Source organism: Culex quinquefasciatus, chromosome 1 (genome assembly GCF_015732765.1).
Source record: "Culex quinquefasciatus strain JHB chromosome 1, VPISU_Cqui_1.0_pri_paternal, whole genome shotgun sequence".
Lineage (NCBI taxonomy): Eukaryota > Metazoa > Arthropoda > Insecta > Diptera > Culicidae > Culex > Culex quinquefasciatus.
Window position 1 is genome coordinate 22,461,823 of NC_051861.1, and position 115,902 is coordinate 22,577,724.

The 115,902-nt window shown below is 40.6% G+C and overlaps 10 protein-coding genes and 1 long non-coding RNA gene across 16 annotated transcripts; 7 read left to right on the forward strand and 4 right to left on the reverse strand.

The window, feature by feature from the left end:
* Nucleotides 1–3,484: 3,484 nt before the first annotated feature.
* On the reverse strand, nucleotides 3,485–4,304 carry LOC119765070. The gene is made up of 3 exons (XR_005276484.1): nucleotides 3,977–4,304; nucleotides 3,836–3,907; nucleotides 3,485–3,776 (listed from the first exon to the last, which is right to left on the reverse strand). It is a non-coding gene; the product is annotated as an uncharacterized LOC119765070 (long non-coding RNA).
* Nucleotides 4,305–5,432: 1,128 nt separating this feature from the next.
* On the forward strand, nucleotides 5,433–8,384 carry LOC6035550 (WD repeat-containing protein 36). Its single transcript, XM_001845656.2, has 2 exons — nucleotides 5,433–7,089; nucleotides 7,148–8,384. The coding sequence occupies exons 1-2, from the start codon at nucleotides 5,553–5,555 to the stop codon at nucleotides 8,341–8,343; spliced, it is 2,733 nt and encodes a 910-aa protein (XP_001845708.2). The 5' UTR covers nucleotides 5,433–5,552; the 3' UTR covers nucleotides 8,344–8,384.
* Nucleotides 8,385–9,683: 1,299 nt separating this feature from the next.
* On the forward strand, nucleotides 9,684–27,402 carry LOC6035551 (probable elongation factor 1-delta). 3 transcript variants are annotated; one of them, XM_038250234.1, is made up of 5 exons: nucleotides 9,684–9,932; nucleotides 10,309–10,413; nucleotides 25,199–25,732; nucleotides 26,365–26,445; nucleotides 26,545–27,402. In XM_038250234.1, exons 2-5 carry the CDS (start codon nucleotides 10,324–10,326, stop codon nucleotides 27,181–27,183), a joined length of 1,344 nt encoding a protein of 447 aa, XP_038106162.1. In that variant the 5' UTR covers nucleotides 9,684–9,932; nucleotides 10,309–10,323; the 3' UTR covers nucleotides 27,184–27,402. The 3 variants fall into 3 exon arrangements, with proteins under 3 accessions (XP_038106162.1, XP_038106168.1, XP_038106172.1); XM_038250240.1 differs by having other exon boundaries at nucleotides 9,690–9,932; nucleotides 25,199–25,354; XM_038250244.1 differs by lacking the exon at nucleotides 25,199–25,732 and having other exon boundaries at nucleotides 9,694–9,932.
* Nucleotides 27,403–29,282: 1,880 nt separating this feature from the next.
* LOC119766444 (uncharacterized protein K02A2.6-like) lies at nucleotides 29,283–33,540 on the reverse strand. The gene is made up of 4 exons (XM_038250999.1): nucleotides 32,775–33,540; nucleotides 31,216–32,646; nucleotides 29,521–31,157; nucleotides 29,283–29,462 (listed from the first exon to the last, which is right to left on the reverse strand). The coding sequence occupies exons 1-4, from the start codon at nucleotides 33,538–33,540 to the stop codon at nucleotides 29,283–29,285; spliced, it is 4,014 nt and encodes a 1,337-aa protein (XP_038106927.1).
* Nucleotides 33,541–36,232: 2,692 nt separating this feature from the next.
* On the reverse strand, nucleotides 36,233–39,553 carry LOC6035552 (T-complex protein 1 subunit alpha). Its single transcript, XM_001845658.2, has 2 exons — nucleotides 39,351–39,553; nucleotides 36,233–38,113 (listed from the first exon to the last, which is right to left on the reverse strand). Exons 1-2 carry the CDS (start codon nucleotides 39,421–39,423, stop codon nucleotides 36,513–36,515), a joined length of 1,674 nt encoding a protein of 557 aa, XP_001845710.1. The 5' UTR covers nucleotides 39,424–39,553; the 3' UTR covers nucleotides 36,233–36,512.
* Nucleotides 39,554–39,737: 184 nt separating this feature from the next.
* Nucleotides 39,738–41,420, forward strand: LOC6035553 (protein Peter pan). Its single transcript, XM_001845659.2, has one exon. It carries the CDS (start codon nucleotides 39,872–39,874, stop codon nucleotides 41,366–41,368), a length of 1,497 nt encoding a protein of 498 aa, XP_001845711.2. The 5' UTR covers nucleotides 39,738–39,871; the 3' UTR covers nucleotides 41,369–41,420.
* Nucleotides 41,421–52,396: 10,976 nt separating this feature from the next.
* LOC6035554 (ras-related protein Rab-11A) lies at nucleotides 52,397–79,380 on the forward strand. 2 transcript variants are annotated; one of them, XM_038254412.1, is made up of 5 exons: nucleotides 52,397–52,848; nucleotides 60,120–60,220; nucleotides 74,023–74,144; nucleotides 74,207–74,555; nucleotides 78,037–79,380. In XM_038254412.1, exons 2-5 carry the CDS (start codon nucleotides 60,181–60,183, stop codon nucleotides 78,171–78,173), a joined length of 648 nt encoding a protein of 215 aa, XP_038110340.1. In that variant the 5' UTR covers nucleotides 52,397–52,848; nucleotides 60,120–60,180; the 3' UTR covers nucleotides 78,174–79,380. The 2 variants fall into 2 exon arrangements, with proteins under 2 accessions (XP_038110340.1, XP_038110345.1); XM_038254417.1 differs by lacking the exon at nucleotides 52,397–52,848 and adding an exon at nucleotides 60,012–60,030.
* Nucleotides 79,381–86,196: 6,816 nt separating this feature from the next.
* Nucleotides 86,197–87,319, forward strand: LOC119765194. The gene is made up of 2 exons (XM_038248588.1): nucleotides 86,197–86,969; nucleotides 87,052–87,319. Exons 1-2 carry the CDS (start codon nucleotides 86,754–86,756, stop codon nucleotides 87,202–87,204), a joined length of 369 nt encoding a protein of 122 aa, XP_038104516.1. The 5' UTR covers nucleotides 86,197–86,753; the 3' UTR covers nucleotides 87,205–87,319.
* Nucleotides 87,320–87,378: 59 nt separating this feature from the next.
* On the forward strand, nucleotides 87,379–88,674 carry LOC119765556. Of its 2 annotated transcripts, none has more exons than XM_038249667.1 (4): nucleotides 87,379–87,532; nucleotides 87,590–87,984; nucleotides 88,073–88,189; nucleotides 88,250–88,674. In XM_038249667.1, the coding sequence occupies exons 2-4, from the start codon at nucleotides 87,974–87,976 to the stop codon at nucleotides 88,284–88,286; spliced, it is 165 nt and encodes a 54-aa protein (XP_038105595.1). In that variant the 5' UTR covers nucleotides 87,379–87,532; nucleotides 87,590–87,973; the 3' UTR covers nucleotides 88,287–88,674. The 2 variants fall into 2 exon arrangements, with proteins under 2 accessions (XP_038105595.1, XP_038105594.1); XM_038249666.1 differs by having other exon boundaries at nucleotides 87,379–87,528.
* Nucleotides 88,402–89,995, reverse strand: LOC6049896. Its single transcript, XM_038249665.1, has 3 exons — nucleotides 89,285–89,995; nucleotides 88,685–88,745; nucleotides 88,402–88,442 (listed from the first exon to the last, which is right to left on the reverse strand). The coding sequence occupies exons 1-3, from the start codon at nucleotides 89,749–89,751 to the stop codon at nucleotides 88,434–88,436; spliced, it is 537 nt and encodes a 178-aa protein (XP_038105593.1). The 5' UTR covers nucleotides 89,752–89,995; the 3' UTR covers nucleotides 88,402–88,433.
* Nucleotides 89,996–93,224: 3,229 nt separating this feature from the next.
* LOC6035555 (double-strand-break repair protein rad21 homolog) lies at nucleotides 93,225–107,101 on the forward strand. Of its 2 annotated transcripts, XM_001845661.2 has the most exons (7): nucleotides 93,225–93,581; nucleotides 97,085–97,400; nucleotides 97,462–97,749; nucleotides 98,474–98,731; nucleotides 103,982–105,769; nucleotides 105,834–105,998; nucleotides 106,075–107,101. In XM_001845661.2, exons 2-7 carry the CDS (start codon nucleotides 97,143–97,145, stop codon nucleotides 106,198–106,200), a joined length of 2,883 nt encoding a protein of 960 aa, XP_001845713.2. In that variant the 5' UTR covers nucleotides 93,225–93,581; nucleotides 97,085–97,142; the 3' UTR covers nucleotides 106,201–107,101. The 2 variants fall into 2 exon arrangements, with proteins under 2 accessions (XP_001845713.2, XP_038114007.1); XM_038258079.1 differs by lacking the exon at nucleotides 98,474–98,731 and having other exon boundaries at nucleotides 93,226–93,581.
* Nucleotides 107,102–115,902: the final 8,801 nt, after the last annotated feature.

Consider the following 115,902-nt stretch of genomic DNA (forward strand, 5'->3'; position numbering starts at 1 on the left):
CTTATGCGCCACTTTTGCTGTTAACAAGAGACCACCCGTCGTGTTGTGATTTTGCCCGACTTTGCTCTCAGGGTCGATGGTCGGAGTCGAAACTTGGTGCTTAATACAAATGGCTTTAACGTGTCAGAAAGTTGGTTTGGTAAATGTATCTAAATAACTAAACTTTTCGAATAAAGTGGCTTTCGAACAGTTGGCTTTTTTGGAACGGAAATTAACGGAAAAGGTAAATAAGGTAATAAAAAGAGAACTAGGAAAAACGTAAGGAAAAACGGTGATTTATTCAAGGCATTTCAATGGGAAATTTAATTTATCTTTAATACCAAAGAGGAATGGGTGAATTCATTTCACAGTGTATTTACATTATGCTACACGGAAAACCGGCATTAGTCTTTAAAGACTTATTTTTAGCCTTTTTTGAAGTTCGGTCAGTATTGTCAGAAAAAGGCCTAAAAATTAGTCTTTTTTTGGGCCTAAATTTTAGGCTTTTTTTAGAACTTAGTGCAAAACTTAGAAAAAGACTAAATTTAAGGCTTTTCTGTACTATAAACTTTGGTTCACGATTTGACATGTCAAATCAGAAAAAGTTGAAAGTTGCCGGTGGTGGTTGCTGTTCGTCGGTCGGGGAAGGATTTTGGCCAGTTTGCAGGTAAGTTTTTGTGTTTTTCCTGCCGGAAGGTTCGGCGGGAGTGAGTAAGCGGCCGAACGATAATGTCTGCTGTTTACCGGGTTCCCAAATTCCGGTCCTCGGTACGGTGGAGGAGGACGGGAAGGCGTGAATTGAGCCGTGTTATTTGCGGATGGAGGAGGGAAGGAACTTTTTTTTGTGGACGGCGTTGTGTTTCTGAGTGCTGGAGGAAGTTTTGAGTGCGACAACAGAGGACAGAAAATCTCGGAATCAATCCGCCGGGGATTGAATTCCAAAGTGGAAGCGAAAAAGGACAACGAGGCGGGAGTGGACAACTGATGGTGGTGATGGTGGTGGTGGTGGTGGTTGTGTTTGTGAATGAGTGTGTGTGTGTGTGTGTGTGTGTGTGTGTGTGTGTGTGTGTGTGTGTGTGTGTGTGTGTGTGTGTGTTCAAAAATGTAATAATTTAAAAAATCAATCAAAAATATTAAATTTCAAAAATATTAAAATTCTAAAATTCTAAAATTCTTAAATTCTAAAATTCTAAAATTCTAAAATTCTAAAATTTTTAAATTCTAAAATTCTAAAATTCTAAAATTCTAAAATTATAAAATTATAAAATTATAAAATTAGAAAATTCTAAAATTCTAAAATTCTAAAATTCTAAAATTCAAAAAATTCAAAAATACAAAAATACAAAAAAAAACACAAAAATACAAAAATACAAAATAAAATACAAAAAACAAAAATACAAAAATACAAAAATACAAAAATACAAAAATACAAAAATACAAAAATACAAAAATACAAAAATACAAAAATACAAAAATACAACAATACAAAAATACAAAAATACAAAAATACAAAAATACAAAAATACAAAAATACAAAAATACAAAAATACAAAAATACAAAAATACAAAAATACAAAAATACAAAAATACAAAAATACAAAAATACAAAAATACAAAAATACAAAAATACAAAAATACAAAAATACAAAAATACAAAAATACAAAAATACAAAAATACAAAAAAACAAAAATGCAAACATACAAAAATACAAAAATACAAAAATGCAAAAATGCAAAAAATACATAAATACAAAAAGCTTAAAAAATCTTAAATTCTTAAATTCTTAAATTCTTAAATTTTTAAATTCTTAAATTCTTAAATTCTTAAATTCTTAAATTCTTAAATACTTAAATTCTTAAATTCTTAAATTCTTAAATTCTTAAATTCTTAAATTCTTAAATTCTTAAATTCTTAAATTCTTAAATTATCAAATTCTTAAATCCTTAAATTCTTAAATTCTTAAATTCTTAAATTCTTAAATTCTTAAATTCTTAAATTCTTAAATTACTAAATTCTTAAATTCTTAAATTCTTAAATTACTAAATTCTTAAATTCTTAAATTCTTAAATTCTTAAGTTCTTAAATTCTTAAATTCTTGAATTCTTAAATCCTTGAATTCTTAAATTCTTAAAGTCAGATTTTCGAAAAATTGAACTTGTCAAACTACGCCAATCCAGTTGTGAGCTAAACTTTTAAATGAAAAAACACAATTAAAAAAAATAAACTATCAAACTCTCACAACTCATCTTCAAAATATTATTTTTTTATTTTTAGGTTAAAGCTGTACTCATCCGTGAATAGGTCGTATTCCGAAATTACCAAATCTCCGAATAAATTTTTTTTTATAAAAATTTAGATAATATGTAACAATATTTTATTTTCTACCGTTTATTCCCGCCATTTTCATCCCCGAGGCTTTTCAGGCATAAAATAAGTCTTAATCAATTTCCGCCATCTTGGATTTTGTCTGCTTTGACCGCTCCCATGTCCTGCAAAGGCCTAAAAATTAGTCTTTTAAACCTATAAATAAGTCTTTTTAAGCCTAAAAATAAGTCTTAATCAAGTTCCGCCATCTTGGATTATGTCCGCTCTGATCCCCTCGCATTCTCGAAAAAGACTAAAATTTAGGCTTTTTGACGATAACATAAAGCCTAAAATTTAGGCTTTTTCGTACTAAAACGAAACTAGTCTTTTAAAGACTAACCCATCATTAGGCTTAAAAAGACTTAACACGGTTAGGTTCGATAAAGCCTAATTTTAAGTCTTAAAAGACTAATGTCGGCTTTGCGTGTAAAGAAAAGTCTCGTTCGGTTAAGCGGGGTGGCATAGAGTTATCTACGTGCGCATGTATTGCGTGTACGTACACGAAAAAAAGTGAGGTTAAATTTTGTACCAGCCAGCAAAACAAATGGTGTGCTAGTGTGCGTGAGATCGGGCTTAGATAGCTCTATAGGGGGAAAACTCGTATTGTACATGGCCATGACTAATACTAGCATACCTGCGCAGGGTTTATGATGCGTTGCGTACGTTGGTGGTGGTGACCGCGGCAACCACAGCAGCGATGACGGCGGCGGCGATGGCTGCGTCCTGGTAATGCTGGCAGCTTCGGCGAGGGGTTCTTCGATTCGCCGCGATGTTTATCCTCGGCGCGATGAGTTTGTTAAGGTGGAGCGGGACTCCAGGGCTGAACTTGGGCGACAGCCGGTGTGCTCGTGCGCGTATGGCCGTACTTAAAGTTGCGGAGGGAGGCTCGGCTGGACGGAAGACTTCCGATTTCTTCGGGTTGTTACTCGAGAGCTTTACACGAGCTAAGCTCGGCGCGTTCGGCACGGAGTGCCGCGCGGCGCGTTCGACACGAGGTCGGCGCAGGTCCGGACAGTGTCGTCGTCAAGTAAGAGCAAACGAACACCCCACCATTGGAGGCTTTAAGTTAAAACTCAAACGAATCCAGACACTTTATTGTACGCATTTGTCGGCGTACGCTCTCGGCGGATCCACGGGGGATTGTAGCGGGTTGGGATCCTAACTTCCAATCGGCAATTGGCGACCGATGGGTATCTCGCAAACGATAACTTTAGCGAATTACCTCGACCTCCGTTTGACTGCCTCGAAAGGCGGGCCTTAGCAGCACGCACGAGCGGAGCAGGGGACACGAGGGGTGCCCGGTTGCAGGATCGGTTCCGAATTGGAGGTTAGGTTTCGCAAAACCACGTGGAGAGTTCCACCGTCGGGATCGTTTCCGCAGAAACGGGTATGAGAAAAAACCAGCCTATACCAAGCGCCCGTTGAACGAGCGCTGCCCAACGCGAACGTAAATTAGTTTCACTATAGTTAATTAATTCAAAAAAACCTTACCTTCTTGGTATGTAAAGAAAGGTCACGCAGAAAGGTGACTCGATGAAAAAGAACGGTTCGCAAACCGTAGAGCTATACACAAAAAATGCCAAAAGGGTTAATAAATTCACTACGTTTCGTTCTCTTTATATATCTTTTTACCTTAAATAGGTTTGAAGGAAAAAGTTAAATGAAAAGGAACTTGTCCAAAGAACTAAAGGAAAAAAGTTCACACGCGAGCCACTACACTTCTGGATACCAGCCGAATCGTTTGCGAAATGGCCGAGTCGACGGAATTTCGTCACCTCGAAACCTCAAAAGCTCCAAATTTACCTTATCATCATATCTGACATTTTACCATACCAACTTAAAGACCTTAAAGTTTATAAATCATTACCGCCATCTTTTATCCAATCCTAAAATGATTTCCTACAGATATTAATAACTGGCAACCCGGCATCTACGTATCTCAAGCGCGACAAATTATAGCTAAGTACACTCAAACCCCGATGGTTTGACACCAACTGTTGTCAAACGAACGGGGTCACTTTTTAGTTTGACACCCCTTTTACACGGAGTTCACACACACTACCAAACGTTTGTTTTGATAGTGTGCGTGAGCGCCGTGTAAAAAGTGACAGTTCGTCACTTTTTAGTTTGACTTTGACCAACCAACGGGGTACAAACTAAAAAAGTGTCAAACGAAAAAGTGACCAACCACCGGGGGTTGAGTGTATATTATAGTAAACTAAATATGTAGGGTTGAATCTTTAAATACAAAATTTGAATTGGAAACGAACCTGGTCTTTCGAGATTGTTGTATGTGTATGACGAACACATTCGAAGGGGATAAGTAATAGGGTTTTGTCCTGAAGATTCTTTTCCATTTTTATTTACAACAAAATTAAAATTACCGAACAACGTTACACAGCACGGGTCGTACATTTATCCAACGAGGTTCACCGAGTTGGATAAATACGAAGAGTGCTGAAAAAATCAAGTTTTGCAACGAGTTCCATACAACATTTTTTGCAATTCCAAAAAACACACACTGAGTGAAGTTTTATGTCAAATTTTCATGTATTTTGTCAATAAATCGTTTAAATAAAAAAATGTTGAAAAGTGTTACTTTTCAAAACAAGTGCTGAAAAGTTCAACTTTTCAGCACCCGTTTGAGTGCTGAAAAGTAGAACTTTTCAGCATTTATTTTGAACAGTGTTGCTATTCGATTCTGTTATTTTTGGTACAGAAAAGTAGGCTATTTCGTCGTTCAAGAATGACAGGAAAAGTAAGTAGTTTTACGACGGAATTGCAAAAAGGATACTTTAAATCCGCCCTTTAACCCACCGTCACCTGTTCAAAAGGGTATGTCAAAATCAGTACAATTTCGTTACCCTTTTAAAGGGTGGCGACGGGTAAACTTGAAAAAACGATACTTTTTACTTTGACGAAAACACCTATATGAGAAAAAAAAAACTCAATTTTTGTTCGACCACTGTTTACCCAAATCTGGGTAAAAGAAATCAACGTGCGATAACTGTTGTTCAGCCGAGGTTACACGAATACTTTTTTTTGACAACTGCTGCAATCCGGGCGCACGTGTGTTTGTTTTCTGTTGTGGTGCTTTCAAAATAATTTCAAATCCGCACACGGTACCGTCGTCGTCGTTTCCACGGCATGACATTCTGAAAAATAAAAAAAAAACAGTGAATAACCGGCTACAAATTCATCGAATACCATGCGCGGCAGTGTAATCTTTCAGCAGAACCGTGCCCTCGGCTACGTGAGCAACCACGTCCCGGCTACGGTGCGGTTCATCGAAAAGCGCAACGAAAACGTCGTGACGACCTGCGTGGGGAAGTCTTTCCATGTTTACGGCGCCAACAGCTTCCGGTTGATCCGGGTCGGTGGGTTGCACCCGGAGGAGATTTCGTGTGTGGCGGCGGATGGCTTCTTGACTTATGTTGGGTGTGGGAGTGTGATTTACGGGTGGCGTTCGAGTACGCAGTTGCGGAAGACGTACCGGGGACATGGGGCGCGGGTGCACCTGCTGTTGCCCTTTGGGAAGCATCTGCTGTCGGTGGACGAGGCTAGTTTGGTGAAGGTTTGGAATGTAAGCTTGGAGGAGGTTTATTTGGAGGTTCCTTTTTGCAATGACCAGTTTGAGATTTCTGCGTTGATGCATCCGGCTTCTTATAAGAACAAGATATTGTTTGGAAGTGCCCAGGGAGGTCTGCAGCTGTGGAATGTCAAGAACGGGAAGCTGGTGCACAGCTTTAAGGATTACGACAGTAAGATTGTTGTGTTGGAGCAGGCTCCGGCGCTGGATGTGGCCGCAATTGGGCTGCAGAATGGAAGAATTATTTTGCTGAATTTGAAATTTGAGGAATCCGTTATGGAGTTGACTCAGGATTGGGGCCCGGTAACGGGTATTACCTTCCGAACGGATGGTCATCCCATAATGGCAAGCGGGAGTACCAACGGACAGGTCACGTTCTGGAATTTGGAGGAACAGGTCATCGTCTCGACGTTGGCAGCCCACGACGAATCGGTAACAAGTTTGAAGTGCTTCGCGAATGAACCGCTTCTGTTGACCACCTCGCCGGACAATTCGATGAAGCTGTGGATATTTGACCTTCCAGATGGGGGTGCCCGTTTGCTTCGGATCCGAGAAGGTCACGGAGCGCCTCCAAAGTGCATCCGCTATCACGGATCTTCAGGACGGAACATTCTGTCCGCTGGAGAGGACGCATCGCTGCGCATCTTCAGCACTATTTCGGAAACGCTGAACAAGAGCCTTGGCAAAGCAAGTTACAACCGGAAGGCGTCGAAGAAGCATCGCAAGGGAGAAGATCCCTTCCGGATGCCTCCGATTGAGCTGTTCACGTCGGAGGTCACGCGCGATAAGGAGTGGGACAGTATTGCGGCCACCCACGAGGGACTGGTTCAGGTGACAACGTGGTCGTTCGACAAGTGTCGCATGGGAGAGCTGAAGCTGGTGCCGGAAGTGTTTCAGAACAAGAACCGGTCCGATTTTGGCGTGAGTGCCACTGCGCTTTGCTTGAGCCATTGCGGAAACTTTGTCACCATCGGGTACAGCAGTGGCCACCTGGAGCGGTTCAACATCCAGAGTGGAATTCATCGGGCGAGCTACGGGAAACCTCCGGCCCATGACGGAATGGCCGTTCGGGGTATTTCGATTGACAATCTGAACCAGTTTGTGGTGTCGGGAGGTGCAGACGGAATCATGAAGTGGTGGCACTTTAAGCAAAATGGTAAGAGCGTCTCCAGCTTGTATTGATGTTCTGCATATTGAACCACTTTTCTTTCCAGTCAACAAGCCCGTCTTCACTCTGAAACTTGACGATCCCATCGCCCAGTTTGGAACGCATCGCGAAAGTGCCATGATTGCCGTTGCGCTGGAGGACTTTGCCGTTTTGATCGTGGACTCGGACAGCCGTGCCATCGTGCGTCGCTTTACCGGCCATCGCGGTCCAATTACGGATCTTTGCTTCTCGCCCGACAGTCGCTGGCTGCTGACGGCCAGTCAGGACTGCACGGTCAAGGTGTGGGACATACCGTCCGCCTATCTCGTGGACCACTTCCGGATGCCGCAGGTTTGCACCTCGCTTTCGATGTCTCCGACCGGCGATTTTCTGGCCACGTCGTACGTCGACAACCGGGGCATCTATCTGTGGGCCAACAAGACACTGTTCTCGCACATTTCACTGCGCGTCATCAACCCGGAGGCCGAAGCACCTCTCATGGACCTGCCGGCGACCATTTGTGACGAGAACACGAACGTCCTGCTAAACGAAACCACCAACGTCGAGCTCGATGATCTGGAAGAAGCCTTCGAGGAAATCAACCTCAACTACGAAAGTCCCCCTCAGCTGTCCCAAGACCTGGTGACAATGTCCAACGCAGCCGCCTCCCGATGGCAAAATCTGCTCAATCTGGACATTATCAAGAAGCGCAACCGACCGCGCCAGGCCCCGCAAAAGCCCAAATCAGCCCCCTTCTTCCTACCAACGGTCTCCGGGCTGGACTTCCAGTTTGACCTGAGCGAAGGCCAAAACGGAGTAACCGAAGACGGTTCAAAAATCCTTCAACCAACCCAAGTCGAACAACTGACGAGCTTCGGAAAACTCCTAAAAGAGGCCGTTTCCACCGGGGACGCCGAGTTCCAGAAACCAATCGAATTCCTCTCCAACCTCGGCCCCTCAATGGTCGATTACGAGATTAGGAACCTAAGTCCGTTGGACGGTAACAGCGGAAGCATTTCCGTGATGGCGGCCTTCATGCGCATGATTGCGGCGCTGCTGGAAGGGAATCGGGCCTTCGAGCTGGGTCAGAGCTGGCTGGGGGTGTTTTTGAAGAATCACGGCCGCGTCGTCGTGGACCACCAAGAGCTGAGCGCGCTGCTCGAGCAGGTTGAGCTGGCGCAATCGAAGGGATGGGCGCTGCTGGAGGAACGGCTGCTGTACGGGATGGGGGTGGTGAGCAGTTTGAGGAACTTTAGCGCGTAGGAGTGTTGGAAAAATAAAAAGTTTACGGTGAACGCTTGTAATTGTAAAAGTTTTGTTTTTTGAAAAAGAAAACATCAAGGGAAACGCGATCCCCTTTCTGCCAAGAGCAAAACTAAGGATTTCAATGGTTTTTCTTTCTTCCTTTTCCAAGTACCGTCATCAGGGGTGACATTGGATCTGGGGGGTGAGATTGGGTCATAAAAAAATGCTGAAATTACCCAATTTCACACTCAGACCAACTGTCACCCTTGATGCCGGTAATAAAGTTAGGAGTCAAAAACGAGTTAATCGCCCGAACGATATGCAGCAGGTGAATTCACATGCATTTAGCATAGACAGACACCCACCTACAGCCAAAAAGCTTTGAGTTTTGGCAGGTCTTGCCCGTCTTGCCGCCATAAGGGAGCGTTCTTTTATTACGTAACGCAGTAGGGGGGGAGGGGGGTCGGAGGCCGTGTTACGCTCCATACAAAATTTTTAAAATTTGTATGGAAATGTTGTTAGGAGGAACGCTCCCTAAACAATTCTGCGAGCTTTTAAGTACTAAACTTGCAGTGCTAGCCACCAGAGGTAAACGGAGGTCTGCTTCTTTAGATATATCTGTGTATCCAGGTTTTTACGTGAAGATGGCGTTCTAATGGTGAACATCCGAAATGTCAAAATCACGCAGTAGCACCAACATAAGAAAACAAATGTGGCTGTCATGCCATGGCACACTTCTTTTGTAATATTGGTACCACTGCGTGATTTTGACATTTCGGACGTTCACCATTAAAACGCCATCTTCGCTTAAAAACCTGGATACACAACAAATTATTAATATTGAGGTTTTGCAGCGCGACTGTGGTTCAAATGTAGGTGGCGCCAAAATGAGGTTACTTGCCGAAAATCGTCAGTCAATCCAAGCACGGAATGTTTTTAGCAAAAATACGTCGGTGCGTGTTCTCAATTTAACCCTACAATATGGTAGCAACTACCATGGTTGGGTTTTCAGTGTATGGTCCTCTTGGAACGAGCTGTCAAGTAGGACCTTTTCTGTCAAGAAGGACCGCGAGGTTAATTTTTCAAAATTGATTTAAAAATCATTTTAAACTCTTTGTGGTCGTACAAAGAGTCATTGTACTCAGAAAAATAAGCTTTATCGCTGTAAACAATAATATCAGCAATCTAAGCTTCATTTTAGGACCCAATTTGCTTGTGCCAAATTTGGGCTTTTGAAACTTATAGACAAGGGAGACAAGCTCAAAATTGAATAAAATATACTCATTACCCCTCGATCCACTCTACGTTGTTTAGCCGCAGCGTGCATCAGCCGTCAACTGACATTCAAGTGACAGTTGCCCCTTCGCCCCCATCGACTCCACCCCGTCCTGTGTGTCCTGCTGCCATCTCGTCACCACTGCGCGGCGCCAGATCTTTCTCTCTGTTCCAACACGGCACGCGCGACCTCGTGTATTTTCTGCCAGCTCTCCTCCAGCCTGGGCCACCGCTAGCGGAAAAATCAGTGATTTTTTATTGATTTTTTACGTTCCGTGGACAATCCGTCTCTCTGTCGCCATACTACCTGTTTGTTGCAGCTAAAAGCAAAGGTATGTGTCCTCGGCGGGGGGGCGAGGGAATCTTCCTTTACCAACGTGGGACAATGACCCGAGCTGGGCCGCATCGCGATAAAAATGTCGGAAGAAAGTTTGTGCAATTTTTGCGAGTCGAGTGAGCCAGAGTCAGCCAAGGGGAACCAAGTCGCGGAAGAGTGATATCGATTTGCTGCCCGGTGCAAGTTTGGATTTTTCCTTTAACGCAATTTCGTTTTCGCTCTTCGAGGCCAGGAAAATTGCGTTTTCCTGCTCGGTTCAAGGTCGTCAAGACGTCCAAAAATATCCGCTTCCTCCCTTTCCTTTGTGAATAAATAGAAGAAAAAAAAAGTGCTCACAAAAGTTTGTGTCCTCTTTCCCTTTTCCCAAACAGATCAATACAGAGAAAATGGCTTCCCCGCTGGCGTGCGAGAAATACTGGGCGGACAAGGCCAACATCGACGGGGCCGAGAAGAAATACTACGAGTGCCTGGCCCAGGTGAGTTTTGGGGGCTTTGAACGCCGTTTTACTCTGAATTATCATGTCCACACTGCCCATTCAATCACTAATCCATAACATTTTGATACCTAAGCCGAAAACTTGTCCGGGAAAGTCCATGCGCGATTGCCATCACAATAGTTCGCCATTTGTTACCGTGATCGGTTTTACGTAGTTGCCCAGAAATCTGCTCTCTAGAACGATGTGCTCATTTTCCCTAATTCCTCCCTGGCATTTTTAAAACGTCCAGAGAGAAATCCTTTTTTTTCTACTGACTGATCCTGATCAAAATTGATAACTAACAAGTTATCGTACCCAATAAATCAACAAATTACGGACTTGCATTATTATAATTGCCGAATTAACATGGTTGTTTGTTCTGATTTAAAAAAAATCGTAAAATTTTGTTTTTGATTTGAATTTTGATCGTATTAATCATTCGTGCTTGCCATTTCATTAGAGCATCTCCACCACAGAGATCTAATTGCGTGGAAAACCTATCGGTTGGATCCCCAGTTTTAGCTTTGCTCCGTAGCTAAGGGTATCTCCACCGCAGGGACCTAATTGCGTTGCAAAGCTAATTTGGCACCCGCGTCAAGCCCACCGCGGTACTTGTGCGAGAGCTAATTTAGGTTCGAGTTCATTCGTGTTCATCCGAATCTAAACAAAACTCAGGTTAGCTCCGGGATCTACCGGGAACAAATCGTCTAACGGATGGTTTTTTCAAGCAAAACAATTACTTTTAACAATCTGGGTTGATGCAGTTTAGTTTTTAAGGTCAGATTGGGGCTGTGATTGATAAATTTTGGTCAACGCATTGTCGATCAACTGCCGGACATGCAAGAGACAAGTCATGTGTATTGAGCAAAAAGCAAAATTCAAGCAAAACATTTTAAATAAGCCAACGCGGTTTTGAAAACATGCAATCCTGATCTTAAATTCCTAAATTCTTGAATTCTTGAATTCTTAAATTCTTAAATTCCTTAATTCTTAAATTCCTGATTTTGAATTCAAAATTTTAAAAATATTAAGCTTTTGGAATTTCGACTTATAATTTCTGTTTTTTTTTAATTGTTGAGCTCTTTAATTTATAAATACTTTAATATTAAAATTTTTATTCAATTCTGCATATTTTTTATTTTCAATTTCCAAATTTAAGAATATTTATTATTGAGTTTTTCAGTCAGAAAATAGATATTTGTATGATAATTCCCTGGAGATGGAACCACACGTTGCCGTCGTTTCAGGGCTATTTGCCAAGATGGTTTCCGATGTTGATATATATCACACATTTATTTTATATTTATATACTTGTGTTGATAGAAATCACAGCTTTTATAATATGTAAAATTACAAGATATTGAAATTTATTATTCGAGTCTCAATATTCTTGTTCGTACCATCTGTTAGAAACAGGTTTAAAACTGTTTGATAATGGGGAGGAATAGTTAGTTTTTTTGTAACTTTTTCTAGGTTGTTTAATAATTCCAGACTTCAGTTATGTGTAATCCAGTTTAGTAATGCTATCAGAATTTCTGATTTCAATTGAAGTGGTATACTAACCATTCTGAATTGTCAAAAAATCCATAGAGTCTCGATCAATCAATAATGAAATGATATCGGACAAAATTCGTTAATCTGTTGAACAAACGGTTTTCGGATTATGGTTGTATCGATCATTGTAGCGAATCGAGGATCTACTGGAGTTTTGACGATCAAATAGAGCCTAACATTTCAAAAGGACACACAGGTGTGAATAGGATTGTGTCTCTTTCACTCAAATTACATAAGATATATGATAGGGATACACTCTTGTTTGCAGAGCTTGTGTGCCCTAATGAAATGGAAGGCACGAAATATTCGTCTTAACAACGAGTGTTCAACTTGTAAATATGAACGTTTCATTAATGTTTATTGTTTTTGGAAGCAGCAAGACAGGTTTTAAAAATAGGCAAAGAAATGTTTGGCTTTGTAATTAAAATTTCGGGGATTTGAGATTCAAGTTACTTTCAGACAGTTTAGTTGAGGTTGTTGTTTCAAGTTAGTTAGTTTTTCTGAAATGAATAATTGGACATAAATGATTAGTTAAATTAAAGTTAGTTGCAGTGTACGACAAGACTACTGACGGACGCGACAGGACGGGGTCGAGAAAAAATGCCCCTGACAAGTTAGTTTTCATCTTTCATTTTCCAGTTAATTTATTTGATTACCTTTAGATTTGAAATACATCATAGGTTCCCTTTGTATAAATCTCAATTGAGTTTTTGATTGAATCATAATTTCAGATTTCCTATATTCAGTTTTAAAGTTAGATTAACGTAACTGCTTAAGTCATCCAAATTCTTACTACTCACACCTACACTAATTTTCTTTCACCTTCCCCCTCCCGATCCCCTATATCTTCCGGTGGTGTTCATTTGGTATGCAATACTAGTTCGGCCACTACCCTTTTTTCCACAAGAAACCGGACTTGGACTGACTTGAGGCCGCGCCCCCCACCTTGCTCCGTAAAACGAAAACGAAAACGAAAATAGATATTTGTATGATAATTGTCAAGTTTTTTTCACTCTTACTTCATTTCGATCCCGTCCGTGTGGATCAATTGGACAGTGCACTGGATTCCCAATCCAGAGGTTACTGGTTGGTGGCCGACATGTGGGCCGACAGCTATAAAGGCAACTTTTTTTTTTACTCCATTTCGACCAAAAAACTATATCTGTCCTTTTAATTTCAAAATTCTGCATTTTGAGATTCGGTGGGGATTTTCAATATATTTATATCGAATACAAGATTATTAAAACGTTTGTGATTTTTAGTCGCATTCAAAAAGGAAAATTCAAATTCTTCGATTTTTTCATCAAAACATATTGCAAACAAGCGCCGCGAGAAGAAACGTCAAACGCCACTTTTCGTTTTTGTTACTTTTTAGTTGCGTACCGCTTAAGAAAAATCTTTTCGTGGCCCTGACCGTTTCTTGGTTGTTTTTTTTTTTATATGGGGTTGTTATTTTTAAATGAAATGAAAAAAATAAATAATAAAAAAAAACGCATTCGTAATTTTATCTTACTCCCCACTGACGTAAGCAAGATACACCCTTTGTTTACAAACTCAAATTGGCCCAATTACATATATATTTAAATTTTAATAACAAATTTAAAAATGTTCAAATCGGTTAAGTTACTTTTAAATTTTGAACATTCATGTTTAAATTTTCTGTGATGGTGTGCTTATATTAAACATAGGTGGCTGATTTTTTTCATTTAAAAATACAAAAAATGATAAACTCCACAATTTTTCAATTTAATAAAATCGTTTTGAACCAAATTACTCATTTCTTAAATATTCATGAAAATTTGATAATCAAAATAAATGCATCTTCAACCAAAACAAATACAAATAATTCTAAAAATCGCTGAAAAAAATAGCCACCAGCAGCTCGGGGACTTCTCGAGCACCTATCTTGGCTACTCGACGGATCCCCGATGAACTTTTTCTTCGCTGAATGAACTCGAAGGCTAATTAAGCTTTAGCTTTGCTACCCGCGGTGCGAAAGTTGGGGTGCAAACATGTCGGGAGCAAATCGGATGAACTCTTTTAAAAATTTGAAAATGATATTTTATTGATGTAAGCAAACAATTAGGACATATAATGCAATTGGAAGCATGTTCTATCATACTAGAACATAGTTTCATTGATTTTGATCAACAAAACGGCTAAAATTGGAAAATGAATAAATTAGATCCCCGCGGTGGGCTTGATTCAGTAGCCAAATTAGCTCCCAGCGGTGCGGAAACGTGTATTAGCTACGGAGCAAAGCTAAAACTGGGGATCCAACCGATAGGTTTGCCACGCAATTAGATCTCTGCGGTGGAGATGCCCTAATACATGCTAATTTGGCTACCGAATCAAGCCCACCGCTGGGATCTAATTTATTTATTTTCAAATTCTAGCCGTTTTGTTGATCGAAACTACATTCTAGCATGATGCAGGCCAAGGATTGATACCTAAGAGCATGCAATGGCACTGACCTTGTTGCGTGCTCTTCGGTTGACGCCCACGTAAGGAACATCCTGTAAGGAGCGTAACTAACTACATCCGTAGTTCTGTTAGATCATCCGAATTATCTTGATCAGAACAGTATAGCTCTGGTTCCTTGCGAGTGTCCTATTTTCTTACCTCCACGTTGGCTTGGTTTTCATGATGACCTAGCTGGTGGCCTGTGGAAACGGATCGTAAACCTTTGACCACCGCGGGTCAGAGTCGAGACGGCTAAAAGAAAGGGGCGCAACAATGTGGGAAAGGGAAGTAATTTGTGATTGTAGAAGGTATTGTTTTGATTCGCAGTATGTTGAGTCAACTGCTGTGGATGTACCTGAAACATCGCACAACGGGGTTTCTCTTTTCTTCATTCTCAGCTACCACCTATCTCCTATTTTTTATTTTGCTCTTCTGATTCCCAATTCTTCACTGATTCTTCTATTTAATATCCAACATTTGATTTTAATTTTACTTACTTTTGATTCTCTTATCTCTCAAAGCTTTTCCACTCTTTTCTATCAATTGATACTGCTGTAACAAACTTTGTTTTGTTTTTTTTTTTCCTTAAAAATCTACTTTTCCTTAATGTACTAGTAATATCAAGTCTATTTATCATTCGCCTAATCTTTTTTGATTTTATTGCGAATTTATTTATTCGAATAATTCTTTATCTGTCCTATAAATTATCATTACTATAATCTAAGCTTGTTTTGTATCTCTATTTATTAACTATTGTCTAATTTCACATCTAATACATCTAGCTTCTCATTTTTATTCTTCAAAATACGCTCATCATTCTCTTACTATTGATACTTGATTTTAATAAAATAAATTCTCTTTTACTGTCAATTGTTTTCAATTTTCACCCTTTTTTTCAAACAAGTGAGGTTTGAGCCCTTACTCAATTTATGGAATGGTTAAAGGATTAACACAAATATTACTATTGTATTTTTGGTAAACTTTTATAACATGCTTAGGACCAAAAATTGTAACAAAACACCGCGACAAAAGAAATAGCAACAGATAAACAGACTCAACAATAGGGAAGATTTCAGGAGAAAACAATACACAGTAAATAACAATAAGTTTTTGAATTCAAACTAAAAATAAAACAGTTTTTGCATTAATGAAAGTTGATAGGCACACTATAAATGGTTAGGCGCTTATACTTACATCAAACCCTACTTAATGTACCACCCCCGGCCGAGTTAAAATGCGTAACCGGAAAAGAAGGTGTGCATGCCTGACACGAACACTCAAAGCGTGTTCTAGCGTGCTGCTCGTACTGACTCAGAGCTGTGGTATTCTCCTATTTAATAATATTAAGCTACACACTCTTGTCGCTACAAGGGAGCCGAGCTCCATCTTTATTATTCGGCTTCATCTTCCAGACTGACTACCCATCCACGCTCGCTTTACACTCACACATACACAGCTCTACACGCTTATCTCTGACTAGCTAACTTTGGTTAATGTTCAGGATGCCACATCCTCCCCTTGATAATCGAATGTTATAATAAGTACACTAACAAAACTTTAAAGTTAATATAAAACTAAAATCCTTTCTGCCGCTTCTCATCTCATGTTTTGCAACGCCTGGTGAAGTGTCCGTCCCGTAGGGCTATCGGCTGCCGATATCAACGATGCCAATGATGCGGGTCCATTTCCCTTCTTTGCGTAATCATTGATCGTCCATCTATCCTGGTTTCCTCCGAGTCAACTAAAGTAGCGAAAAAAATGAAGAAAAGAGAAGAAAAAAAAAAAAACTAAAATCAGCAGTACAAGAAAAAAATACCATCCACTTTGACGACCCTCAGGATTTCTGTGGTCTATATTGCAAGTTTCAGCTCGAACCTAAGAGTCCAAAAGCACCCAAACCTCTTTCTACTCCAAGGAACCTAAAAACCCCTGGGTTTGAATTGCAAACCTTTGGATTGCGAGTCAAACCGCCACCAGCGATTCCACCGGATCAGGCTTAGTTTGGTGTGTTGTTTGTTTTTATAGCAGGGGGATGACTCCCATATCAGGAATGACTTAACGGCCTAACAACACCGGGACCGACGTTTTAGGTTGGAGCAGATGAAACCCATGATCATCTGCTTACAAAGCAGATAGCGTAACCATTCCACCACGCCTGCCCATATACCAAGCTCTAATACGTAGCTAAAATGTATGTTTAATTGGTTTAGAACTCGGTCCTATTTCCATCCACTAATTTAACAAATTATATTACACCTTGATTGTTCTTCGCCTATTGAGCTTTCTATCACTTTGTTTAGATGGAACCATTATTATTTTGATTTTAAAACTAAAACCACTGGAATCTTCCTATTGGGTTATAAATTTATGGAATTGATTAAGGAGCATTGTGTGATGAGAACGCTTTTTCTAAAAGAGTGATTCAAGGCTTTACCTTATACAACAATGTGTTTCACAAAGATCCGCATTCAACTTTGTAGTGGTAGTTACACTAGATTTATGATTTAACAATTTGGCTTTTTGTAATTGTTTCCGTAAACAGATTCCTCGATTCAGAGATAAACATATTTGGCCATGTTGACTGACGTACGTATGTAATGTTATTTATTTACAATTTGATTGATACGAATTTTACATTCGTGGATCGCTATTTCGAATTTCGTGCCTTATACTATATATATTTTTTAGCATGTTTAAATGTAGTAATAGATTATATTTGTTCTTTCTTTATTTAGTCATTAAACATACATTGACTACATAGATCCCTGCTTTACCTCTATATACAATGGAACATTGTTTGTATAATATCTTTGATGATTTTCCAGTTTTTTTATAGTGGATCTGTTCATTGAGAAATTTATAGTGTCGCTAAATTTTTATAAGGTTCCATCATTCTTTTCGTTGCGTTCTTTGCAGGCAATGGTGCCCTATCCTTCCTTCCCTGTGGAAAATTTTTGCGATACATTTTCGCGTTTTTTTTTTATTATTATTAACTCATTATACTGAAGCGTGATCCTCAAAACTTTTCAGCTTTCTTTGAACCGGCTGCGTATGTGAATTGATCAAAGATTATGATTCTTCTGTTGTAATTTTTTTTTTGATTATTTTTAATCATGTTATTATCTATTCTTTTGCATAATTTTGTACTCTACTGTGAAAACCTCCTCATTAAAATAACTCAACCTGACTCTTTCGGTAGCTGCAGCTAGTCTCGGGCAAACCCGACTCAATCTTCAGGAACTGTTTTGCTGCAGTTGGCCTTGGGCTAAACCCGACTCAACTTTTTAGGACGATTGGCCTTGGGCTAAACCCGACTCAATCTCTAGCAGCAGTTGGCCTTGGGCTAAACCCGACTCAACTCTTCAGGAACTCTTTTGCTGCAGTTGGCCTTGGGCTAAACCCGACTCAACTCTTCAGGAACTCTTTTGCTGCAGTTGGCCTTGGGCTAAACCCGACTCAACTTTTTAGGACGATTGGCCTTGGGCTAAACCCGACTCAATCTCTAGCAGCAGTTGGCCTTGGGCTAAACCCGACTCAACTTTTCAGGAACTCTTTTGTTGCAGTTGGCCTTGGGCTAAACCCGACTCAACTCTTCAGGAACTCTTTTGCTGCAGTTGGCCTTGGGCTAAACCCGACTCAACTCTTCAGGAACTCTTTTGCTGCAGTTGGCCTTGGGCTAAACCCGACTCAACTTTTTAGGACGATTGGCCTTGGGCTAAACCCGACTCAATCTCTAGCAGCAGTTGGCCTTGGGCTAAACCCGACTCAACTTTTCAGGAACTCTTTTGTTGCAGTTGGCCTTGGGCTAAACCCGACTCAACTCTTCAGGAACTCTTTTGCTGCAGTTGGCCTTGGGCTAAACCCGACTCAACTTTTTAGGACGATTGGCCTTGGGCTAAACCCGACTCAATCTCTAGCAGTAGTTGGCCTTGGGCTAAACCCGACTCAACTTTTCAGGAACTCTTTTGTTGCAGTTGGCCTTGGGCTAAACCCGACTCAACTCTTCAGGAACTCTTTTGCTGCAGTTGGCCTTGGGCTAAACCCGACTCAACTCTTCAGGAACTCTTTTATATGCTCTAAAATCATAAATTCAACATTCTATCCACTTTCTCTTACAAAAAATGTTTTTTTTCTTTTTCCAGTAACAACGGTATTACTGTAGGATCGTTATAATTCCTTAAATTATTGTTTAATAGATGGCTTCATTATTATAATTCTTAAGAATTCTCCCACTACGCAATTGCATTCAGTGAAGGTACAAACAGTTTAATACGAAAAAGCAAATGCGCATTGACTGGGAATATGAAAGTCCTGAAATGCAATAAAATAATCTTTGTAGAAGCCAAAGTTAAGCTAGTTGCAATTGACTGGCAAAATTTATTTAATAATGAAGGAAATGTCAACGAATTAGTACGAATATTCTATACAAAAATTAACACTATAACATCAGAAACCGTACTTCTAGAAAAAAAAGACGTAATAACACAGGCAATAAATACCCAGTGTGGTTCACTCCACAACTAAGAAATTAAAAAAAATAGAAAACAAAAAGCCTACAATACAAAAGCAATACAAATGACACAAATCTTCTGAATAATTATCTGAACATATCCTTTTTATTCTAATTCCTGTTGAAATCTCGGCATCGTGTATATAGTAATCACCACCCTTCCGCTCACCCAATTTTGGGTAATGTTATAATTGACTACTTCAATTAGAACCCCTTAATCGTGCATCATATAAACAAAACTATTTGAGTGCGCCGCTCGCGCTGGTGCAGCACACATTCACTCCGCGGAAGAAACAAAAAACTGACATTTCAAAACTAAACAACAAACACACATATTAAGCCCTGCTCCCCTTACTCTCGCCTCCTCCTCCTCGCGCAATTTTTTTTTTTAATCTGAGTGATGGCAGCGCAACGTTTAGGATTGCTGCGATCTTTGCATGCCGTGACGGATGCAAGAGATAAATTTAGTTTGGTCGAAAGACGCAATGCGGGGGAGATGAAAAAGGGAGAAACTTCGGCACAGCGTTCGTGTGCTTCGTTTAGACATGTTAAGGGAAGAACACACACCAACCCGTCGTCGACTTCTTGCCAAAACCAAATCGAGCCACACATAGTCAAACCTCTTGAACATCCCAACCCAGCTATCAGGCCGTGCACGCGATCATCACGCATAACACTCTCACACACTTATACTTTCACACATACACACATCTTTCTGCTCCGCTCGCTTCACACAAACAAAATAACCGGAACATGCTCACCAAAACTCCAGAATCTTAGCTGCCTTCTGCCATCGTCGCCACGATGCCGTCCTGCCTTCCCAATCCGATGGAAAGCCGTCCTGCTGCGCAAAATTTCGGATCACGCACTTTATTTTATTTATTTTATTTTTTTTCACTAAAGGAAATTGACTTTTCCATTTTTTTTGTCAGACTTTATTCACAAAATCACTATTAATCAACATGGCAGGATCGCCAATGTGGTATTCTCCTATTTAATAATATTAAGCTACACACTCTTGTCGCTACAAGGGAGCCGAGCTCCATCTTTATTATTCGGCTTCATCTTCCAGACTGACTACCCATCCACGCTCGCTTTACACTCACACATACACAGCTCTACACGCTTATCTCTGACTAGCTAACTTTGGTTAATGTTCAGGATGCCACAAGAGCAAGGGTGAGATGTAGGTGTAAGGGCAGTGCGTGTTCGTCGGGAACCTAGTGCATAAGATCGGTCAAGGCCCGTTCTTACACTGAAAATTGCGAATTGCGAATTGCGAAACTACATTCTAGCATGATAGAAAATGCTTCCAATTGCATTATATCTGGAGTTTTTTTTAAAAAGGTCCAATAAACCAAATTTTCAGTTTTTGCTTTTTTGGTGTTTTTTAATACCCCTGACTCAAGGCGGTTTCAAAAACACCCAAAAAGCAAAAAACTGAAAATTTGGTTTATTGGACCTTTTCAAAAAAAAACTCCAGATATGTCCTAATTGTTTACTTACATCAATAAAATATCATTTTAAAATTTTTAAAAGAGTTCATCCTATTTGCTCCCGACATGTTTGCACCCCAACTTTCGCACCGCGGGTAGCAAAGCTAAAGCTAAATTAGCCTTCAAGTTCATTCAGCGAAGAAAAAGTTCATCGGGGATCCGTCGAGTAGCCAAGATAGGTGCTCGAGAAGTCCCCGAGCTGCCGGTGGCTAATTTTTTTCAGCAATTTTTAGAATTATTTGTCTTTGTTTGGTTGAAGTTGCATTTATTTTGATTATCAAATTTGAATAAATATTGAAGAAATCAGTAATTAGGCTCAAAACGACTTTATTAAATTGAAAAATTGTGTTATTTATCATTATTTAGTATTTTTTTTTTTTAAATAAAATCATCCACCTATATTTGATATAAGCAAAACATCACAGAAAATTTACACATTTTTGAATTATATATTAAAATTCAAATATATATCATGAAATTTCCTTTTTATATGCGACTGAAACTAACAAACGTTTTAATAATATTGTATTTGATATAATAATATTGAAAATCCCCGCCGAATCTCATGCAGAATTTTGAAATTAAATGGACAGATATACTGCCCACCATTGAAAAAACGGCTAATATCCACTTTTGGCAAAAACGAGATATTAGCACCAGGTGGTAGAGGACGTTCCAACGCATCTTCTGGAACTTGAATTTTACTGAAATAGTGCCTAGACTTGGCTGCCGATGCGAAAAACCAAACGGCTAAAATGCCACTCTTATGGGAAATTACCTTGACGGAGATTTTGTGTCAAACACTAAAACGCGTTTTTCTCGGAATACTTGATTTGGCATAATAGCCGAATTTTCAATTATGGGCAGTATAGTTTTTTGGTCGAAATGAGTAAAAACAGACGCCCACTATTTCTAGTACCAACTAGCAACCTCTGGATTGTGAGTCCAGTGCGCTGTCCAATTGATCCACACGAATTGAAATGAAGTAAACCAGAGTGAAAATAAACTTGACAGTTATCATACAAATATCTGTTATCTGACTGAAAAACTCAATATAAAAAAATCCTAAATTTGGAAATTCTAAATAAAAAGTATGCTGAATTGAATAATAATTTTAATATTAAGGTATTTATTTTATTCAGAAATTACAAGTCGAAATTACAAAAGCTTAAAAATCTGAAATTTAGAAATTCGAAAATATAAATTTACGAAAAACCCGAAATTCTAACATTCAAAAACAATATTTTTATCAAAAATTAAAATTCAAAATCAGTAATTTGAAAATTTAAGAATTTGTGAATTTAAGAATCTGTGAATTTAAGAATCTGTGAATTTAAGAATTTAAAAATTTAAGATCAGGATTGCTTTGATTGCTTGTTTTCAAATCCGTATTGGCTTATTTAAAATGTTATGCTTGAATTTTGCTTTTTACTCAATACAAATGACTTGTCTCTTGCATTTCCGGCAGTAGATCGACAATGCGTTGACCAAAATTAAACAAACACTGCCTTAATCTGACCTAAAAAACTAAACTGCATCACCCCAGATTACCAAAAGTAATTTTTCATGCGTAACATGCGTAATATCTCCAAACTCGAATAATTGAAATCGAAAAATCAATCATCACTCCTAATGTAAACATTTACTGACGTGAGCAGGATAAACTCTTTGCTTACAAACTCACATTGGCCCAATTACATTGTTTTGCTTGAAAAACCATCCGTCAAACGATTTGCTCCCGGTAGATCCCGGAGCTAACCTGAGTTTTGTTTAGATTCGGATGAACACGGATGAACTCGTACCTAAATTAGCTCTAGCACAAGTACCGCGGTGGGCTTGACGCGGGTGCCAAATTAGCTTTAGGTCCCTGCGGTGGAGATGCCTTTAGGGCACATAACTTTTTTAACCAAGAGTGTGTCCCTTTCACACCTTTTGTAAACTGTCATTTGAGTGAAAGGGATACACTATTGTTTACAAAAGTTATGTGCCCTTTTGAAATGTTAGGCTCCAATTGTTCAGTTCAGCAGGGTGGCCACCCAAAAAGGAATAGCCGGGAACTGGACAATCCGTCCGCAAACAATCGTAAACAATCTGGTCATTTGTGATTTTCTGTCAAAAAGTCGCGAGTTTCGAGCATGCTTGATTGAAACATATTTTCTAATTCTTGAATAATTTTGTAATATTCTTATGTGCAACTCAATTTTCAAACTACATGCTTTTTCAGTCATTCTCGAATGACTAAACGGCCTACTTTTCTTCACCAAATGTAACGGAACCGAAAAGTTATACTTTTCGATACAAGTACTGAAAAGTTCTACTTTTCACCACTCAAATGATTGCTCTAAAATTGATTGGACCGCCTAAGAAAAATGCACCAAAAACCATAGAAAAACATACAAATTTATGAATTCAGTTTAGTAGGCTTATGCTGTTATGATGTTCCCTTCAATGTTGTATACTTGGTTGATGAACATTTTTAGCCTAAAACTATTTTTGATGCGAATTTTTTCGACTGCTTTTCCAGAGTGCGGGGTAGAATGGACCACCTTAGAAAACAAGCCATTTCGTCTAATAAAACGCTGAAGCGGGATAACAAGTGACCTAAAGGACCTTTCTAACATAGTTTCCATGAAGTTAGATCACTTTTATAAAAATAGTCACTTAACAAAACAATCATTTTGAAAAACCCGATTTAATCCCACCAGGGGTGAGATAGAGCCTTTCTTACTTAAGAATATAACTTCTTTCAATTCACAACATCGACTTGATACAAAAAATCTTATGATGAAAGCAAGGTATTATTAATGGTATGTTTTCTAAAAGAAATTTAAAACGCAATTTTCACCAATATAGCTTCGAATGCGCAAGAGACGACACACACCGCGGTTTTGGTGTTCTAGTTTTGGTACAAGCCCAAAAACCGAACAAAGCAGGCGCAAAGCAAAACCGAGTTAATCGCACAGTGGGAAGCTTGCCATTCAGCATCTACAAAAGTGAGAAAGTCAGAGATAGATATTTTTACAACCGCACCACTATACACTCAATCGCAATACCTTAGGTAGATAGCCATTGGCGTCGCGAGCATTGAAAACTTTGAAAACGATATAAAGCTTAGAAGCTTCGAAAGCTCCTATTGGAATCCAATGAACTCTGTTAAATAAACTTACGAAATCACGACAAAATGAAGCCTACTTAAAGGCGATTTTAGAAGCACACGGGAAACAAATTGTTTGTAGCGGGATAAGTGTCCTAAGTCACAAAAGTTTTTGCATAAACATTGGACAGTTATGCAAAAAACGGACAGAGCAAAAGAAACCGAAAAGCTACGATATCTTACATGTTGAAGGAAACATCGGTAGACAAGCTACTACAAACAAGAATAAGTCGAACCAAAACATATGTGCGCCAGCATTCTAGCGCCAGTATTCGAAGCTCAACTTGACAAATTGTCGACATGGCGACGAAGCGTCGAAAATCAATGCAGTGTAATTTTTTGAAGATTTTTCCGATTAATATTCATGCTGCATCGTCTTATTTACGAAGATGAAAATGACGTCGAGCCATACCTTTCTTTAGTAAGAAAGGCAAAAAGTAAATCGTTCTAAAAGTTGTTCGGAATTGCCGATCGATGTCAAATTTGTTTCAGATGCTCACTCATGGTCTGTACTATGAATGTAGGAAGAAATTTCAGATAATATTAGAAACGAAAAATGTTGGCGAAGGTCACCATGCGGGCTTTTACCTTTTTTAGGGATTTTTTTTCTTATGGTAGGTTAATCAAACGGCTCTAACTCCAGAACCATATTATGAATCTGGATGAAAATTTGGGAGGTTGTAGAGCTCAAAAATGCAGTTTTTGAGATAAATAAAAGATATGATATTGAAAAATTTTGACCATATTTTCATTTGAAAACTGTGTATTTTGTGGAAAAGTCTGTCCACATCCGAAAACAGATGGATATTTCAAAATTTGAGCGGCAACTCGCCCAGGTTCAGCACACTAACTTTCATCTGCATTCAGAAGAATCAAAATCGGATTCAGGGGAGCTGAGAACGGCGCGACACAAAATTTGGCAAAATTTTACCACATACGAACATCACTCGATCTCCACGGAATTTATTTTCTCAAAATTCGAGGGTTGGAGATAGACGAGTTCTGTCAAGATGAATCGATAGAGCGTCGAAAATCAATGCAGTGTGATTTTTTGGCGATTTTTCCGATTAATATTCATGTTGTATCGTCTTATTTACGAAGATGAAAATGACGTCCAGCCATAGAGTAAAACCTATACCTTTCTTTAGTAAGAAAGGCAAAAAGTGTAAATATGTTGTAATAAGACACTATTTTCACAAATAAGCATAAAAACAACTCTAAAATCAACTAATGTTGCATTAAACGTGATTTGTGAAGCTACCAAAAGTGAAATAATCCATTTAATCCAAATTTCGTAACTCTTGTTTTTTTATAAGGCAGGAAAAGCGTGGTCCATTTTTCCCCCAAGTGGATTTTAATTTAACACTACCACCACCAAGCCCCCAAATGATTTGAAGGTTCTGTTGTTGTTTGTTTACCTTGGTAGTAACATCTAGTAATGTTATAAGCATTGAACAAACTTATAAATATTGCCCTAGGGAACACTTTTCCAGCGAGCAGACATCTGGGTAACTTCCGGGTACAGAAATCCGTCACTCCCGCCACACACACATCCCTGTTAAACGTGTCCGTCTCTATTGTCCCCTTGTGTTCTAACGCCGCAAGCAGCTTTCACTCAACGGGAACTCCAAACCCGTCGCCGCGGTCTGTCCGAAGGCTGCAACGCCGCAAAAGGCGCCCACTCAGGCCAAGCAGGAAAAGTCCCCTCCGGTTGCAGTCGCTCCCCAGCCGGAACCTGCCGCTGCCACCGCTGACCAAGCCAAGGTAAAGAAGGACAAAAAGCGAAACAAGAAAAACAAAAAGGACGCTTCCCATTCGCCTGACTCGAGCGTTGCCGCTGCTGCTGCTGCTACCCCGGTGGCGACACCTCCGGAGGAACCGGCCCCCGCCACCGCAATCACCACTGCGGCCGGGGAACAAAACAAGAAGAAGGCCAAAAAGAACAAGAAAAACAACGCGAAGGCTGGCTCGCCGGAAGTGGTGGCCGCCGCCGCCGCCTGTTCCATCCCATCCCAAGCGACTAACACCAAGCAGTTACTAACCGACAGCAACAAGGTCCAGCAGGAGAATGCCAAGAACCTGAAGGAGAAGGAAAATCTGGCGCACAAGATGTGCGACAACATTACCGAGGAGTTGAGCAAGGTTAATGCCGTTGGCCCGAGTGTCCGCGCTGTTCGAAATTCTTCCGTTTTGTTGTAAATTTTTCTTTTATTTGTTGTAGGTGTGAACACTTCCGACGTTGCCGGAAAGACTCGAAAAAAAAAAATGTCCGGAAGTGTCCACACTTGGATTGGATTTTAAATTGCTCTTCTTCTGTTGTTGGCTATCGCTCCTCGCGTAGGTTCCGGCTCCGGCGGAGTCGGTTGCCTGGCAAATTGTTGATACTTTTTGTTGCAGAACACTCTTTCTTTTGTTTTCGTGTGCGTGTGTGCAGAGTGTGGTTGCTTTGATGATTTTTTTTTTTTTTTTTTGGTAAAAGTAGATAAAATTGGTTATTGTTGTTTTTGTTTCTATGCCCATGTTGTACAGACACATTCCCTCTCAAGCTGGTCCGGATCTGGCCGAAAACTGACGGCGCGTTCAGATCCTCGCGAAACAGATCGTAGCTTATTACTCGTTTCTTTAGTTTACCCTGTCACATATCACGTGTTCCTTTTGTACTAGACTTTTTTGGCACCCCGTATGTTTTCTAGCAAACATAAGCAAAATTTAACGCCACCCACCACTAAATTAGCTTTCCTTTCGTGTCTTTTTGTTTTCTTCAACCAATCTAGATGGGTTCATTCCCGGCACAGTGCACCCTAGCGTCGGAGATCTCAAAGGCCAGACAGCACATTAAGAATTCCCTTGAGCGAGTATGTGTCGTGAAGCCGCGCTTCCCCCAGTTCTGTTCCGTGTGGACCCTTTCCCAACTCAAATCTCTCTTAACTCGACCTTGCTGCCCCTTCTTCCAGATGGACGGAATTGCTGCCCTGGCCGCGAGTCCCGGTGCCGAGCTGTTGGACCGCCTGTCCACGATCGAGAAGGAGAACGAAAAGATGCGCACCGTCATCGATGGGCTGAACAACCTGGTGATTGACCTGCACGCCCGCATCAAGACCCTGGAAGCGGGTGGCGCCAAACCAGCCCCAGCTGCCGCCGCCGCCAAGTCTGCCCCTGCCCCAGCCAAGAAGGCCGCCGCACCTGCCCCTGCCGCTGATGATGACGATGACGACGTGGATCTGTTCGGCTCGGAGGACGAGGACGAGGACAAGGCCGCTGCCGAGTTGCGCGAGAAGCGTCTGGCCGAGTACGCCGCCAAAAAGTCCAAGAAACCTGCCCTGATTGCCAAGTCGAACGTCATCCTGGACATTAAGCCGTGGGACGACGAAACCGACATGAAGCAGATGGAGCTGGAGGTGCGAAAGATTACCATGGACGGTCTGCTGCTGGGCGCGTCTAAGCTGGTCCCGCTCGCGTACGGTATCCACAAACTGCAGATGTCCTGCGTCATCGAGGACGACAAGGTCTCCGTTGACGAGCTGCAGGAAAAGATCGAACTGATCGAGGACTACGTCCAGAGCGTGGACATTGCCGCGTTCAACAAGATCTAAGTCAGCCAGCGCGAAAGCAAACACAAAACAACAAAATGCTCGTATCAACAGTTTCCTTTCAAATTGAAAGTTTTTTAATAACCTAACACTACAACATCCACACAAAACAAACTTAACAAACAACTACAACATTGTAATCTTGAAAGACTAAGCAAAAACAAAAATCGTACATGTTCAAAATGAGACAAACAAAAAATATGGAATTTATGAACTCAGCCATCCGACGCTTTTCAATGTGAGAAAAAACCCTTTGCTTCTTTGTCATTTTGTCAAAAATCAAATTATTCGCTCTACAGCATTGCCTTGGCGTTCTCGATTACGAGATTCCTACTCGAAACTAGGTATCTGAAGGAGTGATTGTTGAGGCAATTGCAAACCTCTTTTTGCACCTAAGTTTCCATCCACCCCGGGATTCGAACTGACGACCTTTGGATTGTGAGTCCAACTGCCTACCAGCGACTCCACCGAGGCAGGACCCAGGGAGACGACTCCTACACCTGGATTGAGCTAACGACCGAACCCTTTAGGTTAGACCGGGGCCAACATTTGCTTCCCCATCCGACGGAAGGCGTGGTCAGACAAATCTCGTCTCGAAAAATGCCACCGGGACCGTCTGGCCGTCATTTTGTGTACCTCTTTCAATTACCCCTCCGCACGGACACGGATAGGGGTTCTCAATCCCTATAGAAATTACATAGAAAAAAAGTTGCTTAATCCACCCTTAGATGGTTGGTGCCTTCCTCACATTTAGAGGGTTATATTATCCAAAATAGATACAAAAGGGCGGACCTTTCAGTGTTCTATCAGCTTGATTTATTATGCATACCATCAGATTGGGTAGTCAGATCTTTATAATTGAGGGCATTTATGTGCTTATAACTGATAAATTGGTAGATAACTCTATTATGTAATAAGACGTTACTCTTGTTTTAGTATAATTTGCTTGCATAATAACTGCAATAATGAAACCTATTGTATTTCCGGTAGATAGTGTATATAAAGCGGCGTAACCATTGTAAAACCCTCTTTCCCTGCTGACTGCTGAATAAAGAAGATCTCCTATAAAAAGTATATATTTATTAATAACTTTTGATTGGGTTGTCAGATCTGCAATCTATTGAACTCGTTGGAAAAGTCTTTTGATTACCTATCTAACGACAAGTCACATGATAGATCCGGACAACGTTTTCATCGAAATATATGAGATCCGGCCCAGAAAAGTTCATAAATAACACTTAGGTGCTTATAACTTTTGATAGGGTCGTCACATCTTCAATCTTTTGAACTCGTTGGAAAGGTCTTTCGAATACCTTTTTAAAAATGTATAACATGATGGGGGTTTTTTTTACAAAAACCACCCTTTTTTCAATCTTCCGGACTTTTGTTAAAATCGTTTTTTTAGCATAACTTTTGAAGTACTTTAATAAACTTTATATTTTTCAATAGCGGCTTATGGGACACCAAGACGGATCGAATGAGACCAAAACGGTCTAAATCGGTTCAGCCAGTGCCGAGATAATCCAGTGCAAATTTTGTTGATCAACATCCCACCACACACACAGACATTTACCCAGAATTTGATTCTGAGTCGATATGTATACGTGAAGGTGGGTCTAGGTGGTCAAATTAATTTTTTTTTTCGAGTGATTTTATAGCCCTTCCTCAGCATTGCCTTGGCGATCTCGATTGCAAGATTCCTATTCGAAACTAAGTGTCCGAAGGCTTGATTGTTGAGGTAATTCTACCTTAGCTTCCATCCACCCCGGGATTAAGTGCTAATAACTTTTGATAAGGTTGTCAGATCTTTAATGTTTTGGGCTTTCTTTCTGTTGTGATATAAACGAGGTGAATTAATCACAACAAAACTATTAAAACTTTATTAAAACTGCTTCCAAAAAAATGTTAAGAAAAACGTGGCCTGTTCGGGCAGTGGCCTCAAAGGAAGTGATCGACGATGACTTGCTCCTCTCTCTCGATCCACGTCAGCATCGACGAGCATGACAGCTGTCACGCAGTGAGCCATCGCAGACGATTCGTGGCATCGTCAGGGTGGTCCTCCAACACCTCCCCCTTTTAATAGCAATGGTACGGATCGTACCTCACAGGCGGTCTTCGTATACGAGAAGACGTGCGAGATGGTCCTTGGTGTTGCTGAGGAGTAGCTCTTCGTTGAGGGCGAGGGCGACGTGGAACCACCCCTGGTTCCTGATCCGGGAGAAGCTCGTTCCCCGAACTCGATGGTTGTGGCTCTGGATCCGGTTGTTGAACTGCTGGCTCAGCTGGCGCCGATTGAAGAAGTCCCCAGGAATCCAGAAGAATGTTGAGTGGGATTTGTGCTGGCTGCTGCTCTTCAGTTGACTCGACCGCTTCGGACTCGTGGCGCTTCCGCAGTTGGTTGCAGTGAGACCGGATCAGATCTTGTTTGCTCGGCAGCCACACGTTGTAAACAACAGCGCCGACCCGTTCCAGCACCTGGCCAGGCTCCCAAGTCCAAGTGTTGTTGCGATGAACTTTGGCCCAAACCAGATCTTTGACGTTGTAGTTCCGAGCCTTAGCGCCGTGCTTGCGGTTGAACTGCTTCTCCTGCTCGGAATCTGCGGGTTTGTTGAACGGCGTCGGTGGCTTCAGTAGGTCCAGCGATGTGCGAAGCCGTCTTCCCAGCAGAAGTTCTGCTGGCGTTTTGCTCTGCGGCGCGCTTCGACACGGAGTGGATCGGTAGCACAACAGAAAAGTGTCGATGGCTTGACGGAGGGCCTCTCCCCCCGCGGTTATTTTCTTCAGTGTGCGCTTGAACGTGTCCACGAAGCGCTCGGCGAGCCCGTTGGACTGCGGGTGGTACGGCGGTGTCTTCAGGTGGAGAATGCCATTGCTGTTGCAGTAGCCTTCGAAGTCCTCGCTGGTAAACTGCGTGCCGTTGTCGGTTACCAGCGTCTCCGGCATGCCGTGCCGCGAGAAAATTTCCCTGAAGATGGCGATCGTGGCTGTGGTGGTAATCCGCTTGGTAGGCACCACCTCCGGCCATCTGCTGAACGCGTCGACCACGACCAGAAAGTAGAGTCCGTCCACAGGGCCAGCGAAATCAGCATGCACCCGCTGCCACGGTTGCGTTGGTATCGGCCAGCTCTCCAGGCTGGTCTTGGGGTTGGTTTTTGCTGCCTTGGCGCACTCGTTGCACGAACGAACAAGCTGGGTGATGTGTTCGTCGATACCAGGCCAGTAGACGTAGTTACGTGCCACCGACCGCATTCGTTCCACTCCTGGATGCCCCTTGTGCAGCTGATGGAGGACACGGTCCCGGAACTTGGCTGGAATGACCGTTCGCTCTCCGTACATGAGACAGTTGGAAACCAACGATAGACTGTCTCTGCGCTGGTGGAACTGCTGCACGTGTTGATCGGTGAGGTCGGTCCTGTTTGTTGGCCAACCCGTCTGCACGAACTGGATCACCTGCTTGAGCACCGGATCTGCTTTCGTTCCGCCTTGGACCATCTTGAACGTGATCGGCAGATGCGCCAGGGACTGCTTCACGATGTCCTGCATGCAGTCTTCGAGTTCGACCGCGGCGATGACATACTCTTCGTTCGGCCGAATGTGTGTGTTTATCAGCCGCGAAAGCACATCTGCGTATCCGAAGCTCTCCGTCCGGATGTACTGGATCGCAAAGTCGTAGAGCAACAGAGTTAGTGCCCAACGCTGCAACCTGTTCGCCGTGTACACCGGGATGCCCTTCTTGCTTCCGAAGATCGCCAACAACGGTTTGTGGTCCGTCTCCAGCGTGAAACTCCGGCCAAAAATCATCCGGTGGAACCGGGTGACAGCGAAGATGAGTCCGAGTCCCTCTTTCTCAATCTGACTGTAGTTTGCTTCAGCGGGAGTGAGACTGCGCGACGCGTACGAGATCGCCTTGACGGTGCCGTCCGGCAGCTTGTGGGCGATGCGCGCGCCCATTCCGTGTTGTGAGGCGTCCGCCGAGACTACAATGTCCAGTTTTGGGTTGTAGTGTGAGCGCTAGCGGGGACTGCAGAATATCACGAAACCGGTTGAACGCGTGCTGGCACGCCTCGGACCACTCCCACTTGACGCCCGCCTTGAGCAGCTGGTCCATCGGATACCGGAGTTTGCGCATTTCCGGAATGTACTTGCCATAATAGTTTACGGCGCCGAGGTACGAGCGCAACGATGAGACGTCGTGAGGCGGCGGCATGGTTGCGACGGCCGAAGTCTTGTCCGGGTCCGGCCTGATACCATCGCCATCGAGGATCTGTCCCAGGTACTTGACCTGAGGCATCCGGAAACTGCACTTTTCGATCCGGACGGTGAGGCCGTACTCTTCGAGACGGCGGAGGACCTGCTGAAGGTTGCGATCGTGCTCTTCCGGTGTGTGGCCACCGACAAGGATGTCGTCCAAGTACCCACAGGTTCCGTTGAGATCGCCAACCATTGTGTCCATCAACTGTTGGTAGGACCCCGGTGCAGAGGTGATGCCCGGAGTGAGGCGGGTGTAGCGGTACAACCCTTTGTGCGTGTTGATGGTCAGCAGGTGTTGGTCCTTCGGATCGACTTCAACCTGCAGATAGGCATCCGACAGGTCGATGTGGCTGTACAGTTTGCAACCCGCCATCTTCGCAAAGATGTCCTCCGGCAGAGGGAGCGGGTACTGGTTTGGTTCCAAGCAGCTGTTCAGCCCGGTGGAAAAGTCAGCACAGATCCGCACGGACCCGTTCGGCTTCCGTACGACGACGATCGGAGCCGCCCAGTTGGAGTGATCCACCGGCACGAGAACTCCGAGATCCTGCAGTCGTTGAAGTTCGGTCTCCACGGCGCTCTGCATCGCATACGCCACGGGACGCTTGGGACAGAACACAGGCTTCGAGTTCTCCTTGAGTGCGAGCTGAACTTTCGTCTTGGTGCACAGTCCCATCTCGCTGGTGAAGACTTTGGGGAACTGTGCTTGCAGTGCTTGAACGGCATCGGGGGCTGACTCGGCGATTTTGCGGCAAAATGAACTGAATGGAACGTCCCACAGCCCAAATGCACTAATCCAGTCAGCGCCAAGAATGTTCAAGTCGATTTTGGGAGACACGACGCGGCACAGGCTGCGCTTCGTGATGCCGCTGATCTCCACGTCGCACCAGAATTCCAGTGCGAGGTCAAGGGGTGCCCCAGAGGCCGTTTTTGCGCTGCACGATGGTTTGACACCGGAAGGACTCCCAATCTGCTTCCAGCACCGGTCGGAAATGACGGTTATATCCGACGCTGAGTCGATCTGCAGCTGCACCGGGACCTGGTTGATCTCGATCTCGGCAAACTTCCTCCTCTGGCTGACGTTCTTGACTGATACCACCTTCACGCCCTTGGACGGGGGTTTCTTCTTCCCCTTCCTCGCAAAACAGGCGCAATACCCTTCTTTGTGCCCCTTCTTCTTGCAGTCGCGGCAAACGTGGTCCCGGAACTTGCAGTCAGCTGAATAATGCATGCCCCCGCACGACCATCACGGAGCACTGGGTTGGCCACTGCTGGGGCCAGCTTCGGATGAATGCTGCTGCTTCTGCTTGTCCGGCTTATCCTGCTTCGCCTTGAATCTGCTTTGCCGCACCTCCTGGACGAGCGCAGGTGCTCCTGCTTCTCCACGAGGCTGGTGTCCTTCTTGAGGTTGACCAGGTTCTTGCAGTCCTCGACCACCTGCTCCAGCGTGACCTCCGCTCGCTCGTTCAGTTTGGTGATCAGTCGCATGCGGATGTCGGATTCACGGGGAGACTTCAGTCCGCACACGAAGATTAGCGTTTTGAACTGTTCTTCGGAGAGTTCGCTGATCTTGAAGTCGACGCATGCCCGGTTCACCCGACAAGAGTAGGACACAAAATCTTTGGCGTCGTCTTTGGTTATTTGCAGGCAGTGGAATCTGCGGTTGAAGACGGACACTGGCGTCCCGAAGATGGTCTTGAGCTTCGTCACGACCACAGAGAACTCCATGAAGTCCTTGGGCGTTTTAGGGAGGATGAAGCTCGTGAATCGTTCGTGGGCCGCTGGGTTTAACTTCCGCATGAGTAGCCGGATCTTCGCTGCGTCGTCCAATTTGCCCGCGTCTTTGTCGAACAGATCCGCATACCTCGCGTACCAGGAGTCAAAGGTGCACCCATGTTCCGGATCGTACGCAAACTCGGCGATGTTGCTGGAGAGTGAGTCTAGCACGACTTCATCCCTCGACATCCCCTTCACCTGCGCCGCGAGCTCGGTCATCAGCTGCTGCTGCTGGGCCAAGATCTGGAGCAACGCCGCGTTGGTTGTCGGCGGATGCGGCCCTTGTTGCGGTTGCTGATGCGGCGAGAGCGGCGGTGGAACCGGTGAAGTAGACATGGCGTTCTAACCTCAACTTCGGTCGCGACGGATTTCCGACGAAAACTTTGCGAAATCGACTTCTACGCGAGACCGGCTGCTACGATACTCGTCGCCACTTTGTTGTGATATAAACGAGGTGAATTAATCACAACAAAACTATTAAAACTTTATTAAAACTGCTTCCAAAAAAATGTTAAGAAAAACGTGGCCTGTTCGGGCAGTGGCCTCAAAGGAAGTGATCGACGATGACTTGCTCCTCTCTCTCGATCCACGTCAGCATCGACGAGCATGACAGCTGTCACGCAGTGAGCCATCGCAGACGATTCGTGGCATCGTCAGGGTGGTCCTCCAACACTTTCAATACCTTTCTGAAAATGTATAACATGATAGGTTTTCTTGCAAAAACCACCCTTTTTACAATCTTCCGGACATACGCCAAAATCGTTTTTTTAGCATAACTTTTGAAGTACTTTGCTAAACTTGCTGATTTTAAATAGAGACCTATGGAACCCCAAGACGGATCGAATGAGACTAATACGGTCAAAATCCGTTCATCCAGTCCGGAGATAATCGAGTGACAATTTTTTGTCCACCCACCTACACACATCCACACAGACATTTGCTCAGAACAGTGTTGTTAAACGTTAATTAACGTTAACGCATCCGTTAATCGTTAAAATTAACGTGAACGCGAACGGAGCCTACGTTGATCTTAACTTTAACGTGAACGAAGCACGTTAATTGACGCGTTGATGAACGCGTTAATCCCCGACTTTGAGGGCCTGTATCTTCCAAACGGTAACATCTAGCGGGTTATTTCCAGTTGCATTTTACGGGCATTAACTGTGACTATGAGTTCCCGGTGAGGTAATTTGTCCAAAGTGGCCACCGGTTCCGGCAACCCGGAACATTAACGCGTTAATCAACGCGTTTATTAACGACGTTAATTAACGTGCTCCGTTCACGTTAAAGTTAAGATCAACGTAGGCTCCATTATCGTTCACGTTTAGGTTAACGTTAAACGATTCCGTTAAGTTAAACGTCGTTAATTTAAACGTTTAACAGCTCTGGCTCAGAACATGATTCTGAGTCGATATGTATACGTGAAGGTGGGTCTAGGTTGTCAAATTAAGAAGTTCATTTTCGAGTGATTTTATAGCCTTTCCTCAGTAATGTGAGGAAGGCAAAACAAAATCTTTAAATATGTGGACCTAGCGTTGCGTTTTTTATTGAGTTGGCTTCCACAGTAGCATGAAGAACACATTTAGAAGCAAACGAATCTACAAAGTTGTCAAGAAACCATTAATGAGCTTGTCATTGAATACCGTAATCTGGGGCGAATCGGGACTACAGTCTGAATAGGGACAGCAGTTTTTAGAGCACTTAAAGCTTTTAAATATGGAAATGGATGTACACATTTTGTTGGTCTGAGTCTGTTCTAACCGAAACCAACCAGAAAAATCACAATATTGTGCTCCAACATGGTTAAAACTGCTGTCCCAATTCGCCCCATGTGTCCCGATTGACCCCAGTTTACGGTAGTTATTTTTTAAGCAACCTTATGGTGTAACTTTAGGTGAAAATTAATTTTAAAACGAGGATGGAAAATTACGGAGAAATTGTTTAAAATGATTTCGCGTGGTGGAGACATTTTGATGTACAGAAATTTGAAGTACAGCTTCAGTCGACTGGTAAGTTTATAACAATTTCTAGATTATTTAATTGCCGCTCTCATTAGGTACTGTAGAGTGACTCGTACTACTGGGAATGCCAGAGCCGAAACAAAACTAAGTTTTTCGACCTTTATGAAATATATGTGCGATTCGATGCTAGTAATAATAATAATGTAATCTTTTTAAACCAATTTGTTTGTCCTGTTCTTATCTACCATTAGCTTTAGAAAGATTCGCAATTCGCAATTTTCAGTGTAAGAACGGGCCTTGACCGATCTTATGCACTAGGTTCCCGACGAACACGCACTGCCCTTACACCTACATCTCACCCTTGCTCTGAGTCAGTACGAGCAGCACGCTAGAACACGCTTTGAGTGTTCGTGCCAGGCATGCACACCTTCTTTTCCGGTTACGCATTTTAACTCGGCCGGGGGTGGTACATTACGTAGGGTTTGATGTAAGTATAAGCGCCTAACCATTTATAGTGTGCCTATCAACTTTCATTAAAGCAAAAACTGTTTTATTTTTAGTTTGAATTCAAAAACTAATTGTTATTTACTGTGTATTGCTTTCTCCTGAAATCTTCCCTATTGTTGAGTCGTGTTTATCTGTTGCTATTTCTTCTGTCGCGGTGTTTTGTTGTTACAATATTTTGGTCCTAAGCATTTTAGAAAAGTTTTTCAAAAGTACAATAGTAATATTTGTGTTAATCCTTTAATCATTCCATAAATTGAGTAAGGGCTCGAACCTAACTTGCTTAAGAAAAAGGTGAAGTTTCAAAACAATGGACAGTGAAGGAAATATACTATGTAAAGAATCAATAGTAAAAGAAAGATAGTAATTTATGAAGTAGATAAAGAAATTAAAATTTGCTTAAATTAGCTTTAGAAAGATTGCAAAAATATTATTTCGCTTAAAAGTAAGGGGTATTTTTTATATGATCTGCAGTTTTTTTTGTGACTATCTCAAATAATAAACCTCAGAAGATGGAATTCGGTACGCTTTAGAAAATTAAAAAAAAAAAGAAACAAACAAACTAAAGTGTGTTAATAATTACCGCTGTATTAAGTGTGCTTGTTCCAGATGTCTCGTGTTCCTGTAAAGCGCGCTTTTTTGAGTGGGCGTGTGATCGATCGACAAACACAATCAGAACGTTTAGAGAAGTTTGCATCGCGGTTTCATTACGAGCCTAGGTGTTAAGCTAGAAAGCAAAACTGGGATGGTGTTTTTGGGGGGGGGGGAGGGGTAGGTGTGCAACTGAATATGAGTGGAAGTTAGACGAAGCTTACGTGCTAGTGAATGGATACTGAGTGGGGTTTAACCGTCCAGTTCTCCGGCGGCGCACGCATCGCCGTAACTCTTGCCCTGCTTTTCCTCCGGGTTCAGCTTGATCATGTCGTCGATGCGCAGGATGGTGATGGCGGCCTCCGTTGCGAACTTGAGCGATTTGATCTTGGACATTGCCGGTTCCAGCACGCCGGCCTTTTTGTTGTCCCGCACGACGCCCTCGATCAGATCCAGTCCGTTCCACTTGAAGTTGGCATGCTCGACCTTGGTCTGGCTGGAATTGTGGTAGGCGCGCAGCTTGGCCACGAGATCGGTGGCGTCCTTGGCGGCGTTGACGGCGAGGGTTTTCGGAATCACGAGCAGCGATTTGGCAAACTCGGCGATGGCCAGCTGTTCCCGGGAGCTCAACGAGGTAGCAAAGTTTTCGAGGTAGATTGAGAGAGCCGCCTCGACGCAGCCACCTCCGGCGACCACCTTTTTGCCTTCGAGCACTCGCTTGGCCACGCAGAGGGCGTCGTGGATGGAGCGTTCCATTTCGTCGCAGTAAAAGTCGTTGGGGCCACGCAGGATGATCGACGCAGCCGTACGTGCCTTGGGTCCACGGATCAGGATCAGCTCGTCGTCGCAGATGAATTCCTGCACGACTTCGGCGGCCTCACCGACGTAGCTGGCCTCGAAGCTCTCCTCGCCGTCCATGTTGGTCAGCGACGTGAGGAACGACGCACCGGTAGCCTTGGCAATACGCTTCAGGTCTGACTTCTTGACGCGACGCACCGCCATGGCGCCGGCCTCAACAAAGTACTTCAGGCACAGATCATCGATTCCGCCGCTGCACAGCACAACGTTGACGCCCGTCGCGAGGATCTTCTCGATCTTCTCCTTGGTAATGTCCAACTCGCGGGCACGGATACCTTCCAGCTTCTCCGGGTCGGTGATCAGCACCTGCACGCCCATCTTCATTTTGGTCTTTTGCAGCGAAAAGTCCAGACAGGCAATCTTTGCGTTGGTGATCTTCTTGGGCATCTGCTGCGAGGCAATGGTGCAGTTCAGCGCGTAACCCTGGACCAGCATACTTTCGCGAGCCGACTTGCCGTGGGCCTTCAGCACGTTCACGGCCTTGATCGGGTACATCGGGTTACCCTTGGGGTCCAGGATCTTCACGGCAAGCGTGGCGTCGATGACCATCGCGGAGAAAAAGTCTGCGTCCGCGCCGATAATCTTCGAGCTCATCGAGGTCTTGGCCACGTTGATGAGCGTTTCACGGCCCAGCTCGTCGACGGGGGCGGTCAGATGCTCGGAGATGTACTTGCACGCTTCTTTGCAGGCCAGCCGGTAGCCGGCGATGATCGACGTGGGGTGAATCTTCTGCTTCACCAAATCGTCCGCGTTCTTCAGCAGCTCGGCAGCGATGATGACAACGGATGTTGTGCCGTCGCCGACCTCCTCGTCCTGCAGCTGGGCCAACTCGCAGAGCACCTTCGCGGCCGGATGTTCGACCTCGAGCAGGCGCAGGATGGTGGCACCGTCGTTCGTGATCGTCACGTCCCCGATGTCGTCCACCAGCATTTTGTCCAACCCGACCGGGCCCAGCGAAGATTTGACAATGTTGGCAATCGACGAGGCGGCCATCACTGGAAGATTGGGGAGAAATTTATTAGTTCTTGTAATTCCTTTGTGAAATTATCAACTATCCCTGTCTTTTGGGAGAGATGAAACGGCCTACTTTTGAATATTACTAATGGAACAGTGCTGAAAAGTGTTACTTTGCATCCCTTTTGTTGATTTCACGTGGTGTTATGTGATTTCCTGGTATTTAAACTCATTTGTACTTTTACTCTCATTAAATTTACCATTGTATGTAGTACCCAAATGAATAGAGTCGTTGACTTCCTTAAAGAACTTGATAATCTGTTCCTTAGTTAGAAGTTTCGATTTCCGGCCAGCAAGCACTTTTCGTCCGTGGCTTGAACCCGATTCTTGAAACTTCTTGTAGGCAGCTTCATACAGCGCCTTCGATTTGCCGGAATGTCTATGTGATAGTCAGAATCTGTTTCGAACTCACTCATCCTTCTTCAGATTTTGGGAAAAATAAACTTGACTTGACGATGGTTGAAAAAAATATGATAAAACAAATCTGGAGTTTTTTTTAATGGTCCAACAAACCAAATTTTCAGTTTTTTTGGGTGTTTTTTTAATACCCCTAACTCAAGCCGGTTTCGAAAACACCCAAAAAGCAAAAACTTGAATTTTGGTTTATTGGACCTTTAAAAAAAAACTCCAGAAATTATTTCAGAGTGCAAAGGCTACTGAGTCGGCAAAAAACAAGATGTTAATACAATAGCAGGTACAACCACCCTAGTTTGCTTCCCCAAATCTAACCTCAAATAGCGGTTCGTGAGTCATCCAACAACTACAACCAGAACCTTCTGAACGGTAAATTAATTGAAAATGCAGAGAAATGATGGATTTTCATTACAATTTTAACGTTGGACAATCTTTTATAAAGCATTTAATAAAACTTTACTATTAGGAGAACATTTAAAAAAAATCTGTCTTTGTTTTGTGTGGGTGTGAAACCCTTCCGCGACTTGTAAACGCCGATTTTGGTGCTAATTATTCTTTGAAATAAAACATTCATTGTTGCAAAACACGTTTAATTGCTCTTGGTTCAAGTTTTTCATAATATTTCAAACTGTCTTTGGAAATCTTCACCTAAAATTCGATTTAATCGCAGCATGTGATGATTTTCATATCCCCTCCCTCTGCTTCACCCAACCCTCCCGGCATCCATCAACACTCGAAAAGAGACTCGTTTTTTCACCGCATGTGCGAAGCCTGCCGAAGCGGAAAGCAAACACGAAAACTCACCGTTCTGGGTGCGAACCGGCGCACCGGATGTCCGCGAGCCCGCGAGGGACAGTGCACTGGCGACGGTGGACATGCTGGCTGCTGCTGGGTTACTTTGGGGACACTTTTTCACGAAAAAAAAACTAGGCGCAGCGATTCGCGGATCTCGAGCCGAAGTGCTGGTCGCGGTGAAGGAGAACGAACGTTTGACAGCTGCTGACTTTGTCTGCTTTTGTAATGTTGAACGACTGTCAAAAGGGGAGGCGTTATGCACGGTTAAATTATTTTGGGGCTTTCGAGATTTGGATGAATTTTGAGTACTTTCAAGCAAGAGTGCACGAAAACTAAAACAAATGTGCGGTCGGGGCTGAACCCAACCGCCATCTTTTCAACAGCGGGTAGTTATTTTTGAAGAAACGTCACAACAAAAACAGCGTGTTCGTCGTTTTGATTGGTGCAGTTTGAAATTTCGGAACGCGTGTCGCGGTCGCTCACAAAAAAAGTCAGTTTTCAAGTAATTTTGCCTCACAAAGCAAGACAAGATGCGGAAAAAGGCCGGCCGCCGGAACAAGAAGAAGGGCGGCAGCCGCGTGAAGCTGGCCGCGCCCCAGATGGAGGAGGAACCGGCGGCGGTGAAGAACGCCCCGCACACATTCGTGATTCACCGCGGCGAACGGTGCGCCTCGGTGGTGGCCCTTTCGCGCGACTTCCGGCACATGATGGAACCGTTCACGGCCAGTTCGCTGCGGGAGCGGCGCGTCAACAAGATCAAGGACTTTGTGAACCTGTCCGGGTTCTTTCACGTCTCGCACATGTGCCTGTTTTCGCTGTCCCCGCAGACGCTGTCGCTGAAGATTGTCCGCATGCCGAAGGGACCGACGCTGACGTTCCGGGTGACGCAGTACACGCTGGCCAAGGACGTCATCAAGCTGTCCAAGAAGCAGTTTGTGGACGAGGAAAGCTTTAAACAGGCCCCGCTCGTCATCCTGAACAGCTTCAGCGGCGAGGGAAGACATCTCAAGCTGATGGCCTCCACCTTCCAGAACATGTTCCCCCCAATCAATCTGTCCACCGTGCAGTTGAGTTCGCTCAAGCGAGCCGTCCTGCTGTCGTACAATCCGGTGTCGAAGCTGATCGATCTGCGGCACTACGCCGTCACGGTCGTACCGGTCAACCTCAACAAGGGCGTCAAGAAGGTGGTCACGCGCAACATCCCCAACATGGCCAAATTCGACGACATTGCCGACTTTGTCGAGAAGGGCCACCTGTTGTCGGATTCGGAGTTTGACGACGAAGAAACGCACGTCGTCCTCCCACAAAATCTGCGCCGCGGAAACCTCGCCGACAACAAATCCTCGCTGCGCCTCCACGAAATCGGCCCCCGTGTCACGATGCGGCTGATGAAAATCGAGGACGACCTGCTGACCGGTGAAGTCCTGTACCACGACTACATCCAGAAGAACGCCATCGAAGTGGAGGAAATGCGCAAGAAACGGGCCGCCAAGAAGCGCCTCAAGGAGCAGCGCAAACTCAAGCAAGAAAAGGACCAAAAGAAGAAGGAAAAGGAAAAGGCCGAGCACAAGGCCAAAACTGGAACCATCAACGAGCACGATCGCCAGCTGCTCAAGGACGCCGAAGAGGCCATCGCGGACGACTCGGACGAGGACGACACCCGTTACTACAAGGACGCCGTCGGTGTGGCCCCGGAAAAGGAACTGTTCGATGGGCAGAGTGGCAACCGGAAACGGCCGTACATTCCCAAGGGATCGAACTATTCGCTCAAGCCGAAGAAGCCCCGGCTGGACAAGCGCAAGGAGTTCGAGGAGGATGATCGCGAGGCGAGAAAGGGTGGCAAATTTAGAAAGGGTGGTGGGCGTGATGGTGGCAAGGGCAAGAAGAGTGGCGGCAAATTTACGGGGAAGAAAACGGGAGACGACTACAAGGGCAAGGCGAGCTATACCGGGGGGAAGAAGGGAGGTGGGAAAGCCGGCGGAGGAAATCGGGGAAAGTCGAACTTTAAGGGAGGCAAGAAGAAGTAAAGTTTATTGATTATGTTGAGCTGCAAACATAGAATTACAATTGGAAATTTTACAGTTGTGTGTATTTTTCTCTGTATCACTTTCCATTATGCAGTTATAACATCAAAGATAAATGATATTGCGGAACCAGTTTCAAGTTACGAAATATTCTATCAGAATTGGTTCTGCCAGAATCCTGCTATAACAGTGGAACATTATTTCTGGAGTTTTTTTTTTTTTTTTTAAAGGTCCAATAAACCAAATTTTCAGTTTTTGCTTTTAGGGTGTTTTTAAAACACCCAAAAAGCTGTTGGAAGTCAACCCTAAGTGCGGCCCTGGTGATTAGTTTAGTTTAGCTTTAGGCGCAGTAGGCTTTGCCACGCGCATCTTTTATATAAACACCCAGTGGCGCCGACTAGTCCAAAATGTTGGGGGGGGCACGGTTGTTTTCCGAAATCAATAGGTAAGAGTGGCGATAAGCTGTTTGAGTTTCTTGTATATCACGAATTTTACCAATTGGAATATTACGATGTGAAAAGAATTTTTTTCATCCAGAATCCATTATTTTTGGAAAAATAATTTATTAAAACGTGATTTAAAATTGTGATTGGATTAATTATTTGCATGTTTAGAAGGCGAATTCCTTCTTATTGGCATATTCTCACTCATAATTAACAGATATTAAGAAATTCAGCAATACAAATATTCTAAAAATAAAAACAAAAGTAAAAAGCAAAAATTTAGAACTTGAGAAATTAAAAATAAAACTAATACTCAATAAAAAACAACAATTTTTCAAATCTGCTATTAAAAAAAAGATACACAAAATTCAATATTCCAAAATTAAAAATAATATTATAATAGAAAAAAAATCTAGAGATAAAAAAAAACTCATGGCTTGAAATTTTTGAAAAATCAAAAGAAGAAATTCAGAAATTTAAGCAATCAGAAATTTAGAAATAACAATAAAATTCAATGTTGAAAAATCTAACATTTAAGCTATTTTTTAAGAATTTAAGAATTTAAGAATTTAAGAATTTAGGAATTTAAGAATTTAAGAATTTAAGAATTTAAGAATTTAAGAATTTAAGAATTCAAGAATTTAAGAATTTAAGAATTTAACAATTTAAGAATTTAAGAATTTAAGATTTTCAGAAGTTCAGAATTTAAGAATTTCAGAAGTTCAGAGGTTCAGAAGTTCAGAATTTCAGAAGTTCAGAATTTGAGAATTTTGGAACTTAATTTCAAATTTTTTTAGGGTGCAGTTAAAATTTCTATGGCCTTATTATTTTTTTTAAATCGATCATAAATTGTAGAAGGCGATACACTTGTGTTTTTTAAGATTATATGATTATAATGCGTCTTCAAAAAATTTCTTTTTTTGAGACAATTATATGTTTAAGCTAAAATTGGTACAGAACGTTTTACGGTTAACAAATGTCTTTGAAATCTCTTCAAATGCTTTCTAAAATACCCAAAATATTATCGAATTTATCAGCATTTTTGTAAATGTAAATGTAAAGCAGTCAACAAAGTGTTTCAGTTTACTTTCGCTAAATCCTTATCTACAATGGCAAATCGCAGAATGTTGCGTCCGAAAACTTGATGATTGTTTTCGCGTAAGTTTGATTGTAGATGAGGTACTTTAGAAAAAATGTAAACGATTTTAAAAAAAATCACAGATTTCAAAAAACCACAAATGTTTTTGAACTATTTTACAGATTCGCTTACAAGAATTCTATCCGTGTGTACAAACGATGTTTCAATTAAGTTTTAAATATTATTTTCAATTATTTCTGTGAATTTTATTTGTAATATTTAAAAAAAAAGAATATTTTCCTTCCAAAATTTCTGGGGGGGCACAATGTATGGGCTGCCCCCCCTGCCCAATTTTAAGGGGGGCAAAAAGTACCGTGCCCCCCCAGAGTCGGCGCCCCTGAACACCACCCACTTTGTGTTAACCCTCTTTCCCCGAATAAACGCCAACTCGTCAGGTTGTGTGGCCCAGCAAATCGCGTGGCGCGTCGCCAAGGAAACCGCGAACGGAAGGAAAAAGTTTTTTCCACGTGCGCGGACACCCGGGAAGGTGACGTAGTTTTTCGCGATCGAAAAGTGAGTTAAGTTTTTCGGGAGTAAGACGCGAAAAGAACGTTTTCTAGTGCGATGGAAAACGAGTTTGTGTCGCACGTGTTCGACGGGACGAATTTCCCGTGCTGGAGTTTGCGGATGGAAGCGGATTTGAAGACGCTGAAACTACATCACTGTATCCTGCGGACGCTAGAGGAGGAATCGTTTTACCCGGTGGTTGCGGAGGAAGGCGTGGTGGAGCGGGTGCGGAAGGAAGCACTGCAGAAATCCCGGAAAGAAGAGGACGAAAAGTGCAAGTTGTTCCTGCTCAAGGCGATCGCCGAGCCGCAACGGGAAGCCGTCCGCGGAATGTCATCGCCGAAGCTGATGTGGGAAGCCCTGAAGGAAATGTCGGACCGGAAAGCAACGCGTGCTGGAAGTAACGGAACGTGTCCGTTCAAGTGTCGCGTCTGCGGGAAACCGGGGCACATGAAGGTGGACTGCCCGTGGAAGAAGAAGGTGAAACAGGCTGCCGGAAGTGTGCAGCAGCTGAAGAAGGGGAAGGCGCATGCGGCGGAAAGCAGTGCCGGTGCCAAGGAAGACGTGCCGTTCGTGCCAGAAGCGGAAGAAGCCAACAATGAGGAAGCAGACGGAAAGTTCCGGTGGGTGCTGGACAAGGGCAATTCAGTGAGAAACTCTGGGAGTAACTCCGAGTTTCTCAGCTTCCTCAGCATACTCCCAGAGAAAATTTAATTCCCACCCAATTACAGAAACCTTGGTCTTAGAACTGTCACTGTCAGGATATGTTTGAAAACAACAAGCAGACAGCAGAAAATGTTGGCAAATAGTTTGGAGGATTGGTTTAACCGAAAATATTGGAAACGATTTTCTCTTTTTTGGAACCCGCTGTGGGGTGGGCAAGTTTCTATGAAAAGAAATCGGCAAGTTTAGTTCAGCAAAAGATCAGCAACGGATTGGTTTCTAGTTGAATTAGGCAGTCCCGACTGAGCTGGAGGATTATGAAAGTAATTGTGGTTGAGTTGCATCCGGTTCTCTCCCCGGAGCGGCATCGGAGTATAACGCTTCACCAGGTGCCGTGTAAGAGTGGATGGCTATATTGGCCAACAGTTGCTGAAGTACACAAATAAAAAAAAAATCTTCCCATATTCGGGCCGAGTTGCACCTACCGATCCTTCCCCATAAAAACTTTTCCCCGGTTTCACTATACCTCTACACTTTTTTCGAATTCTTCATCAGAAGATCCTGGCATTGTCTCTTTATGATCTTCTGTCGTATCAAACGGAACTGCAATTTTAATTTTATGTATCAATTATGTATTCTTTGTGCTCAATACTGATTCGCCTACAAAATTAAGTATACACACGGTTTTCATATTTTATAAAATTTATTTATATTTTCACAATAACATAAAATACCCTGAGTGTGGTTCCTTTGCTGGCCCGGAGGATCTGAACACCATGATGTCCAGGACTGGTTTGAAACCGCAATTGGGTCCTAAAATGAAGCTTAGATTGCTGATATTATTGTTTACAGCGATAAAGCTTATTTTTCTGAGTAAAATTACCCTTTGTACGACCACAAAAAAGTTAAAATGGTTTTTTAAAGCAATTTTGAAAAATTAACCTCGTGGTCCTTCTTGACAGAAAAGCTCCTACTTGACAGCTCGTTCCAAGGGGACCATAGTTGATCCATCGAAAAAATGTTGTCTTGTCAAATTTTTTGTTTGCATTAAAATGAAAAAAAGTGATCAGAAATAGTTTTTAATCGTGTTTTTTACCGTTGTACATAAAAATTTACATAGGGCTTTAGTACCCAATTTGAAAGAAACGACGAAGAGTTGGGGTATCCGATCGTTTTGGGCCCCCTAGTTTAGACAGGGAAACGACGTCTTGCTGGATTTAGGGCTTGCGTCTCGGGAAGGAATGTTTCGGTTGCCAAACTTATTTCGGTGGCTGTCTCGCTCGCTACCACCGGTCATTCCGGAAGCCCAGATTGCCGGACACACGATTGTCGCTCTTCCTCCTTCAGTACACAGACACAGCAGCGGGACCAGGCTCAGCTCAACCTGGTTAAAAGTCGGACAGGATGCGAATGCATGGACTTGACCTCAGCACGCTTCTGCAATCTCGTTCCAACGAAATTTTCCTTGGTCAGGTGCGAGGTGGCTAACCGGTTAATGCTGGCCGCGCACACCAGACAGCGGGAAGTCACAACGAGGAATCCTTCTTGATTGCAACAACACACTTGACCTTGCGCCGAAGTTAGCACCGGAGAGATATTTTTCCGACAGATTCTCCCGAAGTTTTCAAAATAAATCACAGCCTAGCAACCTAGCTAGCAACGGGCTGTTGTTATTTTTTCAAACACAAGGTTCAAATCTGTAGGTGGGAATGGTGAAAAACAACCAGAGTAACTCGGAGGAAGATTGAGAAACTCTCGTTACTCTGGGCAAAATTGAGGAACTCTTTTACTCACTGAAATGCCCTTGGTGCTGGACAGTGATGTTTCCGAGCACATGGTTGGTGATTGGAATCTGCTGGTGAATGTGCGTCGGATGGAAACCCCGAAGGTGGTCAACGTGGCCGAAGCAGGAGTGACGCTCGAAAGTCGCTTCGTCGGAGAGGTGAAAATGAAGGCCGGCGTCGGAAAAAGGACGTTGAACTGCACGGTTCACGACATCCTGTACGTGCCTGGATTGACGACAAACCTGTTCTCCGTGGAGAAGGTGGCTGAGCGTGGAATGGAAGTCTCGTTTGGCCGGAATCATGCTCGCATTTCGAAGGACGGAGATGTCAAGTGCACTGCAACGCGGAACGGAAGTTTGTTCGTGCTTGACGTGGAGCTCGAAATGTGTGGATCGGACGTGGTTACTGAGTTGGAGAATCAAGAGAAAGTGCCGGAAGTGAGCACAGACGATGAACTCGACAGTGATGGATCGGATCCAGATGACACAGTTCAAGAAGAAGAAGAAGTGCATGAAGAATACCCAGTGTTAGTGCCGGAAGAGAGCGCAGTACCAGAACTGGAGGAAACTGCGGGAGAAAGAAGAGGTCGCTTGGAGAAGCATGCGGCTGGGTTCTCCGACCACGAGTTGAAGTTGAAGTGGCCGGCAAGGCCGGACCACGACGTCTGCGTCGCCGTTGCATTGAACGCCGAGGCCTACGTGGACGAGATTCCCGACACCAATGAAGCGCTGCAGAAACGCGACGACTGGCCGCTGTGGAAGGACGCCATCGACGACGAGTTGCGGTCGCTAGAGAAAAACCGCACGTGGGACCTCGTCGAGGCTCCTGCTGGTCGCCGAGTTTTGTGCTGCAAGTGGGTGTTCAGGATCAAGAAGGAAGAAGACGGTACCGCTGCCAGGTACAAAGCTCGCCTCGTCGTGACGGGGTGCTCGCAACGTGCGGGGTACGACTACAAAGAAAAGAACGCCCGAATCGTCGCTCGTGAGCTGCCGGCAGAAGCGGTCGAACAACTGCACTAGACAGAAGTACGGAAGCCTCTAGGATTTGAGAGGGGGAGTAAGGTGCGAAAGCTGGACAAATCGCTGGTTGGCTTGAAGGCGCTGCAAAACAGGCAAAAGCGGTACAAATTCCGGTTGCTGTTCAAGAAGATCTCGAAGCTTGAAGGAGCGCAAACGGAACGAGACCGTCGATCCGCTGCTAGGAGTTGCGGACGGAGACCGGGGAAGCCACGTCGTCGATCGTCGCTCAACATTCGGTTTTGCCTGCGAACCGATCGGAACCGCCATCAACTCTCCGGTGGCAAGTCAAGAGGAGAGCAAGAACACTACAAGAAAAACTACAAGACCGGAAGCGGATGAACCTCGGAGCATCCGCAACAACAACATCCGTGATAGCTGGCCAGGAAGAACACACCAAGTTGCCAGTTCCTCCTGACAAGTGACCAGCTCGCCGATGTGTTCACCAAGGGCCGAAGCTGTTTCGACCGAGAAGCTTCGATGCACTTTAGGTTTGAGAGGGGGTGTTGGAAGTCAACCCTAAGTGCGGCCCTGGTGATTAGTTTAGTTTAGCTTTAGGCGCAGTAGGCTTTGCCACGCGCATCTTTTATATAAACACCACCCACTTTGTGTTAACCCTCTTTCCCCGAATAAACGCCAACTCGTCAAAAGCAAAAACTGGAAATTTGGTTTATTGGACCTTTGCAAAAAAAACTCCAGATTTTTGCTATAATGCTCTGTGAGGACTCTGCTAGAACCGCTAGAACGTCGTGACTGGGTTAAATTAAAATTGTATTCATCAAATTTTTCTGCATACCTCTTGTGGCGAGCACTGTCAAAGCTGTGTACTTTTTCGATGCCATAAAAGCTTGATTTGTGGTGTGTACTAAAACAAAGTTTAAATGTTGAGGTAGTTTTGCCTACCCTCTGGGCGCATTCGTTAACACATGTGTTGCAGAGTTCGTTGATCATTGTACACGTTCAAATAAAATGCCTCATTTTTGAATTTATTCTATCTTATTTCGATTTGGAACGTTTCGAACGTTCTTTTAGGCCGATGCAAATATTTAAAAAAGTTTTTGTCCCTCGGCCCTGGCCGAGGTCAAGGGGGGGCAAAAAAATATAAAAATTTAAATAACAAGCCATAGTCTTCACATTTAAATGAAAAAAGTGTTTTAAAATGCATTTTACACTAGTTCAGTTGTTTTGCAATCATTAGTTTTCAAAAAATCTAAGATCTGACAAAAACAAAAATTGTATCGAAAAAAAAGATTTTGCATCGAAAATTTTCAAAAAATCTTAAGATTTTTTAATAAACCCAAACATGCTAAAAATGATTTAAAACGCAGAAGAATGTATTTTAATTTAATTTCAGCTGGTTGCACTTGAATTTTCATTGAAATTTTGAAGTTTATTGTAAAAATATTTTTTTTGCCCCCTGATTTTTCGGGCCAATTTTGAAGGGGGTGACAAAAACTTTTAAAAATATTTGTACCAGCCTTATTACGTAACACAAAAAAAAATAATTTTAATTTTATTTGGCAACGATATCTTGACTTTTTAACAGGGAAAGGAGGTGTACAAACCGGGAATTGGGTACTAAAGCCCTATGTCAATTTGTATGTAAAACCATTTCTGATCACTTTTTTTCATTTTAATGCAAACAAAAATAATGACAAGACCTCGGACAAGAAAACATTTTTTCGATGGATCAACTATGGTCCCCTTGGAACCAGCTGTCAAGTAGGAGTTTTTCTGTCAAGAAAAACCACTAGGTTAATTTTTCAAAATTGATTTAAAAATCCATTTTAAACTCTTTGTGGTCGTACAAAGGGTCATTGTACTCAAAAATAAGCTTTATTTGTGTAAACAATAATATCAGCAATCTTAGCTTCATTTTAGGACCCAATTTAAATAAGGACAAATGATTTGTTGCACCTTAAATAAAAATCATGATTGGCTGAGTTCTTTAACCCACTGTTTCATACGAATTTTTGGGTTTAGGAACTAGAACCAAAAAAGTTTTTAACAGTCACAGTGTCCTGATCGTGGTCCTGATGCAAACATTGCTCGAGCTTCAATAAAAAAAACAGTTAGAAGTCGTTTGACAAAAAAACAGGGCCCGGCGATGGCCTGATATGAGCTACCGAACCACATTGGCAATATGGCGTCGATTGTTTACAAACATGAGATTGTTTGACGAACCGAAAAATTTACTTTTTTGTAAAAAAATTCTATAACCATTGTGTAATAACATAAAGTCTTACAAAACAGACAAAATTTAGTGAAATTTAAGACCAGAATTTGTTTTATTACTATTTTCAATTTAAACCTCTTTTATCACGATTCTGATAAAGAATGCACATCAAATCATCGTGCCTTTAGTGCATCTTTAGTTTTCACATCGATTCGTGTTTAAATTTTGAAATTTAGCATAAATTAAAATAAGTTGCAAAATTCCTAACTTCAACCATGTGCAACAATGCCACATCACCCATGCGGGAAACCGATAATGGGGTAATTCATGCGTGTTTGAAGTTTCGGGCCGAGACTCTGGCTTTTACCACGGGTATGAATCTTCAAGCAATTTCAATATGGCGACTTGTATCAGAAGAAAGTGAGGCATTTTCGCTAGTTCTCACTGTTCTGTGTTCTGCGTGTACGTCCGCAAATATCGACCAAACACATACTAACACAAAGCGCTACAAGAGGCAAAAGGTAGTTACGTATATTTTTGGCACTTTTGTTAAAAAATATGCGGTTTTGCAAAAACAAATAACAAAACCAACTTTTAAGCACAGACAAACAGACGTGACTCTCCATACAATTTTTGAAATCCATCGTCCTTCATCAAATCACCAAATCACGGCGACGCCAGCGCTGCCTGGTGAGCTGATGCCGAAGCGCAACCCAAACATACCAATACAAACCCATTACTGTCATGTGCCACGTCAGTGTATGCGTGAGACAATCAAGCCTAAACGATTGTAAACATCAACAGCTGATCGAAATAATTTTGTTGTTGCTACTCGATGAAAAGAATAAAAATCAACACCGAAGGCCGAAGATGGTTCCGTTTCCAATAGCAGAACCTTATGAGCCAAATCATGCGGCAGCACCAGCAACGACGCATCACAACCGCAACCGACAGAGATCAAAATTTGATTAATATTTAATAACTGGTCCTCCCAGTTGCTACCAAGTTCTGTCGAAGATTTCTCCTCCACCGAAACCTCGAATCATTACACCTAACACCATCATCAACAAGATGTAATGCCCCTGGTCACGAAAACATCAGTAGTGGCCGCCGAAATAGATACATAAATCCAATTCAAACCTACCAGAAATAATCCCCAAGATAGAGAATTTGCAGCAAAACTAAATGACACGTGTCGCCACCTATGAACAAATAGCGTAAACCTATGATTTTTAGAAAAAATGTGTTTTTTTCTTCCTAACCAACATTTTTATAAAACTTATGCCGGATTCGGATGAGAAAAATTATTTCCAACAATTTGGTGTATAACTTTCCAATATTTGTTTGATTTTTCTATGAGAAAACTGTAGATTTAGAAAAAGATAGTAATTTGGACTATTTGGCAAGAAAGTCTGTCAAAAATCAATACAAATTGTTGAATATACGTTAACACATCTGTTATCAACTATATAACTGTTTATTTCATTGGTATATACGGGGAAACTCATTTTTTTCGTGTTCCAAAACATGTTTTTTAAAGAAAAAGGTCACAAATTTTTGCGCGCCCAAAAGTTGATGTTCATTATTCTAAAGCAAAAAATTTTTCTCGTCTTTTGCAACCAGTTTCATTAAGATTGATGCAGGGAATCATGAGAAATAAGCGATTTTGTTCTTCAATCCAGCAGAAAGGAATACGATTTTTGGCAAGTAACCTCATTTTGGCGCCACCTACATTTGAAACACAGTCACGCTGCAAAACCTCAATGGGCGTTTCGGAAATTTCCACGGGGAACGTGTCCACGGCGCAGTTAAGTTGCATCAAACAACAAAAGCAAAAAGTGGCAAAGATTCCAAAAAACGCTACCGCAAAATTTACATCGAAAGCGAACCACAGAAAATGAACTGGAAAAAGATTGAGTGGCGCAACATCGCCAAAAAGCCAAAAGGACGACCAGCAGCAGCAATCTGAGCAGCAGTCCACGAAGGGTAAGCAGGTTGCTCCGAAGGAGTAACTCCACCACAGGATCTGGCTTCCTCCGCAGTAGCCGGCGCCTCAGCAGCAACCTCGACATTGGCAGGCAGTTGAGCAGGCCTACCGGGTTATTAGTGGGGAAGAGGCTATGGCCCCAATTTTGTCCTGGAAAGCCTGGATTGTGATTCACGGTTAGAATTCCAGAATTCCATAAATATTTGTGCTCTCATTTGCTGCTTCGCACGTGCTCACGCTCAACTAAAAAACAAAAACACGCTTCACACACACTGAGAATAGACGGGCGAGCTGTCACGGCAGCAGCGCCATCAGCGCCGGGTGAGTGGATGCCGAAACAAAATTGCATTCGTAATAACCGTTTTTGGGAGCGTTCTTTTATTACGTAACGCAGTAGGGGAGGGGGTCGGAGGCTGTGTTACGCTCCATACAAAATTTTTAAAATTTGTATGGAAATTTTGTTACGAGGGGGGGGGGGAGGGGGTCTAAAAGTCCGATTTTTCGCGTTACGTAATAAAAGAACGCTCCCTTTGGAGGACGATGGTTCGGCACTCGAGTGTCCCGTCTGTTTGTCTGTGTTTTAAGTGTAGTTCGACTATCAAACTTTTGATTCGTCGCTGATTTGTTGGGATTTTTTTTTTAATAAAAAGTTTTTTTTGCAGCACCCCTTTTGGGCGGACATTTCTGTTGTCACCGTTTGGTTCCTTGGATTTTCCATGGATAATTTCACAGTGTAATAAACAGGGCAGCTACCACCACGCGGCGCCACCGTTTTGATTGAGAAAATGATACAGGTTTTTCAGACGAGTTTCAATCCCGTGCTTTTACCTTCTCGCAGAACGATCGAAACTCTAAAGTGATTAAACTTTTAAGTTTAGTTTAACATTCCTAAAAAAAATCCGGAGTTAGACAGTTTCGAATAAGTGTGTAAACTTATTTTGAAAAACGTGTACGTCAAATGACAAGTGACAACCACGTCAAAAGACAGAAACAGTTCCAACGTTCTGATTCTTTTTGCACTGGGGGAACAATCATGACTCACATCAAGTGTTGCCAGTTATATTCTCAGTTTAGTTTGCAAAAGTTTTGATATACTCTGGACAGGTAGTATCTGGTTTTCATACAATTTGAGAATCATGCTTGATTTTTTTTTTTAAATTTAAGTTGCTTTGACTAAAAATAAACTCAAAAATAAGATTAAAAATCAACGGATCTATTCAATGAAGCGTTTTCAAGTTTAAAAATTTCCTTTTGATTTACAGCCCCACCGTCGTAATCTAATCTGGCCACCCTGCCCCATTTTGCCAAACAACCCCCATCATCAAGCAGCCAGCAGCAGAAAAGAGTGTTCCGATGTGTGAGCAGACATTTTGTTTCTCATCGCAGCCGTGGCCACAGCGCAAGTTGTGCTGAGACTTTTCGTGGCCTGTCACCTCTCTGTTCCTGTTTCTTCGGGGATTGGTGTTGCCTAGCCCGTTCCGGGATCCGTCGCGTGCCTAAATTCGGTCGAAAATCGCCCTGCTGAGCACGGGTTCGGGCCGGAATATCGTCGCGAAGAAGAAAGACACGATTGCGGAGCAGAATTTCCAGGATTTTACTTTGCTGCCCCCGAAAACCCTCCCTCGGATTAAGTGCCAGAAGCTCTGCCAGTTCAGTGCTATGTGGTAGAGAAGAATCGGGTCGTGGTTCCCTGAAGTAAAGAGAAAATTTTCCTCCCGGAATCGGAGTGTGTGTGTGCGGTTCGGTTGGAGATAAGGAGGAAAAAATAAGTGAGTGTCCTCGTTCTGTCCCGTCGATTCGACGGTGACCCGTAACGGTCCAGGTTCCGGAACAATCCAGACTACCCCGGAGAGAAGAAACGCTGGCTGACTACTTGGTTGGCCAGAGAAGGAAAAATCGTCGTCATTCGTCATTCGTCACCGTCATCATCGTAATCGTCATCATTGTCCAATTTGCCAGCCAGCCAGCAGCAGCAGCCTACTACTTTGTCTTGTTCGTTGTCGTCGTCGTTGTATGTGTTTGCAATGGTTGCTTGTGTAGGTGTTTTGTTCTCTGTCAGCCTCCAGTCAGGCCACCCCCCTCCCCACCCTAATGGGGGGGTGCTTTACTTGTATGGGTGGACGAACATTGAAGAGACAACAAACAATAGAGTTGGATGCTTTTGGGGAAAAATTGTGTGAAATTTTATTTTTAAAATTATTAGTTTATTGTTGTTGTTTATTTTATTAACGTGTCATGAACCTCGTCACTTTATAGTTTTAAAAAACTCATATTTATCTTGGGACAATTATGCGACGAAAAACATTTTGTACATTTTTGGGCCTTTCTAGAAAATTGTAGAGCTTGTCAAAATGAACATTTTTGTTCAAGAAAAACTAATTTTAGTCAATTTTATCAAAAGTTATGGGCAAAAAACGACTTAAAAATGCTTATTTTGAAATTGAGATTAAATGAGTTAAACAAAAAAGACCTCCGAGATATTTTCAGCAAATGTACTCTAAAATGTGTACTTTCAGATGCTTCTAAGAGCGAGGTCAAACTCTACTACCTTTAAGTTATTCACATTTCAAAATGGCGTCTTTTTCGTCGTATTTTGGCTATAACTTTCGTTTCAAAGGTCCAATTTTCGTTCTCTTGGCAGATAAATGTGTGTTTTTATAAGCTCTACCAATGTCTAGAAAACATTAACTCGCTACGACATAAGCCTGAGTTGATAAATTCAAAAAACACATTTTTTCATGAACACCTTAACCTGAATCACAAAAATGGCTCTAAAAACTTCCCGTTTGAAGATAGAGCTTTGTGCTCTTCAGCAAAGTTGCTCAGAATGGTGTCTCCTACAACTTTTTTCAAGACACCGATGCGCTATCTCATCATCCCGCCAAAGTAAAAATTCTGAACCACCCTAAAATGTGGACCACCCTAATGTCCACCATACCAAAAGATGCCTCTTTTGACCCTGATCATTTGTCCCCAAGACACCAAAGCTCTATATCTTAACGTGTGGCCGCTATCAATTTTGTCACGCTAGATTTCGGTTTCGGACCACTGTGCATTGGCGTCGCGAGCATTGAAAACATTGAAAACGATATAAAGCTTAGAAGCTTCGAAAGCTCCTATTGGAATCCAATGAACTCTGTTAAATAAACTTACGAAATCACGACAAAATGAAGCCTACTTAAAGGCGATTTTAGGAGCACACGGGAAACAAATTGTTTGTAGGCGGATGAATGTCCTATGTCACAAAACAGTTATGCAAAAACGGACAGGGCAAAAGAAACCGAAAAGCTACGATATCTTACATGTTGAAGGAAACATCGGTAGACAAGCTACTACAAACGAGTATAAGTCGAGCCAAAACATATATGCGCCAGCATTCTCGCGCCAGTATTCGAAGCTCAACTTGACAACTTGGCGACGAAGCGTCGAAACGTCGAAAATCAATGCAGTGTGATTTTTTAGCGATTTTTCCGATTAAAACTCATGCTGAATCGTCATATTTACGAACATGAAAATGACGTCCAGCCATAAAGTTTAGTAGTAGTTTAGTTTAGTAAAAAAGGCAAAAAGTAAATCGTTCTAAAAATTGTTCGGGATTGCCGATCGATGTCGAACTTGTTTGAGATGCTCACTCATGGTTTGTGCTATGATTGTAGAAAGATATTTCAGATAAAATTAGAAATGAAAAATGTTGGCGAAGGTCACCAGGCGGGCTTTTACATTTTTTTGGGGATTTTTTTTTCTTATGGTAGGTTGATCAAACGGCTCTAACTCCAGAACCATATTATGAATCTCGATGAAAATTTGGGAGGTTGTAGAGCTCGAAAATGCAATTTTTGAGATAAATAAATGATATGAAAATGAAAAATTTTGACCAAATTTTCATTTGAAAACTGTGTATTTTGTTGTAAAGTCTGGCCACATCCGAAAACAGATGGATATTTCGAAATTTGAGCGGCAACTCGCCCAGGTTCAGCACACTAGCTTTCATCTGCATTCAGAAGAATCAAAATCTGATTCAGGGGAGCTGAGAACGACGCGACACAAAATTTGGCAAAATTTTACCACACACGAACATCACTCGATCTCCACGGAATTTATTTTCTCAAAATTCGAGGGTTGGAGATAGACGAGTTCTGTCAAGATGAATCGATGAAGCGTAGAAAATCAATGCAGTGTGATTTTTTGGCGATTTTTCCGATTAAAATTCATGCTGAATCGTCATATTTACGAACATGAAAATGACGTCCAGCCATAAAGTAAAACCTACACCTTTCTTTATTAAGAAAGGCAAAACTAGTTGTGTACAATATCAGATAGTCGAACAGAATTAACTACTCCAAAAACATTCAAATGCCAGTCCATCGACCCATTTCAGAATTAGCCCATCTGAACATGAAAGCAAGCATCAAAAGGATCCTCGATCTATATTTTGACTTCCAATTCCCTCGGGTAAATTATGGATCAGCGAGTTTATAATTGCAAAACTCGCGTTTTCGAAGGCAGAGAAACGCCGTATCTTAAAAATTTTCGTTTGGCAGCCGCTACATAAGTCGTAAGCAAACAATCTGTCGAGGGGATCGTACCACGACTCGGGGAACTTTGATTTTTCGTTCATGTTCAGAGTTTCTTGAATTAAGTTTTGAAATTAGTATCAGATGTAAACTGAATCGCTTTCTTCTACCAGAAAAAGTCATGCTAAACAATTCTAGAATAATAGCAAAAATACCGTTGGACCCATCGGAACCGGTTCCACTGATCTCCGGTAGCCACATCCTGAACCGCAGTAGGAAACAGCGTAAACTAGTCATGCGACGTATCAAACTTCTTGATTTTGGCTGAAAAGTATCTTCAGGTTGTATTTTTGCCTCCTTGACCGGTTCCCGGGTTCGCCGGTGGCCACATCTGAAAACCATATTTGGCTAACACCTGAAACCATTCTTGCGACAGGAAGTTCCGATAGGTCCAACGGTATTTAATATTATTCTAGGATTGTTTTGCATTACTTTTTTCTGGTAGAAGAAAGCGATAGCCTGGACGAGGTATAAAAGTAATCTGATAAGAAAATGCAATGCTTTCAAATTAGAATTAAGAACACGGAAAGAGTTTGAACAGCCATTCACCTTCCCAAAAACCTTTCAACTCAAAGCAAAACATATTCTGGGATACTGTGGAGAATTTTCCTTATCCCCTTAAAAAAGTGTAGCACCAACACTTTCTGTCTTCCAAATCTTTTATCTTTGTCCTCAGGTATGCGGTGGAGATGGAATATTATCAGTCTGGACCCAGTGCCTGCAATTCCCGTTACAGTATATATGTAATTCCAATAAGATTGTAATCGACTTGGCTACGATAGCTTCGAGAGAGTAGACGTGTTGTGACGTGCGCGCTAAAGGCAACGTTGCTTGCCTTGAGTTGTTTGACGGATGGAGGTGGAAGAGACCTCCGAGTCGGATGATTTTCAACTCATCCCCGGAAATCGGGAGCGGAAGAAGTCCCGTGAGGTCACCGGAGCTATCGTCGGAGAAGGAACAAGTTCAGCCCGCTAGCGGAAAACAAAAACAACAACAATGCCAGCCCAGCAGGAGGAGGAGACGCCCCGACGGTTCCACCACTCGGTCAGTCGGCAGGTAAACAAAAGCAACCACCTTTGGTGGTGAAGAACACCACGGATTTTTACAAGCTCGTGGCGATAGTGGAAAGTTGCAAATTTGGTTTCGATCCGATTTACAAACTAACCCGATTTGGAACCAAGGTGACCTGCTTCTCTGTCAAAGATTTTGACAAGTTGCAGGAGCTTCTCCAGAGGAAGAAAGTGGAATTTTACACCCACGAACCACGGAGCGAACGAAATCATCGGGGGGTTCTTCGTGGTTTGCCTGATCAACTGAAACCGGATGAGGTCAAGTACCTGCTGAAGAGGGATCTCAAGCTGGACGCGCTGGAGGTGCATATCATCAAGCGGAAGGAAAAGTCCACCGTGGACGAAACTCCGTACATTGTGGTCTTCCCCAAGGGATACACCAATCTGAAAAAGCTCTCTGCAATGAAGGTTGTGGCAAGCACTATCATCCGGTGGGAGGCCTACCGGAACAAGCGGCCGAACGTGACCCAGTACAGGAACTGCTTGCAGCTGGGTCATGGAATCAGGAACTGTCACCTCAAGCCTCAACAACTGTGGGAGTCCCCACTAGACGGACGAGTGCAAAGTCCAAGAAGCAGAGTCGAAGCGGTGTGCCAATTGCTCTGGAGCTCACGAAGCCACGGACCGCAGCTGCCCCAAGCATGCGGACTTCATCCGGAGACGCCAGCAGGCGTCGAAACCGAAACCGCCGGCAAGGAAGGCGGAGAAGCAGAGTCCAGCAGTTCCGGCGTCCACGCCGCGGAGCCGCTGCCGGGCACAGTTCCGGACGGAAAATCGAAGGATCGCCCTCGCCCCGCAGGAAAAAGCCAAGGAAGCAGTGGCTCCCGAGACGGTGGAGCCACGAAGGAGGAAGCCGGGGAGGTGCTCTACAGTTCGGCTGAGCTGTGGGGCATTTTCTCCGAATATTTCGGCAGTTTAAGGAGTTGTTTTTTTGTTATATATTAGTTATATAACGATCAGAGTTCCCAAATGAACCGGTTAGGCTAGGTTCACCAATAAAATTGGTTCGGCTTAAACCTCCCTTTGTGGTTCAATCCTGGTTCAGTGAACCATGAACCATGGCTTAAGCCAGGCTTACCAAGCTAATGAAAACCATGACTATGCGTAGGTGTTAAGGTGCAACAATGCTACCGTGTAACTAATTGATGATGTAACAATGTTACAGTGTATCGAATGATATGGTGTAACAATGTTACGGTGTAACAATGCTACGGTGTAACAATGTTACGGTGTAACGGATTTTACGGTGTAACAAATGTTACGACAATGGTTACACTGCAACATTCGTTACACCGTAACTTTGTTACACCGTAACTTTGTTACACCGTAACTTTGTTACACCGTAACTTTGTTACACCGTAACTTTGTTACACCGTAACTTTGTTACACCGTAACTTTGTTACACCGTAACTCTGTTACACCGTTACATTGTTACACCGTTACATTGTTATACCGTTACATTGTTACACCGTAATATTCATTACACCGTAACATTCATTACACCGTGACATCCGTTACAGTGTAACGGCGTAACACGGTTACGGTGTAACAATGCTACGATGTAACAATGATACGGTGTAACAATGCTACGGTGTAACAATATTACAGTGTAACGAATGTTACGGTGTAACAAATATTACCGAGTAGTAGATTTAGGGTTGCACAGTGTCACGGCCTAACAGAGCTCACCGTTAAGCCTAAGGGAGCGTTCTTTTATTACATAACGCGAAAAATCGGACTTTTAGACCCCTCCCCCTCGTAACAAAATTTCCATACAAATTTTAAAAATTTGTATGGAGCGTAACACGGCCTCCGACCCCCTCCCCCTACTGCGTTACGTAATAAAAGAACGCTCCCTAACATTCTCTGATCAGGTTCAAGCCTGGTTCAAGCCAATGGTTCATTTTGGCTAGCTTGCCTGGTTTGAACCAAATGAACCATGGCTCACGGCGCTCGGTGAGCCTGAGCCGACGATGCTTGCCGACGTGTGGTGTGAACCTGAGCCAGAAAAATGAACCTAGCTGAGCCGATGGCTCAGGCTCGTGGGAACACTGATAACGATCCTCGGTCCCAACCTGGTCACAGCACCTAAAAGGACCTAATAAAAATAAGTTATGAATAAAAAAAAAAGATTGTAACAGAAAAATCAGGCATCGGGTCCAGACTGTTATTTGAAAAAACGGTTCATTTTCTTTGTTTTCATTTTGTTTGCTTTTATGTGGTTTTCAAAATTTACGTATTTATTTTGACTGGACTCAAATTTGTTCCCTGTTAAAAAACTTTTCGCATGTGTGTGTATATGACTTTAGCTGCGTTTGTTGTTTTCTATGTGGTCTCCTATATGGTTGTGGTAAGACGACGGAGGCCGCTCCCTTGAACAGAGCAGTTCAACATGCAACATTTGTACATGTAGGGGGAGAGGGGGTAATATGCACCCCCGGGGCAAAATGCACCCCCTGCTTTTCTCGGTATTTGAAAGAATTTTCCGGGGAAAAACTCATAGAAATTGGAAGCTTAACATTGCTAAACCATGCTGGAAAAATTTGAGCATCGTAGTTTAAAAACAGCTTAAGTTATTTGCAAAACTTTAAAATGTTGTGTTTTCATCTAATTTTCATTGAACTTTCATCATGATTTTTGGACAATATAAAAAGCATTTATTGTTATTGTAAGTATTGAGGTATATAGTTTTTGCCATAATCTTCACTATTCTGTAGATAGATGAGTCCAAAAACATCAAAAAATGCATTTTTAATTAAATTTTCTGCAAAAAGCGTGGTCGGGGCAAAATGCACCGCTGTGAAGCTCCTTTGTAAAAACAGCGGTGTCATCTAGTGGTGACTAGTGAAAACTGCTTTTACCCGGTGCATTTTGCCCCATGTTGTGGTGCATTTTGCCCCGTTGTTGTAGTGCATTTTGCCCCATTGTTGTGGTGCATATTGCCCCGCATGGTTGTTTGAAATGGATCAATAATGTTTTTAGAAATTTGTTATTTTCGAACAATTTTGAGGTTTTTTAAGACTTTCTTCACATGGATGACGAAGAATAATAGTTGTTTTAGAACATCGAACAAAATTCTTCCACAGTAATGCTGTAATGGTTGAGAAATCACAGTTTTCCCTTAGGGGGTGCATATTACCCCCTCTCCCCCTATTAGCGACGACCCGGCAATGATTAAACGATAAAATCCGCCCCAAGACAAGAACAAGAACCTTGAAAGTTGGCCAACCTACTAGCTGGCTGGCTTGACAAATGTGACCCGTTTTTCCTTCTCCCTGGTGGAGGACTTGCTCGTTTCTCCGGTGGTGTATGGGGAGGAAAGCGGAAGCCAAACAGCAGTGAAGAGTTGTAAACTCATGACGAATATTCCTCCCCCTTTTTTTCGGTTCCACACAGGGCCGGAACTAACGCATCGGATCTTGTTCGAGGACAAGGAGCAGCAGCAGCAGCAACAACAATGGGCACCCGTGACGACGAATACGATTATTTATTCAAAGGTAAGTTCCAGTCAAAAATATGCTCCCTCAAGGGGGGGAAATCGCTCGCACTCGAATATTGCGCGGCCCGTTAATTGAATTAAACTGTTGTTATTGGGTCGAGGAGGGAAGAGGGGGCCTAATTCGATTGAGTTGGGCAGAAATTTGGCACTTTTTTTTTCTGTTGCTACAGACTGATGTCACACACACACACACACGATTGGGGAGGCTGATTGTAAACTTGGGAATTCTGGGCGATTATTTACCCTATCCAAAGCGGCGGTGGTGTGACTAATTGCTGGAAAGAAGCGAGCGAGAAAAAAAGAGCAAAATAAACCACCCGAAATTGTCGGGCGTTGCCATTTATCGACATCTCGCAAAGTCGAAGTTACTCACGCACAACCATGTTTGCTGGTCTGGTTGTTTGGTTGGGTTTGTCGTTTTGGTGGGTGGAACAACAGCACACAGACTGTATAGTATCTGGGCGTAACGTGTGTGCGCGAACACTGTCCCTAGAGGGATGGGAGGGTTCCGTCGTAAATTTTGCGCGCTGGTGACCTTGCCTTTAGGCCTTGTCGCGAAACAGCTGGTTATATTTATTTACGATTTCGGAGTAATGAAGGTGGGATAACCTTGTTGATTAATTTTTTGCTTTTCTCACCGGGGCAAGGCTATAGAATCACTCAAAACATAAACTTTCTAATTAGAACTCCCAGATCAGGGTGGCCACAACGGGAAAAAATGGGAAAAAGTTGGGAATTTTCAAAATCTAACCAACAAAAATTAACAAAAATGGCTGCGCAGTCTAAACTCGACGGGAAGCATAAAGTTTGAGGTCCCACAACACCATTTTTTTTTGCTGAAATTCAGTAAAGTTTTACTGAACTTTCATCTACTGAAATTTCAGTAAACGATTCAGTAATTTTGATTTTACTGAATTCTCAGTTAACTGATATTTGTCACTTTGACAGATGATTTACTGAAATTTCAGTAAAATGGTTGTCAAAACAAATGAAATTTCAGCAAAACAAACGTCAAATCGTTTTGCTGAAAATTCAGTAATTTTCTTGTGGCAGTTTGACAGAGCGTTTGCTGAAGATTCAGCAATCATTGTTGATATTTCAATTATTTCAAAATATTGTTTTGCTTGTCATTAAAAATATTGTTATTAATTCATTTATTCCATCAATCGTCCAAACCTAAAAAAACAGGTGGTTAGCACCGAGGCATTTGATATTAACATTTTTCTTACCTTTGTTTCTAAAGATCACAATACAAAATTTAAAAAAAAACGACCATTTGAAAGAGCATCTTCTCTCGGCAGCATCCAAACAATAAGTCAGAAATGACATTTCAGTTTGACAGATATGCAGTTACTGATTTTTCAGTAATGTTTTGTATACTACCGAATTTCAGCAAATGTGATGGTTTATTTTACTGAAATGGCAACCCAAAATTTGCTGTGCAGAAACACGTGCACTTTAAATTTTTTAAAAATATTTAGACATTTTTTAGACTGGGCCGAATGGTTTTTCTCCAATGTTTGTATGTTGAGTATGTTGAGTTGAGCCTGCGCAGACATTTTGCTGGTCGCATGGTGGCCACTCAAGTCGGGAAAAAATCGGGAATTCGCCAATATCCGCAAAAAATTGAGAAAAAGTCGGGAAATCCAAGCATACTTGTTTGAAAATTAATTTTAACATTTGAATAATTTTGTAATATTTTAAACAATTTCAAATAAAATTCACTCAATTTTGCTTTTGTAAATTACTTTAAATTTAAGGATCTTTTCACAATTTCAATATATTTGAGTATGGAAAAGCTGTTTAAGACAATCAAAATCTTAATAAATATTGGATGCAGTTGACACAGATTTTCATCATTTTTTAGATGAATCAAATCGTCGCCATCGTGCTAACTTGTCGTACGTGCATTTTGGGCCAAATTGAGTTAAGAACGCCATTTTGTGCAACTCACAATGCCTCACCTTTTGACCTTCACAGATCCCCAAAATTCGATTTCAATCCTGAGATATTCAACAAAAACCGAAAAAACTCCGTGCATTTTTGTCACTTTACATATGAAAGTAGTTTCAATCTTGTCGTGCTATCTTGTCACTCCCTGAAAATTCATGTAAGTGCGACAAAAGGCCAAAGGGATTTCAGGCCAGGAAAGTCAGGATGCGTTTGTCGCACGTACAAGCTAGACTACCGTAAACATTTGTAATTATAACTCGGGACTCCAGCAACCAACTTAAACCAAACTTTGGGACAATGCACAGAATGGTGAGCCAAACAAAACGTGTTTGTTATTGTTTACATTGCGTGCTCTCGTTTTTGAATATTCAAGGTCAAACATTTAAACGCGTTTTTCTCGGAACGTCAAAATGGCGGGTGCGACAAGATAGCACGACGACGTCGAAATGATTTCTATTCATTTTTGTTTATCAGCAAAAGATAAAGTTAATGAAAAACTAATATAAAAATAAAGCCTGATGAACAGCTTAGAGTAATGATTCTATTTCATTTTGTCACATAGATTGAATATTTGAAAATATTTTTAATTGTTTAACTTAATTCATTACGCAAAAAAAAACCCTAAAAATTTTAAGTTATTGCTAAAGTGTTGAAACATTTTTTCCCTTCAAACATTTTGCTTAAAATAAGTGGAAGAAATAGGAATAAAATTTTAAATTTAGTTATCTTTAACTTTTTGCCATTTCCAGTTGAAACGAAGTATCAAAAACTATACGTTTGTCAATTTAAAAAATAACATGAAAGTTATAAGATTTATTTTGAGGACTTATTGTTTGTGTTTCTACTCTGACTCATAATAATACATTTCCATTTTTGAAGTATTTTTTATTATTTTTTGTTCAGTTTCTGTGTTTACAAAAATTGCCAATAGTTGGATGTTTTTAAATTAATTTAGATTTTTTTTTCGGTGGTTGATATTGACTTTTCTTATAGAGAGTTTTTGTTTGAAATCAATATTTAGATAACAAATGCCTATTATTTGAGCTTTCTGGAAAAGTCTGGAAAAAAGTCGGGAATTTGAAAATGGGATTTGAGTGGTCACCCTGTGGTCGGTGTAATGAAAACTATGATATGTAATAGTGTGCACATCCCGAAAAAAGAGATGATTAAATTAACATTTTCATTCAATTGTTTTTGATACATCTCAAAACTTAGTCATTGAAACTCCTTCTGTTAGATTAGTTATTTAAAGAACATTTTGAACAATCTTTGCTAAAGAAAATTACGCTCTAAGAACAAATACTGTCAACTTAACAACTCTAAAATACTTCTAAATACAACATAAAAAACGCTTTTTTCCTTCATTCTGAGTCAAGAATTTCATGTTTGTGCCTTCCTTACTTGGGCTACAATCCTGCTCGAAAAATGAATAAAAACTTTGTAGATCCACCCAGTGCCCAAATCAACTATTGCAAAAAGTGGATATTAACTATTTCTTCAATGATGGGCAGCACATTCAAGTATACATGTCGGCTCAGGGAGGTACTAAGCTATGACAAACAAACACGCACTTTTTGACACTTTGCCTGCATTTGTTTGCAGAACAAGAAACAAACAAGAAAAAGTGCGAGTTTTTTTTTGTCATATTCTAATCCCTTCTTCAGAATCAAAAACAAAACAAATGTCTGTGTGTATGTATGTGACCAACTAGCTCAAGATTCTCGGCACCAAATCGGTTGCATTCGACTTGTATCCCGTTGGCTGATGCACGAAGTGGTTTGTTTACCTTTTTTTGGTACCCTCCGCAAACGTCAAACCTTACAAAATGGCTGCCAGATCTATTCCGGGAGATATCCGGAAAAGGCTCCGGCAGCAATTTGTATTGATTTGATGTTTGCTGAGGGTGGCGAAACGTTTGGTCATGTTCTGCTTGTAAAAGACAATAGATCGAGTATAATACAGTTTGATGTTTCGATAAGTAGTTCAAAAGTTATGCGTTAAAAAAAACCTGTTAGATCGTTAGATGATTTTTAACGAGTTTAGATCGAAGATCTGGCAACCCTGGCTAAAGTAATGAGCACTATAGAGATATTTGTATAGCCGGATCTCGCTTATCAATAAACACTGTCAAGATCCATCATTCGACCTATAGTTGGATTGGTAATCAAGAGATCTTCCAAACGATTCTTAAATTTGGAAAATCTAGCTACCCTGTTTTAAGTTATGATGTCCTTTTCAAAAATTAATAATTCATTTTGTGTGATCCATTTTAGTAAGTAGTGAGGAAGGCACCAACCACATCTGAGAATGATTACATCTTTTAGTTAGAAAAAAGGTGTATTTTTCCCGCTAAAAATGTTTTAAATTATCAATATTCCGTTTTAATAACATTTTTTAGTCTAAATTTAGGTGTTACATCATTAAAGTGGTAATTTTAAAACTTCCAATTTTACCTTCGAAAATTGCACATTTTTGGGTGCAGGGGTAAGCGTGGTTGCCTCTCACCCAGTCGGCCTGGGTTCGATTCCAGACGGTCCCGGTGGCATTTTTCGAGACGAGATTTGTCTGATCACGCCATCCGTCAGATGGGGAAGTAATTGTTGGTCTTAGTCTAACCTTGAGGTTAGGTCGTTAGCTCAATCCAGGTGTAAGAGTCTTCTCCCCCTCGGTGGAGTCGCTGGTAGGCAGTTGGACTACCAATCCAAAGGTCGTCAGTTCGAATTCCGGAGTGGATGGAAGCTTAGGTGCAAAAGGAGCTTTACAATTGCCTCAACAATCGAGCCTTCGGACACACCTACTTTTGAGTAGAAATCTCACAATCGAGAGCGGCAAGGCAATGCTTTTTTTTATAAAATTATTTTTATTAAGTCCTTTTCGGTACAGGGACCTGGTTATAACCGAGTCGGCTTTTGTAATTACATTTTTCTTAAAGCTAAGGGCAAGGCAATGCTGTAGAGCGAACAATTTATTTATTAATTTTAATATGGAATGCATAACGTAATTTACTGTAATTTTTCTAGTTTCGCATACAACAACGACAAGAAATACGACATTATCTGTAAATTTGGCCCTCTTTATTGCTTCTTGCCATCATAGATTGAGGGTGGGTGAAGTCATAGATTCCTCGTTATCGTAGTCAAATAACAAAAACATTACTCTTCGGGCCTTCAGAGAGAGACCAACTGCAACTCTGACCTTGCTCTCATAAGCTTTACTCTACTCCACCTCATGATGTTAAACCAGGGTGGTCAAATTTGTAGTGCGGCCTTGTTGTCGCTGTCGTTTGCTATTATACACTGCCTAAACCTAGTGGTGGTAATCACACTGGTCTTGTGATATTGTGAGAGTTTCCTCCCCTTTCTCTATAGAGAAGAAAGGCAAGTTATAGCAGTTACTGCTTTTGCATTCTGATGATGGTCCTCCCTCCCTTCTCTTGACCACATGCCATCATCGTTATTCCTGGGGGTAATGGTGCTGCTGCTGCTGCTGCTGGTGGCCAACCCAGCGTCATCCAGTCGACCTTTCCCTTATTTCTACGACGAGGACCACTTAGTATTCGCGAACCAGGACAGTCGGGAGCTGATCTCTCTTTGTGTATGTTGTTTATTTCCATTCGTTCTTTCGGACTCTGGCCACAATATATAGGGCGGGCACTTGCATTCTTTCGTATACGTATGATGAAAACACGAGCACACAAATGGAGCATTGTGCCTGTCACTGATAGTCGGTTGCTACATATTGCCACTTGCTCGTAAACACGACCCGCAGCAGATTCAGACGAATAGTCTTCTTGGATGTGCTTAACTTGAAGCGCTTCTTCGTGGAATGCACACATTGCACACTTGAAGTAAGATTCAATTGGCTGAAGAAATGACAAACTAACGAATGGGGATTAATCGACAAATATGGCGAATTGAAAGTTGTACAGTGAAACCTCTTTTTACGTGATGCGTTAAGTTTTTTCAAATTGGTTGTTTTCTCTAGAACGACGCAACATTTTTTTGTAATCTGTTGAAAGCAATTGTTGTAGGTTTTGTTCACATCATACAAAACACTTTTTGAAGCTTGCAAAAATACTGAGAAATCTACGAAACAAAAAGCGTAAAAGAGGTGGTCAAAGTTTATTACTTTATGTCATATTTGAAGAAAGAATACATTGTATAATTTTTTAACCAAAGTTTGTTGAAGTTAATTTATGCATTATTTTCATTATTTATACGGTCGTCCTACGCATAATTGCCCCATGTATTTTTTGACACTTTCTAGGTTATTGCATATTCTGAAAGTACTCCTAACAAGTCACCTCTCCACCAAAAATGAGCAAAAGTTACTTCAGTGAAGTACGTTTAATAATGATTTCAAATAAAGTAACATAAACAAAATCTCTGGCATCATCAGTGCCTGTTTATATAGCCCTGTCAAATAAAAGACTACATGAACCTCGTGGCGAAAAAAAGCATCATGAAAAAGACGCCATGTACATTTGCCGACGAAAAACGAATCTTAACAAAACTTCCCCTCCAATGACAGCAGGGTGATATAAACAGTGGTGATTTCAAAAGAAGTTATGTTTCTTTTTCTAAAATATAATGACGGAATCAATGTTTTATTGAATATGGATGATCAAGTATCAATAAAAGCAACGTTTTTCATCGTTTGTTATCATTAGAACACCTTCTTTTGCTTTTATATTAAAATGGGAATTGAAAAAAGATGCTCAACATTTAAATGCATTTTTCTCAAAACGCACGGTTTGTATATGATGCTTTTTGAAATGTTGACCTCGTATTTAGCATTTTCAAGTTTAGTTTGACGTAAACTTTTCGATAAACCCATAAAATCGTTTATTTTGTTCTGAAATCATTAGAAACAACCACAAGTTTGTTTGTCCCATCTTTACACTTATTGTTATCGATCATTAAAAATTGTTTTTTCTTTCAAGAATGAAAAATTTGTTGAAGCCAAAAAATCCTTAAAAAGTTGAAGGCGAGATCGTCATTTTTTCATAATTATGAATGGAAGTTGTTTATGGAGTCGATGCGGTTGTATCCATCCAGAAGCTGTCTTAATCCTAATTTGATTCCGTTTAAAACCCTTCTGGTTTAGTGAGAATCTTCTCTGTTTGTTGGATCAGCTTCGCTAAAATTAGCGATGTTTTTCACTGGACCACACAGAAAAAAATATTCCTGTAAATTTACATTATTTATCATGTACCAAAAGGTATCATGATAAATGATGTATATTTACATCAAATTCATCGGAAATTTACATGAGTTTCATTGGAAATTAGCCTTGTCATAGTCACTTCAAAAACGTGTAAATTTCCAATGAATTCGATGTAAACCTACACGAATGAAATTTTTTTTTGCTCCGCTGAATCTAGAATCTTAAATATTGTTTTGATTCTAGATCCAACGGAGCAATAAAGTAAAACACAAAACAGTGTTGAAGGACTGGCAAGTCGGTATTGTCCTGGACTTCTTGAGCAGGTCCTTTTACAGTGTCACCGTACGGCTAAACTTTTACACCCACCGGAGGCACTTGACTGTTGTTTTGGCTCGGAACATTGGACACCGACTGATAACACGGCTGCTGGCGAGCTTCAGTAAGGGTCTTCTCGATGTACTAGTACCGGAGATACTAGTATGCCACTGTCGTTCTCCTTGGTCGAATCGACTACAGGCTGGACGACCGAACCTGGTTCTTCCTCCACTGCTTCCACATATCAAAGACATTCTTCCTCAAACTCTTTCCAGCGTAGTCGTGTTCTCTGGACCTGGACCTGAAATAATACAGAATAATTGATAATTTTAAAGAAACCCGCTACTGATAGTTTGATTTCACCTGCTGAGACAGCAAATACACAAAGTGACAGCTATGTTCTGGAGCTCGACTATTTCGTCCCGCAAAAGCGCGACGTTCTTCTTGTTGGCCACAGATTTATCGATGTTTGCGTTAAATACTCGTTAAGAAGCATCGACCAAGCTAGCCGATCTAGCCTTTTCGAGATGGATGGATTTTGACATTGACTTTGATCCGGCACCCGTACTCTGATGGATACTCAAGCCACGTTTGCCCGAAACTGACCTCGATGAGATTTATGTTGTGGCCCGCGACCATTTCGTCCTTCCCGAGCAGGTTCTACAGGTGCTGTCGAGGTTCATTTAGATTCGGATCCTTGTGGACCGCGTTGACCTCGCGGTTTCGTTCCTGGCACAGCGCCGCCGGTTGCTTTTCCGGAGAGCGATTTGCGACAAAAACAATCGACGGCGAATCCACAAGAAGTCATCGCACGACTTAAGGACACTGAAAGTAATTGAAATCTTTATCAATACTGACACAAATAATATTACTAAATTTGTACGCCTTCCGACGGGCCTAGTCTATGTAGTGAATGAGTGTGGCAGAGAAGAGAGAGTTACTTTTTTTTTTCGGCAAAGTGGCGGATACCTTCCTTTGTTTCTGTTTCGTCAACCTATTGCTATATGGTTCCTCCTCTTTCGTGTATTTCAAGCATGAACCGACCAGCTAGAGTTTCCGGATGCCGGATAGTTCGCCAAGGCAACGGCGTCCCAAATTACTCGTAGAAGTCAGCTTCGGAATTTGTTGTCTGTAAACCGCAGGTAAACTCGGGCTAGAGAGAGGGAAATACATAACACAAATAAAACTCAACACATTTACAAAGCATTTTAGAACTTACCATCCGGAACAACCGTGGGCCATCTGGAAGGGGAATCTGAACATCCGAAACAGTAGAATCCGCGATAAAAAATAACAAAAACGGCACAACATAAGCAAAAGAGCAACAATAATCTATTTTGTTTGTTTTCTTTTCGATGAAAAATAAAAACATTACCAGCTGTTGACGAGGGAATGCCCGCTTGCTGCAATTTTGACTAAACTCACATCTTATCACATCTTATCGAGCACCGTTGCATAAATAAAGGCGGATTCAAAATAAAACATTTTGAAACGACCGCTTCGAACAACAGCACGGTGCGAACTGTTTTAATTTGTTTTGATGTCAAACAAAATGTTTTCATTGTAGTTTACATTAGTTTCGCATTTACATTAGACGATTTTACATGTTTTCTAACAATTACACTGTTCAGATTGACAAAATGACTTCAATTTACATTAAATTTAACAATTACATTGTATTAGATTTTACATACATGTTTTATACATCAGATTTAGCGTTTTACATTTGATTTAATATTTACATGTGGCAAGTTTACATTGAAAACACACTTTACATGACGTGGAAATTTACATATTTTTTTCTGTGCAGGAAGAAACTGTAGGATTCCAAAATCTGTCAGGAAATTTGTCAAAAACTAGCCAAAATGAAACACAAACAACTGATTATAAAACAGCTCATTTACCAGTAAGAAAAAAAGGCAAAGTGGGATTATTCGAAAATCATGTTACGCATTCGCTCTATTCTTCGCCAGGTTTTATGAACTATTGTATCTAGTTCACCTGTTGTATAACAAGAGGAAAACAACTAAAGGAGGTATGAGACTACAGTCCAGACTCGATTATCTGAAGGCCTCGGAAAAAGTTCACTTCAGAAACCGAATAAAAATTTAAAAAAATAATAATCGAATTTCGATAATCGATAATCGAGTCTGGACTGTACATGGCAAACAAAAAAACTCGCACTTTTTGTGTTTGACAGTGTTTGGGATGACCGAATAGTGTGCATTATTTTCTAAAATTGAACAACTGCGTTTTGTTCCAAACAATTTACTTCAAAATGGCTGCAACTCAAAAACGGTCCACTCAAAATTTCATTGTCTAATCTAATCAAATCTAACACAAACGCAGCCAGTCCGTTGAAAGCATGCTGGAAAGTCTTGTGATTAGATTACGCCCATGCTCTTTTCTTGTCAATATTAATAATTGCAGTACATCCGGGAACATAAGCATAAGCATAGGCAGTTGCTACTCCGTTATTGACTAGGACCTCCAGAAGTTACATCCACGAGCCGTGGAAGATGAGTGGGTGCTATCTTTCCTCGCTTCGCAACTTCTCAAAGGCCCCTATCATGCTGATCAATACCGGCGCCGGCCACGAACAGTGGTAGAGTCACGGGGAAGTGGATGGGAATGTTAGTCCGATACTTGAGTGATAGAGACCGCCCAATCGACTGCTTCTTCGACAAAGTATCACATGAGTTTTGAGGGGGTTAGTAGATGGGTATGAGGTCAGGATTCACGAGTGGCATTGATGTGACCATGAGCATTTTGATTATCGGTTGATTTTTATAAATCTTAGGCAGCCGGCTGCGGAAAGATAAATTAGTGATGATTTAGAAAGTTTTTTTAAATCGAACGCGTGCCAACCGAGCATAAGTGCTATGGGCTGGACTTATCAGTATATTTTTACTGTTTCTACAATTTAGATAACGCGAGCAAATTTCAAATCTCTTCGCAGCACACAATACACGACAAAAATGCGAAACAAAAGGCACACACAAAAAAAAATCACTTTTCACTCCGAATATTTTTTACGACCACGTGCTCCCTTTGTCAATTATGCACTGATCAATTGCAGTACATCCGGGAACACTCGAAAATGTAAAACAAAAATTTAAGCGGCTAGCCCTACCCCGTTGTGTTCACCACTAAGAAGATTCTGTGAACGGGGAGAAAGGATGCGTGGACATACCGTACCAAACGCTCCGAATAAATTAGGTGTAGTGTGTTAGTGTACATTTGGCAGATAATTTAGATAATTAAGATAATTATATAGTTTGTAATTGGTTAAATTGGAATTGGGGAATTGGAAAGTAGGGAAGGGGTAGGAGGGTTATTTAATTTATAGTATAATAATATAGAGGAATATAATCATCTATAGCAAATAATGATGGAAAATAGCAAATCTTCAGAAACACAACAAGATCAGAGGGAAGGGAAAATACTCTTTGACCAGATGGTGTCACAATCGTCAGCTCCACGTCCTTCTTAACATAGCATAGCATTGGTGTCTACCCGTAGCTGCTACTTCGTTATTGACCATCACCCCTTCGCAATTTTCAAAGGTCCCTATCGTGCTGATCAATACCGACGCCGGCCACGACCAGAGGTAAGACACGGGGAAGTGGATAGGAATTTTAGCCGATACTTGAGTGATGGGACCGCTAAATCGGTTGCGTGAAAATAATCACAATTGCACAAGACACCGCTGCTTCTGTGACTTTTTCACTATCACAATGTGGGATTTAGGTTGGGACTTCAGGATAGTACAATTGATTTGTTGCTTAGCATTAGCATTTAAAATAAATCTGTATCCTTTCCAAATCTGTTTGATGTTAAAGTTAGTTGCAATTGTAAAGTAAAAGTAATGCTGTCAATAAACTTTGATTGATGTAGAATACTAGGCATTCTTTTATGTCAAATTGTCCATAGAGTCTCGATCAATCAATAATGTAATGATATCGGACAAAATTCGTTGATCTGTTGAACTAACGGTTTTCGGATTATGGTTGTATCGACCATTGTTGTGAATCGAGGAACTACGGATCTTTTGACGTAAATGGTCATTTCTTTTTCAAATCGCGGTTTTTATCCTATTTGTATATATCAGTTCATAAATTTTCATTGTTTTTGATAGAAGTAGTACTACAACAGTTAAAGGAAGGTTTAGTTTTGAACATTAAGTTAAGAGGATTTTAGATTAAAGTTTAGACTTTCAATCCAAAGTAGTTAGCAATTGAATATTTGGACTTAAATGAATAATTGAATAAGTTGGACTTATGAATAACACACAACTGTACATTTATTCTAGAGTCAGATCCATACAGCGTCAGTGTTTATTTGGTCGAAGTGTACTAATTCATTGGCAGATCTGATTCTAGTTGTAATGTACGACAAGACTACTGACGGAAGTGACAGGACGAGGGCCCAGTTTAGAGGTTTCAACATCAACGATTTGCGGCTGGACCACCCTCCCGAAAAAAAAAGAAAAAAAAATCGGCCGCGATTCTCTAGAAATTCTCCGTCGGCGTGCCTTCCGATCAACGGTGATGTAGGAAGGGCTTCACTTATTAAAATTATTTTATATCATAAGCCTTAAAACATATTTGTCGACGTGCCTTCCGATCCTCGATGATATGGAAAGGACTTAATCCAGCAATACGACTTGCTTGTCTCAAAAAACAAAAATCGGATCGTTTCTATCGAAAAGTATATAAAGAGAACAAAAAAAACTCATCGGCCAACGAACGCGCGAACTAACAAAAAAAAAATTAAAAAAGAAGAAGAAGGAAATCAATCAACCCATGTACACAAATAGCGACACAAAAGAGACGGAAAATAACACGAAAAAACAGGACTGCGCGTCCCCACAAGCACCGCACTACTGATCGTCAGCTCCACGTCCTTCTTAACAAGAGACAAACCGATCGAATAACGTGGAAGTAATCCTTTTGCTATGATTTTTCCTATGTTTATAGGACCATTTCTAAAGAAAAGAAAAAAAAAAATAACTCCTGATATAAAAGAAATGAAGTTTATGAAAGGGAATATTTGAAAAGCAGCAGAAGTTTATCACCATTTTTGCCCAAAAATGATTGTTGAAAAAACCAAGTTAGGCATGAAAAAACGACCGTTTAGCCCTTCTCAAATGTCATTTTCGAATGCACATGGTACCATTCCACAAAAATGGCTTTGATAAGCGTAGGATAACATGTTAACAAAGATCAATTGAGATCGGAGAGGGTCAGGGTACAACCGATTCCTTATTTGGCATCGGTTGGCCACGGTTGGCTCTGTTCTCGGGTTGGTTTCTAAAAGGTCGTAAGCGCCACTTGTACACAAAACCAGTTTTTGGCACAGTTGCCTTTTTGTAATGCATTACTAACGTTCAATCTCGTGAACAATGTCAATACCTCCTAGTAAACTGTTTTCACAAGAACGTGGCCAGCAAAAGGGAAACATTTCTTTTCAGATCAGCCGTCTTCTTCATCAGTGCGTTGTTGTTGCGATTGCAAAATGTTATAGGAAAAAAATATTAGGAGAAAATTCCCAGTCGTACCACGTGTCACTAATAATGGTACCGTGTGTATTGTGTAAAAACTAAACCTGACTCGAATACGTCGTGTTCCATTTCGGATCCAGCATAAGATCAACTTTTCCGTGATGGCCCGCGGACAGAACGGGTGAGAGGAGTGAAATGCAAATTATTTCTTCTATACATAGTAGATTTGTAGTACATTCCAGTTCGCCGCCGATTAGATTGCCGCTTCGTGAAGCGAATCGCATTACACTGAACTGATCTCTTTATGCTGAAAATGTGGTTCGCGCAGTTGAAATTTCGAACAATTGTGATTACGTGGGGTTTGTCGTCCTTGGGAAGGGTTCTTGTCTGACGTTGTCATACGTAACGTAACTCTTCTGGTGGATCCAACTCGGTAGCTCATTTTCGAGTTGCCAGATGGCAAAGTAAGTGAATCATCATCGTTATCAACGAATGCCAGAATTACAATATTTCTTGAAAGAGATTATTCAATCACCCAAATTGTCCACGTTTCAGTTGAAAGCAAAAGTCAGCTTATTTTAACTCTGTTTTTATCTTATCACAAGTACTACGCGACCACCACCAGCAGCGAGCATGTACAGTGCAGCAAAAGTGTGTGCTGGAATGTACCACGTTGCACAGCAGCAGCAGTACCAGCTGATGACGACACCGTCGTCTGACTGATTCAGCAATCCTCCTCCTCCTCCCCTCGATACCGTTAGTCATCGAATGTGGACAGACATCGTCGTGTTCATGATTAGCAAATCGTTTAGCGTGCAAATATTCTAATGCTTTCTTCGTTTCTTCTTGCTTTCCTCTTGCAGTTGTACTGATTGGAGATTCCGGCGTCGGTAAAAGTAATCTGCTATCGAGATTCACTAGGAATGAGTTCAACCTGGAATCGAAATCCACCATAGGAGTAGAGTTTGCTACTAGAAGTATAGAGGTAGGAGCGGGACACTTCTTATTTATTTCCAGTACTTATTATACGACTCATGAATTCTATAGGTCGATGGCAAAACAATCAAAGCCCAGATCTGGGACACGGCCGGCCAGGAGCGCTACCGGGCGATCACGTCGGCCTACTACCGGGGCGCGGTCGGCGCCCTGCTCGTGTACGACATCGCCAAACATCTGACGTACGAGAACGTGGAGCGGTGGCTGCGCGAGCTGCGCGACCACGCCGACCAGAACATCGTGATTATGCTGGTCGGCAACAAGAGCGACCTGCGGCACCTGCGCGCGGTACCGACGGACGAGGCGAAGGGCTTCGCCGAACGGAACGGCCTCAGCTTCATCGAGACGTCGGCGCTCGACTCGACCAACGTTGAAACAGCATTCCAGAACATACTCACAGGTGTGTGCGGCTGTGCGCTGTGTTGGTTGTGATAGTATTTTAAGTTTTTGAAATTATTATACTTAATTTCATACAAATATTCCACTTAAGTCTTTCTATCACGGGACAGTGTTGCAAAAGCGAAAAATCTTCTTATCGGATAAATTCCTCTAAAAATGTTTCTGAAGTAATTTTGAACCATAAAATCCACATAACTACCAATCCACGCGTAATTGTCTCGTGTTACTTTGAGTGCATGCATGCAACAAATCTCTGCTTAATAAGCCATAACTAATGACCAGTGTTGGAATTTTTCACAAAATTCCATTTTTCACTCACCCACGAAAGTGAGATGAGTTAACAAAACAAAACTCTCCCGAAATTTTTAAAGAGTATCAGCCAGCCATATGATTGACGTGATTTTAACCTTGAACATTTCTTAAATTAATTAACTTCGAAGAATAACTTTTGATGAAGATTCCTTTATAGCTACTTACCAGTTATTACAATATTGCCAGAGCTTCAAAAACAGTGAAATTTTTGTGAAATTTTCCACTCTGTAAAAGTATGTTTTTAAATTTCAAGATAACTTTTGTCTAGAAAAGTTCGGCTCAATTTCTGCAAGATAACTTCAGTTTTGGTCAAATAATTGATCTAATGTTCACATTTGAAAAAAAAAATAACAAAAATAATTCTGATTCTAGTTCATCTGTAGAAGAAAAATATGTGTCGGTACCTGTCGGGTACTCATTTTCTGATACCCGACAAGTACCGGCAAGCAGGGCGCAAAGTTTACAATGCGTGTTTCGGAGATTTTTGGATGTCTTCTCTGGTTGGTGAGAGCAAACATGAACAAAATTCAGAAATTTAAAATTTAGACATTTTAAAATTTAAATTCAAAAATTCAAAATTTCAAAAATCAAAAAAAAAATCAAATTTTCAAAAAATAAAAAAATAAAAAATGAATTTACGAGCCACGGTTTTAACTCTTGAATGAAAAAAGTGTTTAAAAATACATTATACACCAGTCCAGTTGTTTGGCAATTATTAGTTTCCAAAATTCCTAAGTATTTACGATTTTTTTTGCCAAAAATAAAGTTTTTGCGGTGCTGTACATTGGAATTTCATAAAAATTCAAAATATTTCAAATCCAGCCCAAACATGCTTAATATGATTATCAATGCAGAGAAATGCGTTTTAGATTGTTTTCAGTTGATTTGACTTTTCTATTCATTAAAATTTTGAAGTTTCTTAAAAAAATGTCTGCCCCCTGATTTTTTGGACCAATTTTTAAGGGGGGGGGGCATAAACTTTGAAATATATTTGCAACGGCCTTGTTTTGATTTTTTTAAAAATATTTTTTTGTTATTTTTTTAATTTTTTATTTTTTTCAATTTCATAATTTTTTTTCTTTTTAATTTTTTTTTATAGTTTTTTTAAATTTATTTTAATTTTTATATTTTTTCATTTTCTTTTTTTATAAATGTTAATGTTGATTTGAGTCGTGTGGTTTTCGTGGGAGAGATCGGTCGGCGAATCGACGCGCAAAAATCCGCAAGAAAGTGCTAGCAGATTCTGGAATTCATTGAAAAAAGTTTCGCGTCGTATCCTCGGAAGTTGGGCCATCAGTCGTGTGGTGTTCGTGGGGGAGATCGGTTGGCGAGTGAGAATCCGCAAGAAAGTAGTTGAAGTTTCTTGAATGTATTGATAGAAGGCTTCGCGATATCGTGTATATATTGAATTTCTGTAGTTGAGCCGGTTGTTCGAGGTCCGGACTGGGCAAATTCGTGGTGAAGTTTCTTGCAAAGAAATCGTGCGCGAAGAATTTCATGAAATCGATTGAAACAGTTCAGTGTATCAGCACTATTTGAGGTTAACATGATAATGAATAATACGTTTCTTAAAATTTCATTTCGTTTTGAAAGCCCTTCCCATAGCATCGTTGCTCGGATGGCACACCGACGGTAAGATGTAAAAAAATACGGGATTGAGTATATAAGCCCTTCTCAAAGCGTCGAAGATCGGAAGGCAACGATTATGTTTCATTCTCTTGTCATATCATCTACCAATACTGAATTGTTGATTGGAAGGCACACCACCGATCTAGTTTGTTTAAGAGCGAGTTTTTCACCAATGTGTAACAGGTCGTATCGAGGTGCTCCGATTTGGATGAAACTTTCAGCGTTTGTTTGTCCATACATGAGATGAACTCATGCCAAATATGAGCCCTCTACGACAAAGGGAAGTGGGGTAAAACGGGCTTTGAAGTTTGAGGTCGAAAAAACATTAAAAATCTTGAAAATGCTCGCATTTCCGTAAAACTTCTTCAATTCCAACTCTCTTAGATGCATTCGAAAGGTCTTTTGAAGCACTTCAAAATGTGCCATAGACATCCAGGATTGGCTTGATTTTTTCTCATAGCTTTTGCAAATAACTGTTAAAAATGGATTTTTTAAAACCTTAATATCTTTTTCCAACAGCCTCCAACACCCATACTCCCGTAGGTCAAAAGATAGGTATAACTTTTTGGCCAATCGCAGTTTTTCTCATAGTTTTTCGATTTTTCTATAACAAACATTTTACAACGTTAGTTTTTGCCCTGTAGGCCAAGAAGATGGCACTTTTTGGTCTCAATTTTGTCATATTCGGAATCCTCGGATAATTTCACGTAAGTTAGAAGTATTGGAGTTGTAAATTTGATTGGAAAAAATGCAATTTAAAATGAATTAAAATATTTGTTAACATTTTGTCGGATTAGGGGTAAAACAGATATTCGCCTACTTAATACGGCATTTGACGTTTTCATCACAAGGTAAATTAGATCAATTTCTTTTTTCGAAAATGTTTTATTTAATTATTTTTGAAATCAAATTTACAACTCCAATACTACTGATTTTTTTCGTTTTTTTTTGGGTTTTTTAATAATTTTTTTAATGTTTTAATTTTTATTTTTTAAATTTTTTTCCGTGTTTCAATCGATTTTTCCTTGCATAATTCCATTTGATGCGGTAGCAAACAGGCTAAATATAGGGTAGCAAAGTGAAATCCCGAAGAACTGAGAGCAAATTTGCTACTGCGACAAGTACCGCGGTGGGTTGACTTCGGGTGCAAATTTGATTTGATTCGATGCACTTAACGTCGATTCCGTTTTAAATATTATATTGTAGCCTGATTCTACACGCAGAAAAATAAGGCATATTTGAATCAACAAAACGTTTTGTTGATTTAAAAATCAAGATTTTTGTTGAATCAACGCTAAACGTCAAAGCAACTTTTTCAAAACAACAAAAGATTTTTGTGGAATTGAGAAAATCAAGGTTTGTTTCAACGCAAAATCGGCGTTGATTATATTCAAAAAAAATGTGTGGTGTATAAAACTAGCAGGAGTTATCTTGCTGGAAAGTAATTTTAGAACGGTTTTTTTTTATTTTTTAAACAGTCTTAACATACTAGATCATAAAAATACTAAAAACAAAATCCAACCCTTCCATCCCGCGCGCAGAAATCTATCGAATTGTGTCGCAGAAGCAGATCCGGGACCCGCCGGAGGGCAGCGTAATCAGACCGAACCTGGAGAACATCGACGTGAAGCCGACCAATCCCACGACCGACTCGGTGCGAAAACAATGTTGCCAGTGACCGCCACAAGCAGAGACCACGACGCGATCTGTTCTTACTACTTCTTCTGCTACCACAACAGCAACTTCAACAACAACAACAACAACTACTACTATTACTACGATTATTATTATTATTATGATTATTGCTGCAAAACCATCAATAGAAACAACAACAGCAACAGCTACAGTAATGAAGAACTTTCTCAATAGTAATAATAGTTACAGTAATATGCTTTTGATTTGAACGAAACGAAAAGAAGAAAACAAACAACAGAATTAAAATCAAGTGTTGTAACAAACAACCATCCTTATCTCTACAAAATAAAGTAGTCAAATTGGAGAAAACAAAATAACGAAAGAAATACCAGCTAATCGATTAACATACTACTATTACCCCTCCTTAAAAAAATGATTCAAGATGACAAAAAACCACTTTTCAGCAGTACTAGATGTCAAGTTTTCGAACGCATAGTCGAATCTAATACAATACACAACACTCACACCCATATTAACTGTTGTTTGAAGGCGAACAGAGAGAAGAGAGTGCTAATCCTATTTCGTAATTCTGATTAAACGGCTGTTTCCGTAACGAGAAAAAAAAAATCACACCAGAAAAAGAAAACATTTAAAAACACACACACGAGCACATCTGCAATTTACGTATTCATTTCGATTGATTGGAAAAATTGATGTACTCACAAATAGTTTTTGAAGTTAAAAAAACAGCAAATATTAAAGGACTTGTACTCACCATCAAATTCAAACACACACACGCGCCAACGAGCATTGCATTCACACACCACGGCGGTGCACCCACGTACATCAAACTAGATACTCTCGATATGTGGCGCGCCATTGGCGAGCAGAATTCAGCTAAACAGAAGGGAGTTGAAGGAGGGCAAACAAAAATCGCAAATCAGCTACAGTAGACAATTGCGCTTTAGAGTAAAGAAGGAATAAATAAAACAAGAGAAAAGAATAGAAAAAAAAACATACCGCTTGAACGCAATAAAAACAAGATAATTCGTCAAACAAGAGTACTACTAAAACAACCTTGCAAAATCATTTAATAAAACAAAAAAATAAAACAACAACATAGGTGATATGCTGCGAAGGAAGAACTTTATTTTAATTAAATTATGATCAAAAGTTGAAAAGTAAAATGGAAAAATAAAAAGTTACTTGGGAAATAAACATTAAAAACAGTGAGCGGTGGCTAACACGGAGTTTCTTTCATTTCGCGTTTCCATTGTTCTTCACCTCACACAACCTCACAGAACAATCTTCAAAGGCTGGTCGTGTTGAATTTTAAGGTGAGTATGCGTGCAGAATGTCTGCTTTATTTCCAGTCAGTCGCAATCCCGCTGCGTGGGATTGTCAGTTGTTGTTTTCCTTGTTGTCCCTGCACCCGTCAGCTTGTTTGCTCTCAATCGATTTAATCCATTTTTGTCGCTTATTCTTTTCTGCTTGGTGGAAAGTTTAGATGCTTCTTCATGTACAGTGTGATGAAAACGTAAACACTAAAAGAGAACGATGCGAAGAACTGATGAGGGAAAAGTATTTATATAGGAAAAATGGAAAGTAGCAGAAAAGAAACGAAAAAATAAGATATATATTGAAAATAACGAAAAAAAACTAAATGGATTAAATTAAAGTAAAAGCTACATAGTAATTGTAACAATGAATAAAAAAATAAAAATAAAAAAAAAAACAGAAGAAAAACATTAAGAAATTTGCACCAATTTTATGTTGAATTACAATTGATTTGAACTTTACTATTATTGACTATTATAACTATTAAACAATATACTCTATTATTATTATAAACAAGGGTAATGGTGTCTGTAGTTTATACATGTGTAGCATAATATCGCATCCCTGCTTTGCTCTTGATTTTGTTCTCTGTCCGCTTTTCGCTGTATCCTATTGCTTAATGAATCGTTCAATATTTCTAAATATATATTTCAAATTTTAACTGTAAACTATTCCACGCCTCATAAGCTGATATGTTAAAAGCACCGTTTTTGCGCACACGGCTCTAAGGGGCTACCTAGAAACAATTATTTTAAAACGTGCGCACTTGCCTGACTGCCTATACGTGTCAGTGCGCCTGTTATGTTGCCCCTTTGCGTCGGCCGCTCAAAAACGGTCCTTTTCGAAAGCAAAAAGTTCTAAAAATATGGTGTCTCCGGGAAAGTTGTTCAAAATTTAATGATGGTTCTAGATAGATGAGAATTGATAAAGTTTGGACGACTATCAATTGCTCCTTCCACAGGTAAAACAGTTTCTTTTCTCCATACATTTTGACGATTTTTCCCATAAAAACTTCAAGCAATTAGCGGGAGGGGTTCTCGTGGACAGAAGGAGCTCAAATAGTTATGAATTTATCCTATAGTGATGGGTCAATCTTCGATTTCAGCCCCGAGAAAGCCCGAATCTGGACCACCCTAATGAGGAGGAAGCTCATTTATGATCGACGGCCTCTACTGTATTTGTTGACGTTTAATTTTACCTCTTCTCTCTTTGCTGGCCTTTCTCCTTTCTCTCGGTTTGCGCTTGTGTTGATGGCATGATGCGCATACATGAAAACATACGGTAAAAAGACCGTTACTTTTGTTCGATGGATTAAAGATCTTTTGCGATAAAGACAGGTTGAATTTTGTGTTGTTTTTGGAATGGATTTTTTGCCTTCCTGAGGAAAAGCTTTTAAATCACTCGAAAAATAAACTTCTTAATACGAGCTCCTAGACCCACCTTCACGTATACATAACGAACCAAAAACTGAACTAATGTTTGTGTGTGTATTTGTATTTGTATTTTATTTTTCAACAATATACCGAAGGTAAAACCTTTTTTGTATACATTGACTTAAATGATAAGGACCTTATGTTTCATTAAAACTAAAAACTAAATTAAAAACTAAAACGAAATAAGCTAAAGATATAAAAATGTCGATAATACGACAAATTACTTGTTTAAGTAGAATTCAGTAATAAATTTAAGACTGATTATCAGCTGTGTATGTAGTTATAAAAGAGTGTGTAATACAAGGCATTGCTTAATCAAAACCAAAACAAAACTCAAATTGAATTTTTTAAATGCTCTTTACACCTACGCTTGAATTCACTAAATAAAGTTATAGATTTTAAGTTATGCGGCAAATCATTCCACAAACGTGCGCCTCGAACTGCGAATGAATTTCCCATAAAGTTAGTGTGATGAACTGGTATTATATTATTATTTGTGCGATTTGAACGACTGAAAACTAAACTTTCGAAAAGATATTGCGGCTCTTTGAAATTTATAAGTTTGAATAAAAATAACAACAATTGAAACTGATAGAACTTGCTCAAAGACAAATCAAAAATTGACCTTTGAAATTGTGAAACATGATCGAATCTCCTTAAATTGTAGATGAAACGGATACAACTATTGAAGCAAACTTGTAGGTGTCTTTCAGTGTCAACATTCATTTTAGAAAATATAACATTGCCGTAAATGAAATGAGGCATTAATAGTGTGTGTACTAGCTTTATTTTAGTGTCAATTGATAATGTGTGTCTATGGCAATTTAGAGTTCGAAGAGTTGAATAGACCTTTTTCTTTATTAGAGATACATGATCCTCCCATGTAAGATGTTTGTTCATTTTAATACCTAAGTTCAAGCATTCATCAACTATTTCTACATTTTCATTGTCGATTTGAATAGGAGGTAAGTGAGGAAGAACTGTATTCTGACGGGAAAAAAATTATTGCTTTTGTTTTTGAAGTATTTAAAACAAGTCCATTATCCTTACAGTAACGAGAAATAGCAGATAAATCAGAGTTTATTAGAGATATTTTGTTAGGAAGCTGATCAACTGGGCAAGAAAGGTAAATCTGTGTATCATCGGCAAAAGATTGTTTATTACAATGAGTTATTAAACTAGGCAAATCGTGTGTGTGTGTGTTTTGATGGGTATGCGTGCACCGAAAAATTCTCACTCAATTATCTCAACAATGTCTGATCCGATTATAATCGTTTTGGTCTCATTCGATCCGTCTTTGGGTCCCATAAATCCCTATTGACAATTATAAAGTTTGGTAAAGTACATTAAAAGTTATGTTTAAAAACGTTACTTAATCCACCCTTAGGTGGTTGGCGCCTTCCTCACATTTAAAGGGTGCTAACCAAAATGCAAAAAGTGCGTTGATATCACTTAAGTGCTTATAACTTTTGATAGGTTTTTCAGATCTTCAAAGTTTTGGACGCGTTAGAGAGACAGCATTTTCATCTAAATATCTGAGATCCGGCCTCGAAAAAGTGCGTAAATAACACTTAAGTGCTTATAACTTTTGATAGGGTTGTCAGATCTTCGATGTTTTGGACGCATTGGAAAGCTCTTTTGAATACCTACCCAACGATAGGTTGCACGAGAGATCCGGACAACGTTTTCATCAACATATCTGAGATCCGGCCTCCAAAAAGCGTATAAATAACACTTAAGTGCTTATAACTTTTGATAGATTTGTCAGATCTTCAATGTCTTGGACGCGTTGGAAAGGTCTTTTGAAAATGTATAGCATGACGGGGTTTCTTACAAAAACCACCCTTTTTACAATCTTCCGGACTTTTGTTAAATTTGTTTTTTTAGCATAACTTTTAAAGTACTTAACTAAACTGCATAATTTTAATAGCGACTTATGGGACCCCAAGACGGATCGAATGACGCCAAAACGGACGAAATCGGTTCAGCCAATGTCGAGATAATCGAGTGACAATTTTTTGATCAACATCCCACCACACACACAGACATTTGCTCAGAATTTGATTCTGAGTCGATAGGTATACATGAAGGTGGGTCCAGGAGGTCTAATTGAGAAGTTCATTTTTCGAATGATTTTATAGCCTTTCCTCAGTAACGTGAGGAAGGCAAAAACAATTTAGAAGAAAGTCCGGAACATCGTAAAAAGGGTGATTGTCGTGAGAAACTCGTTCTGAAAAAATCATAATTTTTCAATATCCCCCCCCCCCCATCTCCCGAGCAAAAGCAGTTTTTATTTTTTAAGCATTGTTTCCGATTTGCCCAAGGATTTTCCCCATATCCCGTTGACTTAGAATGCTCATATTTGGTCCAGATGTTAGTTATAAATGTCAGATCGATGTGGGAAGGGTATGCTATGCTCGTGGGATCGCTCTTATAATTTTGGGCGGCGCCTCCTCACTGATTTAAATACTTTACGTAGAAGACACTTTTTTGAATACTTTGTTGCTTGTTTACATTTTGAACATGTAATTTGTTACTCTAAACGTTTATTAAAGATGATTAAACAAGAGTTATAAAAAAAAGTTCAAACTTTTTAACGAACAAAAAAGCGCAACATTTAAACCGACGACGTCGTTTAAACTCTGAACAAAAAGCAGCTTGCGAAATTATTGGTCACTATAAGCACAGACAACAGACGTTTGGGCTCGATTCATCCCTTGTGTAAATCATTGCTATAGTTTTTTTAGTTGTGGCAATCCGTTTGTGGCGCTGCAGTCGCTTTGTTTAGCCCCGACGGATTGCCGATTGTGTTCCTTGTCAGCATGATTCGCAAAATGACCTCTATGACGGGGCTACGCTTCTTGAACCTGGTGCCACTCATGGAAGAGGATGGGAAGGGGAAGGTGTGGGGGTGTTTGAGGATCGCTTGCACTGGAAATCCGATTGGGGAAACTGACGCGCCGGGGAGAACATTCAAGATTTAGGCCTTTGGTATGGCGATTAGGGTTCGCCGGAAGTGGCGGCACTTGAAGGTGGGGTAGGTTTCGAGGGCGTTGAACAGGTTGGTGTCTTGGAGGTGAGGGTTGAAGTGATCGTGGTAGCTGGTTTGTCGGTTCCGGAGATAATCTTCGGAATGCGGTCGTTTGGGGTCAAAACGTTTACGGGGTTGGCCGTGATAATAGCTCTTGCTGACGGCGCCGATGGCTTCCAGACTTTATCGGAACCAGTTCCGGATTGTTTCGTTTCTGGTTCCGGATCTTTTCTCCTCCAAGAAACGCTTGCCCATCCTCCCGATTTCCACCGGGTCTCCTCCTCCTTTTTGCTCTCCTCTGTTGGTTTTGTTTATAAACACAACCAGCAAGAATTTGACAGCCTCAAGCGCGGTCTTGGTTGCTGTGTTTATAAAAGCATCAAACTAGACTATTTTTTTGATATCGATAATTACATGAAAAAAAACATCTATGTGCTCGTAAATCGTGTTAATTAACAATTAAAGTTTAACATAATCTTAACCTGTTTACATTTTTTTCGAAAAATTGAAATAATATATTTTTTGAATATTTCTGGGTGATGCATTTTCAAACACACCTTCTCAGAAAACCATCATGGCTGCTTTAGAGAGTGGCAATAGGCTAACAGATGGCGCTAGTAGATTAGCAGGATGCGGCTGCCATGTTTTTACACACGAATTTCAAATTATTTTGTTCTAGCCGCTACGTCTGTTGTCTGTGCTATAAGTATACCTTTATTACAGCTTGTTTTTCCTAGGCTTTTGCTTACTTTTGCTATAAAATTCTAGCATAAAAATACAATATTTTTAGTGTTAGAGTATTTTTTTTTTGTGTGTTTTATTTCCACGAAATGTTTTTTTAAAGCTTACCCGCATAATCAAAAACCATCGGGGGAATAGTCCAAACTATATTACTACTAAAAGCCCGCATAAACGAGAACCTTAAAAAAACTTTGTGTTAAATGGTTTTCTCACCATTTCAGAGATCGTAACCACTATTTGAAAAATGGTAGCAAAACCTTAAAAATACCATATCGGAAATGGTACCCTACCATTTATCATAAAGTTCGACCATCTGAATTGAGGGTGGTTAGCAACGGTAACCTTAAAAATCCTCGAACAACGTTTCGTCAAATTACCATTTGTGTAATGGTAAAAATAAAGTTTTTTTTTTCGCGAAAAAGCGACCTTTTTCTCTCGGTTTTTACTGTTTGAGAAATGGTTTTTAAATAGTATTTTAAGGTTTTTCTTACAATTTTTAACCTTGCGTCTACTTTTTTAGAAAGGGTTTGTAAATAGTTTTTTAGGGTTTTTCTTGCTATTTTTACCTAGCGCTACTATTTTGGAAATAGTTTTCATATGGTTATTTAAGGTTTATCCTACATTTTTTCCCAGTTTCACTATTTGAGAAATAGTTTTCAAATGGTGAATTAAAGTTTATCATACAAATTTACTACTTTTTGAGAAATAGTTTTGAAATGGTTTTTAAAAGTTTTTCTTACTTTTTTTTACCTTTTACAGAATTGTTCACTTTTTGACGGATGATTCACAACAATAATATTTGAACTTTAGCGGCGATATCGATTCTGTTTAGTTGATCATACTGCCAAAATCGTCCTAACCTGAAAAAGTAAGAAGAAAAATCACAAAGTATCAAGTTGAATATAATATTCAAATATCATAAGTACTTATCTGATTATTCAGATTGATTGATGCCAATCGTTTGTTCGTTTGGTCGCATCCTCGGCGGAACAATATTGTCGGCCGGCTGAGGGCAAAATCTCTTTTGATTACCGATCGATTTCTCCAGCACCAGCTGTTCCGTTTCTATCAAGTTCTCCACGGCGCTGAAATGATCAACAAGAAAATATAAACAAAGTATTTGGTAAATCAAATGATTTGTTTGAAAATTATACCTACGCACAAAACGTAAACAACAACCAGCCGCACAAATGTTTCACATCAGACTGTTTTTGCCTGCGCAGTGCGCAGTGCGCTTGCCTGCGAAAGAGCAGGTAACGGAGCGTAGCGAGAGAAGAGAAAAGAGAGAGCGCGCAAGGCAAATTTAATTTTGCATTGAATCCAAAATGTTGTTAACTACTAAATTGATTTAGAAGAACATATTGCCTAAAGAATTGAAATTAATAAACAATAATTTAAGACATGAGATTCTGCAATCTGCATTCAAAGGAAGGCGAGCCCTTGCGTTTGTGAAAATTGCGCTTCCTTTGATGGTTGGCGTAAATTATGCGAAACCAAGAATAACGGGGTTCTGAAACTCAATTTCATAGAAGTAAACGCCCTATTTGTGTAAAATATCACACTACACCTCCACATCATCGATTCCGTTGATGCTAGAGAACCGAACCGTAATTCCGCTGGTCAATCTAACCGATCTGACACTTTGCAATCAGCAGCTCTAAGAAGGGGTGCCTTTGCGAATATCGTCTTTCGATGGCAGAGAGCAGTCCAAACGAACATTTCGTCATTTGGGGCGAATCGGGACCCAGCGCTGCCATAGTGATACAATCACTTGCGAAAACACCGCTGTTATTCAACCAACGCGAGTCCAAGGCGAAACAGCTGATCCTGCGACTTAATCTCGCCGGCTTCTTTTCATCCACCTCGTTCTCTTCACTACGGCGACAGGAAGTCCTTCTGGAACATTCAAATCGTCATCATCCTTACCTTTGTAGTCTTCCACTTGGATGATTGCGTACAGATCGAGGCAGAAAAAGTCCTCATGTCGGTGATCTGCAGCAGAACAAGACGCGAAACTCACTGCGCACCGCCATAGTCCTTCTTGTTGAACTTGTCAATATCCTGCTCCTTCAAGTTCATTATGTTCAACCGAAGCGAGGAAATCTCCATCTGCAGACTCTTGTACGTGTTCTTTTCCAAGTACTCATCCACCAACGGTCGCGACGTCCGCAACGTCCGCCCGCGAGGGCCCCAAAATTGCGTTGATCAAATCCACACAGAATCGAAACCACTCCTCGACGTCACCCACCAACCGCTCAAAGATGGCCATAATCGTCTTCACGTTGCCCTCGCCAAGATCGCCGCAAGCCAACATTTCCGCCAGCACTTTCTTCAAGTTCTCCCGACCAACCTCGTCACCCAGATCGTACGACGCCACAATCTCCAGCAGCACCTGCATCATCGACTGGAAGTACATCTTCTGCAGCTTGTCCGTCGTCATCGACGGATCGTACGCCAGCTGCCGGATGCAGTTGCACAGCGTCGGCGTGTCCGCAAAGCTGCAACAGAGCAACGTTATTGTAACAGTTTAGATAGATTCCCTGAAAAACTCACGTCTTGATGGAACATTTCTGCTAGAAAACTATAATAATATCCAGCTCTGTAAGAACTCTGCTAGAGTCCTGCTAGAACGTCATGACTGGGCAAAACTTCGAGACACTTTGATTTTGAGGCAAAATTGAAATAACTTTTTTTTGCGCGTGTGTTGAGTTTGACGTCTAGATCTGTCACACACGGGGCATCGCATGTTTACGTCCCAAAGGGATCAAAACAAAGCAAATGCCTTCTCGAAGGTACGGCCAACGTTGATCGTTCCGGCCGGAATACCGTTCGGAATCGCCCCGCCACTGATGCCCGTAAGTAAGTTTCTACAGTTTTGTTGTTGATGTGCCACTAAATTTGTTTTTTATTTTGCAGTCGTTGATCTCCGCCGGAATGCCATCGATGCATCAGCCTCCGCTAGGGTGAGATGGCCGCAGGGGTGACTTCCGGGGATCTAAGCCGACGCTTATTTCACGGCCATATAACAATCACCGCCACCATAATAACCGACGCCGGGAAGACCACCGGTTGTGGGCCGAGGTGCATCATTACCGTATTTATCGGGAACATCAGCAATAAGGCTCTCGATCCGATGACCTAGGAGATCTTGGCGTCTTGAAGGACCTTGATCAACCGGAAGCACGTGTCCAAGTTCAAGAACGCCAAGAACAAGACCCTGCATGACGACCATAAATAATCGGACAGGAAACGCAAAGTTCGGTGACGACAAAGCGTTGGACTTGATTGCGCGAATTCTAGATGAGTATCGGAACGACCTGACGGGTACCGGCGACGATCTCGACGGCGTTGGAAGCAGTGGCAAATCTGGAAAAACGCAATTCCCGCTGGAATGCCACCAATGAATCAGCTTTTTTCCGGGGGAATTGGGGGCCGGGATTCCTTCCGGGGATCTGGATCGGCGGTCGGTTCGCGGCCACTGATCTACAACAACAACAACAAAATCACCGTCACCGAGTAAGTTTTGAAGAATATTCAGACAATTTAGAGTAATTGTAACGAAGATTCTCCCTTCAGTGGTGCCGGTGTTGTCCGGCTGCCGCACGACAAGTAAATCGACGGCAAGAAGCTGGTCGCGAAGGTGGATGCCAAGACGAGGTCCTGCTCGATGACCACAAGGAGGAGGATCAATTGGTGCCTCAGACGGACCGGAAACGAAATGTTCGGTGACGACGAAGTGTTGGACTTGATTTCGCGCATTCTAGACGACCTGCGGGTTGCGGCGACGGCGGCAGTGGCAGAGGACGTGGTAAATCCTGAAAAATGAAACGGAACCTACAGACACAGGAGGAAGCACAAAAGTTTCGAGACGCACGCGCTCCTGCAAGGTGTTGCCCAAGGCGAATTCTAAGATCATTCTCCAGCCCCACCCCCATCGTAGTCATCTTTTATTATAGAATTGTAAAAAACATAAGTCATACAAAAAAAAAATAAAGAAAAAAACTTCGATACCTGATTTCTGTCGGAGGTTAGCTTCAACTCGATTGCGACGCACTTTAGCAAGTCCGTATTCTAGTTCAGCACGTTTCGCGCAATTGCTGGGATTTCGCGCAATTGCTGGGGATGTTAAGGACGCCTGGCTGCAGCAGGTTCGTCAACCGGAGTTCCATGTTAAGCTCGAACTCGAGCAGAAAGTGTGCCAAGTTTGGAGTCGCTTGCTGTGTCAGGGAATCCACCAGCAACGCCACAATCGCCTCCTTGATCCCCAACTCCACACTCCATCGCCACCAAGCTCCAGCTCAGCACTCCACGAATTCCTGTCGGATCTAGTTCGTAATCCGCTCTGCCTGCGTAAACAGTTCATAGATCTGTTGGTTCACTTCTGGCTGTCGCATGATCGTGGATCCGAATCGCGACCAGCGCGTTCTCCAGCAGCCACGAGCTTTATGTGACAAATCGCGTTCAGTTGAGCATGTGGTCGGCCTTGCCGGAGCGTGATTCAGCCTAAGCAGCAGCTTGTTTGCGCCGGCAAGCAGGATCGAGCGGTTGAAGGTGAAGTGCACGTTGTAGAAGTCTTCCTAAGTTTCGAGTATTTGCAGTGCGTACGGGAAGTGGCCTCCAGGTTCTTCCGGCCTGGGAAGGGCGTGTAGCTGTCGAACGGGGTAGACGACTCGTCGATGATGTGCAGGAGGAGACGTAGAAAGTCGGACTTGGTGTTGACCTGGAGTAGAATGTGGAATCCGGGCGGAAGTATTCTTCGCGGGCAATGGTCGGTGAAGGGAAGTCTGATAGGGAGGGGATACAGTTCCGGAAGAAGGCGTATAGCAGTTGAAAAAACCTTTTGGCGATTTTCCACTTCTCGGCGGGGTTTTGTAGCTGCGATTGTAGAAGCACAGGAAGACGGAGTTGCTGCTGAAGGTTGCGTACGGGTGGAGGCCGGGTTTACGTGGACCGACGCCGATGCCCTTCGAGATGACCGCACAGTGTGTAGAGCAGATCCCACATGCCGAGAACCAGCGGGTACCGTTTTGTAGCGGCTTTCGATCCCTTAAGCGGCAAACGTTTGGACGAGTCGGCATTTAGGATGATCGGGACGTGGAGTGATGGCAAGTTCAGGTGTTCGCAGAGGGCAACACGTGCCACTTCGTTTTAGGTGGCCACGGCAAGGATCACCGGTAGAACCGCTTGCAAACTTGCGATTTCCTGCGGGTTGATGTTCCTGCTCAATCACAACCGGCCAACCAGAAAAAAAGGTTTTTGTTTTGATGTTATTGGCTGACAGCTGCTGAGCGGTGCACGCTAAACCGAGTCGAACAAGGTGGGTACACGCAGAAAAATAAAGCATATTTGAATCAACAAAACGTTTTGTTGATTTGAAAATCAAGATTTTGTTGAATCAACACTACCCAGTCACGAAATATTCTAGCAGAGCTGGTTCTGCCAGAATCCTGCTAGATCGGTGGAACATTTCTGCTAGAATGTTGTAAGAATATCCAGCTCTGTGAGAACTCTGCTAGAATCCTGCTAGAACGTCGTGACTGGGTAAACGTCAAAGCAGCTTTTTCAAAACAACAAAAGACTTTTGTGAAATTGAGAAAATCAAGGTTTCCCAGTCATGAAATATTCTAGCAGAGCTGGTTCTGTCAGAATCCTGCTAGAACGGTGGAACATTTCTGCTAGAATGCTCTAAGAATATCCAGCTCTCTAAGAATTCTGCTGGAATCCTGCTAGAACGTCAAGACTGGGTTGTTTCAGCCTAGATTTCAACGCATTTTTTTGTTGATTATATTCAACAAAAATTTTGTTGATTCAAACCTCGTACAGGCTGATTCTACAAAACATTTGTCTGCGTTTATAAAAAAGATATACAAGTTCCAATACAAGTTCCAGATTGATTAAAGACCATTTCTGATCACTTTTTATCATATTCAAATGCAAAAAAAAATGACAAGACAACATTTTTTCGATGGATTAACTATGGTCCCCTTGGAAAAAAAAGAATTCGTTGAAAACAATCATTATAAAAAAAGTAAAATATTGAAATTTGCTCTTTGTTTTGTGACAAAAAAAAACTTTACAAATCGTAACTATTTTTTTATAATTATTATATGTTTTTATATGGTACTTGCGTATCGAGATGAACCATTTGAACTTTAAAATAATCTTATGATATACGATAACCATTTCAGAAAACATATTTAAATAGTTTTACAAAGTCGTCTCGAAAAAAAAACCACCATTTCAAACTTTAAAATAACTCTATTACTAATGGTAACCATTTGATAAATAGTCATGATGGTCCGCTAGTTGAACCATTTGAACATTAAAATTACCTTATGATTTAGGGTAACCATTTGAGAAAACATCTGCAAATAGTTTTTTAAAGTTATCAAGAAAATCGTTTACCATTACAAACATTAAAATAACTCTATTACGTATGGTGACCATTTGACAAATAGTCATCAAGGTCCGCCAAATAACATTATTACAAATGGTGACCATATCTCATAAGGTTTTTTAAAGTTCCACACTGCAATCGATATAGTTTTCGTTTATCCGGGAGAGATGTAGTTACCACATACTTAACCATTATCATATAGTTACGGCACTATACAAAACCATAACGAAACTGATCGTCAAATGATGACGTTTTTATTGAAGTAAATCTAATGATTCTAACTATTTTTGAACTATTTGGGGTACAATAACCTTACACTGAACAGTTCGGATTGTTAAGACAACGTGACTCAACGAAAAAATGTACAAGTCCAAATAGTTCAAACAATTTATCAACTTTATTGAGAACAATATAGCAAAATTCTACAGATTTTAGATTTTTATAGTCACCCAGTCACGACGTTCTAGCAGGATTCTAACAGAGTTCTTACAGAGCTGGTTATTCTTACAGCATTCTAGCAGAAATGTTCCACCGTTCTAGTAGGATTCTGACAGAACCAGCTCTGCTAGAATATTTCGTGACTGGGCAGAACCTGTAAGAACTAAAAACCTACTATAAATGCTATAGTAGAACACAATTGATGGCGGCCACATTTTTTTCGATAAGTTTGTATAATTCAAATAATTTGTCAACTTACATGAAGTAAAATTACTATACACCATACTATTTTGAATTAAAAATTTCTATAAGTCCAAATAGTTCAAACAATATTTCAACAGTATGGAGTACAATTACAGTTTGTTATATAATCCAACTATATGTTAAACGATTGGTACACAAATTTCAACTTTTATCAAGTAAATTGATCACAGTCGATTCCTCTGGATGATAGAGAACCTTCAACACCCCCACTTCTCCTCAGATTATCAGAAAACTCCCCAAAAGAAGAAAAATGTTACGAGGGCTCATGAAATTGACTTTCACTATTCCAGAAAAAGTAGACATGCTGTTCTTACCATACACCAAAAATATGTGTACTACATGGTGGACTATTACTGTTCACTATAAAATGAGTCAATTGTTTGGACTACTTGGACTTATCGAAAAATACTTGCCCCGAGCTTGCTCCTTCTAACACAACATGTCACCAAAACCACTGAAAAACCACCAACAGATATAGATCAATCGGATAAGGCGGCAGCAGTTCGGCAGCAACGTAAATAACATCACATATAATGGCGGTAAACATTCTCCAACTATCGATAGAACTTAAAAATCAAATTTGATTATATCCGAAGTAGTTATCACAACAATTGTAGGGTTCATTTTTGCGGTCTTTTTTAAAGTGTCGGCAAAGTAGTGTCGGTAAAGTAGTTTTTCAGAAACTATATAGGGAATAGTCAATTTTTTGGGCAATGACTATCTGACGTAAAATCCAAGTTTATAAAAATATTTACATATGTATGAAAACCTCATATAGTTTTCTGCCTAACAACTAATTTCTCATATAGTAAAATCGACCAAAACTATTTTGGGAATGGAATTAATGGTTTGATATATCGTACATATATAGTTGGGTTACAATTTAATGAATAGTAGAGACCATTTGATAAATAGTTGAGTAACTATTTGTCATAAAGTAGTTATATAGTTCATGACTATTAGGGTTGTCAACTCAGTTTTCTATTAAAAACGAGATTAAAACTGTGGTTAACAAACATTTTAAAAAAATAATAAATTAAATTATACAAAGAAAATTATGTTAAAATTTTGAGATACACTCAACCCCCGGTGGATGGTCACTTTTCGTTTGACAATTTTTTAATTTGTACCCCGTTGGTTGATCAAAGTCAAACTAAAAAGTGACGAACTGTCACTTCTATTTTTCTACCCAAAAAAATATCTACTAATTATTTTTACAACAACACCGAACTATTAATAAAAGTTAGTAGTTCAAGGTGTTATTGTTAAAAATAATTAGATATATTTTTTTGGTAAAAAATAGATTTGGTGTTCCTATAAAAAAAATTACTCCAACGACGTCAACCACTCTTTGCGAGGTAGGATCTCTATAGAAAAATACCGCATCAAAACCGGGAGAGAATCCGTCAGCGCCGCCGCCGCCATCTTGGACGTTCGGTGAAAGGCAGCGAGAGAGAGAGAGCTCCTCAGCCAGTAGAGGAAAAAATTGAAGTGTTTTCGGATGAGCGCGCGACAGACGCGTACAAATTGCATCAAATTTCCAGTTAAAATCGCGCCGTTTAGTGTGAAAACAGTGTGAATCGTTAAACAATTGCATGCTGCACCGGTGGAAATAGTTTTCGTTTGGTTTTGTGTGCCTAAAATGGCAAAAATTGTGTTTCGATACGGTCGGGCGCCAAGCGTCCTACTTTCGGTGGAAAAGTGCTGAAAACAATCGAAATCGGATACGGACCCCAGGGGAAAGTGTGAATTGGGCGTGGATCGTGCCGGAATACAGTGATTCGGTGCAAACGGAAGCGAGAAAAGCAGGTAATTCCGGGTGGGAAAGATTCTGTCCCGTTGGCGTCATTGAAAAGGTTTCCGCTGTCTCGCCCCTGACTTTTTTTTTCACGAATAAACGGGAGAAGAGCGAGAGAGCGCGGCGGTTGACGGATGTGTGGGAGTGTGTGTGTGTGTGTTTGCGTGCGCGTGTGTTTTGAGAGAGGAATGATGGAGAGAATGAAAGAGATGCTCAAAATAGTGGATAGCTACACCCTTACCAAAAATCATGATTTTTTGAGTTCCAAATCCCACTTTTCATACGATTTTTTGAGTTCAGGTACTACAACCATAAAAATGGTTATATGGGTTGAACTGAAAAATTCGTATGAAAAGTGGGATTTGGAACTCAAAAAATCATGATTTTTGGTAAGGGTGTAGTGATGATCAAAACAAACCAAAATTAGTAAATATTGTGGGGTTATTAAATATTTTCTGTGTTTTCTGCCTTGTCCTGGCGTTCTAACGGAATTTGGCATTAGTCCGTTATTTTTTTATTTTTTTAGATATAAAGTAAAGGACCGATTCGTTTATCTACCTTCACTGTACCTGAAATTCGCATTTTCTGAGTTTGTTTTCGCAATATTTATGATTTTGTTCGATTCGACCACAATTAGGCCGTTGCAAATATTTTTTGAAGTTATTATACTTAATTATTATTATTATTATTATTATTATACTTAATTTTGCAAACTTTTAATTCAACTAAATGTCAATATATTACCATATAATTGCTAAATAAACATTTTGGAGTGGGTATAACACCGTTTTGAGGGTATTTGTATCGATAGAATAGATTTTTCGTTGGAATTTCGTACCAACCCGGAATTACGTCGTAGGAAAATCCGCCGGCATCCGAACCGGTCCACGATTCACAAGTTAACCTATGTGGAATCGGAAAGGGCATAAAATTTCCGATCTTTTGATACCCAAACATCTAGGTTTTCTTCAAAACCTAGGTTTTTAAATACCTAAGCAAAAACGTTGTTATGGTTTCGTTTGAGCAACCTGCCAAAAATGTATGGAATTTCGTAATTTTTGTTCTCGTGGATCAAACTTACTTTTTGCCCAGGTATTTAAAAACGTAGGTTTTAAAGAAAACGTAGATGTTTGGGTATCAAAAGATCGGAAATTTTATGCCCTTTCCGATTCCACATAGGTTGACTTGTGAATCGTGGACCGGTTCGGATGCCGGCGGATTTTCCTACGACGTAATTCCGGGTTGGTACGAAATTCCAACGAAAAATCTATTCTATCGATACAAATACCCTCAAAACGGTGTTATACCCACTCCAAAATGTTTATTTAGCAATTATATGGTAATATATTGACATTTAGTTGAATTAAAAGTTTGCAAAATTAAGTTTAGATAAGTTTTATATAGAATTTCCAGAGTTATATAAACTTTTATACTAAGTAGTTAGTAAACTTTATATTCAATCCAAATTCTTTTTTTAATCAGTCAAGGATGCCTATTTGGAGTTGGGAGACTGGATTTATGGTGATTTGTCAACAAATAACATTATTTATGTTAATTTTTCGAAAGGTGTACAAACTTTTTTTTGCACCTTTTTTATTTTCGTAATAGTATTTGTTATATAACTTTTTATAGAAATCATCTTTTCATGAGTTTTTTGTAGCAAAATGTTTGGCATGAGTTTCTGAACAAAACGTAGTACTAGGTTCCTGTCAAACTTTAAATTTTTTACATGTTTCATCACAAAATGTGCATAGTGCCCAAGGGGTGTAAATACTTTTTTTACATACTGTATTTAAATTATTTTCAAGGGCTTAGCAGTTGAGAATTTGCCTCTGTAATATATCTCCAATTTCCTGGTGTCGTTGCAGATCACATTTTCATATCCAGGAACTTTATTAAATACATTATTTAAAGCAAATAAATCTGAAATAAACATTTTTTAAATAATTATTTACTTAGAAAACTACCAAAACCAAGCTTCCCATGCACCAGTGCCAACGCACACCGCGGGTTTGGTTTTCTAGCTTCGGTACGTGCCTGAACCCATTTGTGTATTGGTATCTTGGTACATCGTACCAGCGCACCACGACACTCTCGGCTCGCCCCATCGGTTTTGTGTCTGGCACTCACCCATGGCATGAACCCAGCGTGCTGTGGTACGCGCCGTGGTATTGAACCCGTTTTGTACCGCCAGCGCATACCACGGCACGTACCTCGGCTCGTGCCGAGTGAAGCACCTTGGTTCATACACCGGGTTCATGCCATGGGTGAGTGCCAGACACAAAACCGACGCGGCGAACCGAGAGTGTCGTGGTGCGCTGGTACGATGAACCAAAATACCCTCGGTTCGTGTGAGTCGGGTACGGGTGTAAACCGAACAAAGCAGGCGCAAAGCAAACCCGAGGGACAAGTGAACCGCGTGTACCGCACGGTGCAGGGAAGCTTGACCAAAACAAACCTGGAAATGACAGTTGAACCAGGTTGAAACTGTTGTAAATGTTCAAGCCTACCTTGATATCATAACTGACTTGCCTTTATTTATGGACAAATAATGTCAAGTTGGTCTCTTGCTGTAAATTTCTCAAATTTACCTCCAAATTGTGAATTTTTTAATCAAATTTATGGTACTTGCGTTTTTAAGACTGATATTGAAATAACAGTATAAATAATTATATAGAAATATTTAGATTAGAACGGGAAAAATGGTGAAACTTTTTTTGGGTTTCTCACAGCGTTATCTCAGCACTCACTTTTTACATATGGGACGGACCAGATTCGAGGACCGAGCCACGTAGCCCAGTGGTAACGCTTCCGCCTCGTAAGCGGTAGATCGGGGTTCAAATCCCGGCTCGGACCAACACAACTGGTGATCTTTTCCCTTCTGGAATCGATTGCTTAGTAAAGGGAAGGTAGTGTATCGTCACAAACTGGACCTTATCACGACACCTTAGGGAGGCGACCTATGGAATGTTAACATTAACCTTAACATGTTAACATTAAGTTGAGAATGAAACTGCCACTGAATCCGCTTTGTAAATGCCGGCCCCGATACTCTTCAAGGGTGTTCCCCTCCGGAACTGGGAAAGATTTACTTTTTTTTACGGACCAGATTAGAGCGGCAGTGTATGGGAGCTTATTTGTTAAAAGAGGTATGGATTGCCGCACTGTTTCCTGCTTTTGGATATCATGTAAAGAGTTGGTTGCTCAATTTCATTTTAGCTTTTATGTGCTTTGAAATATTCAAAAACACTTTATAAAAGATGTAGTTTATGATCAATGTTCTTATAATCCGATAATAGAAATGGGCTGAAAATGGGTGTATTTCTCCTAAAGGCTGAAATTGATAATATGTTCTACCAAATTTTGAAGAAAGTATTGTGCTTATTCACATGTTCCCACATGTCACATGTTGACCAGTTTTAAGTACGTTGTATCTTTTGTTAGAGAGTCCTCACGTGTCGTTTATTGGGAGAGAGACCCGAAGTTTAACATAATTTTCTCTAATCCTTTCCAGAAATTCCTTCGAGTTTTAATTGAAGTACTGACTACCAAGTGCAACCAGACACACCACTATGTTCTACGCCCACATCGTGCTGGCCAAGAAGGGCCCGCTGGCCCGGATCTGGTTGGCGGCCCATTGGGACAAGAAGATCACCAAGGCGCACGTCTTCGAGACGAACATCGAGCAGTCCGTCGACGGCATCATGCAGCCCAAGGTGAAGCTGGCCCTGCGAACTTCGGGCCACTTGCTGCTCGGTGTCGTGCGGATCTACGCCCGCAAGGCCAAGTACCTGCTGGCCGACTGTAACGAGGCGTTCGTCAAGATTAAGGTGGGTGGTTGAGTTTTAGGTGGTTTTTGTGTTTTAACGGGGTTTTGGCGTTTTTTTTTAGATGGCGTTCCGTCCGGGAATGGTCGATCTGCCGGAGGAGCACCGGGAGGCCGCGGTCAATGCGATTACGCTGCCGGAGGTGTTCCACGACTTTGATACGCCGCTGCCGGAGCTGAACGACGTGGACATTGAGGCGCACTTTTCGATCAACCAGTCGCGCGCGGACGAGATTACGATGCGCGAGGATTACGGCACGCTGCCGATGAACATCCACGACGACGGGTTCGGTGATATGGGATTTGACGACACGCCGGACATTGTGCGCGACCGGATCGAGGAACCGATGGAGGTAAGTGCCGTGTCCGACCGTTTCGTTTTGCCTCTCTTTCTCTCTGTGTCTGTGTTTGAGTCCACTTTTAGTCATGTAAGAACTTTAGTTTTATTTTCCGTTAAGTTTCGAAGAATAACGAAAAATCTAAAAAATAAACCATTTGGAAAATAAATTCGGAAAAGCGCCGCACAAACGAAGCACACACACACACACTCACTCACTTCTGTCCCAAGTACTTTTGTTTCTATCTCGCTCTCGCTCTCTATCTCTGTATCTATCTCGGAAGACAGAACCATTTGGCCAAAAACTGATTTCGCATTTCGTGTATGTATTTGTTGTGTATACATTTTCGTTGTTTTGTCGCGGTTCCAAATCCAAACCAGACAAAATTGTTTGCCAAAAGCACACAATTGTAGAGAAAATTGTACAGTTTCGAGTTGTTGTTCCCAATTTATTTTCCCACGTAGAATTCCATTCAGCTTCCGTTTATTAACCCTGCCCTGCCCCCCTTGCCGAATAATCGATTCCGGACGCCGCTGGAAGAGCTCTCTCATAATCGATTCCTTCTGTCTCTCTCTGTTGTTTATATCACTCTTCTTTTCACAAACCGAAACCAAAAAAAAAAAATCATCACCATCGAACAACTTCCCCAAAAACCAAAACCCCAACACCGACCCCAATCGAAACAACTCCTGAATACACACTCTCCCCCGCCGCCGTCGTCGTCGTTGGCCGCTGGCAGCAACTGGACATTGAGCCAGAGGTGCCCGATCCGGAGACGGGCGCGGCCGCCACCACCACCGGCAGGGAATCGCTAACACTGACCGAGAGCAGGGCCAGGACACCGGCGGAACTGCTGCCGGATGATTCGGTGGCGGAACCGGGTTCCCAAAAAACGGACCACAGGAGGGGTCATCCGCCGCTGCGGGGCCGGGCCAAAAGTCTGTACGAAGAGCTCGCCGAGCAGCCGGCGCAGGATACCCGGTGGAACGAGTATCTTGTAAGTAGAGGCAATCCCTGGTGGGTTGCGCCCCATCTTTGAGGAAGGAAGGAAAGGAAGCTTGCATAATTTCGTTTGCTTTCTGTTTCGGTTTTGACTGTGCTCTCCCTTCTTAGTTTTTAAGTTTTGTGGGTGGCCTCCTCCCGGAAGTGCGGCGCTCGCGGCTTGTTAATTTTGTGTTTATTGGTTACCCGCTGCTGCTTCTTCTTCTACTCACCCGTTTTCCGGTTTATTTACCCTCTCTTCTGTCTATCCTCTATCTATCTGTCTATCATCACCTATTTATCTTACCATCCGGCATCGCGTGCTTTTCCTGAATTGTTTTTCCTAAATGGTTTGCGAATGAAGTGTATATCTGAAGAAATGATAGTATGACAACAGTTCTAGCTGGTGGAAAAAATCACATGAATAAATAGAAAGTTGGATCAAATTGTGGAATTATGAATACATTCGTCTCTCAGCCCAACTTCGTCCATATATTTAAATTTTGCGTCATTGACTTTTCCATACAAGCCATTAAGGCTTTTTACATAAATAATTTGTAATTTGATTGTATATTTGTGACGACAGCCTGATATAGTTTACAACTTTTTATCAGGCTAAAAAATTGCTTTGAAGATATTCAAAAACTGCTCGCTTCGATGTTTGAAAATAACCTTTGAAATAGCTGATGAAGTGTAATAATATTTTTTGCTTAAATTGAAGTTGATAGGCACACTAGAAATTGCTGAACTTTTGAAAAAAAATTTATGGCAATAATTGGAAAAATACTCCAAAAATTTCCAAAATTATTTTTTGAATTTCAAATTATATAACATGCCGAAAAAATGTTTTGAAAAATCTCATCATATAAAAATCAGATGGCAGATTTTTTTCCTTCATTAAATTATGGTCGTAGACTCAACCCGCGGTGGTTGATCACTTTTTCGTTTGACACTTTTTTAGTTTGTATGTACCCCGTTGGTTGGTCAAAGTCAAATTAATAAGGGACGAACTGTCACTTTTTACACGGCGCTCACGCACACTATCAAAACAAACGTTTGGTAGTGTGTGTGAACTCCGTGTAAAAGCGGTGTCAAACTAAAACGCGACCCCGTTTTTTTATTTCCAGTGTTTTTGAATAATGTGTTGTTTTTGTAGCAGACTCAAAAAATAAAAAATAAAATACGCAATGCAGTCCAGACTCGATTATTCGAAGCCTCCATTCGATAGAGGAGACTGGGGACAATGTAACTGTCAAACTAGCAAAAATTGTTAAAGTCACTCACAAAATGAACTTTGAGTGATTTGAGTTCATTTGTGACGTCACGATTTACTCCTCTAATATGTAGGGCCCGGGTTTTGAAATTCCCGGGAAACGGGAAAAATATTTTTTTAAATCCCGGGAATTCCCGGGATCCCGGGAAATTTTTGAAACACATAAAATTTATGTTTTCACTATATTTGTTATGTTTTTCGAGCTTAAAATCATAGAATTAGTTCAATCATATTAATTGGTAATAATCTACACTTTAATCTAAACAAGGACGACAGTTTTTAAATAGCGTAAGGGTGCACAGCAACTAAGGAAGTTGTTTTCTTCTTAATCCAAAATTGTGCAAGATTCTGATTGTAAAAATAGTAAAACTATGGAGACAGTAATTTAGGGGATGAATAAAAAATTATATCGATAGTCCCCGTTGTTTTGAAGATACTAAAATGTCTGTAACAGAAATCGTGGTGCAAAAGCTATGGTTGATGTGTACCGTTAAATGAAATTAAAATAAGTTTTTTTTGTGATTTTTTTTTGTGATGTGATTCAAATTAAATAAACTTTTATAAACCTATTTCTTTTTCATATGACATGATTAGAAAAGCATGAAAAATTTCTTTGAAAATATCTTTAAAAAACGTTACTTAATCCACCTTTAGGTGGTTGGTGCCTTCCTTGCATTCATAAAAGTGAATACCCTACACAGCCTCAAAAAAGTGTATAAATAACACCTATTTTTTATCAAATTATCTGAGATCCAGCTTCATAAAAGTGTATCAAAGACACTAAAGTACTTATAACTTTTGATAGGGTTGTCAGATCTTCAATCTTTTGAGCTTGTTGGAAAGGTCTTTTGATTACCTATCCAACGATGGGTCGCATGATAGATTCGGACAACTTTTTCATCAAAATATTTGAGATCCAACCTCAAAAAAGTGTATAAATAACACTTAAGTGCTCATAACTTTTGATGGGGTTGTCAGATCTTCAATCTTTTCAACGCGTTGGAAAGGTCTTTCCAATACCTTTCCAAAAATGTATAGCAGCCTTTTTACAATCTTCCGAAGTTTAACTAAAATCGTTTTTTTAGCATAACTTTTGAAGTACTTTTCTTAACTTTATACTATTAACTAGGGTCTTGTGGTACTCCAAGACGGATCAAATGAGACCAAAACGGTCCAAATCGGTTAAGCCAGTCCGGAGATAATTGTGTGCATATTTTTCGGTGCACGGACTCACATCCAGACACACGCACAGACATTTGTTCAGAATTTGATTCTGAATCGACAGGTATACGTGAAGGTGGGTCTATGAGGTCGAATAAAGAAGTTCATTCTTCGAGTGATTTTATAGCCTTTTCTCATTGAGGTGAGGAAGGCAACAAACAAGAGGCGACAACAAATAAAATGACACCAGTCAATGTTAAATTTTAGATAAGTTTTGAATTTCATGTTTTATAAAAGTTTTTGCAATTCCGCTGTGAAACTTTCGAGTTTTCCTGTTTTTTTCTGGAGAACTTTTCTCGAACGGCCTACTTTTCCCTACCAAAAATAACTAAATTGAAAATTTACACCTTTCAATACCACTGCTGAGAAGTTCAACTTAAAAAAAAGAAATTAAGCACAAGTCGTACATTTATTGGATTAATCTGGATTACTTTTTCAAAATGTCCTATGTACAGGAAACTTTTGTTGTTTTGTTTTGAAAAAAGTAATCTAGAAATACAAAAAGTGCTGGAAAAAACAAGTTTTACAACAAGTTGCTTGCAACATTTTTTCAATCTCGAATAAACGCCTTTTGAATGAATTTTTGCAAACATCCATGTGTTGAATAAATTCACCGTTAGAATAAAAAAAAACTTATTGATACTTGTGCTGAAAAGTTCAACTTTTACAAAAAAAACTTTTGCAAAAAACTTATTTTACAAATTATTTTCAATTTATTATACTACCGCCAACTGGAAAAAAAAGAAATATATTTAAGAGCAATAAATTTAAAAATCGGTGTTCTGTGAAATTGTTTTGTACTGTTCCTGTTTTAACCAAAGTCATTCAAAACACCATGCAAAAAAAAAAAAAATGGCTAAATAGCTGTCTTAATTCGTTTCTTTTGTCCTGATTGTGGTGCCAATGTTTGATGAAAAATAATTTAATTTGATTTTTTTTCGAAATTTTAAATTATTAATATACGTAGATATCTCAATCTTTTAAAAATTTATAAAATCGGATTGGAAATATTTATAGCGCCTAGCATTTTGCAGATCGGTACACTACACCAAATTAATTCTAATATATGCCGAATACAAATTACAATGCTTAAAAATTATTATCGATTATGACATATTCAACTGTTCATCTATATCCACAACCAAAGCTGAATTTCCACACCAAAAATAGTTTTTTTTTATTTCGGGAATTCCCGGTTTTGGAAAAATCCCGGGATTTTTGTCCCGGGAATTCCCGGGATGGACGCACTACTATTATGGGACTTCGGATAATCGAATCATGAACGAAAACATGTTTTTTCGTATTTTTTTTTGCTTTTACATAGAACTTACGACTACATTTCACTCAATTTTGAATAGTTCATCACCGCCATTTTAGGCACCAACTAGGATTTTTTTTAAATCACTTTAGCGTAGTTGTTAGGGTTATCTTGATGGTCTTTCCAGCTCGACAATCAAAAATAAGACAGCGATTATTTTGTGATTCTAATTTTCCAATTCCTTCGGATAATTGAATCCAGTGATGGATGAATCTTCATCAAAAGAAAATCTTTTGACGCTCATTGAAGAAAAAATCGAAGGGAGCATGACTGTCCTGTTTTTTTTTTTTTGGTGAAAAGTGACAGAGCACTCCAATAAAGGAGAAAATTGTGACGTCAGAAATGAACTCAAATCACTCAAAGTTCATTTTGTGAGTGACTTTAACATTTTAGCTTAGTTTGACAGCTACCTTGTCCCCAGTTTTTTTTTGTGGGAGAGAAAAGGAGGCGAATACTTTATGAAAATCATACCTGTCAAAATTCGTAGCCTCAAAATTTTGTCGCGAGTTGCTTTTCTCCTCTATACATTCGCTCAGAGCACGGTCGTTTGACATTTTACCGAGATTTCGATCATCTCTCCCATGATCGCATTCAAATGACTTCTGTCACCTCGCAGCAAGCACAAGGAAGAGAGAGGCCAAACACGAGAGAAAGAGAATGAGCATGTTGTCTTCCACGTTGTCCATCCTTGGTCTGGACTGTATATTGTGCGATCAGTTCCTAGCTGGACTCGGTCACAGGAAACGACCGGCGACTCATTGACCGACGAAATAGGCGGCGGGCCAGATGCGGGCATAAAAATGTCAAAATCTCTTCCCCCCTCACTTCGTCTCACTCCAGCTGCAGCTTTGTTGACAAACAAACGGAGCACGCGGTCGCATGATGGCGGCATCGAGCCAGAATTGGGGGTGATCATGTGATTAAAAATGAAAGTTTTTTCAAGAAAAATAATATTTTTCCGACCGCATAAAAAAATTGCAAGCATGTTCAAACAATTATTCCTTATGTCGGAGAAGTGATGAAAAAGCAAAATTTTAATCCATATTTTTTCTATAAATTGAATTTTTTCACTCTAACTAGGAACCCCTAGGTCTATCCACGACCGTTTCCAATGACCGTGAGAAGATGCCAGAAAATCCAGCTACGAGCTAAATCCACAATATTGTATATTAATTTTATGGGTCAAGAAACCAAAATGAGAGAACTCAATTTTTTTATGTGATTCGATTTTCGGAAGATTCAATTATACGGGGTGAAGTGTACTTTTGATAATCGAATCTAAACTGCACCATGTTTAAAATTTAAAAAAATATGTTAATTTGCAAACTGAACAATAAATTGAGAATTTGAAGATTAAAAATAATATCGGCTTTTAACTAAACTAACTTGCTTAGGAAAAAACACCCTAATAAACCAAAAAGACTAACACTTCACCGTTTTTTCTCGCCACCCAGGACGACCTCTTCACCGATCCCGTCGCACCGCCGCCCGACCTCGAGCAGGAGAAGGAACCCCTGCCGGGGACGTCCCGCACGTCCGTGCTCGACTCGTTCGATCCCCATCATCCGCACGCGGTGGACAATGACGGATTCGGCGACGAGGGTGACTTTGGAGCGGAACCGGCGGCGGGCCTGTTCGAGGGTGATATCTTTGCGGACGCACCGTTGGCTCCGGAACCGGAGCTGCCGGCCGCGCCAACCGGCCAGCAGAGCCAGGTGGACAGCGATGATGACGATGACGATCACTTTGACGTGGGAGGAGCGCCATCGCCGGCACCGAGTTCGGACGGGTCGCGGCCACCGTCGCCGATTATGACGCAGCAGCTGTTGGACGATTTGGCCCAACCGGGGACCAGCCAGGATGGGTTGGCGAAGGTGACGAGTGCTGCTGCTGCTGCTGTTGCTGTGGGTGAAGAAGCTTCAATGGATGTTTCTGTGCCGATGGTGACGGACGTGGAACCGGAAGTTAGTGGAGAGCGAAGGGCGGAACGGACGGAAGAGGAACCGCCAGGGGAGGAAGGTTTCGGAGAGGAACTGGATGGAAATGCGGAGCAGACCACGTTGCTGCAGAACGAGGAGGAGAGTTTTGCGTTGGCGCCTGTTGATGCGAGTGCGTTGAAGGGCGTAACGAAGAGCAAACGCAAGCGGAAACTTATCGTGGACGAGGTGAAGAACATCAGCGGCGAGGAGATGAAGAGTCAGCTGGCGAACACGTCGGATATTGTGACGACGCTGGATTTGGCCCCGCCGACCAAGCGACTCATGTACTGGAAGGAAACCGGTGGCGTGGAAAAGTTGTTTGCCCTGCCATCGCGGGACATTCCGGCGCGGTGCATGTTCAAGAACTACCAGCGGCACTTGACTTCGAAGTCGATCGGAATCGAAGACTTCTCCGTGTTGGGTCCGTTGGACGTGTTGGGAGTTGAGCAGCAGCAGCCGGAACGACCGGAATCACCGGTTGCGCCACGACGAGGCAGAAAGCGAAAGGTCGCACCGGAGTACTTCGCGCCGGAAACGCCCGCCACTCCGATGATGCCGATGACACCCGCCACACCTGCCCATCTGGATCAGACCTCGGTAGATCAGATGCGAGAAGCGGCGGAGATGCCTCCACCAACGCCGATGTCGATGGAACTGCGCGACCAGGAAATGTGCCCGGACGTGAGCCAGAGTTTTCACCATCCGGACGGAAGCATGATGCCACCACCGGCCACGCCTGGTCTGAGCCATATTGGCAGTCCCAATCAAACCCCGCTGAACATGGGAATGCACACGCCTCAGATGATGCCTCCTACCCCGGGAATGCCCAGCATACCAATGACGCCGGGAAATCTCGACCACGGTGGCCTCACTCCTGCCGGTTTGGCCCACGGTGGTCTAACACCCGGAGATCTCCACCACGGTGGAATGACCCCAGCAGGACTGCAGCACGGAGGAATGACCCCTGCCGGATTGCAGCACGGTGACTCGGGCCACGTCATGCCTGACCTGCCCGGTGCCATGACCCCGCACGGACTCGACCACGGCGGAATGACGCCGCACCACTCCAGCTTGGAAAACATCGACCAAATCCCCAACCTCCCCGCGGACCAGGTCTCGTCAATCCTCAACGAACCGGGCATGGAGAACTTCTCCAACATGGGCTTCGACGGCCACGCCGCCTCGCCGGCACGTGGCGTCCTCAACGAGGACGTGCAGAACGAGTGGAACCAGGACTACGAGTTCCCGGCGTCCGTTGAGGGGGTAAGTCAACCACTTCGAAAAATCTTGAAGAATTTCAACTAATTTCACAATTAACAATTCACAGCAACAAGCCACCGACGAGCAGCAGGTGGACGAAACGATCGAGCAGTTCGAGGAGCGCGTGCTGAACAAGCGCGCAGCCCAGCTGTTTGTGTCCGTGCGGTCACGCCTCCTCAAGACCGACGAGATGGTCCTGTCCGACATGACGCACCGGAACAACAAGAAGCAGGTGCGTTTGAGCTTTTCTCCAGAACGCGCGCGCCAAGACAACGCAAATATAACGTGACCTTTTTATTTCGTTTCAGGCCGCCCAAAAGTTCTACTCGCTGCTGGTGCTGAAAAAGTTCAAAGCGCTCGAAATCACGCAGACGCAACCGTACGCGGACATTACCATCACGCGGGGTCCGCTGTTTGAGAATCCAAAGCTGTAAGACGACGGAACGGAAACGAGAGAAAGAGAGAGAGAGTTGCTGGTTGATTCTGTTTGACAGAGATTAGAAGCTAGGAATAAAACACAAACACACACACGCGAGCGTCGCTGCTTGTGCATTTTATACATTGCATAATTTTTAAATCCCCCCCTCGTTATTATCATTGAACTCTGAACAATTTTGATTACGTGTAAATAGGACAAACTGGAAAAATTGCCGAGTTGGTCCATTTCTTTGAAATCTACCAACTCGGCGACACGGTTTAGTAAGCTTCATTGATTGTTGTTATTATGTGTAGAGAAAAAAGCTTATCACACGAGCTCTAATTTATTACGATTCATTGACGAATGACGACGGATCAAGCAGAGAGCAAAACAGAATAAAAAATGTCCCTCTCAAACTTTTATGTAAATACGCTATTTGCTTATAATTTCTCTGCGCCCAGCGAATGAAATTGTGCGGTAGCAGTTGTACTAACAAACAAACAAAACAAAACAGTGTAGCTGGTAAGTATCAGTAAGTAATCCGTAATTAGAGAAAACCTCATCGATCCGGCGACGAAAGAACGTTCAGCACGGTTTGCGTCTTTATTTTAATGTTTCGAAATAAAGACACAAACTGGTCGGTGCTTTCGCAGCTAGGAGTATTTACGACAAGTGTTTCAAACGGAGCCTTGTTTCCGGGATAAAAAAGTAAGATTTTCAAGAGGCAGAAGAGACGCTGTGTATTGTTTTTAATGATTATTTTTTTAAATGATCTTTACTTTGAAATCATTTTATTGCTTCAGGAATTTACTTTGGTTCAACACACGTTAAAAACACAAATTGTGGTAAAATAGAATAGGAATCTAGATGATAAAAAATGTAAAGAAATATAAAGTTGAAATAAAGACAAAATTACTTAAAGTCGAGTTGTATAATTATTTAACCCCTATAAAAGAAATCCATGCGAATCAATAGAACTGCGGTTAATTTCCCCGTGTTAAAACATCCCTGAGGGCTCCGGACTGTAGCTAACTCTATTTATATTTTTGAACTTTTTAATTATTCAATTGCTTTATTTCCAATGTCTAATTTTTGATTATTAAATTTTAAAAATGTAACTTGTTCTGCAAACTGTTTAAATTTTTAGGCAGACCACAAAAAATATAAAATTTAAGCAAAAAGTTATGCTTGCAACACTTAAATAAAAAAAGTTCTATAAAATGAATTTTACTGCAGACCAGTTTTTTTGCAATCATCAATTTTCAATATACCTAAAAATTGGCGAAAATTTTACACAGGAAGTTGCAATTCAAATTGTTTAAAGCTGATTAGACTTGTATTTTCGTTGAAATTTTGAGCATGAAAATGAGCATGAGTGACCCATGGTTGTCCTCCGTTGCTGAACAGGACCGTAATAACCTATCAGCACAACGATTATATGCTTCAACGATCTGGTGATGTTTCTTCTATCAACAGCATGCATGAATGCGATGAAAAGATAAAACATCAGGATCATCAAAACTAGAACTGCTGCAGATAGGTAACAGTCGTTGGCCACCAACGGCGCCCACCACGTCAGTTTGTAGATCTCTTGGGGATGGTAAGGGAATGTTAGTTAGCACAGGCTGCTGCCAAGGGTGGGTTCTTTACTATATCCACACCCCTGCGTGTGCCGGAAAACTACTTCTACTTGGGATTTTTGCCATATATTGAAAATTTTTAAATCAAGACTAGCATTTTAAATGGGCGTAATATTCAATGTTTGTTTCTTTAAAATGTTAGTCTTGATTTAAAAAAATTCAAAATATTTTTTTCAAAAAGATCGGTAATTTTCACGAATGTTTCATGTTTTAACATTGATAATCGGATCATTATTTGCTGAGATATCGTCATTAGAAAAAGGTGAGTTGTTTTGGTGAGATTTAGAATACTTCAATTTTCGTGTTTCTTTTTCTTAAAGCGGCTCTATCTCAGCCACCCGAGGTCCAATCTTCAATGTCTCTTAGACAATTTTAGGGCAAATTTTCTTAACTTTTCAAAAAAAAAAATATATATTTGTAGAAATTGTCACTCATTGTCACTATTTTAAAAAATTGAAAAACTGCAAATATTTCGCTAAAATCAAACTTTTCGTGGCTATATCATGAAAACGGAGCCCTTTATAAAAAAAATCTGTAAAGTACTTTTCGTTTGCAAATTCAATTTTGCATTAAAAAGTAATGTCAAACTTGTTTTTGCATGAAACTTCGATTTTTTTTCCAAAAATCACTAGTTTTTCAAAAATTCATACTCGGCGACAGATTTTTTGACCTTGTTTCTCTATGACTCAAAAGTTGCGGATTTTTGTCCCCTGAAATATATCAAAAAATCTCGAAAATAAAAAAATACGTATTTTGAGAAATTGAGTTTATGTGAAAAAAAAATTGATTAAAATCTGCAATTTTTTTTTCCGTGTACCTATTTTTTCTCAAAAGTCCTCAACAATACATACAACTTTGGCGAAGACACCAAATTCATCAGAAAATTCAGTCAAAAGTTACAGCTGTTTGAATATTTACATACCATTTTTGTTTGGACAGCAGCCTAAATTGTATGGAGACTTGTATGGGTGAACCAATGACGCAAAATAGCTTATTTGGTCATAGGGAAGGCCCCCACAAAGTTTGAGTCAAATAAAAAATACAAAAAATAAAAATGGTCGAAATCGGCCGATTTCGTAGAGATTTGCTCAGGTAAGATATTAAACTCTACGTAAAGTGTTTAGTTCGAGTGGATCATAGACGATTTCAACTTTTGAATAGTTATGAGAACAGCGACCGATAACTGATGAGTTACGAAGCTGATGCTAATATTTTGTTGAAACCTCGAAATAATAAATATAACATTTTGGTGAAATTGTTGAAATTGTTTTATTAGAATCATAAAAAACTCAGTAGGCAGTGTTAATCGTGTGAAAGGGAATTGAATCCGAAATTTAGGAGAAAGTAACTCTTTATTTTACGAATTTGGGAATAACTCTGCATGCATTGAACCAAAACAGATATTTTTTAAAAGGAAATTGGTTCTGCAAACTGTTCTCTGCAATATGATTGATTCAAAAATGTTTTAAAATGTTATGGTGCAATATGACAGAGGAATAAACAAAATGTGGGGAACCTTTTGGACAATAAATATAGTCAAGTTAAGCATTCTAAAATGCTCATATTTGTATCCGGGCAATATGTTGCTACATTTTATAAAAAAAATACATAGAAAAGATTTTTAAATTTGGTTTCGGAAACTTTGTACTGGAGGTCAAATATTGGTCAAGAGTTTCCCAAGGCATATTTAAAACAAATTTGATGGATATCTACATGAATCCATCGATTTTCGGCGACTTTCTGTAGTCATAACCTATAAAATCTAAAAAAAATGCTTTAGACCTCCCGACGAAAAATTCCGATGCATCGATGATTTTTTGCGGTGTTAGATTCAAAACACAAAAACGCCAAATTAATTTTTGCGAAACATAAAATTTTTGCTGTTGATAAAAATTCAAAACATTTTTAAAAAAGCCCAAACATGCTAAATATGATTATCAATGCAGAAAAATCATTTTAGATTGTTTTCAGTTGATAAGACTTCTATTTTCATGGAAATTTTTAAGTTTTTTGAATAAATATTTGATTTTTCAGACCAATTTTGAAGGGGGAGGCGACATAAACTTTGAAAAATATTTGCAACGGCTTAAATTAAATTACCGTTCAATAGAGCGAATCTGCGTTTGTAAACAAGCAGTCTATCCCTTTTGCTCAAGTGACAGTTCATGTCAAGTAAGAGGGGGATAGACTGCTTGTTTACAAACACAGATTCGCCCTGTTGACGTGTTACTACGGAAATTGTGAATTTTTGGAGCATAGTTCGGTAAAAATGTAAAAGTTAATATTTTGCTAATTTTTTATGGTACCATTACTGTAATGATGTACTTATAAGCATTATGAAATTTCGAAAATCAGGCTTGACATTTTGAATTTCAGTATTTTTTTCTAAATCTATCTGCTTAATAATTAAATTATTTTTCTTGACTTTTACAACTGGGTTACTCAAGGGTTTACTTCAGTCTTAGCAAAACCCAAATACCTCCTTTGGATTTTCGGCTTTCCAGGATTCTTCTTTTTGAGATTTGGTCTTATGATGCAACTCGGGATTTTCAATATTATTAAATCGAATTCAAAATTAGTCAATGATGTTTTTGTTGGGGCAAAAACTTGAAATAAAATTTGCCATGGCTTGAAGATATCTTTTTCCCAAATATAAATACCGTAAAACGGGGTGACTTTGATAGGTTTGCGATTTTTCTGCAAAATGAAGAGTACAATTAAAATACGTACGGAATGGTTCAGAATCATACTGACCGTGGTAGAGAAGTGTTCAAAGTACCTCAAGAAGAACTTTGCATAAAATTTTGAAATGTTTAAAAAATTAGTTAACTATAATTAAGAAAATGTTGTTGAAAGTCATTATTTAAAACTTCTCAAAGTGTCATGATTTTCTCAATGAACATGATTTTGAATCGGAAAACGGAATGCATTTTCGGGTTCTTTGGACAATTTTCCACTAGGAGAATGTTAAATAAGTTTGTAAATAATAAAAATTATGTGTCCTCGAAACACAATTTAAAAAAATCTCCAAATTTATAGGCAATTTCAGTTGAACAAATTTGAGCATGAGCATGAGCATGAGCATGGTTGACTGCCAATGAGCTGCTACTCCGTTATTGACAGATCAGCTGAAGTTAAACAATGAATCAAAAATGATCAGTGGGAGCCAACCATCCGTTCACTGTTTAACCCCTGAAGTCCCCGACTTTATTAGTCAATACCGGCGCCCTCCCAAGAAGCCTGCAGTTCAACAAAAGGGAGGAATGTTAGTCCGATAGTTGAAGTTGCAGACTCATCAAGCACATAGTTTTTCGCCATATACTTGTTGATACCGCTTGAGACCGTTGAATCCACAGCATCTCCTTCAAGCATCACGTGATTATTATTTTTTGGGTTAGTAGGATAAGGTATTGGCTTTTCGATGCCTCCCGAGCTACGATGCTATGGGGAGGACTTTCATAACAAACCCGTCGGCGAGCCTTCCGAGCAACGATGCTATGGGAAGGTCTTTCTAATTAGCACACCAAAACACTCGCGCACAGGTATTTAAATACTGAATAAATGTAATTTTTCATCACGATTACCCAGACGACATTGATGATAAAGGAAGGACTTTTCTACAGTCATTTACAGTAATACTTAAACTTATTTTAATGCAACAATTCACACGACGTCGTGCCTCCCGATCAACGATGATGTAGGAAGGACTTGAGCAAGCCAATCAGGATGAAACACGAAATAAAATTCTTTTCTTTTCACACACAATGCCACATAATTGACCGCGCGTCACCACCCAACTAATTGAACTGATTTTCTTCTGCTTGTGGGCAAGCCAATCAGGATGAAACACGAAATAAAATTCTTTTCTTTTCACACACAATGCCATATAATTGACCGCGCGTCACCACCCAACTAATTGAACTGATTTTCTTCTGCTTGTGGGCAAGCCAATCAGGATGAAACACGAAATAAAATTCTTTTCTTTTCACACACAATGCCATATAATTGACCGCGCGTCACCACCCAACTAATTGAACTGATTTTCTTCTGCTTGTGGGCAAGCCAACTAGGATGAAACACCAAATAAAATTCTTTTCTTTTCACACACAATGCCACATAATTGACCGCGCGTCACCACCCAACTAATTGAACTGATTTTCTTCTGCTTGTGGGCAAGCCAATCAGGATGAAACACGAAATAAAATTCTTTTCTTTTCACACACAATGCCATATAATTGACCGCGCGTCACCACCCAACTAATTGAACTCTAGGCAATTTCAGTTGAACAAATTTCATGTAAAATGTGAAAACTTGTGATTCGTGCTTTGTATTCAGTTTCAAATGCAATATAAATCGATAATTTTATAAACAAAACTAGTTTTAACAAATTTCAGGCAAAATTCCTACTTTTCAACAATTTTATGTAAAATTTATTAGTATTTTGATAAAAAGCTTATAAACTTAGTTAACTAAATATAAACATTTATTTTTTTTTTCTTAAAAACTATATGAGCTACTTTAGTGATGGAACATTTAACGTACAAATAAAAATTGAACATCTTAAATATGATTTTAACAAGAAAAACTATGACTATCAAAGTCACCCCGGAATTTAAACTAAGAATTTTTAACGTAGCTATTTTTCTAAACACTATTGAAAAACTTTTTTTCCATAATAGTGCAATGTTTTAAAAATAATAATCTTGAGAAAAACCTTACCTGTTGGAAAATATTCTAAAAACAAATTGAAATCCTATCAAAGTCTCCCCGGTTTACGGTACCTGAAAATTGTGTAGGGGAGAGTGGGGAGACTTGATCCCCTTTTTTGTATCGCACATAACTCTGTCAATTTCTCACAAAACTATAAACTTTTTGCATGATATAAACATTCATCTATGTTTGGCTAATAAGGGTATTTCATCAGTTGAATTCTTTGAATCATGCCAAGTGTTTTAAAAAAATATTTTAAACCGGCATTTTAAAAATGTTAGGGGTTACTTGATCCCCCTTTCAACATTTTGAAGAAATCTTAAGCAAAATGTTTCTTATTCATCCAAACTTTTAATTTTCTATAAGTTACAGCAATTTCACATGAAACCTGTACGTTTGTGTTCAAAATATAACAAGTTTAGTATGTAAAATATTTAAAAACTTATAATATTATTTTTTAGACCAAAATTAAGCATGTTTACAAAAGCTGGAAATTTTTGTTTACAAAACTTTTGAAAAAAGAATCAAACTGCAGTAAGTTATGTACAACTATACTAAAGGAAACTATGTACGAAAACTCAGCCCAATTATTTAATCTTGAGGCTGATTCCAGTGACTGTAAAAATGCAGGGATCAAGTCTCCCTAAACGCACTTTTATAAACAATTGATTGTAAAAATAGTATGACGATAAATTTAACATCAAATGCGTAAGGGTTTTGGAGTTGATAAGTTTATCAAACAATTCATGTATAAAAAATATTTTTTTGAATATTTTTTTTTTGTGTTTTCTATGGATATCAAAAAAAGAAAAAAAGATCTCTTGGAAGTTTTTTGCAGCTCGTTTTGGAAAAATGTGTGTAACTCAATCTAAACATTTTTTTAATTTTTTTTCTTTGTTTCCTACAATGAGTTTTGGTTAATTTCGCACAACTTTCTAGAACAAAGCTAATTGTTTTACCCACATGGTGACGAGATACAGGCTTGGGATCAAGTGTCCCCGGGGATCAAGTCTCCCCACTCTCCCCTACTTTCTTTAACACTGGAACGCCCAACGCATGTCCAACTTACACGGACGCTCAAGCCTCCCAAAAAAGGTGGAACGGTAACTTCAACTCGCTGGTTCTCCTAAAATTTTGCAAAACTCAATTTGATCAAATCTGTAATTTCTGCGACCTAAAACATCGTTCCACCTTTTTTAAAAGACTGCCTCCGCGGAATTTTTGGCGATTTTTTTTACACGTGAAAAAAAGGTTGGAACGATGTTTTTGATCGCAAAAATTACAGATTTGATCGAATTGAGTTCTGCAAAGTTCTAGAATCATCTAGACATCCTAACAAATCACTGGAAAGAAGAATCATCTTGATTGGTTGAGATATGCTCGAGAACCATTGAGTTGAAGTTACCGTTCCAACTTTTTTGGAGCCTTGAGCGTTGGAATGTTAATGGTAAAAATGATTTTTTGTTAAATATTTGTATACAGCAATTCCCTACGAAAATAGCATGATTCGAAAAAAAGGTTCTCCGATCGGGCTCAAAATTTTTCTGGGGGTTCCTTGGCCGAAATAATTGGATCCACATTTGGCCATTAGGGTTACCTACGCCGTGTTAGGGTGGTCCAAAAATGGCAATTTTCGTCGATTTTCTCAAAAACTACTTTTTTCAAAAAATCATATCTCCGCACCATTTTATCCGATTTTAGCTGTCCTAGACGTAAAAGAAAGGAGATTAGTTCGGCTATTTGGTACCCTAACATGTATAGGTCATCGCTGAAATTTTCAAGTTTTCGCAGCTTTAGTGGAAAAAGTTGATTTTTTCTCGTTTTTGTAATTTTCCCATTTTTGCGGGTGGCGCGTCGAAGAACCCAGTTTTTGTTTTCAAAAAATCGTATTTCAGAGTATCGAAAACATAACTTCACAATTTTTTGATATGTTATGTGAAATTTTCAGAGGAATCCGATAAAAATATTTTCAGATATAGGCTCTTTGGTCCCGAGACCTTCAAAACAGTATTTTAAGTTTTCATACGACCTTTTCAAATTTTAAGCTATATTTTTGAAATTTCTTATTATTTTTCCCAAATAGTTGAACTAATCATCTTTCTTCTGCATCTAAGGCAGCTAAAATCGAATGAAATGGCGCGGAGATATGATTCTTAGAAAAAAGTGTTTTTTTTTGCGAAAATCGATGAAAATTGCCATTTTTTGGACCACCCTAATACGGCATAGGTCACCCTAATGGCCAAACAACAAAATACGGGTCCAATTATTTCGGCCAAGGAACTCCCAGAAAAAAATTGAGCCCGATCGAAGAACTTTTTTTTCGAATCATGCTGTTTTCGTGGGGAATTGCTGTATAATAATATTTCATTTTTTTCAAATCAATATTTCCATGAAAAAACCCTTACCGTAATCTGGGGTGAATCGGGACTTCAGTTTGAATAGGGACAGCAATTTTTAGAGCACTTTAAGCTTTTAAATTTGGAAAATGGATGTACACATTTTGTTGTTTTGAGTCTGTTCTAACCAAAACCAACCAGAAAAATTAAAATATTGTGCTCCAACATGGTTGAAACTGCTGTCCTAATTCGCCCCATGGATCCCGATTGACCCCAGTTTACGGTATTAGATTTGCACCATCCTTAACCCTCTGACACCCAATTTTTTTTTCGAAATTTTTTATTTATCCCTTGTTAAAGAGGCAATTTTGAACAAATTTTGTTCTACAAAAAACTTTACTTCTCTTGTTTTATGTTTTTCTTGTTTCAGTTTTAGTATTTTTATTTGCATTTGTTTTGATTAGTTTATGTTTGTTTTTGCTAGTATTTGGCCTATTCTACCACCTCCTATCATTACATTTTGCCTATCTAATTTTTTCATGTTTTTGCTTGGTTTTGCTCGAAGCCCGTCCAAAGGCGGGGTTGGATTGTAGAGGGTTAACTGTGGCACAAAAGATGGCTTTTTAGCTTTTAAGCAGTCACAACAGTAGTTTATGCAACAAGTTGCAAAAAGAGGATTTTTTCAGCACGAGTCGTACATTTATCCAGCGAGGTTCACCGAGTTGGATAAATACGAAGAGTGCTGAAAAAATCAAGTTTTGTAACGAGTTCCATACAACATTTTTTTGCAATTCCAAAAAACACACACTGAGTGAAATTTTATGTCAAATTTTAATTTTTTGTCAATAAATCATTTAAATCAAAAAAATGTTGAAAAGTGTTACTTTTCGAAACAAGTGCTGAAAAGTGTTGCTATTCGATTCTGTTATTTTTGGTACAGAAAAGTAGGCTATTTCGTCGTTCAAGAATGACAGGAAAAGTAAGTAGTTTCACGACGGAATTGAAAAAAAAATGTTTTAATTTTTCCGAAA

Excerpts from the sequence above, each read along its gene's own strand:
- LOC6035550 (XM_001845656.2), top strand. The coding sequence starts at position 5,553 with ATGCGCGGCAGTGTAATCTTTCAGCAGAACCGTGCCCTCGGCTACGTG. Across the intron at positions 7,090-7,147 it reads GTGGCACTTTAAGCAAAATG|TCAACAAGCCCGTCTTCACT; the intron begins GTAAGAGCGTCT and ends TTTTCTTTCCAG.
- LOC6035551 (XM_038250234.1), top strand. The coding sequence starts at position 10,324 with ATGGCTTCCCCGCTGGCGTGCGAGAAATACTGGGCGGACAAGGCCAAC. Across the intron at positions 10,414-25,198 it reads ACTACGAGTGCCTGGCCCAG|CTTTCACTCAACGGGAACTC; the intron begins GTGAGTTTTGGG and ends CGCCGCAAGCAG. Across the intron at positions 25,733-26,364 it reads TTACCGAGGAGTTGAGCAAG|ATGGGTTCATTCCCGGCACA; the intron begins GTTAATGCCGTT and ends CAACCAATCTAG.
- LOC119766444 (XM_038250999.1), bottom strand. The coding sequence starts at position 33,540 with ATGTCTACTTCACCGGTTCCACCGCCGCTCTCGCCGCATCAGCAACCG. Across the intron at positions 32,647-32,774 it reads GCGCTCGTCCAGGAGGTGCG|CTGACTGCAAGTTCCGGGAC; the intron begins GCAAAGCAGATT and ends TGCATTATTCAG. Across the intron at positions 29,463-29,520 it reads CAACTGAAGAGCAGCAGCCA|CTGAGCCAGCAGTTCAACAA; the intron begins GCACAAATCCCA and ends AATCGGCGCCAG.
- LOC6035552 (XM_001845658.2), bottom strand. The coding sequence starts at position 39,423 with ATGTCCACCGTCGCCAGTGCACTGTCCCTCGCGGGCTCGCGGACATCC. Across the intron at positions 38,114-39,350 it reads GCCGGTTCGCACCCAGAACG|TGATGGCCGCCTCGTCGATT; the intron begins GTGAGTTTTCGT and ends CCAATCTTCCAG.
- LOC6035553 (XM_001845659.2), top strand. The coding sequence starts at position 39,872 with ATGCGGAAAAAGGCCGGCCGCCGGAACAAGAAGAAGGGCGGCAGCCGC.
- LOC6035554 (XM_038254412.1), top strand. The coding sequence starts at position 60,181 with ATGGGCACCCGTGACGACGAATACGATTATTTATTCAAAG. Across the intron at positions 60,221-74,022 it reads ATACGATTATTTATTCAAAG|TTGTACTGATTGGAGATTCC; the intron begins GTAAGTTCCAGT and ends TTCCTCTTGCAG. Across the intron at positions 74,145-74,206 it reads TTGCTACTAGAAGTATAGAG|GTCGATGGCAAAACAATCAA; the intron begins GTAGGAGCGGGA and ends TGAATTCTATAG.
- LOC119765194 (XM_038248588.1), top strand. The coding sequence starts at position 86,754 with ATGTTCAACCGAAGCGAGGAAATCTCCATCTGCAGACTCTTGTACGTG. Across the intron at positions 86,970-87,051 it reads TTCACGTTGCCCTCGCCAAG|ATCTCCAGCAGCACCTGCAT; the intron begins ATCGCCGCAAGC and ends TACGACGCCACA.
- LOC119765556 (XM_038249666.1), top strand. The coding sequence starts at position 87,895 with ATGACGACCATAAATAATCGGACAGGAAACGCAAAGTTCGGTGACGAC. Across the intron at positions 87,985-88,072 it reads GAATTCTAGATGAGTATCGG|AATGAATCAGCTTTTTTCCG; the intron begins AACGACCTGACG and ends TGGAATGCCACC. Across the intron at positions 88,190-88,249 it reads AACAAAATCACCGTCACCGA|TGGTGCCGGTGTTGTCCGGC; the intron begins GTAAGTTTTGAA and ends TTCTCCCTTCAG.
- LOC6049896 (XM_038249665.1), bottom strand. The coding sequence starts at position 89,751 with ATGCCGACTCGTCCAAACGTTTGCCGCTTAAGGGATCGAAAGCCGCTA. Across the intron at positions 88,746-89,284 it reads CCGGAAGAACCTGGAGGCCA|GAATACGGACTTGCTAAAGT; the intron begins CTTCCCGTACGC and ends CGTGCTGAACTA.
- LOC6035555 (XM_001845661.2), top strand. The coding sequence starts at position 97,143 with ATGTTCTACGCCCACATCGTGCTGGCCAAGAAGGGCCCGCTGGCCCGG. Across the intron at positions 98,732-103,981 it reads CCCGGTGGAACGAGTATCTT|GACGACCTCTTCACCGATCC; the intron begins GTAAGTAGAGGC and ends CTCGCCACCCAG. Across the intron at positions 105,999-106,074 it reads ACCGGAACAACAAGAAGCAG|GCCGCCCAAAAGTTCTACTC; the intron begins GTGCGTTTGAGC and ends ATTTCGTTTCAG.